Genomic DNA, 121,896 nt, shown 5'->3' with positions numbered 1-121,896 from the left:
TCTTCCATGCCCCTTTTCAATGGCAGCAAAGTTAAAGACAGTTCCCTCCACTTATCTCCTCTCCTCTTTCCCTGCCCCGTCCTTTTTGCTTTTTTTCTCTCTCTTTTTTTCTTTTTTCTTAAGTTAATTAACCCAGGTATCAGCACAGTCTCATAAGCATTTCTGCTGGCACAAGTGTAAGGAGAATGTAAACATGGCATGAGGTTGGAGTCAAGCAGGAAAGGCTAGGAAAAAGCAAGAATTTCTAAAATAGAAAGAAAAAAATATCACTGTATTTTGTCCCAGGGTTTCAGGTATAATACACTGATTTTTCATTTGGAATTTAACCTGGTACATGCCAACACAATTCCAGACTCTCAGATCCAGGTTCAAAACCCTTCAGATTCCTCACAGTAGAAGACCATTTGGGAAATAATGTTTTAAACCCACTAATATGACAAAAATAAATAAATAAATCGATGTGTAATAGTAACCCTTTAAATTATTTGTGTTGAACAGGAAAATGCATCTCATAGCAACAGTTTATTAGTCACTTTTTTTTTTTAATTTATTTTTTTACTTTCAGGAAAATATACCTCTTAACAGTGGATTTGTAGTCACTTTTTTTTTTTTTCTGAGCTGAATTATTGTACAGTCAAAATATTCACTGTGTTCAAACAGGAGATAAGACTAATAACCAGAAACAAACAAACAAAAACCAACCAACCAAACAAAAAACACTATGGTTCACTTGGTAAATGTTTGTGTGTGCACAAATATGTTAGTCTCCTCTATGCTGTGTAGGTAGATTACTTGAAAAGTTGGCAGCACAAAAAAAATAGAGACATCATCAGTCAGTCTCTCAGTCTCTGTTTAGGAATATCCCGCAAGACAGATATACGATAAGATAAAGTGGCTATACAAGTATTCCAGGTAAGAAGTCTTCCAAAGTGAGTTAATTTTCATGTTTTAATTTAATATGGAGTGCTATTTTATTATTATCACTATTATTTTTTATGAAGGAAAGAAATGAACTCCATCCTTAGCCATATGGAGATACAGCACAGGAAATAGTGTGAGATCTTTTCTCCTTAAAAACTGGAAATACAAGTACTGAAACTCATAGCTGCTCTTGCTGCTGAGGCCAAGTTGGGGTGTCACCTAGCATCTTGCTCTGATCAGGTTTCTGAGAGAATTTTGCCGGTGAGTCCTGAAAGAAGTATGCAGGCTGACTTCTCAATATCACACCAAAGCAGAAAATCAATTCCAAAAGTTGGCGTCATCTTATGATTTTGTAATTCTATATATACAGAGGGTGAGTATCATTGGAAACCTAAGAAAAGATACCATAAGTTCCCTTAAAACAACTGTTATTCAATAATGTGCACAGTGCAGTATTTGGACTTTGGCAGTAAACAGATAGGTTAAAACTCAGTCAGTGGACTTTACACAAGCAATAATATACTCTTGTAAAAGAAAGTCTAGAAATTGTAATAGAATAGAATAGCCATTTCTAAAGAATGAAATGTGGAAAATATCAGTTGCTGACCTTCCGGGATAGCTGGAAATCAATAACCGAGACTGATAGACTGAAAAAAGATTTCCTTTCAAATAAAGCTCAAGCTTTTTAAAACACTGCATTTTTCCTGGTTTTCTTCCTATGTGTTCTACTTACCATTTCTAGACTTTTTTTTTTTCTTTTGACTTCTGAAAGTTGTTATATACTAAAAGGTAAGATAATGACTGATGGAGACAGATCAAACGATAAATTTCTTTTCAGATTATTTCATATCATCTTATAATTAATATATGTTCTATAATATAACACTATGATGTTCTTTGGCTCCCTTTTCTTCATACTACACCATAAAATTTCTCAAACTCAAGATCAAGCCATGTATAGTGATAGGTGACTCTGGGGTATCATCAATCATATCATAATGTTTAAAAGATCTCAGTACTGAACCCCTTTTAAACTGTGACCAAATAACATTCAAAAAATACAGAAATATACCCTGAATGTGATATCCCTTTTAGGTATCATTTTGTTGCTTCACAGGTCACCTATTTTTGATTTGCTAAAACAGAATCTTAATACTTCAAAGGATCAGCATATTTACTGAGACTGACAAGACTGAATTTTGTATTTAATTTCTGCAACAGAAACAGGATTTTAGTAACATTTTTCTTCACTCAGGAAAAAAAAAAAAGGCCCCAGTCCCCAGTGCAGCAAGCAATTAGGAAAATGAACTTCAAATCAGTATTTCTCAGGTTACAATTACTAACAGTTATTGGTTTGGGCTATGCTCTTGTAAAACATTTTAATGTTCAACTTCATGCTTCTGAAAACTTTCTTTGTTCTACAGAATTTTAACTAAGCAAATGGTATGTTTTCTTGACTGGCTTTTCTTTTTATGCTAGCTTTTTTTTTTTTTTTTTCATTGTTTCTTTTATATATTGTCTACTGTTGAACATCTTTCAGGAAGTTGCTAAGCGTGAAGGAGTTGCTAAGGAAGAATTAATTTGGAACTGTTCATGTTATCAGGGCCAACCACAGCTGCATATACTCCAGTTAGCACCTCATTTGCAATGGAGACAGTTTCCTGCAAGCTATGGTTAGTTAGTCTCATTCTGTTTTTTTTGGTAAGTTGTCAATTCATAAAAACAAAGTTGCTTTTGTGTGCATCCAGAGTAAAATAACAGATTATGCATAATTAAAGAAGGAGGCCTATAAGCTTTTGTTCCCTTACACTATTTTTTCAGTTATTGCTCATTCTAATTCCACTTAAAAGTGCAATATAGGTGTAATTCAGTGAGATTGTCATTTATTCAGTTCACACAAAAACTGAATGTGTGAAGCTTTTGATCAACTAGCTGATACTGGAGTGAAATATATCTATAATCTGCATTGAAATGAAAAAGTAGCAACTTTATCAGAAGTTTTTGATTAATTAGTCGTTAAAGTACTTATAATCTTAAAGTACCTATAATCTTTGCATAGCAAAAATGTTGTCCATTTTGATTTATCAAGTTCTGATAAATCAAGTATCTCCATCTTTGTTTATATTCAGACTCTGAATTTTTAGGTGATAATAGATTATTAAAAACAATCAAAAAAACAAAAACAAAACAAAACAAAAAAAACACCACACAACAAATTAAATATTCTATATAGGGTATGCAATAGAACCTTGTTAGAAATCCTTCTCCCCCCATCTCCCCACCCCATTTGATTTATATAATTACTTTATTGTGTGAGCTTATTCTGGTAATGTTTTATAAAGGCTCCCACTAGTTTTGGGACACGCAGTTACCTAAATAAACCAGTTAAGCTGGATGTAGATATCACTGATCCACATCATTGATCAAAGAGAACTTGTTTAGACTATGGACATAGGATTTTTTCCCCACTCTTATTTATTTACATGGTAGAGAAGGAAGCTCTGCAAGGATGTCTTCCATTATTTGCCAGACTCAGACCTGAACATAACTTTTAAGTATGGAAAGCATTTATAATAGTATTTATGTGTTCTATCCATCAGGTACTCTTTTTATACTGGGAAGTAAAGTTATTAATTTTTTATTGTGACTACACTCAGCAATAAACAAACAATAATCACAGTGAACAATTAGAATAAAACTTTAATTTGTAAACAAGCTAGGATGAACCACATTACTCCAATATTCCCTGCTTTTCTTCTTCTTGGCTCTCCACAGATCTCAAGGCTTTTCCAAGCCTTCCTTCAAGATCATGCCCTCTTCTCTGCCCCAGGACAATGCATCCCACATCACAGACACCCACACACATATTCTGCCCAGACCTATGGCTCCTTCAGGACTCGGCTCTCAGGCTGCCAGTCCTAATCAAGGACTCTTCTGGCTAGACATCCATTAATCACTCACTGACACACATGCCCTCACACACTTCAGTTGCTGGACCCTATTATTTATGGTCTTACTCCAAACATACTGGTTGGCAACCTTTTTATATACCACCAAACCTTTTCACGCCCTTATCCTCTATTTTCCAATGCTCGTTCCTCCCCAAACTACCTTGTTCCCTCGCTTTCCCCTTTGTTTTCTTCCCTAAACATCCTTAATACCTCTTGTACAGTCCTAAATGCTCTTTGTGATATCTCATAATGTGTCCTGTGAAGCCTAGGCAGTAATCCCCTCTGTCTGTAAGGTGCTTCAGATGACTGCTCCCATTTTCTCATGGTGCTGGGTATGACTCCTGGCCCATGGGGTTGATGACACCACTTTGATAGCCCTGAGAACAGCTGGGCCAGGGTTCTGTTTCTCTGAGTGGGTAATTGCAGTTTGCCCCCCCACAGCCATCTTGCCTCCTCGGGGATTCTTACTATGTGTGGAGAAGACTTTCACCACACAATCTAACAATATGTGCAGGGTCAAGTGAAAACACAATGTCATGTTACAGTAAGCAACTTTGCAATTTTTTTTTTTTTTTTAAATCTCTATCTCTTTCCACCTATGAAAATACAGAAAAAGATTGTCTAGATAGAAACAACTCCTTTGTACACATATATTTTTAGAACTTTTTCAGTTTTTATATATGCCTTTATTGGTCCACATTAGCATTCCTAAGGCCTTCCAGCTGAGCAGAGAGAACACTTATTTCAACCAGGCTTTCCTAACGTTGCAAAATCTTGGCCAAAGGTTACATTTTGTCTTCAAGTTAAAGCTGCTTCCTACCACTAGGGCTCAGCAGTGCTGCAACAATAATTTTAACCCCAGGCACCCCATCTTGCTGATTGCAAGTCTTCCTATTAACACTTTTTTTTTTCCCCCCCTCTGAAAACATACACCATAAAATTGTATTGAGAAGGAGCTGTGATTGAAGCACTTGGCCTTTCCTATTAGATGATTAATTTTAACAGTATGTGAGCAACACGGTATATTTCCTGCTAGAAGCTTACCAAGTGGTTTTAAAATCATTAGTTCATCTAGGGTGCAAGCAAAAAATTCCCCCTTATACATATCAAGCAGCAGCTTGAAAACAGGAACATGCTCCTGGTTCTCATATGAAAAAGTTTTTCTTTTTTTTTTTCCCCCTATAAGAAATGAATAACTTGGGAGGAATGCTTGCACGTATTAGACAACAAATACTGCAAAATCAAGAGCTTCTTATAAAATAAAAACCACTTGACATCATTTACAAAGCGTGGAGCCCAGGCAAGCACAGTTGAATGTGTATAGTTTTATTTAGGTTATATAATTCTGCATTCACCTTGCTCTGTTCCTTTACTAACCTAATTCCCATCTCTACCTGCTGTCTCTGTGCATCTGCCCCTCAATTAAAGCTCACACCTGCAGTGGCTTCAGTTTACTGACCATTGCCATTAACCCTTTCCACAAATTCTTGTTTGACTTACAAAAAAAATAAAAATCAGGGTCATTCTTTTGTCACATATATTCCCTGTAGACAGCACGTCTAAGAGACAGAACAATCTCTCAAATACCTTTGCTGTTTAACAAATCTGTAACAAGATGTAAACTACTACTCTGTATGATCAAACATCTTTAAAATCATGACTGTCATTATTATATCACTTCACAGACAGAGAGAAAGTGAGCACACGTATATACAGGTTGAGATAAAAGGGTTACTTTTTTTGAGAACCAGGTCCTAACACTTAATATTTTTGATTGGGAAATATGGAAAGTCACAAATTTTTAATACTGGAAATGTGGGAGAGTATATATTTTTGGCAAAGACACAGTCTTTTCAAAGGATTTTAATGAAACTGTATATAGATTTATGGCTAGAACAGCATTACATTCTATTGGAGGAGATGTGTAATTAGTTTAAAAAGCAGGTTTAATATATTTAGTGTCCCTTCAACTCTGAGCTGTTAGCTTGGCTTTCATCTTCACTGTGGGTATTCTAGACTGTACTCAGACAAAATAAATATATTTTATGGGTAAAATACTGAGACTATAGAAGAGTACTGATACCAATGTCATTCTGGAGTAGTATTGGTTTTCTGCAAAATTTGGAAAATTCCTGTTATTTCTTGTGAGATTAGGACTTTGCCTAATGTTACTGTGAAAACTTTCCCACTGTGAAATAGAACAACTTGACTGTTAGCTGCTGCCCTTTTCCAAATGGGCCTGCTGTGATTTAGCTTTGCTCTTGCAGCCTAATTGGTCAAACACCAAATGTAAGGTGCTACACAAATATCAAATATTATTGCTGTACACTCTACTTAATTGAGATAGGTTTTTTATTGAAAACCTCCCTGGTAACTAATTTAACCTAGTGATAGTAGATTGTAATTACTTATTTTAAATTGGCTGATATTAGCATAAATTCTTCAGGATAGCTATATGTACATATGTACCTAATGTTAAGTAGTTAAATAGAGATTTGACAAAAATGAACTTTAAAAAAGTAGGGTGGGAACCTGTACCCTTTATAGTACCCTTCTAATAAATAATACTGTATGGACCTGTATTGTGCTGATAATTTTTGAGCATGTCAACTTTCTCAAGTTAAAATGGGAAAACCTTCTGTAGGGCATAAGGGAGACTGTTTTCTGAAGTCCAACAAAAGACAATGGAATTTACAGACAGTATTTGCAGTTTCAGGAGTCCTTATCAGTATGAGATAGAGAATTCAAGTGTTCTTTCCTCTTTGAAATGCTTCAGACACCCTGAGCTCATTCACTCCAGTGACACTTTCACACTTACCATGCTTGTTACCATGCCTCCTCAGGTAGGTCTTGAGAGCTGTAGGGGGGTCTAGAGTCATAAGTGCTATGCTGCTAAGTGTTACTATGCTGTTCAAAAAAAAGGGTGAGTCACAGCTGAATTTCTCAGTGTGCCAGCTGAATGGAAAAGCTGATTTAAAAAGCTCTTGTCACGTGCTGCATTTCATTGTTCACTCAATTGTGCTGGTATAATTGTATATGGACCCCATTGTAAGCAAGGCTACTGAAATGATTTAAGTTAAAAGAATTCTGCAAAAGGAAAAGGTTGTTTGTAACAGGGATTAAGTCACTCATCATCCCTGGAGTCCTGCAAGCAGTTGTATTGACACAGCTGGTCTGATGATGAATCTCAGTGCAGGCATGAGCGATTTTGGATGGCTATGTTGCTGAAGTTACTGTCTCGTGAATCAATAGCCTGAAAGACAACATAGTAAACTGTTCCTGACTGCTCTTCGGAGCTAGATATCAGTTTCTGGATGAGATGAGAAATAATTCTTTAATGGAAGGCAGCAGGCACCTGTAAATGCTATGATGAGTGCCGATTGATGCTGCCTTTTAGGAGGGGAAGGAAGTGTATTCCTGTAGTTTAGGCTCAGGATTCAGCTGAGAGGCAGGAGCTCTCAATGTTTTTGTCTTAGTTCAAATCAGAGTAGAGCTAGCTGACGCTTTCCTTTCCAGTTCTACCTAAAGGGAGTGCCAACAGCACGTAGTCTCAATTGAAAACAGAATCTGCTTTGCTCCCAGAAATGCTTGGTAAGAAGGTTAAGACTTTAGTGTTATCTTTGGGGGTCTTAATGTAAGACCTGCCTCTTTGGTAACACTACTGGCAAATTAGTATACTCAGTGAGACAGATTTTAGGCTTAAAAACTAGTCTGCGTTCAGGGTAAATTTAACCCTGATGATTGTAATTAGCTGGTATAAGCATCCTTTATAGCCGGCCCTTTCCCCAGTTTCTGTGTGTCTGTGACACATGAACTCCTTAAGGCAAGGGCCAGCCCTTTGTTTGGAAGAATGACCCCCTTGTGACTATTGCTATGAACGAACAAGGGTGTTTTGCAATAATCACAGCTCCTTCACAGGTTACACACAGAATTTCTAGCTAGGACAGAGCAGAAGGAAGTGCTGGAGAAGAACTTGTCTGAAAAGGTAGTTTCAGATCAGACCTGAACTCTTTGTGTTTCTGTTTGTTTCTTTGTTTTTGGTTTTAAGTCTGATCCATAAAAAAATATTTGTTTTGTCCCTTTCCTATTATGTTAGCTTGGATGGGAATGGGTAAGGGCACAAGATTTCTCTTAACTAACAAAGTAAATCATACGTTAGCCACAAGAGCTTCATTTCTACTTAAAAATATTATGTAATCCTTCATGCAAGTTTCGTTTTTCTTTTTTAAATACTGATTAAGTTCTATAATAGAGATAAATATGATGAAGAAATATCCTCAGGTCAACAGTTTTGAAGTACTGAGCGCTTTTGATTTGAGATTATCTCCACTGAAATGATTCTGTAGCTTAGATGAAATTTAAATAAACACCCAAAGGTCTCATAAAAATGGGCTTCCAAATGAAAATGTTCTTATAAGAAATTTAAAATAGAGTTGCATTCATTACTCTGGAGGACAGTTTTACCATCTCCTGAATTGTTTTCACTATATACATATTTCTTTGGCATATTGAGCCAGTTCAGCATACACAGACCAGAAAATGCTTGGGTTATTTAAAAGACACGTATAACCATAGTTTACTTTTGTTATTCATTATTTTTTTTTAGTTTCCTGGTGAGGAAATAAACATTTCCTAGTCAATAAATGGTCTGAATCCCAATTCTGCACAGAAAACAGAATGTCACGCTATTGTGGCACAATGTGCTGTACAGTAAAAGATGAGTCTTCTCCTTCTGTACCAACTTTTGTAAGGAATAGTATACTAATGGGTCTCAAGGTCTTAAGCAAGTCTAGGTATTTGTGAATACAAATGTAGAAGACAGAGATTGAGTGAAATATCTCTTACAAACATTGCCAAATCTGTGGATTTCCGTGGGACCTTGACCAGTGAGAAATCTGCAGATTTCATTTGAATATCGTCTCTGTGCTACACAGATTGAGACTTTCCCTTCCCGCAGTTGTCTGTTTTACTGGCAACAAATTATATTTTTGTTGCCAGTGATAATTCTGCCTAATATAAAAGATGTCATTGTCCTTCTTTTCATAGAGTATTTCAACTGATTCTCTGTAAAATGAACGCATTTATCCATATTTGTCTTTTTTCTTCCTTATATTTCATTCTGTTCCTTGTTGCTTTTTGTACTTCCTTTTATCAATGCGCAATTCAATTTTACCGTTTGTATGTGACTGGAGGTGATCCCTAGGGAGATCAATAATGTGATGCTTTGTGTCTTCTTTCATGCTTTTGTACCAACATTTGGGAAAAGAAACAAAACAGAGTTTCTGATCATCTCAAACTGAGAGCTAGCAGATGAGGAAATAATTATTGTCGCTCTGCTTATTGACAGAACCATTTTTCCTGTAACCTTCTTTGTCCTTGATCTTAGAGAGGATCAGAAGTGTATGAACTTCTCTAACTTCATTTTCCAAAACTGAATAAAAAACCGCATCAATGAAGTGAAGAAAGCATAAGAGCTGGAAGATGAAGCCAGGAGAAATGTAATGACTAATATATTTGTGTGCCCAGGCGGTCAAGAAGGCCAATGGCATCCTGGCTTCTATCAGGAATGGTGTAGCCAGCAGGACCAGGGAGGTGATCGTCCCCCTGTACTCTGCTCTGGAGAGGCCACACCTCAAGTACCGTGTTCATCTTTGGGCCCCTCACTACAAGAAAGACATTGAGGCCCTGAAGCATGTCCAGAGAAGGGCTACGGAGCTGGTGAAGGGCCTGGAACACAAGTCTTATGAGGAGTGACTGAGAGAACTGGGGTTGTTTAGTCTGGAGAAGAGGAGGCTCAGGGGAGACCTTATTGCTCTCTGCAACTACCTGAAAGGAAGGTGTGGGGAGCTGGGAGTCAGCCTCTTACAGATAACTAGTGATAGGACTAGAGGGAATGGCCTCCAGTTGCACCAGGGGAGGTTCAGGTTGGATATTAGGAAAAAATTTCTTCTCAGAAAGAGTAGTCAGGCATTGGAATGGGTTACCCAGGGAGGTGGTGGAGTCACCGTCTGTGGGAGTGTTCAAGGAAAGGCTGGACGTGGTGCTTAGGGACATGGTTTAGTGAGTGACATTGGTAGTAGGGTGATGGTTGGACCAGATGATGTTGGAGGTCTTTTCCAACCTTAATGATTCTATGATTCTCTCTCTCTATATATATACATACAGATATAGTAGATATAAATAAAAAAAACACAAGAGTGATTGGCAATGTAACAACACTGTATCAAACAAAAAGCTACCTTCTCCACTGCTTATTCTTCCTATCCAGGTATGGAGACATTTTTGCAAGACTAATATAATTTGACGGACTTTATTAGGCTCAGGAGTAACAGAAGAGAATTGGAAGACCATATTTATGTAGTAAATCAGCTGGGCAGTGACGGTGGTAAATGGTGAAAGAATGCAACTGCGATGGTATTCTGTGTGGAATGGTGTCAAGTCACTGTGGTTTGAGGTTGTCTACTGGATTCAAGCTTTTCAAAGGAGATGAAAGAGCATGATAGTTTTGTACATATTAACGGGGTTTAAGGATGAAACTCGCATTTAATTGCTTTATGATGTCAAAGCTGAAAAGCAACCATAGACATGGGAGCATGAATTCAAAAAACAAAGTCTTAATATGTTGTTGGTAACTTCAGATTTAAGCACATACAGATTTTTGAGTCTCTATATTTTCAGCTGAGGTGCTTTTATTTGTCTCAGTCCTCAGTAGAAACCTCAGTAGAAAGGATGTCTCTTATTACTCAGCATATATCTTTACTGGGAAAGTGGAGTGAAAACTCTCTTCCAAAATTTTCTATTATATCGATCATTATACATGTAGCTTTGTCTTCATAACTTCTCTGTAAGTCTGCATGTGGCCACGACACTACTAATGTCATTCTAATTCTGTTTAACTGTCTTGAAAATAAGAATTTTCCTGTGGGCAGACATTTAAAATGTCAGGTGCTTTTGGTGCTTTTTTTCTTTTTTCCTTTTTTTTTTTTTTTTCCTCTCTTTCTCCACTGTTTCATCTTGATAATGGTTGGAAACTAAAATCTAATGTTCCTCTCACTTTGAGAAAAAAAGCTTAAAGAACATTTTAGCAGTTTCAATACTTCACTGCTTTTCTGTTCTTTTCTGAACTGATTTTTCTTTAAAGAGCTTTTCTACGTTTGATACTCTGTTAGGTCACCTTGTTATATTAATGGCTGTGGAAGGAATCCTTTAAAAAATGAACCATTGTGCTATATAGCAGCAGATATGGAATCTCTACCATCTCAATATCTCCAAAATTAGAATAATTTCCCTTAGCAGCATATGGTCTCGTCATAACAACACTTCCTTTTATGTTGTTTTTTGTTGCTTACTAAGATCCTATGTAAGATGTATATGAGCAACACTTTGGAATATACAAGAATTGGTATAAAAACAGATAGGAAAATCTTTTCTCTTTGGAGAAAAGGAGTTGTAGACTCATTAGTTTCAAATGGATTAAATTGCTGTCTGCTCTGATTGTATCTATTAACAACATATTTTATTTAAGTTACAGTAAAAAATCTGTGGAAGCCAAAGAGTTTAAATCCTGGACTGTGTAAATTATGAAATATTGTCATCAAGATAGCTGTACTCATATATTGATGCACACTTAGGGACAAGTTATATCACTTTGTTTTTACCTTGATGGTCTTGATGCATCAGAAACTGCATAAATCTGACTATTCTGCTGAGTTTTGTTTAGTGTTACAAATTGTTGCAAATCCTTATTGTGCTTTTGGAATGTCTTGTCTTCCTTAAAATATATATAAGCAACCTTGTTAAAGGTTACATATGTGAAACCTGATGTTTCTTTAATCAATATTCTCTAGAAAATGTACTAGCTGGGCCATAGAATATATCGTAGACAATTTTAAATGTTCTGCATCCATTTAATTCCTCATATAGCTCTATTGATTTCAGTTAGGATGAATCTCAATGCTCAGTCCAACTGCAGTGTGATTAATTGGTAAAAAAGAATAGCAGAAAACTCATTAGAGACCTAATCCTGTTTATTCATTCTGTGAATTGTATCTTATCAGTTTACCTGGAGCATTATTGGTTTCCATGAGACCATATAGCACAATGGCCTGCATGTGTGGACCCATTTATAGAAGCAAAAGCCAGAGTGGTTTGTTCTGTGAATAATGACAGAAATCCTAAGGTACCCTAAGGTGGTATACTTGTAGACAAATACAAACCATGGAAACTGCAACTATGAGTATTTTCTTTTTGAGAGCTACTTACGTGTTTTGAGTGTGTTTAGTTTGACTTCCTATATAAAACAGTCTTACAATTTTCTTCTAGTGTTCCATCATCAAGGCCAAGAACAAGTGGTTGCACCAAATGTATTTCTTTGGTTTAAGAAAAGAGATGTGGTATCTTTCAAACCATATATGTAAACTTTCATTTTTTTCATATGAAAAGGATGATGTTCATATTATTATATATCTTGTTGTTGTGGTTTTTTTTTTTATTATCTCTTTTTGCTAGACTGGTGTAAATGACCGCGAAACATCAGAGTTTTTGTCCTGATGTCTTTAGAAACACATTAATTTGTTGGCAGTCTACCAAAGGCACATGTAAGTAAAAACTTCCTCCTTCTAACAGCATAGTATCATGTATATATTCCAGCCTCTATTTTTTAAGCAACTGCTAAAAACTTACTGATTTATTATTTTTATATATATATATATATGTGAGTACATATATATATATATATCTATAAAAGAACACCTAGGCTGGTAGATTAAGGAAACGCTAAATTCAATAATGAACACTGAAAATTCTGTGATTAATATGCTGTGTCACACTTTGCAAATAAACATCTGTTTAATTCAGTAAAGTCTTCAGTTCCCATTGGGGATTATTTTATAGTTTTGATCTTGTAATAGTGTCATAATATTGGGGGGAAGAGGAGGGAGGAAAGTTTGTAATACATACACATTTCACTAGTATGTAATAATCAGCCATTTATAATTTACCTGTCCTTGCCATGTATCATACAGAAATACAAGGCAGCTTTTACTATTTTTCTTCGTGGTGAACTAAATGGAGTCTTTCTTTTTTATTATTATTGTTATTTTTATTAACATGCATTTCCTGCTTTGAAGCAACTTTCCCATTACATTGTGTAGTAAATGCCATGCTGCTTAGTCTCATGCAAGGTAAAATAGTTTTGATACCTTTTTGATACTTACCCTTAAAGTGTTTCACAGAGGTCAATTTTAGGTTTATTCGTTACTAGCAGTGTTTGGCTTTGTCTTCATATTTATGCTAGCCAAAAGGCTTTCTCAGAACACACCCAACAGACCAAGTTTTGTGTAAGATGCTGGGGGCCTAATGCAATGAACTTATAAAAACTCAGAAAAGTTCATGGACCAAACACATGCTCATTTACTAAGAGTACTTTCAGTTCTTCACATATAAACAAACAAATAGTCTTGCTGCCTAAGATTATATGTATATAACGAATGAGACAAGAAGTCCTGCCATTGATAAGTCTGTTGAAGATTGGTGCTACTTTTGATGTGATAAAATGGAGAAATAGAGGTTAAATGAACCACCATTAGGGTTGTAATCTTCCACAGGCACTAAAAGTGTTTGTGCACTTAATCTTCACCAAATCCTATATCCTGTATGTTTGCTTCACCAAATGCTAAATTATAAATATGTGTAATTAAGGCAGACTGAAAACTTTGTTCTTCTCTTACATTTATTTGGATCACTTTTTTTTTTTTTTTTTTTTTTTAATCTAAGCAACAGGTCTCTGATTTATCACTTTCAGGGAAAATATTTAACCGTCACAGCAGCTTAACTTTCAGCTGAATCACACAGATTATATTATACAGATTTACACAGAAGAGCCTTTATAAAGACAGCCACTGTAGCAGGTGCCCTTCTGTGCATGTTCTTAACATGATAGTTACTGGCACAACGAGTCAAAGATGGGGCAGTCCCAGCCTCAGAGAAGAACTGTTATGGACTGACCAAAATCCACACCCCCATTACCTACCCCCACTGCCAAGGCAGGGTAGAGGAGTCAGGAATGAAGCAGAAAGCGAATGAAGTGAAATTGAGACAGGGAAGAAGGGGAATGGTAGAAAAATGGTGTTTTAGATTTTGTCTTTGTTATTCAACATCCAAGTCTATTTTTAAGTGGTAATAAATTAATTTCTCCCAATTCTGTTTTTCCCATGATGACAATTTGTAACTGGTCTCCCTGTCTTTATCTCAATCCTTAAACATTTCCATTTTATTTTCTTTCTGTGTGCTGTTGAAAACGAGGAGCAAGGGAGCACCTTGGTGGGCATCTGGCAGTCAGCCAAGGTAAGCCCACCACAGATAGTTATGTCATTTACATCAAAGGGTTTTATTTCCTGCTCTAATAGAGCATTTATACAAAGTTGTTTGGTCCTTATAAACCTTGGTGGCAATCCATTTTGGTTTTCCTTTGGATTTTTTTTTCTCCTTTTTGGAGTTTGCTTTGTCCTGAAGAGGACAGGTATAAATGTTTTGTAAAAAAAAAATTAAAAAAAAAAAAAAAAAATCTGGGGAGCTCAATATGCCAACTTTTTCTATTCTGTTAAAAGCCTCCCTGAAATATGAATGTCTCTAGATCTTACTACTGTGCTCTGCAGCAGATCTCATTCACCTGGATTTTTGTGAAGGTTTCTTGGATGTAAATTATTTCAGACAGAATATGTTGACAGTTGAATGAAATTTGGCTTGATCTTGAGTGCTTATATAACTAGCTTATTGCCAAACTTGTCACAGTGTTTCTTCCGATATATCAGATGTATGTCTGTATCTGACATGTTTACCCATATTAAGTTCATTTATATGGATGATGCTCACGCACAACCTCTGAACCAACAGACAGTAACTGTCTTTGAGAGGCACGGAGGATGAATGCCTTGAACAGTTTTTTGAACTGCTTCTCTCTGTGAGCACCTACAGTCCATTTCACGGCAAAATTAGACATTAGTTCAAACCATCACTGCAGGTAGTTTGAGACAACATGCTTGCCTTTGCTTTAAATCAAGCACTTACTGCTAAGAGGGATCTTGCTGCCTCTCAGCTGCTCAATGGCACTGGGTAGCTGAGACAGTTCCTAAGTGTGTGATAATCTTTCCTTCACTCTGTACCAGTATAAATTGCCCCTTCCTCATTTTAGCCTAAGCTGCTTCACAGGAAGAGAATCCATGTGACCAGGCACCTCTTCCCCACCTTTGACAGGCACCAGCAGCTGCTGCTCTTCATAGGTGTCTGGCACATGGTGTTGTGGGTGCCCTCCTCACAAATGGGTGGAGAGAGTCAGAGGAAGCTCATGGACACATTGACCTCCACAGCGAGATCACAAACTAACAGCAGAGAAGATTTTTCAAACTGGTCTGGTTAGGTTACATTTTTTCAGAATTTCTATTTCAATGAAAATTCTAAGATTCTCATGTCAAAATGGTACATTTGAGTTATTGCTAGTTATGATACATTTTTAAAATAAGCTCATGTAACAATCACAGCTAGGGAAATGAAATATTTGCAATGATTCCACCTGTTTTGTTTTGGTTTTGTTCTTTTCCATTCTTTTTCTTTTCGTTTTGATTCATAACAGGATAGCCTTTTTTAAGTCTCTAAATTTGTCAGTATGGACATCTAATTTTAAGTGTGTTCTTGGAATTTTGTTAATTGAATTTTTCAATTTTCACATGTTCAAAACTCAAATATTAATTTTACTTTTCCTTGTAAGTTTTTGGCTGTGTCATTTCAAACATATGCTCTAGTTCTCATTTAAGACCAAAGAGAACATTAATGAGAATAGAGGTTGAATATACTGGAAAAGATGATATTTCTGGGGGTAGTATATGAAAATGAGGAACTGAAAAACACTAGAAAGCCTAAGCTTATTCTGTATATTCTGTACTGAAATTGACTAGGTCAAATCCCCAAATCATACATATAAGTCTGGAAAACATTATTTGCAATCAACATAGTAATATCTTTTTCAGTTTATAAAAACACAAAATGCAGTAGAAACACAGACTGATTTAACAAAATAGCCCCATTCCCTGATTCATTTTGTCATGAATCAAACTAAAATACATTCCACAAGGCTACAGTGCCCTCATAAGTCACATGAAAAGTCACATTAAAAAACAAAACAAAACAACAAAACACAACATATATTTAGCTTCAAAATACTTACCTATTGGGTAGCTCTTCACTGTACCTATTTCTTAGTGTTTCAATTTGTTTCAATGGCCTATACAAAGAAATAATAGACAGATACAGCTTTTCTCTCCCAGACTTCCTCCTGTATCCCCAGTGGCACTCAGTCAGCCTCCTGTAGCAAATTTTCCATTCACACTGTTCCCTTCCATTAGCACCTTTGGGAATACAGAGCTGAAGAGATTTGAGTGTTTATCTGGAAGATACACTGAGGGTGTTGTTGAAGCAGTATTTTAGAATCTCACTGGTATATGGCAATTCATAGGAATTTGAAAAAAAATATCCCAGCATAACACAGTTTACATAAATACTTTGAAAACTTTCAGAACCGTATTTCATTCTGAGGAAATGTCTGCTCTTTCTCGCCTCTGTATACATTCTTTAGTAATTATTTTATAGAATTTCTGACAGAGGATAAGATTATTTTCTGAATAAGCTGGAAAATATTAACAGACTATTTAAAACAAACAATTGAATAGGAGGGGCTTGGGGAGGCTTGAAGCAGTTGTGCACTTTGATAAGAAAGGGTTATACTTTTAATATTACCAGTAAATTACCAGTTAGGAAATTTAAAGGAAATACTCTTTTAAAACCTCTCCCAAGAAAAATAACACACTGTTTTGGGGAGAGAGAGTATGCTTTTCATCTTTCTCAACTGAGAGGCTGATTTTAGAGGAAGAGTTAGTCTGTCCTGCAATGAATACAGTCATCCTCCAAAGTACTAGTACCAGAATCCAAGACCTTCTACACTCCATGCATGAGCTACTCATGCCATGCATGAGCTGAATCAGGTCCTAAGTGTGCTACATGAGGAAAACAGCCAGTAGATGTTTTCAGAAGTTATGTGTAATTAAGATAACATTTCCTGTAATGCTTACCGGGTAAATTCCAAATTATTCATCTGTGAAAGGCCATTACTTTTAATGAAAATGTACCATGTAGTCCAAAGTAGCATAGGCATCTTCCTTTAATATTTTTGTACCTTACTGTATTGAATTCATGGCATCTTTAAAGTAAATGAAAGCACAGACATCTAATCATTGTTTGAAGAAAAACTGATAAATAAAGATGAAGCTGGAAAATTGTTCAGGCCCTAAGATAGCAAAATAGCGTGTTATCACCGTCTTTGAGAGGCAGCTGAGAAGATCAGTAAGAAACATAAATATCAACTGCAGAAGCAAACAAAGCTTGGACTTTTATTCATTCAAAGCCCTGCATAATTTGGCTAGACTTTCATCTACTCTGATTTGACTGTTTACTTCAGTCTTCAATGTCATTCAGAATTTCTTTTCCACGTTTGCCCTTTTATCCTTTTTCATTGCTCTAACTTTTCCTTCATTACCTTTTCCTTCCCTTTCATTCCAGCTTCAACTAACTCTAAGTACGCTTCACCCCTATTAAAAATGTGAATTAAAACACTGTAGCCAGCTATCCGATAATGTATTAGATAATTTATTTTTTTTCCCCCCTTCTGCCTTTCTGTGTTTGAATTACTTTAGCTCACAGCCCTTTCAGACAGAAGCCCATGTATTTCTCTAAGCAAAGAACCTAGCACGCTGGGGCTCCATGTTATGTCACAATTCTAAGATGCATGATTAGCATCTATGATAATACTTGGTGTCAGCTTAAATTAAATACACTACAGTCCATGTTATAAATGAGTCCATGGAGACTCATTTTATATGTCCGCAGGGACAAAACTGTCCTATCACATAGGTACTAGAAAGATGAATTTGTTAGTAATTGAAAACAACTTGTTTCAAAACTAACATTTATGGTTTCATACATATAACACAGAGCATGATTTTTTTTTTTCTATTTTATGCTAAGAGCTGCTTGTGTATATTTGCATACATAAATGAAACCACATTTGAAAGTATAATTTCAGAGTGGACTAGATCACAAATTACATTATCAAGACCTTTCAATAATAGGAGTTGACATAATACCTGCCAGGTGTTATTCTGAACATGTATTCTGTGTTACAGAATGTGGGCAGGTAATCAGATTAGATATAAACTAAATCTGTTAGAATCCACCATACAGTAATTCATTAAGGATGTGGATAAAATTCCCATGAAATGCACAGGAATTTCACCATGGGCTTTCTTTTAAAGTGATACTGTGAATAGTGATATGTTTCCAAATTATACAAATATCATTAGAAATCTGACAGCATACTGTCCTTTTATGAAGACTGCATTACACAAATGATAAAGGCTTAAAACAAACAAACAAACACTATTTGCAATGTAATTAAAAACAAACAAAAAAACAACAGTAGGGTATGTCTGCTTTGCATTTTTTTTCATCATGAGACATGGGCGATAAAAGACCATCTGATGTTTTTCAGTGGTCTCCATCTAATATAAGAGTTTTAGTGGTCACCATCCCTGAAATGGCTTAGCACAGCATTCATGCACAACTAGGCAGTGTATTGTACAGGATAAGAAGAACAGTTTTTGATCAAATGTGAGCCACTGTCTGGGAATGCCTGTAAGAAGGGTGGAATACAGACAGAACAAACCAGGAAATTTTGGTTTCTTTATAGCTTCTTTGCAGGGACTTCCCCTGTGTTCTAATATCAATGATATGCTGAGTATTTTAATTTGATTTAGTATATCATTATTGGTGGAGGCAAAATAATGACGCATTAAATTCAAGCTGAACTATAATGGAAATCCTGTATTCATTAAATATCATATTTAATATTTAATTATATTAATTTTAATATTTATATTAAAATCATATCAAATATATCAATCAAAATATTATAATCATATTTAATTTTAATATCATATTCATATTCATCCTGTATGTATTAAAAATAATCAAGTCCATTACACCACCAAAATAAATCCCAAAGAAATATAGAAAGTTATTGTTAAAATGCTATTTTAAAGTGTTATCAGTTGATTCATTTTCTGTAACTAGGGATTGCTGTTGATTTCTTTTCGAAGGCAACCAATCCTTTATCCTTTCCAAAGCAAACACTTAGTAATAAAGAAGTGAGCCTTCTCACCTTTCAAAATAGAAGCAAGGTTTATATATATATATAAATTAATAAATATATATATATACATATATATATATTTTTCTGTGAGGGTCACCAAGCACTGGCACAGGTTTTCTGGAGGGATTGTGTAGTCTCCATCCTTGGAGATATTCAGGAGCTCTCTGGACATGGTCCTGGGTACCTTGCTCTAAGTGACCCTACTTCGGCAGATGTGTTGGACAAGATGACCTCCAGAGGTCCCTTTCAAACTCAACCATTTTGTCATTAAATTAAAAATTACATTTTGTTATTGCAATCACCTTCCCATTCCCTCTAAAATTTCTCAGGAAAATTTATGTATTGCTTACTGTACAAACTAAAGGAATTCATAACTGTAGATCATGAGATTAAATATTTTGGGGACATACTTGCTTTGTGTAATATAGAACGGTTCTGAAAATGGTTTATGTTTCTGAAAATTATTTCTGCTAATTGAAACCTGGGTGAGTTACTATTTTATCTATAAACAGATCCACTGTAAGTATTTTAGAAAGCTGTTAATATCTTCACATGAGGATGTTTTACTGCAGTTTTCTGCATGTAAACATCCTTAGCATGAGAAAAGTTCATTTTTACAATAGCTCATTCTTCTACTACATTAAGATTTTAAAATATTAACCAATGCCATCGTCTGTAATTTACACATCAGGAGACAGGAAAAATTTTGAAATAGAGTGTAGGAGATTTAACAAAGCCCCTTTCTGTGTGTGGTGTTGTACAACAATCAGTTTGACACTTCAAACATGTTAGCTCCTGACATATCTGACATTTATTTGGCCAATTCTTCACTTTGATATCCAGGAGAAATAGTTACTATAAAGAATTCTGTTTTAAAATCTATTTTGCATATGCCACTTGCTACTAAAAAGTTCTTTTTGGCTAAATCAAAGCTTCTTCACTAGCATGCTGAAAGGCAAAGCAGCATGTCTCTACCAGATTTCAGCTTCCTAGCACCATCTACTTCTGTGCTAAGTCTGTATGCAAAAAGTGACAGTTATATGTATAATGAAGAAAGTGTTTTGTTCAATAATTTTAATTCATTCTGAATTGTTTTGACTCCCCTTTCTCATTTCCACAAAAAAATCCTTGAACAGGTATCAGCTCTTGATATTTGGACATGAGATGGAGAAAGACTAAGAAAGGGTAAGTGGAAGAAATGTCAGGCAGTCTTTACTTTTCCAGAAGTATTTTCACTTAAATATCTGAATATGAGAAATATGCAATGTCCACGATGCCTCCTTTTCTGAAATGAAGACATTGTCCCATAACTAACTTTTCTTCTCCTTCAGGTAGAGAGACAACAAAGTCTCCTCAGAATCATAGAATCATAGAGTGGTTTGGGTTGGAAGTGACCTTAAAGATCATCTAGTTCCAACCCCCCTGCCTTTGGCAGAGACACCTCTCACTTGACTATGTTGCTCAAAGCCCCATCCAGCCTGGCCTTAAACACCTCCAGGGATGGGGCATCCACAGCTTCTGTGGGCAGCCTGTGCCAGTGCCTACCATGCTCACAGTGAAGAAATTCCTTCTTATATTTAATCTAAATCTACCCTTTTTTATTTTGAAGCTGTTACTCCTTGTCACTATACTTCCTGACAAAAAGTCCCTCCCCAGCTTCCCTGTAGGCCCCCTTTAGGTACTGAAAGGCTGCTATAAGGTCTCCCTGGAGCCTGCTCCTCTCCAGGCTGAACAACCCCAACTCGCTCAACCTGTTTTCAATGGAGAGGTGCTCCAGCTCTTTGATCATCTTTGTCTCTGCTAGGTGGACAATATTTGCCAAGTCAGGCAACTATTGTACAGTAAATTATATAAAGTAAACAAGCATTTCATATTCTATTCTAATAACCTATAATAACCATAACCTATTTCAGATTGTTGTTTATTTTTCAAGTTACTTTACTGGGTAAATTTTTCTTCTCTTTTTTTTTAAATAGTTTATCATTTCCACACTTCATAGCATGTTTGTTGTTATGGAAACATTTGCCATTGGCATGAGTCAAGCTTAGTCATAGCCACATGGGCAAAATAAAACTGGCTTATATAGTAGTTGAAGATTTATGTAAAGGTTTTGGAGATAATAAAGATTTTTATGATGTTTGTGGCTGTGCATATACATCTATGTGCATAGATACATATACACAACTCATGAAGCTGTAATTTCAAGATTTTTATCTGCATAAATTTGAAAGGATGTTGTTGCTCAATGTGTCCTAAGAGAGACTCCAATAAAACAATTTGTTGCATGACCCCATTGTACATTCTGTACATGCCATGCATTTAGAAGTGAGATCTTTTCAAAGGTGTGCAGGGGTTCTGTTAAAATATATAGGGTATATAAGAAATACACAGTAGTACTGCTGTTCCCATATTCTCTTGTTTATTGTATTTATTTAGTACATTTAAGAATAGTGAATCTCTTGGTCACATTTCTTCATGCTGTTCATTCTTTTCAAAGCTCTAGAGCTACATGCTAGGTTGAGTGAAAATCAGCACCATGGAAAGAAGTGTGATACAGGAAGGCAGAAGACCCTTTGCACCATTTTCATATTACATAAACAAAGTCCTTTATGAGCTGAGGCTGGCGTTACAATAGATGAAGTAAAGGTATCTATAGACTACAGATTTAATGTTAACTTTAATGCTAAATATGCGTAGTCTGTGATTAAAACCAAATCCTTTAAAAGTCAACGAAAGGTCCTTGATTATAATATGAATTAATAACCTAGCAAATGGTGACATTTGTATTAACCATGAAAGGCTACAAATGATAATATTTGCATTTTTGGTCACCTATAAAATAAAAGGCATATGTAAATACAATAAAAAGGTAGGATAACTTAGGAAAACTAGGTACTTACTTGTTTTAGAAATCTTTACTGATATTCAACTCTTTCATTTTTGATACTGACATAGTTCTCTAGACCATCTTTATAGTCACAAGGGAACAGAGTGAAGGGCTTCCTCCAAGAACAAGCATTAAAATTCATCTTATTTATCTAGTTATGGATGGTGTGAATGAATCACCTCCTTGCAGTGCTCACCTCTAGACATGGACTAGAGGTGGAGCTTTAACAGTGAATGTACACTAGCTACCCTATCACAATCTTACAGTATTTGAGATGAATCTTATTTTCCTTGTTTAGAAATTCTAGCTTTTTTATTTGGTTAGATGTTTCCTCAGCAAGAGCTCAAAACATAACCATTGTCTTCCTCTAAACTAATGAATTCTATAATTGATCTATCAAATGTTGTTTTCTACCACATTTCAGTGAGTTTGTTAGCTTTTTCATTCATGGCTTATGAGATGTAAGTTTAATGGATTTTCTTTAGGTGTTCATCATTTCAAACTTTTGCTTTAATTTGTGCATTGCATCATTTCACAAATGCATCACATGCTTCATTCTTTTCTATTTTTTTCCCCTTACAGTTTATATTTCTTTTTGTGTCCCTATTCATAAGTTTTATATCTCTCCCAGCTTCATGTAGTCTCTTGATGGTTCCCCTGATGCTTAGGAAGGTTTTCTCTACTGATTACATGATTCTCAGAATGATTCCTTTTTATTGGTATCAACACTTTTAGTTCAGCATCAGTTGTTTCTCTCAGTATCAGTTGCAAGGATGTCTTTCAGATCCTTAAAGGAGACTATAGGTGAGTCAGACTTGTTAAGGACTGTCTCGTCTTTTCTCCCATTAATGGCAATGATAAACTCTCCCTGATTTTAGAGGAGCAGAATTAGAAGCTAAATGTTTTTCAAAAATTCATTCTGTGAAATGCTTAAACAATTGCTACTTTTTTTTCTACTTTTCCAAAGTGATTTAGACCACAGTTTCTTCTTTATTCTTATTTCTTTATTTTGAGAGAGACAAAAGGGGAAGCCATTTTGGCTCTCCAGAAAGCATGCTAGCCCTGGGTCATCTGGCTATTTGAACTTGCTTAAGAACTGCTTAACTCACTGAATAGGAAAACTATACTAGCTATTCATTTTGCTCTCCTATGCCTAATTTTATTAGTTTTCTTTTTTTCAGCTATGGGGAAATACGCTTATTTCATGAAATTTAGGATACTGTTGGTGTGGGGTGGTGTAACTCCACTGGAGCACTGCCCAGTTTCATGACTTCAGGTTTTGATTTAGAGAGACTGGAATAACATAATGTATTTCTAGGCATTGTATGGCTCTTCAACCTGTTTCATTAGTACTGGCCTAATAGCCAATGTAGTACTGGTAATATTGTTTGAATAGTAAAATAAGTAAACAAATAGAGTTGCAAGGATGTCTGTCCAGCAGAATTATGAAATAATTATTTCTCCAATGGCATAGAAGTGGGATGGACAAAGCCAGAATGCTATCAGTAAGCAAATATTTATAAGCAATATTTATAAAAAGGGAGTTGATTGGACTAGGTCTTTTTCTGTCACAGGTTTTAAATTAACTTCAATTAACTTGTACTGGGTCTGTCTGGAATGGAATTAACTTTCCCTACAATGGTCCATACAGTGCTGTGCTCTGTACTTGCAGCTACAACAGCACTGGTATCACACCAGTGTTGTGTCTATTGCTGCACATTACTGGCAGTGCATCAAGACACCCTCTAACTCCCACCCCCCCAGAGCCAGCAGGCTGTGGTTGGGCAAGAGGTGGGGAGGGGACATCATCAGGGCAGCTGACCTAAACCAGCCAAAGGGATATTCCATGCCATATGATGTCACACTCAGCAATAAAAGGTGGGAAGGGGGAGGGAGGGGGGTGGGGTTCTTATTATGAAGACGTCTGTCCTTCCAAACGTTACCCATATTGAGGCCCTACTTCCTGGAATGTGGCCGAACATCGCTCGTTGATGGGAAGTAGAGATTTTCTTTACTCTGTGCTTCCACACAGACTTTGCTATTTTTTTCCCCTCTTCCTTTTTCCTTTAATTAAATTATCCTTATCTCAACCCATGAGCTTTTTTGAGCTTTTTTTTTTTTTTTTTTTTTTTTTTTCCAGCATACTTTCTTCTTCCCGTCTTCTTCTGAGGAGAGGGAGTGAGAGAACAGTTGTGGTGGAGTTTAGCTGCCCAAGGTAAAACTACCACAATGCCACTTTAAGAAAATAAGTTTTCTGTGAGATTAGAACAGCATTAGCACTTTTCTTTTGTCATTGTGGATGTTAGCAGTTGTGGTGTGAAGCAAAGAAAGAAGTTAGAATACTTTGGAATTCAAGTGTTTTATGTTAATAAAATGGTCTTAACCTTCAAGAGAAAAATACTCAAAATGGAAAGAAAGTGTTACTATTTCTTTAGGAGTATCAGTTTGCTTTGTTAAGAAATGGCTTATACCTAAATACATTGTAATTTAACATGTCAATTATTATGTATGTGTATTATTATCACAGGTTTACTGCAGTAGCAAGTCTATACTATAATTATTGGTAAAGTTAAGATACTGACCCTAAATTAATGACATCCTAATGGCTCCCCATAGATATCCTGTAGATGCCAACAGTTGATAGTATAGCTGAATGGGGGTTAATAGAGAATTGATAATATAACTTCAGTGTATATATAAAATGTATTTTCACAATGCATTATAGGTCTTCTTTTTGATATAAGAGAACTTCTTACTTTTTTTTTTTTTTTTTCATATTGCCTTTCTTGTTGCAGAGCTAGCAAAACCAGCTGAAATAAGTGCATTCATAGGATTTATTAGCTCTGGATTCTGTAATACTTACAGAGAAGTCAAATACTTGCAGAGCTACCACTGGGAAAAAATTTAAGTTCAATAACATTTTGAATCAGTGCTTTACTTGTTTTTGTTTGTTTGTTTCATTTGCTTATTTTTGTTTTATTTTTGTTATTTGATGTTGTTTTTTTCACTCTTCTTCTTAGAACTTTACTGGTGAGTTTACCCTTGTATTTACTGTATATCCAAAAAATAGTTAAAAAAAAAAAAAAAAAGACATGACATATTGAAGCAATGCAAGGGATAAATCAATAGTATGTGCCGGCTGGACTGTGCATTGAGATAAGTTTTATAACTCCCAAGTGGAAGGCAATGTGTATGCTGTAAAGGACATGTAAAAAAAGCTGTAAAGCTTTGTGGACATGAAATGGAAGAATATATTCTTGTTAGTAACCACTGTGGAAAGGATTTGAGAACCACGGATAATAAATTTAATTTCAGCATGATTAGCAGGTGGCCTAGTGTGGTCTTTGAATGCATGGAAATAAGAATAGTCATAGATATAGCTAAAATAAATTATAGTTGTAGTAGTCATTGATAAGTCCCATTGTTTCCATTTCGGTAATCAACATATTCAAAATGTTGTCAGTAGCTAATAAGGATTCTCCCTACATCTACCCCTGCCAAAAAGAAAAGAAAAAAAAAAAAAGTTGTAATCCAGAAATTACATTATATTATGAGTAAGGAATTTTGAACTACTGGGTTGATCCAAATATCAGGTCATCTGATCAGTTAAATACCTGCATGAAGAAGAGATTTCTGATTGAACATAATTCCTTACCCTGTTGGAAAAAAAAAAAAAAATCACTTAGAGAAGACTACATTTCAAGACTGAAAGTTAAACTAAAACATGGAAACAAAACAAATCTCAGATTTTTAATGCCTAGGGCAATTAAATAGTGGAGTAATTTATTCAGAGGTCTGATGAATTTCATCCTAAATGAGAACTTTATATCAGCACTCTATAGTTTTATAAGATATATGTAATAGATAAAACAGAAGTTGTGGGCTTGATATGTTAAGGTGAGTTATCCTCTCATATGCAAGATTTGCTGTTTTTTTTTTGTTTCCAATGTTTGAAATTCTATACCTGGTATTTCTTAAGGGTATCTATTTACAAGAGAAATATGGTCCATATGAATAGCCAGAATGCTGTTTTGGCACCCACTGTACTTCTCATAAAACAAATAAGGCCAGAAAAGACAGCAGTGACAACGGTAACAGAAGGAATTCCACCTACATAGCAGAAAAGAAAGACATTTCTCCAAAAAGAGTGTAACGGTTCTGTAGCTGGATGCCGCATGGAGGTGGGAGGGTGAGCCGTGTGGAGAAGCTGAATGTTGTTTACTTCACAGTGGCTGGGCCAGCTTAGAAGATCTCCCCGTGGACATCAGATCTGCCACACAAACCCAGAGGGTAATTTAAGAGCTCAGCTGAGCTGGAGGCAGTCTGTGACTGCTGAATTCTTCCAATGTGTCAGCTCATCTGGAAACACCCAAGCATGAGTGATAAGGGTGGGTGGGAGGAACAAGGTGCTTCTGAAGAGTGATGGTATGATTTTAGGGGCCATTGCAGCAAATCTAATGTCAACATATCCATGAAAAAATGGTTCTGTTTTGGAACGAAGTAATAAGGAATAAAACTGATCAAAACAAAATCCAAAACCAGAAACAAACAAACAAAAATGTTAGGGAAATAAAATCCTTTTATAAAATATTTTGAAAACAAAATGCAAACAATTAACTAAAACAGTCCTAAGACTGTTCTTAAAGTCTTTCACTTTCTAGGATGGTCTCAAGGGATTCTTGCTTCTTTATTGTGAGCTCTGTGGCCTTGTTACAAACAAAAGATATGAGCTCCAGAGGTATTGGGCCCTTGAGTCAGTGCACTCAGAGTTCTGGGCTTCTTGCCTGTTCTGGATAGATACATACGTGAGGACATTCTGAAGTATAGGCCATACATGAACTTTCCCCCTTTTTCCCTTCTTATTGGGTCAATTGGTATGGATTACCCAGAGCCATATTTTAGGATGCACTACTTGCTAAATGATGTCAACAGTTGGTAAATTTGTCTTCAAGCTAGGTGTATAGGCTACTTCTGCTCCATAATTTAAATGTAAACTGTAAATTTTATGATGCTCTAGGTGGTGCCTAGGTCAGATTTGAAAACACTAGTTGCAGAATAGGAATGGTACTGTGCTTGGAGGTACTGGCACAGAAACTTTCTAAGCTGCCACTCTGTCTTCTGTGCAATCACAGGCACCATTTTTCTTTTAAACTTCTCTTAATTTTCTGTTCCATTTCTACAAATTATGCATGGATAAGAGCATGGAGGAAATTATCAGGGAATGGAGGTGGGGACACAGAACTTCTGTATGTTTGAAAAAAATGTAATTTATTTTTTTTTTTAATTGTACCGCATTAATCTCTTGTATTAATTTAGGGAGAAGATACATTTTTAGTAAGTTGCCTTCTGTCTTCTGAGTTCATTACATCAGAAACCACGTTCAAACTGGTGCATCTAGATATTGCTGGCCACTGTAAGTGAAATTAGATTTGTTTATTCCCCCAAAAGGACTGTAGCAATATCCTACAGTTTTCAGATGGCCAAATTACACAATACTTTCTCAAAGTCATTAGCTCTATTACTTCAATAACGTTCATAGAATTTATCATCAAGAAAAATAATGCTTAATGTCAAATGGGAAAATATATAAAAATCTGAAATAAAAGCAAAGCTATCAACATTTAATGCATGGTTGGTGCCCTGTTTTGAAGACATCAAATTAAATTTTCAAGAAAAATAATATGAAAATAGATTACTTGGACTTAGAATTGAAATTTGGAAATAAATACCATTTGAATTTTCTCAGGCACAAAACCAGAAATTCATGACCCATTTTCTCATAAAACACTAACATTTTGGTATGTACAATTATCTAAAGTAAATTGTCTTAAGCCCCCAGAATATATAGTATGTATGTATGTGTGAGTGTATATGAATATATATATTATTCTTTTCTTCTAGAGTGCATGACTTTTTCATAGCTATTGTGTTAAGCTAAACAAAGGACCTTTGTTTCTCAACTCGGTTTGAAAAATAAGGAAGAAGAAATCGTCACCACAGCAGCTGTCAAAATGCGGATTCTCAATGCTGATAACATGCTGAGTATGCAGTAAAGCTTTTGTTCTTGGCATGCCCATTCATACAGATGGGAGAAGCTTAAAGATGTGACTGTTTTTCAGTCCACATAGCTGACTTTAATCACAACATTTAGCCTAGTTCTTCCTCCTTTCAAGGTTATGAAAAAAACTTGATAAGTCTCCCTTTGCATGTCACATAATATTTTTATAGTCTTCCTGTCAGATATACACAATCCTGGTGTCATGTTTTTCTGAGTTTTAGACTGCAATATTTTCTCTAACTGCAATGTAGGAATGAAAAAATCTAAATTTGTTTGGAGCCCTGGAATGAGGTCTCAGCGCAGCAGTGGATGAGAAATAGGCCAGCAATTCAACAGATGGTTAGGACTTCATCTTGCAAGCTTTTCCCATGTCAACTAATTTTATGTGGACTTTTTCCCTGTTACATGGCATTCCCCAGTCACTGTGTTTCAGGTTAGCTCAAAGCCTGTGTAACATTTTGAATGTTTTCAGATGAATATTTACTGGAGGATGGAGTTTAGGGTGGAAGGAGAACTTTCTCTCCTCTGCCCCTCATTGGCTGACAAGGTAAAAGCATCACCTCATGTGAAATGGGTTAATTTGTGCAGTCCCCTGATATTCCCCACTCCATTAAGGCTTTCATCTACTTCTGATATTAATATAGTATAAATAGCGTGTAACAACCCTTGGAACATGGTTAATTGCAGTCACAGAAAATACACAAGATTAGTCTTTTATAATACTGTTTCTGTTCAGCGTAAATAACAACCTTAATTTATTTTATGATTCATGAAGTTATTCATACCCTTGACATCATATTCTCATCCTCAGACAAAAATGATCAAGCTTCTTTATGAAAAGATGACAAATCATCTAATAAATTTTTATAGGTGTTGATTCACAATAAGAGAAGAATATTTGAATGCCACTGCCATTTTGAGATAATTATCTGTTCTTTACCATTGCATTGATAGCTCTTTCTATCATACAGTTGTTTCTCTATACTAATTAGGTTAACTGATACAAGAAAAATACACATCAGGCTGTTTTATAAAAAATGAACATTTCACACATGATGGTGCTTTTTCTAAACATATATTAAAGTCGTCTTTGCCATCCTGTAGTTTCACCCACCGAATAGGCTCAATGATGATTTTTGACCTGTTCAGGTTTCAAATTTATAACTCCCAAGTGGTGAGCCTACTAGGCTCACCATTTTCTATAAGGATACTGTCATAGATTGCACACTTAAAAAAATAGATCCTGAAAAGGGAATAATCTTTGGACCTTATTTACCGTTTTATCACAACATCATATAAATACAGTTTCTTTCAATTTCTTTATCTGGGTTTTATGATTATTTCCACTGGTACTTTTAAATGGACACCTCAGCACTTCGCTGTTACACTGCAGATGGGCATCAGCGCTTAGGTGCTGGCAGTGGGGGCTGCAGGGCAGCCTCTCAGAGGAGAGGCCAGGCCTCCGCCATGCCGAACATGGCCAGTTCCAGCTGGTACTAGATGGTTCCAGACAGCTTCCGCCATGCCGAACATGGCCAGTTCCAGCTGGTACTAGATGGTTCCAGACAGCTTCAATGGCCCCACCATGGGGCACATCTGAGCAAGGCAACCAAGGTGGTGGTGCCTCTGGAAAAACATAAGAAATGGAAGAAAATGCTGCTCAGGCAGTGAGGAGTGAGAGAAAAAGTGAGAGAAGTAGTCTTAGGAACACGAAGGTTTGAGAAGGAGGGGAAGAGGTGCTCCAGGTACTGGAGGAGAGAAATTTATCTTGTGGGACTGCAGCCTGTGGAGAAGGCACTAAGCTGAAATGGGAAAAGTGTGAGAAGGAAGGAGGGGCAGCGAGGAACTGTTACAGGCTGCCCACCGCCCCCCATTACCCTGCCCCCTGTGCTAATCAGAATGGGGGGCAGAGGAGGTAGTGGAATCAGGAACGAAGTTGAGTCTGTTCTGCCCATGATGGAAACTGGCAAGCAATCTCCCTGTCTTTATCCATGAGCTCTTCCATCTTATTTTCTTCCCTGGTCCTGCTGAAGAGGGAAAGTGAGAGAGGGGCTGGGTGGGTGTCTGCCAGCTGGCCAAGGTCAGCCCCACTACACACGAAAATACTGATCAGACTCTCTCGTGTAAGGACATTTTTTCCATTAACTGTGTTACGATTTTGATAGGTGGGTATATTATGACTGCTGATCTTACATTAAGTCTTACCATCTCTGTTCCTTATCCTGTTTCCTATTTGTAACCTGTATCTTTTTGTAAAGTATGATACTTTACATGTTATCAGGAGCTATCAGGGTCTACACACCACTTCATTTAGAATTTAGGTGTTATGATCAAATCTTGCTTTCGAACATTGCTAATCTGCTTTAGATTTTATTAGAAACTCTGTGTGTAACATAGTCATGTAATTTTACTATGGTGAATATTATTTTTACCTGACTTTTTTCAGTCACTGTTCATTTCTCTGGTTTGAATTAAAAATAAAATTCATAGCAAAGTATGTGATCATTTTTAAGTGACATTTGCAATGGGTGATTATTACTTTTTTTTGGTATTTTTTTATAAGTTTGTAATATATATATATATATACATGCAACAGCAGAAAGAAATATACTTGGTTTTTGTCATTACATTTTCCCTCTGAAAAAAAATATTTTTAACAGTAAGGAGATGACAAAAAATTGCCGGTGATGGTTTTGGCACAACTTAATAAAAAGCTACCACACAGCTGAAATGTGGCAGCAGACTACATGAACACTCCTACTTGGGTATAATGAGAGTTAAAACAGGTTTACATAAAGTACTGAAATTCATTGATCACAAAAAAATCATCAGGTTGTACCAACAGTTCACCTTTAGATTTAAGGAAGAAAATGTTTATCAATAAATTTCAATTACTATGATCCCCTTGATTCAACTTGTTTTTTACATTCACTTTCACATTTAATGTGTTATTATAAACGTCACTTAGAAACCAGTCTGTAATGAAAAAGTATATTGATGGTTTGCATATGAATCATGCAAGTACTTTGCCCTCATTTAATTAGTCATTTAAAATTGATCATATTTTTTTCTAATCTAATGAATGTATTTGAGTAAATATCTGTTATTGGAAAATCATAAATTCTCTCAATATGAACAAGTATAACCATGTCTTTCTATGTTATGAAAATAAAGACTATAGTATGCTATGGCTCTACAGACTATCTTTGAACTTTTCATTAGCTTTTAATTTCAGACAGAGTAATTTGGTGCCATATTCTTCAAAAAAAAGAAGACCATAGTGCACCTATGGTAATTAAGCGGTTAGAAATTACTTCTAAAATGACAATATGAGGAGCCAAAGATGTATCTAGAAAAGACATTTCCACTGACAGTCAAAAGAAGGAAGCTCATGGTTGGAGCAGGAAAAATTAATTTTGATGTTCTTTTCATGTTGATATACATATCCCATAGGGTTTGGAAATATGTTAGAAACACTCATCTGCATCCAACACAATATTTCAAAGGACAAGGCATGCTATTCTGAGTGAATACTCTTAAGCTGGATGTACATTTTGGAAGTACTTTCTTTCCCTCTCTTAAAGCTGTTCCTGAGGCAACTTTGCACCAACACATCTAGGGACTGTGTCTGAATGGTACAGTGTCGGTTGTTGATTTAAGCTTGTTTGGATGTTGACTTTATGATTGACAAAGACACCTTGCACTGTTCTCTGGAAAACTAGGCTTTCTCAGATAGTTAAAAATCTGAATCTCATCAGTGCTTATGTCAATGAAGACCTAATTCCAGTATAACTAAATTCTATTGGTTTTCTTTGAGAGGAGCTGTAGACTGTCAAAGTGTTTGGACCTGATTCTTCTGTAAGAACTGTATTTCTGACATCTTGTGGGAGCATGGCTAGTTCTGTAATGGATTTTGCTGAAAAGATTGTGAAGGTTCGCTTGGTGTCTGTGTCTTTTACTACCTGAAAGTTCTTGTAGGCTTATCAACTGATGCAATTTCTGTGTTGCACAGAAAATTTGGCCAAATATTTTACTTGCTCTCTGTAAGGATTTTCCTTAGTTGCCAAATCGAAATTGCTCCCTAAAACCTAACTTTTAGATTTTCTCCCTCTCCTCCCCCTTAAGTTGCAGTTATTAAAATGAATTTTGATTCTCAGCCTGAACGATAGTTAGAAAATTATTTTTTTTTCTTTTTTCTTTTTTTTTTTTTTTTCTGTCACCCAGAATTTTTCCAAAGCTCGGTGTAAACCTCACCACAAAAGGAAATCTGAAATGCAACATTGAAATTCCTGAACTACCAGGTTGCTTTTGAATTTTGAAAAGCAGAAAATCCTCAAAAACTGAAGCTCTTAAAGCTTCTAAAATCTGCAGTTCCAAAGTAGTTGTCATGGAGGAGTCATCTCAGAGTCATAGACCCTAGTAATCTCTGCTCTCCTGGAATTCACAAGGCAATTTGGCAAGAGTACTAGGCAAAGTTTTATTGGATACTTCTCTGTGTTTTGGCAAGCATTAGTTGAAACAGATGTTTATATACAACATTTTTATTTCTGAAACATGCTTCATCTTAAAACTAGCTTGGTTTACTGCCCTTGTTATTCCTATTGGAAAGCTGTTACAGAATCTTCTGGCTCTGAAGATTACAACTTCTAATTTCCAACCCAAATGTATTTATGGCCCATATAGAAATATTTTTATTAGGTCAACATTTTGACCTAACAAACAAACAACAAATTGTTGTTTAAATAGTTTTTTTTTTTTTTTTCCAAACACTCGTATTTATGTAGAACAATCTTATCACATCTCAGTTCATTTTACTAAATTAAACAAAATAAGATCTTTTTGTCTTATTGCATATGGATTGCAGTACTCTGGGGACCTCATCTCATACTTCTGAGAATTACATTTGCTATTTGATGGACATGTCACATTATTGGCAACAATTAACCCAGCCACATCACTCTTCTTTCTCTTCCAACTGATGAGCTCACAGCTTAGAGCAGTACTTTTGTTTCCTCAAATTTATCAGCTTGCATTAGAGCTCTCCACGGCCATATTGCTTCAGTTCCTTATGTATCATACTCTGGTCTTCTTCATGTTGTGTTACTAACAATTTTTTTCAGGTAGCCTTTATGTTTTTATCTACGTGAAATGTAACATAATGAAAATATTAAACAAGATCCATGACTGATCCTTGACTAACTCTATTCGTAATTGATTCCAGCTTGATTATTCTTCTCAGATCTGTCAGTTGCCAGTTGTTTTTCAGCCACTATCCACCACACAATTTTTGCACCAGCTCTCATGCTCTCCCACTTGTTAATTCCCTTAAGTACTTTATCAGATATTTTTTTACCACATGGCTGATACATTAGGTGTATTGTTATTTCCCCACATGTTATATTGTAGGCTACAGATATCAAGCTAATCTGATTCAATGACTCTTGGATAACTTACTTTGGATTTCATCCCATTTCCACTTGTCATAGATCCTGTGTTACTTCCTAAAATAAATGTATTCTTTAAAATGAATTGGTTTTAACCTCTAATTTATGAAATCATTATCTTCAGATAAAGAATGGATTTGTGTAGGGTAGAGAATTCTATGGGGCCTGTAGGTGACATATGCTATAATTATTTTTCTGTCAGTATAAAGACTTGAACAATGTTTTCTTAACTCCTAAATCAATCATTTTCTTATATAAGATATTATAACCAGAGACTTTCCTATTCCTCCCCTTCTGAATCTTCTGCCTTTCAGATAAAGTACTTTAATAGTCACTGCAATATGGAATAAGAAAGTGGGAATGAGTCTCATCTGATGCTCTTTGGAAAGATGAAGTGCCCTGCCTGCATTCGTAATCATAATGAATATTAAATTATTTATACAAGATAGAACAGACTACACAAGAGAGATTAAGGACACTTTCTCTGTTGTTTTTCCCAATGTATTTTAATCTGTTGGGCCTCTTGGGAAGTGAGAACTGGGGTTCAAACACTCTGAGGAAAATAAAGGAATTTATGTACTATTACTCTTAAGCAATTGATTAAAAAAAAAAAGTGTAAAATAAGTTCTCTCTCTCAAAATAAGTTCTGTCAGCTTTGTGAATATGGTTTTATTTTATTTATATTTTTTTTTCTAAATTTCTCAGAAAACCAGAAATGAAACATACTGTTGTAGATAGAGAAATATGGGCTTTTTCACTTTGTTTAGATTTGTTTAATCATGAGGGGAAGTGACAGTGAAGTGAAGGTTTGTTTCTGTTTGGCAAAAGATTTATAAATAAATGTGGTTGACTTCCTACAATTGAGTGGGAGGGGTGATATTTTCATTTTGGGTTGTTTGCCGAAATGAAAAAAAAAATCAGTGCTTCTTACTCAGCTACAGACAAGTTATTTCTTTGTCCAGCTTCTTGGTTTTCATAGAAATATCTAGCATGTTGAATTGGGCAAATGCTTCTTAATAGCTGGAAAAACAGATAAAGTGCTCTTCAGGATTCTCATTGATACAGTTGCATTTGTCGGGTGTTGTGTGCATCTATGGATTTATATGCACTACTTACACTATTTGCTCTTGAGAGTGTTCCATTTCAGTCATTATGATAATCTGGGATCATGATAGTCGGGGATCACCAACAACCTGTTAAACACAAAACTTAGTTTTATTCATAGATATAATGTGATGGACTAAACTTTAAATATGACTTTATTTTCCTAAAAAAGGTATTTTGAAAAAATAGCTAGGGAACAGTCTGCTTTTATGTGTACTTTACAGGACACTGAGTAACAGGTACATTACAAGTTCAAGTTGCCTATTTATTAACAATAGCCCTTGTGATGTAAAAAAAATAATAAATCCTCACCTCATGATAATTTACACACTGAGAATACTTGTAAACTGTACAGTTTTATTTCAACACATAGTTACTACTTTTGGGAGATATGATTAAAAATAAGCAAGGTAATAACAGTAGGTTATAAGGAAATGTTCTAATATTGATACATTTTTTTAAAAGATATCTCACCTTTTCACAATTGTGTAAAATTAAATTAACAGCTTGGTGTTGCCTTATATTGCACACAATTACTAACTTGTCAAAAATAATCTGTATTTACCCTTCAGAGACTAATGACCCATTGTATTTTTGTATTGGCTTTGTGTGTAAAATGGTGGGACCTACATATGAAATCATTATTTCCTTTAAAATAATCTGAATGAGTAATTATTAAATATAAGGTAATCTGTTTTTCTCTAGTATAAAATAAAATAAAATAACCTTTTCATGCCACGGAAAACAAAAAATCAACAAAAAAAGCCAACACTCTTTTCTGCCTCTGTTCTCAGAAGAATAATCAGACCACTGCAATCACATACATGTAAGAAAAAATAATGCTTTTTACTTGTGCTATTGCACAATATTGAAAAGTACCTGCATAGCACCCAACTGCTGGTAATGGCCTCAGGCTCCTTACTAATAACTGGCCTTATTTTTATTGTTTTTTTTGGAAGCCCTGGATCAACATTGTTTTTCACTGTTTCCTTGTATAACCTTGGAAGAGAAAAATTAGGCTTTCACAAAACCTTTAATTAGTATGCTGCATTCTACAATGGCAGTTTAATTGTTTGAAAAGATATGCAGCATAATTTTGGATATTTTTTTCTTCCACTACTTTCCTGTTCATTTATTTCAAAGGTTATACTGTAGAGTTAATACCATTGGGTGTATGTTTATGCAACATTTAAAATTGCTCAATGGACACAGTGTACAACAGGCAAAGTTTTATGTAAGACTGATATTTCTGCACCTGCATAAAGGTTGGTGAGTTACATTCTGTGTTGGTGGAATATTTGCTGAGGGAAATGTGATAGTTTTTGGTCAATGAGGATCTCTGCTGCTCCCTATGGAACCAACGCCAATCTAGGAACAGCAAGAGCTGGAGCCCCATCTCAGAGATAAGTGTGAAATTTTGTGGGCTAGTACACCTACATAAAACCCAATGTGAGTTTTAGTCTTTGAAGCTGAAGTGATCTATGTTACAAAGAAAACAAAGCAGTGTTCCTTAACAGTGTAAGTCCTGAATAGTTATCCCCTGAAACCAATGGGTACTATAATGGTTCTATTGCACAGAAATACAGAGCTTTCTTTTCTATTGCCATGACAGATGCCGGCATTATTAAGCAGTATAATGATATTGACTGCATAATGTTGTAACATTGTGAGATTCTATTGCTCCCTAGCTGTGCAGGTACTCTGTATAACAATATGAAATGCAGAGATGGAGTGAAAACAAACAAACTTTTTTTCTGCGCTAAATTTCAGGCTATTTGAATTCTATCTTCAAAAGAGGTACTTAAATTAAGACATTATTGTGCACATTTCCACAAAGAAAGGCTTTCCTTTCTGAGATTCTCAGGAGCTCTTTGGGAAAACAAATTCTCACAGAATCACAGAATCACAGAATGGCCGAAGTCAGAATGGACCTCTGAAGATCAATACCACTGCTGAGAAGAATCACCTAGAGCACATTGCGCAGGATGGCATCCAGGCAGGTTTTGAATATCTCCCAAGAAGACTCCACAACCTCTCTGGGCAACCTGTTCCAGTACTCTGTCACCCTCACAGTAAAGAAGTGCCCTCGCATATTCAGCTGGAGTGCTCTTTCATATTCAGCCAGATATTCTGGTTAAATATAGCTGATTTATCCAATGACAAATAGGTGAGTTTTACTTGTAACTGAAAATTATGTACCTGTCCTGCAATGCCTGGAAAAATAAGAAACTTTCCTAAGATTCTTCATCTTTGCTAAGATTCCTGGATAAGCTGGATAAGCGCAGGAAATCCCCCAGGTCCCTTAGAATTTTGAGGAGCAGACAGATAGGAGATAATGTGTTTTTGAAGGAAATATTTAGCAATTGCCTTTAGTAGACTATGGTTAACTTTCTCTGTGCAAAATGTTAGAATTTGACCTGTTTTTATACATGGAATTGAGCATGCATGTAATACCTGAAAATGTATTCTAAAATTCCATTTAATGTAGAATTGTATTCAATGTAATCGACAATTGTACAAATGGCTGTTATTTTATATAAGAAAGAGGAAATCGGCACTGTGCTCTTCTAAGGTTTGGTTCAGTTTCTAGGCATTAGCAGGTGTCCAGAGTTTTCACTTGTTTAGGTAGAGATGAAGTTACATATACTACATAATTTCCGTAAATTTCTGTTTTCATCATAGCACTTGTTACACTTGTCAGGCTCCTCCCAAGAGTTTTTCAATGACTTTGGTTGATGTTTTCCTGTAATTTCCCTGTTCTATCAATATCAGAGATATGGGATCTAATCCTCTCATGATTTATGCCTATTTTATATACTTCTAATTCCATAAAACCATTAAAAATGTTAGTACTCTGAGTCATCAGGGGTTTGTTATGCTTTAAACAAAGGAAATGACTATGGAAATTACTGGAGAAAAAAAAAAAAGTGTCTTTTCACCAGCATCCTTCTAGTTACTTATTTTGAAGGTGGACTCAAATATAAGTAATGAATTAATGGCAGTTTTATAATTCCCTTTTCTTTGATATAAGGATACTTTCTTTTTCTTAAAGAATTCTTTTGCTCTGCTGCTTTTATTTCCCTTTACAGAGTATGCCATTTAACATATTTCCTGTGTCGGCAATATATTTTGATATTTTCTAGTTGAAAATGTTCATTTTTTTATTTTTTATTTTTATGGGTAAAAGGAATAATCCAATAGAGAAAAATATTAACAGACATAATGAAAATAAAGAGGAGTTTTTTTCTTTAATACAAAATGAACTATGCAACTCTGTAGAATAAAGTGTTCAAATTGGCCAGACCCTGGTTTGTGAGATTAAAATGTTTATAGTAAATAGTATGACAGAAATATTCTGTTAATCTTGACTGTTCTCATGAGAGAGGAAACATGTTTTTCACCCAAATTCATTATAAATCCTTTGCCTTCCAACCGTGACTTAAGGGTTCATCATTCCATATGCACGAAAACTTATTTGGAATAAGGTGGGCTGGAAATTTAAACTGGCTTAACTCCTCTTGATTAAATCCATCTGCCAATTCTCTGATTCCAGAAAATGTCTTTTTCCAATTATATCTCTTATTCCAGAAACCAAGAATTTTACACATGGAGTTAATCAGGAAAAGCAGCTTAAATATGGCTGTTCCAGAGTAAATTATCACATAGAGAGGCCTTAACATGCCACTTGAAGATAATAGGATTGAACAGGTGGTAATGGATTCACATTTATTAAACATTAAAATCCCGCTCATTCCCTCCAAGATGCATGGCTCAGTAGGTTTAGCTAGGGATCAAAACACTAACCCCTATTTTAACCACTGAAGTTGTAAGGTTTTGCTCTGTGTATGCAGTTAGAACAGATTTGCCCTTTTTATGTAAGGACTTCTTTGGGCACTTAGGAATGAACCTGTTGCCCTGGGGATACTTATTCCACATGCCTCCTGATCTGTGGTAACTGTATTTGCCCATACTGCAGTCATGGGAAAATGGAAAGTGACTCAAACTAAATCATCCTCCAGTGATAACTGGGGTTCTAACTTATCACATCTGTAGTGATCTTTTTAGACCCATGGCCAGCAACTGCACTGCAGATCCAATAGTATTTCATAACTTAGCCATATATTTAAGCCCCTGATATAGAAAAAAACTTTAACTCATCTGATTTGGTTTCCTAGGTAAGGTTTTGGATTTCATTTTCATTTTCCATGTCGCCCACTGTGTTCAGCCTTTAATGTCATTGATCCAAGAAAAAAGCTATACTCAGCTAAAGTGTTTAAAAGATCAGTGATCCAAATCTCTACATTCTCTCCCCATTTTATTTGAGATAATTTATAATGATTCCTGAAATGGGCAGAGTGATTTATGAAACAAAACTACATTTTTAGTTGGCACAAGTTTCCAAACCCTGAAGTCTTGCAGTTTGAACAGAAGTGAAAATTTGAGATCAAGTGCATAGGCATCACAAATTCTCCTGTGATGGAAATGATATTTTCATTCTACTCTGTATGCTAGAGTTGTAATCAATTCCTACGTAATCAAAAACAAACTAGAAATAAAACATTGTGAATAAAAGTCAGAAACTGCCACAAAACTCTCTACAGCTTTAGGAAAAATAAAACAGCAAAAATCCATGGATAATCTACAGCTTGTTCAAATGTATTTCTATTTCCTATTAATTTACGTATAGAAGCTTATCATGGTTATGGTGTCTTTTTGATACTATTCTTGCTTGAGGCCTTCTTGGCAATTAACTAATGATCAATCTGATTTATTCTATGAACATCACAAAGGATGTCATCTAAAGTCTTTTTAGCAGTGCCTGGAAATACAGACTTTTATTCCTTTATGGATTTTTTTTTTTTTTTTTTTTTTACTTAGTAATGCTCATTATGCTGTATAGCAAAGTCACAGAATTAGTATATGGCAGCTTGTCTACACAGAAAAGAATAAGCATCAGGTCTAAAGGGGAGAAGGTTTTAGTTTCACTAAGAGAAAATGGGTGATTTAATACTGACCTTTTCCACAGGGAGGTCCTACCAATGTTGAGGTTAATTTATATGGTCTATTTATATATTTATAAATTTGGATTTCAAGAAGAAAGGCATGGACACTCAAGGTTAATTAACTGTTGTTCAAAGCATAGGTATAGTAGAAAATGTGATAGCGGTAAAGGTAATAACAATCTTATGTCCGTGCTGATGTTAATGGTAGCATCAGAAAGATCTTAGCAATCTTATGTCCCTGCTGGTCATGGGAACTCTGCCTGTTTTAATATTTCTCACGGCACAGAGAAAGCAGTCTAGGAGGTTTCTGGAGAGCGTGGGAGATAGCTTCCTGACGCAGCTGGTCAGTGAACCTACCAGGGGTGGTGCCCCGCTAGACCTTCTCTTCACAAACAGAGAAGGACTGGTGGGAGATGTGGTGGTCGGAAGCTGTCTGGGGCAGAGTGACCACGAAATGGTAGAGTTCTCTATTCTTGGCGAGGCCAGGAAGGGGACCAGTAAAACTGCTGTCTTGGACTTCCGGAGGGCTGACTTTGAGCTGCTCAGGACGCTGGTTGGCCGAGTCCCTTGGGAGGCGGTTCTGAAGGGCAGAGGAGTCCAGGAAGGCTGGGCGCTCCTCAAGAAGGAAATCGTGATGGCACAGGAGCGGTCCGTCCCCACGTGCCCAAAGATGAGCCGGCGTGGAAGAAGACCGGCCTGGCTCAACAGAGAGTTGCGGCTGGAGCTTAGCAGAAAAAAGAGGGTTTATAATCTTTGGAAAAAAGGGCGGGCCACTGAGGAGGACTACAAGGATGTAGCGAGGCTGTGCAGGGAGAAAATTAGAAAGGCCAAAGCTCATCTGGAGCTCAATCTGGCTACTGCCGTTAAAGACAACAAAAAATCCTTTTACAAATACATCAACGCGAAACGGAGGACTAGGGAGAATCTCCATCCTTTACTGGATGCGAGGGGAAACCTAGTTACTAAGGATGAGGAAAAGGCTGAGGTGCTTAATGCCGCCTTTGCCTCAGTCTTTAGCGGCAATACCGGTTGTTCTCCGGACACCCAGTGCCCTGAGCTGGTGGAAGGGGATGGGGAGCAGGATGTGGCCTTCGCTATCCTTGAGGAAATGGTTGGCGACCTACTACGGAGCTTGGATGTGCGCAAGTCGATGGGGCCGGACGGGATCCACCCAAGGGTACTGAGAGAACTGGCGGAGGAGCTGGCCGAGCCGCTTTCCATCATTTATCGGCAGTCCTGGCTATCGGGGGAGGTCCCGGTTGACTGGCGGCTAGCCAATGTGACGCCCATCTATAAGAAGGGCCGCAGGGCAGACCCGGGGAACTATAGGCCTGTCAGTTTGACCTCAGTGCCGGGGAAGCTCATGGAGCAGATTATCTTGAGGGTCATCACGCGGCACTTGCAGGGCAAGCAGGCGATCAGGCCCAGTCAGCATGGGTTTATGAAAGGCAGGTCCTGCTTGACGAACCTGATCTCCTTCTATGACCAAGTGACGCGCTTGGTGGATGAGGGAAAGGCTGTGGACGTGGTCTACCTTGACCTCAGTAAGGCTTTTGACACCGTTCCCCACAACATTCTCCTCAAGAAACTGGCTGCTCGGGGCTTGGACTGGCGTACGCTTCGCTGGGTTAGAAACTGGCTGGATGGCCGGGCCCAGAGAGTTGTGGTGAATGGAGTCAAATCTGGTTGGAGGCCGGTCACTAGTGGAGTCCCCCAGGGCTCGGTACTGGGGCCGGTCCTCTTTAATATCTTTATTGATGATCTGGATGAGGGCGTCCAGTGCACCCTCAGTAAGTTTGCAGATGACACCAAGCTAAGTGCGTGTGTCGATCTGCTCGAGGGCAGGAAGGCTCTGCAGGAGGATCTGGATAGGCTGGAGCGATGGGCTGAGGTCAACTGCATGAAGTTCAACAAGGCCAAGTGCCGGGTCCTGCACCTGGGCTGCAACAACCCCAAGCAGAGCTACAGGCTGGGAGATGAGTGGCTGGAAAGCTGCCTGGCCGAGAAGGACCTGGGAGTATTGGTGGATAGTCGGCTGAATATGAGCCAGCAGTGTGCTCAGGTGGCCAAGAAGGCCAACGGCATCCTGGCCTGTATAAGAAGCAGTGTGGCCAGCAGGTCGAGGGAAGTGATTGTGCCCCTGTACTCGGCTCTGGTGAGGCCGCACCTCGAGTACTGTGTTCAGTTTTGGGCCCCTCGCTACAGGAAGGACATGGACGTGCTCGAGCGAGTCCAGAGAAGGGCGACCAAGCTTGTGAGGGGTCTGGAGAACAAGTCTTACGAGGAGCGGCTGAGGGAGCTGGGCTTGTTCAGCCTGGAGAAGAGGAGGCTCAGGGGCGACCTCATCGCTCTCTACAGTTACCTGAAAGGAGGCTGTAGAGAGGTGGGGGTTGGTCTATTCTCCCACGTGCCTAGTGACAGGACGAGGGGGAATGGGCTAAAGTTGCGACAGGGGAGTTTTAGGTTGGATGTTAGGAAGTACTTCTTTACCGAAAGGGTTATTAAGCATTGGAACGGGCTGCCCAGGGAGGTGGTGGAGTCACCATCCCTGGAGGTCTTTAAAAGACGTTTAGATGTAGAGCTTAAGGATATGGTTTAGTGGAGTACTTAGTGTTAGGTCAGAGGTTGGACTCGATGATCTTGAGGTCTCTTCCAACCTAGAGAAATCTGTGAATCTGTGAATCTGTGAATATCACACAAGCCCCTTCATGTTGATCATGGCACACTGTGCAAATCCCATCTGTCATGAGGCATTGTGGTCCTTACAGATTTATCGGGTTTCCGTAGAGGTAAACAAATCCATTCATCATTTATGCTGTTAGGTAAGGGACTGTTACATGCAGATAAACTGTGTAATCTCAGGATAAGACAAGGTAGACAGTGTCATCCACATGTACTGGCTGAGAACCATGAAAAGGCTTTTTTGGTGCAGGTAATGACTTAAGTTCATCCAGTGGTCAGCAAGGTTCACTGAGAGTGGTACGCTTGTATAAATGTGCATAGGAATCACAGGATCACACAGAATCACAAAATAACTGAGGTTGGAAGGGACTCTGGATATCATCTAGTTCAACCCCCTGCCAGCAGGATCACTTAGAGCACATTGCGGAGGACGGCATCCAGGCGGGTTTTGAATATCTCCAGAGAAGGAGGCTCCACAACCTCTCTGGGCAGCCTGTTCCAGCACTCTCTCACCCGAACCATAAAGAAGCATTTTCTCACATTCAGCTGGAACTTTCTGTGTTCCAGTTTGTGCCCGTTGCCTCTCATCCTGTTGCTGGGATCAACTGAAAAGAGACCGGCTCCATTCTCTCGACACCCTTCCTTCAGATATTTATATACTTTGATAAGATGCCTTCTTAGTCTTTTCTCCAAGCTAAACAGGCCCAGCTCTCAGCCTCTCTTTGTATTACAGATGCTCCAGTCCCTTAGTCATCTTCATAGCCCTCTGCTAGACTCACTCCAGTAGTTTCATGTCCCTCTTGTACTGGGGAGCCCAGAACTGGACATAATACTCCAAGTGTGGCCTCACCAGGGCTGAGTAGAGGGGGAGGATCACCTCCCTCGACCTGCTGGCAACACTCTTTTGAATGCACCCCAGGATAGCGTTGGCTGTCTTGGCCACAAGGGCACAGAGCTGGCTCATGGTTAACTTGTTTTCCACCAGGACTCTCAGGTCCTTCTCTGCAGAGCTGCTTTTCAGTAGGTCAGCCCTCAGCCTGCACTGGTGCATGGGGTTATTCATCCCTATGCGAAAGACCCTGCACTTGCCTTTGTTGAACTTCATGAGGTTCCTCTCAACCCAACTCTCCAGCCTATCGAGATCTCTCTGAATGGCAGCACAGCCCTCTGGGGTGTCAGCCACTCCTCCAAGCTTTGTGTCATCAGCAAACTTGCTAAGGGTGCACTCTATTTCATCATACAGGTCACTGACGAAGAAGTGAAACAAGACTGAACTTACCCCTGGGGAACACTGCTAGCTAAAAGCCTCCAATAGACTCTGTGTCACTGAGTACAACCCCCTGAGCTCTATCATCCAGCCAATTCTCAATCCACCACACTGTCCACTCATCTATCCCACACCTCCTGAACTTGCCTGTGAGGATGTTATGGGAGACAGTGTCAAAAGCCTGGCTGAAGTCGAGGTAGACAACACCCATTGCTCTCCCCTCATCTACCCAGCCAGTTGCCCCATCATAGAAGGCTATCAAATTTTGTTAAGCATGATTTCCCCTTGGTGAATCCACGCTGACTACTCCTGAGCAGCTTATCCTCCACATGCATGGAGATGACCTCCAGGATGAGGTGTTCCATCACCTTTCCAGGAATGAAGGTGAGGCTGACTGTCTTGTAGGTTCCTGGGTCCTTCTTCTTTCTCTTTTTGAGTACTGGAGTGACATTGGCTTTCTTCCAGTCCTCAGACACCTCTCCTGTTCTCTATGACCTTTCAAAGATGATGGTGAGTGGCCTAGCAATAATATCTACCAGCTCCCTCAGCCCTCATGGGTGCAGCCCATCAGGACCCATGGATTTGTGGGTGTCAGGTTTGTCTAAATGAGCTCTAACATGATCCTCCTTGACCAAGGGAAATTCCTTTCTCCAGACTTTCCCTCTTGTCTCAAGGGTCTGAGATTCCTGAGGGCTGGTCTCAGCAGTGCAGACTGAAGCAAAGGTGGCATTCAGTAAATCTGCCCTCTCTGTATTCTTCAGCACCAGGTCACCCACCCCATTCAGCAGCGGGCCCTCATTTTCCTAGAAAAATCTCGTATCTGAGCACCTGGCAGGCAGTAAACCTTTCTAGATGAGAGGTCAGGTCAGCAAATAGGTGCCTCCATACCCTGCAGCAGGGAGTCATTCACAAAATCACCTGCAGATTCTTCTGGGTGTTCCTGTTAGGCACAGGGTCTCTCAGCCCAGTTGCCTCCCTTGAAGCCTTGCCCAGCTCCTCCTCCACCTGGAGGGCACTGAAACTGTTCCTCAATAGCAAGGCTTCAGGAGGAGTAAGAGACTTTCTCCTCCTATGAGAAGTGACCAACTTCCTGCCCTCTTTTGTAGTGTTATGACATACTGCGTCATGTCACACAGAACCCTCTGACAACTCCACTGCTGTCTGGCTTTGGGACTCCTGGAGCTGTATGGTCTCCATGGACAGCCTGTCTGGCTCTTGCTCATCTTCTCAGATGCTTCACAACCTGCTGACTTCCTCTTGTAACTCCCTCACCTGATGACAAAGCTCATGGACAACAGCAGACCTTCTGCAGGAGAGCTGGCTGTCAGTACAGGTCTCCCAGAGAGGACCCACACACTCCCTGCAGCCTGAGACCTGAAGAGATGTATCTGCTGTCAGAGGGTCTCTCTGGGTTGAGACCTCCAATGTAGCTGATGCAGTGACTCCAGCAGCTGCTGGAGAATATGGTCTGCATTGTGTCATGACCACATCTGAGGAAGCGTACGCTACTAGGATTGGAAACAAAGGTGCCCTCTTGGGCCCTGCCATGCAAACTGCTGCATTTATTTACTGCATCTGTTTGCTGTGCTCAGTGAACTAGTGAGACTGTCATGGTATGGGTAATATAGTGGTTATTCATGCTAACATACATGCCTCTATTATCAAGGCCTGTGGTTGTACTCAGCCCAGATTCTGTTTGAAATCATTGTATCTTCCTTAAAACGTCTTCCACAGTATCCTATACCCACCAGCCCAGCAAAGCACTTTTTTTCAAAGATACAATTTCCTTATGAGGTTATCTTTCCTTCTTTCCTGCATTCATGCACCTTATAACCTAAAATCATGGCATATACTTTAGCTGATAGAGTCTGTGGCAGGGTGCAGCTGAGTGTGCTTGTGTTAGTGCATTGAAAAGTGCAGCTAGACCTTCCTGGTGATCCAGAAAACATTTTTCTTTGCTCTTTTCTTTCCTCAGGCACTAAGGATAATTAGAATAATAGACCAACTGAGGGGATGCTGCAATACATGAGATAACACAGGGGACAACTATTAAGAGTAGACATGCACAACTATAATAGTATAAAGAAAACAGCTATATATTTCAGGAATTCTCCGAGTCTGAGTCTGGTAAACTAAATTTATGAAAAATAAAAATAAAAATAGAGTAATCCTAGATAAGTATCAGATGTAATGGGAATTTTCTAGTTCCACCAAATATGCTAGAAAATATCAAAGAGATACACATTCAGTCTTTAGGTGTTCTAGGTAGGAAATAGGGCTGAGCCTTCTCAACACAAATTAAAGCAATTTAAAGTTTGATAATCCAGTGTTTGAATAAAGGTTTCTGGAAGTAGGAATTATTCTTTAAAAGTAGACATAGCTATTCAAGGTCAATTTTGAATACACACATTATTTCAAAGAAATGATTAAAGCACAATGAAAGAAACTACTGAAAAACTGAAATATTTGTTCTAGTTACCTGCTTATTAAAACTAAACTTCATTTTCTTCTGTAAGAATGAAAAATGCATTCTGTATGAATATATAGCACACAGAAAATACTCCTAGGTATATTTTCACCTAGGAATGAAAATAGTGTAAGTAGTATAAATATAGGTACTCTTTTTCTTTGAGTGATGACATGCTTCTTAAACAATGGAGTTGCATATTAAGGTACAGTAATAAGAATAGTTAAAATACTAAACTAGATTCAGAAAGCTTATTTTGTAAGATTCTGATAAGCACATGTGTTGTGCTGAAGCTTTTCATCTCCCACTGGTCATACTCATGGCTATTCAGGATACTTCATGAATGGAAATGACTTTTTTCTTCTTGCTAACATAAACTATTACCTGTGTCACCTTTAAAGCTGAGACACTAAAAAGAGTTCTTGTCTTGATAACTGCATGAATTTCTCTTTTGAACCCTTTATATGTCTAAGATGATATTGCAAAATCCATGTTCTCTTCCTAAAAATGATAAAAAAATAGAAAAAGTCCAGACTCTAGACAGCTAATAACAGCATATATGTTATTATAGTTGATTGAATGTAGCCAACAGTGAGAAATAAAACAAAGGCTTCTCCTACTGAAATCATTGGAAATGGGATTAGGCTCAGTCATACTGAAATATTCTCTATATTGACAATGCTTCCTTTGAGTACTGCACATTTTACATTGATATCAGACATGCTATTGCAATTGAGGTAAATAAAATCGTTGAAAGGGATCTTGTACAAGTACAGATAAAAGCAATTTAATGCTTTGCAGAAGATTAAAAATGCAACAGGGAAGATCAATAACAGGAATTAGCTGCAATAGACTGTGACTGATAGATGCTTACCAAGAGTTAATAGGAAGTGTCCTAAAAGCATTTAGAGACAAGGTTATCAGTATGCCCACTAAAGATATTTGATAATCTGTAACTTTATGTAAAAACTCTATTATTTTTCTTATTTCATTTTCTTTTTTCATATGTTGCATATGTTCTCAACATTGTATATGTTGCTCTATGTTTTCACATGTTGTCCACTTACTGGTCTTGAAACATAAGAAACAATGCAAAGATGAGTGCTGAGTTAAACATTGAGAAAAAAGTACTGTTGTGTAACTTCCATGCATTTCAAATTTCTTTTTTTTTTTTTTTTGTAATTTATTTTAAAGCTTTGTGCAATATATTGTAATACATGACATCTATTAAGTAAAAATCCAATAGAATGGCATTGGGAATGGTTGTACTCAGAGAATCTTTTCCATATTTGCAACGTATGAGAACAGAATTTCAAGTTATCTTGGATAACAAATTGGAATGTCTGCCACAAAGGACAAAAGGCTTTCCTCTTCTACACACTGAAATATTCATATTGCTTAAAAGAGCTGGAATTATAAATAGAAACGGAATTGAATGGAAAAAGCAATAATCAGTTCAAAAATTAATTGTAGTCTTCACAATAGACATGATTTCAAATAGGTATTACACAACTATTATTGACAGTGGTATGTACATTGGTCAAAGCTTAGTATACAATGGATGCAAAGTTTCCAAAAGGGGGGGAAATTCAGAAGTAAAAGTCACAGCCACCCTGTGCTTATGCGTGCCTACAAGGCTGATGAAGTCCTGGGCCTTCTGAACCCATTGTGAGTTCTGTCATTGATTTCAGAACACAACACTTCACCTTGTGACTTTATATGAAGATAACTGGTTTGTCAGTGAATATAAAACAAAGTCAATTGTTTGACTGTATCTCATTTTTTCTAACACTGAGATAAGAACTAAATCTAAAGATGTATTTTCTTCTTTTGCATGTTTTCTGCTGCACGTACATGCAGACACTAATCTCAGAAAGTGTTTCATCTGCAAAGAGACCCTTTCATTTCAGTTCTGTTACTTCCAACAGCTCTCTTATGCTACACCTTGTGGATCTTTGGGTGTGACACTGCTGACAAAGGCAAGCAACTTTCTTTCCCAATAATATGAGTTCCCTTCATAGCTTTTCAGGGCTGCAGTGCAACCAGTTTTGAAATGGTAGAGTGGCTGTTTGTAACAGAAGATGATGTCCTTTCAGTGGATATTTGTAAAAGAAAAAGCTTTCTAAGAAGAAATTCACTGGAGGAAAAAGATTTTTTTGTTATTATTATTATTATTTTTTTGCCAGTTGCTTTTTTAAAGGTGTTTAGAAATAGCCAGAGTTTGTGTTATTTTAATAAGCCCCTCACAATACATTAGTGAACAAGAGGGGCCTAAGAGTGCAGGATGAGTTCCTTTTGATCATGGTATTTATCAGTGCAAGTCCATTTTGCACATGCAGTGTGCAGAATACGGACAGGAAATATGAATGAATAATATTCTGAAAAGCAGTATGACAGCTACCAAGTAAGACTGTAGGATATAAGTACAAAGGAACTGCAGAAAATGTAAAAACAAGCATGTAAGACCATACTTTCAAAAGCTTGGAGTAGCAGTATTTGTGTCTTTGAAACCAAAGGGCTTTTTCACATGCAGAAACAGATTTTTGAGAACTATTCAAAACAATATGGAAGATTATTAAACTGTGATGTATTTTATATTTTTTTTCCTTTGCTTGTCAGTGATAAATTGCTCCATTATTGCCACTACTTTTTCTTTTCTTCCATATAAGGTACTGCAATATGTGGTGTTTGTTGCAAATATTTTCTGTTGTTGCTATCTTATTCCCCTCTGTAAGTAAGTTGATTATATCCCAAGACCTGTAAACTACTAATGCCACATTTTTTGGACTGAGATAATTCCTGCCATAATTTTCAGGTTAAATAAAAGCAGCTGGCATCACCTTAATAGAATAATCTTTAGTTTTCAAGTTTCATTCTTCCTTTTTCCTGGTTATGATATTTCAGTGGCTTACTTTTCTTGATTATCTGAATCTCTTGGTCTTGCACAATTTGAAACGTTGGAATTTGTTGACTTCTTATGACTAGAAGTAGATACTTTCATCTTTCTGCAGTTTCATTAAAAATAGTATTGATAAGTAGGATCTGTTAGAATGTTTTTGTTTGTTTTTAACAGATAAATATGTACTCAATAAAAAGTTATTTTTGACCACATCAAGATTTGTTCTGTTTTTGAAATGCTAATACTAATTACAGTTAGTAATTGTTTTGCCATTTGAAAAATAGGAATACTGCTTTTTTAAGGACTTCTAAATATCATTTAGTATTTTTCAGCAGAGTGTTGGTACGTACTTTATAAACATGACAGTTATTATTCTTCCTTGCTTAGGTTCTTTTCTACTCTTAATATTTAATCTATGAATTGAGTAATTTTGTGTTACATGATTTTGGACGTTTGTTTTTTCTGCCATTTTGTAGAACGGAAAGTAAGTTTATAATTTCTGAATTAAATTTTATTTATTCCTTCTTTGTGTTGTACTATTTAATTACTTATAGCTAGTTAAATGGAGTTAATTCTGTTGAGAAAAGTTTTGAAATCTGAAGTAGTTCTTATATTTTGCTGAAGGTCTATCCATATTGTTAAATTTCTGTCAGTAGTGCAAGATGTTTTACTTCTGGAATCAGTAAATGTTACTAAGGCTGTTATTGTTACTTAGAATAAGTTTTATTTGACACAGCTTAGTAAATGTTAAAAAAAAAAAAGTTTTGTTTATTTGTTTTAATGACATTTACTTTAGCCTGTCAGGTAGAATTTTGATCCATTAAATGCTGTTCAGTCTGTTAGTGATGGGAAATGGCAATGGGGTTCTCACTTGTCAGTCATTGTTTATTGAGGAAAACAAACCACCTTGTCACAAGTAAAAGGAAGAAGCACACTTGGACATCAGTACAAGTGGAAGCACAGATAAGAAAATGATATAGTAGGTACAAAAATGAAGACTCTGAGGTCAACCAGAGCTCAGCATTTAGACTGCTTCTTCTGGTACAGAATTTATCACAAAATTGCCAGTCTCCTGTGCACTCTCAAGTGCTTCCTAATGACTGGGTTAGAGCAGCATTACAGCCTCAGAACAGACACTCAGCCCTTTTGATCTTAGGCTGGCACATGTAAGATGAGGCAGTGGGTTACAGAGAAAAGATGGTACTTGCAGAAAGAAAGGGTGAAAGCCCTTTGGCCTGATCTACCTTGAGATAAACATGTTCTTGAAGTCTTTTCCTCTGAGAAATGAAGTGGTTCATGATGTGTGTCCTAGACGACAATCCAGCCACGCTGGGGTCTCTGGGTCAGCATCATAAAGGAAGAGATTGAAAATGTGCTGGCTTTATCTCACCATTTATATTAAAAGCCTGCTTGACCTCTGCTCCATCCATCACACGCCTACCTGTCAGCATTTCAAAATGGACAGTGCATTCTTGTCGCTAGAGGAGAGTAATGATTATCTAATAACCTACATAGCTTTGACGAAAACCATGACTACTGCTAACCTATAGTTATGCAATAGAGTCATAGAACATCCTGTACATAAACATTTGTAAATCTCCTTGTCAGGAACAACGAATCTCTCTATCACCAAGAGGATGACCTCTGCCAGTACGATTGAAAGCCAGAAACATATTACTCCGCTCTACAGACCTATACCCTATATTTCACTCTGTCTTTGGCTATCTTTATTCTTAGCTTATTCTCTCCTGTATTATAGGGCAAAACAGTTGATTTCAGTGTTTTTAGTTTTATTGTGATGTGACTTTAGAAGTTACAAAATGAAAGATCTAATCTTGCAGACATGAGTTGTATTACCACGTATAATATTACATGGTAAATGAACAGTAAGTTCATGTAATATTATCAACCTCCTTTGGAAAACAAACTCTCATAAAGATCTGTGTGCCTGTTCATGTTTGCAGGATCAAACCCTGAGAAACCTGACAGTTCTCTACAGTTGCTTTGCTGTTTGCTATCTACTTAATGCACGTACAGCTATAAATTTGATTTAGAGTGAAGTGTAGCAAGGAAAAAATCTTGGGCAAGATTCCATTTTAAGTCACACTGTTTTAAAATAGTAGAAACTCTACATTAATAGAGACTTTTCCCAGCTTTTTCAATTTATCTCTTACCTTGTAGTTGCCTGCATATGTGCATATGTCAGAACTTGTATTAACAGTTTTATGGGAAGTATTTCAAAGAGTTGAAAAATAGGCTGTTTTTATGGGATTTCCAAACAGATTTAGGGATAGATATATCCTCTTTAAAAGGGAAAACCAAAACCTCCTTCAACGTTGGTGAAGGTGATGAGGTTGGCACTGCACACATTCCAACACTGTTACACCCTGGCTCCTGAGGGAACTAGGTAGGGTGTGATGAAGAATTAGTGTCAGCAAGTTATGTAGGACCATAATTTGTTGCTGTAATAGGCTAACAGCAAATAGTTGCTATTTCGCAAACTGAAGAAGAGTCTTTTAGGCTGCACCATAAGACATAACCTTATCATGCCATCATTGCATTAAACTGTGTTCCATGGACACTGTTTAGCCTCCATTATACTTAAAGTTATTTTAAAAGTAAATGCTATCTTAGTGCAAAGATTAACCAAATCAAAACCATTGTTTATAGGACAGCAATTCAATGAGACACAGTACATTTCAGCATTCAGACTTCAGAATAGTTAAAATAAGCATTAAGATATACCACTCATGGAAATTATTAGACCATGCCTTTTTTTTTTTTTTTTTTTTCCCCTTAGGTTGTATCAAGTAGCTCAAATGCTTCTTCAAACAGCTAAGACAATACTCAGCAATATCATACAGGTAAGTGAATCTGCAGATTCCATTTTTTTAAAATGAAAGGACATAGCCTGAGCTCAGTGCAATTACAATAGTATCAGCTGAGGATTTTCCTCAAACTGTTCAAGAGGAAATTAGACTTGAACAAGGTTATGATGAGAGTATTCTTTTTCCTGAATGGCTCATTGCATACTAACACATTAACTAAGAACACAGAGTAGTATAATATTCTAAAAACGACTGTAGCAATCAATATTTTTGCATTTGTCTGGGAAAAATAATGAGAAGTGAAGCAGAAAGTGAGTAAGAGCTATTGTGTCAATTCATCCGCCTACTAATGTATGTATGTGGGGATTGCTTGCAGCTATGCTTTGTGACAGCACAAGAACTTACAATAAATTCTCAGAGCTGTCACAAACCAGTCACAACAAAAATACTCAATTTCGTATTTTTATGGCATGTAAATGTTATGAGAAGAGGTTTGCTTAAAAAGCCAGAGTAAATTCTTAAAAAATATAGTCCTCTGAATCACTGCATCACAGTGTAAGTTATTTCCCTAATACTTGCTTTAAGTTCACCTATAAATTGAATCTAATGGACCCAGTTCTAGTTCGTAGCTCTCAGAACTCACTGCACCAAAAGCACTGATGAGGCAGATAAAGAAAAATTTTATCTTTACATTTCCTTTGAATCTTCCAGGATTTTATTACTAGAGGTAGCTACTTGTTACAGAGAGTTAGAGCAAAATATGGTCACTGACCCAAGAACCTTACAAACTAAATACAACACAAGGAACAGACAAAAGCAGACAGATGGGAAAGAACATGGGGAAAAATAGGATAGTATTGGTCAGTGGGATTTGTAGTGACTTCTGTGAATGTTTCTGGTGTAATTGTAATAAAGTTGTTCATAGGCATCACAGAAAAGAAGAATTTTAAGGTGTCTTTAAAGACAGAGAGTACACTATCTTCCCAAATACTTTTGAGGATTGCCTTCCACTATCCCAAGAGAAAATGACATGTCTAATGTTGGAATAAAAATGATTCAGTCCATGATGCTCTCCTATATTGGACTGTGAGGTGGCAACTCAATAAATAGAACAGTGTGCTTTTAGCTAGCACTGAAAAACAGACTTTCCATGTGATTGAAGTGGTATGATTGCACAAATAGGTAGTTTAGAATATTTTTAGAATATTCTGCTAATATATGGGTGTTGAGGTCAAGAAATAAAGTTACTGTAGTTAGCAAGTCACGAGTCAACAACAACATGGACAAGTTTTGTCTGAGAAATGGCTAAGCAAGTATAATCTTAGGGTTGTTATTGAGAGTTAAACAGTTTACACTATTTAGAATAACCTGGATTTGAGCATACAGAGAGATAACCCCTGAGTCCTAATTGAGAAGAAAGCTGGAAGAAGGTGGGGTGGGAGAGGAGGTGTTCACAGAGATCAAGAAAACACACAATACAAATGGTTTAGTGGAAAAGATTTAGCAAGTTTTCTTCATGTTGTCCTTGTAGCGATGGCCAAAAGTAACTAAAAAAGTGTTGAAAGGATGGATTAAGGTTTATTTAATTTGGACAGAACAGATAGGCTTGAAGTAGGAAAGTAGATTTGTGGATTTTCAGCATATAAAATGATACCTGAATTTAAGTTTGGCAGTAAACCTGCATGTGTGACAGATTTGCTGGGGGAAAGAAGAGGAGTACCAAGAGCCAAACATCTGGATGAGGATGGACAAAGTAGTCCTCTAAATGAAGAATGATAAGAGAGTAAGAAGAAATGGAAGAAGGAATGAATTTTAGAAGAGGAACAATGATTTACAGAAGAAAGACCTAGCATAGCGTGTCAAAAGCAACGGAGAAATCAAGAAAGGTAATTCTTTTTTCTGGTTTGAAAGAGGTATGGAGAGTAGAATTTTATGAAGCCTGTTTACAGAAGAAAATTAAAGATGGGGAAACTATTGTTTTGATACTTAAACCAAGCAACTAAATAAATAAACAAATAAAGCTGTTTTGCATCAAGCAAAACCATGTGCAAATTGTACTGCTTCTACTGTAGGAGCTTACTAAATTCATCAACAAAATGAGCATTGGGGATATGTTTATGCCACCAAGTAGTGGTTAACATATCCAATCCATTTTCAGCACAAAATGTGATGATGAAATGAAACAGGAACTATTGGAAATACAATAGATTCAAACAAAGTGAAACAGGCTTAATTTGAATATCCACTTTACACTGTTTCACAATGATGCCTGATTTTGAGTTAAGAGCATAATTGTTCTTTTTTAATTGTTTCAGTTAAACAAATTAATTTTTTATGGCTGAGGTGACAATGTACTTACATATACCAAGTCATGATCGATCTGTAACTCCTTTAACAATTTTGGCAACTGCTTTTATGGTGTTCACTGTGTCTTGTGTGACATAGTTCTAGTTAACAGGACAGTAGGTGTGGCAGTCTGAGGTACCCAGCAGAAGAGAATCTTGAAAATCTCCAACAACTTTATTTTTTCTTGTTTCATGCCATTAATCTGATAATTCCTTCCTTCATATGCATTAATTTGCTGCTCTTTATATCAAAGTAAGTTGTTGAATTTTAATTTGCACTATTGTACAAATAACAAATGTCAGCAAAAGTTTAAGTTAATGTTTTCTTAAAAACAAACAAACAAAACAAAACAAAACAAAAACAAAAACCAACCAACCAACCAAACAAACAAAAAAAAACAACAAAGGAAAGGAAAGTAATGCTTCATTATTTGGGTCAGTTAATTGAGCAGTTTTAGCAAATGTGCACCAATTAAGCAGATTCCACCTGTCTGTTTGAAGATCCTCTGTTGTTTAAAAATAGCTTTAAAAGTTTTTTTTATCTCAACTGAGACAAAAGGTACAGTCCGAGAATGGCCCGCAAAACAGCATATACTAGTGTTTATACAAAGTGTAATACAAAATAGGTGATTTGCAGTCTACATAACACGTCTTATGAGATTTCAGAACTTTTCCATTCAACTATTCTTAATACAAAGTTACTTCTCTGAAATTCCAAACATGTGAAAGATACCAAAGTTAAAAGTACTGGCATCCACATAAGTTTTTTTAGTGGTGCATGTTAATACTAGCAATACCTTTTAAGAACAGTAGTGTTTACTGAGGACAAACAGATTAATCCATAGCTGTTTGACATCCAAAAATCCTCTCAGAGTTAGGAACTTTTGACATCAGTATTTTTTTAAGCTATTAATAGTGTTTTGTTGTTGTTGTTGCTTTTTGTTTGTTTGTTTTTGTGTGTGTGTTGCACAATGCTTCTTGTAAAATACAGTGCATACTACAAGGAAGAGTGTAGCCTGGACTTTACAAATGTAACACCAGTTACATTTTGAAAAGTAGATTATTTAACACTAGAAGTTATACAATGCCAACAAGTTACTAACAGCTATAGCTATCCAGTTGCTAAAGACTGTGACATAGGCCATGTCAGCAGAAAATTTTGTGTGCATGGAATTCAGAGCTCATGAGAGATTATTGATTGACAGGCTTAGAGATAAAGTCTGCAGTTGGGTGAATTCACTTGACTATTGCTGTTTTTCTACTCCACTTATAAGATGCTGATAAAAATATGTATAAAAACAAAAAACACTACGACCACCAAAAAAAAAAAAATAAGCAGAAGGGTGCAGATATTTCTGGCGGAAGATTAACCTATATATTTAGAGAAAAGCAAACCTTGCTATTTCAGTACATTGGAAGTAAAAATAAGTCATGAGGACACTGAAGCCACGGGGGTGAAATATTTTAAATGGTGGTCTAGGCATGATAGTTCTTTGCCAGTCCCAGTCTCAACCTTCTACAGTAATTATATAAGGGAAAAGGGTACAGAAAAAGCTGTGGCTGGAATGACACACTGCAGTCTGGGGCAACTTCAATAACTCAGGGGAATCACAGATTAAGTAGGTACAGTTTAACTATATAATACACCAGAGGACATTATATTTGCCTGTCTCAGACCAGTGCTTACAGATATCACCACTGATCTAAATAAGTCAATGTAGGAATAGGGAAAGTCATGATAATGTAATATCTATATTAGGGTAAGCAAGAGGACGGGAAACTATTGTAAGAGAGAAATTCAGTTTTAGAGAATTACCCTTCAGTCTACCAGGGAAGGACTTTTGAGAGGATTCTTCTGAGCATTTGAAAGGGAAACAACTTTTTAAGGCCTACGAGTTTCACGTCTTGCATTTTTCCATCTGAAAAATTTGATTTACAAGTGTTTTGTCACTCAAACTGACTTTTGTATTTTCTATGCACAGTTCAGAGTAGTGGGATGAAATGCCAGGATTTGGGTACTCTGTTTTTTGTAAAAGCTTTTTTTTTTTTTTTTTTTTCCCAAGAGCATCCAGGTCCTCTATGAACTGAAAACTCAATCAGTAGTTACCTTCTATATCAAATAAGTTTAAAAAGGAAAGATAAGTTGCTCATGACCATTCCCACTCCTACACATGTATTACAGAGGTGATGAGTGGAAATAATTTTGCCATCTTGTATACGTCTCCATTAACTGAAAGCTATTGTTTTTCACATTAAACAATTACAGCTGGAAATGACAACGTATGTTGGCTCATAAAGATGTGAAAACATCTTCTAGTTCTTTTTAAGTCCATTGAACAACTTATGAAATCATGGAGTTTTTATTTTTGGTTCTGTTTCTTCACTCCAAAAAATTGTTAAAAAGCTAATCAGCTGTATTTTAAATCACAACTTAATAAAATTATCAATAAATAAATATTTTAACATAGTACTTGATATATTATGATTATTAAACGTAGATAAAAATGTCTGAGCAATGGAATCTGACTAGCTTTTTAGGTGTTTCTGTTTCCTGCCATACATTAGTAAAATGTCTTATAGAAGTTTGCTATACAGATATCATGGAGAAGGGAATATGGAAGTCCCATACATTGCTCTGTAATTACTTTGCATAAACACTGTTTCCTTGCAAATTTTGTTTTTCCAAGAGAAGAAACATAAATCTAAACTGCTGGAAAGCTTTATTTAATTTATTTGTCAATCAGTGTCTCTTCTGAAGATACATAGCATGTACTTTTAGCATGATTTTTCATGTTCAAAATATAGCTGGAGGACATCTCATGAGAATAATGAGGTTAGATCAATCTGTTTTTCTTTTCATTGCTCTATATTTACATCCTGAACCTCCAGACAAGTTTACATGGACAAGACTTTCACAGTCATACTGAATGCCACTTTGTTGGAGAACAATAGGAGGATGCACTGTATGGTCCCTGGTGAGAACATACATGAAAAATTGATTTTCTTTTTCTGGATGGTATCATATATATCATATATGTAGAATTAGACATTAGAGACTAAAACCACCTCAGCTCGTGATTCAAAACTTACCTTCTGTAGGTAATCAACAAAATGCATCCCATTAAGATATTCTTCCAGTGATTTATGAAAATTACAGTAAATAGTTAAGTGTTATTTTGGTAACTTTCCTAGGTGTTGAAACCATATTTTATAGTCTTGAACGCTAGTCAAAAAAAAAAATCCTAACGCAAAAAAAAACACTATTTATTGTTCCCATTTGACAGTGATTCAAAAGGGATCTTTCCAGACTCTAGATACAGCAATGAAGCCAAATGAAGCCAAATGTTTTAGTGTTTCCAGGGACTAGAGGCCTGAACTGTTTATCCTTATTTTTAAAGAATGTCAAACCCTGTGCTAGCTTCAAGTTAGAAGAATTGAGTTCCTGTCTGTGTCATGATACAAATTGTTATTATAATTGATATTGAGCCAAGTTGTTTTTCCCCTCATCTGTGAAGCTGTGGAAAATGGATTCATTAATGAGTCTTTCTTTCAATGATTTGGTTTCTTGTTCTCTTCCACATTAAGAGTAATTACTTTCCCACAACCTGGCCTCTTTTGATGAGTACTACTGTTTTCCAAATGTGATTGGTTATTGATTTGCCAAAAAGGGTCTAATTTGGAAGTCTAAGAGTGTTGCACAGCTGGGAAGAAACTGAAAAAAGTATCCAAATCATTCATACTGCATTTGGCAGTCACAAACCCAAAGCGAAAACTGATTTTTGAAGTTGTTTTCCAGTCATATTTATTTTCATGCTTTTGCGTGTTTTTAATACCAGGTGTCAATTAAAACTCTACTTAAAACTTAGAGTACAGATTTTTTACTGCAATAGTAACTGTTCACAGTAGCTTTTCATGTTCAAAATTGCACAGCAGCAGCAAATGCGCAATTTTCTAAAAGTGCATGTCTTTTTTCAGGTTGGTGGACTTGTACATTATCTTATTTTGGAAGAGGTACCTATATTAGTATCGTATATTAGTATCCACTGATGCTACAACTACTTTTGAAGTAACATTAAAGTAGTGCTTTGCATGAGTACATGACGTAGTTTCTTCATATTTTTTTTTTTTTTTTTTAGAGAAGTCTACGTGTCATCACTGTTAAGCCGAATAGGAATGAACACCATGAATATTGTAGTTTGTTCAACGTGGCTATTTAAAATTGAAGATACTTTCATGTGACTGATAGTGTTAGAATATGGTCATTACAGAGTTAGAATAATTCTGATCTATGATTCTATTCTGATCTATATCTGATCTATGGAAATTTTCTAATGCTAGTGTTATAGTACCTATGCCTTTTGAACATTGTATAAAGATCAAACCATATAACACAGGATACAGCAATATCGTGGATGAAATTCTCAAAACACCTGAATCCAAACTTCAGAAGCGATTTTAGGGGAGGTAATAACCAGTTTATAGATAAATGCAGACACCTAAATGAACAGTTAGTAGGATATCCAAGAGTATCTCTCTATGTCCTTTCACTTTTAGAATTTGGCAGCTGGTTTCAAAAATAGTTAGATGTCTGATAACATTTTGAGCATCTAATATTTCTGAAATGTGGTACGAACAAGTATGTTTGTGGTTCAAATGTGGTTCAAACAAGTATGATATTTCACATATGTTTGTGAAAAATCAGTGAACCTAGGATTCAAATGATAGATTCATCCTCATTGTCCAGGAGAATTCAATGTAAATACACTTGGACACAGCAGATGGCATTTGCTTTGCTTCTTGGTCTCTTATCCTCCAGAGAGAAATATATAAATGTCATTTTAGGCCTTGAAAGGAAGTTCAAAAAGAATCTTGGATATGGTGATGCTCAGTATTGCCATGTCCTCAAATTATGCTGTGTGGGCTTCACTATGTGGAGCTTCTCTTAATCTCATATGGAGGAATTAATGAGTATTAGCATGCTGGGCACTGGGAAATGTGAATACACTGATAGAACTGGGAAAGAAAAAAGTGACATTCTGAACCTGAGGTGCTTTTGCAGTTAAGTGCCATGGTGAAAGTGAGATTCAGAGCTTCAGAGAAATTCTTTTTGTGTTCCTTTTGTGTTTCTTTGTAAAGCATACTGGTAACTGTCTGATAGCACACTTCCTGGGCAAATACTCCAGCTCTTGATTTACAGAGCCACTACAGTCAAAGGAAATTTCAATCCATGTCTTCAGAAAGTATCTTAGCCATCAAGCAAAAGGTGTTCTTTATAAGAACGTTTGCTATCTCTTCCTGAAGACAGTTTGCATGACATAATAGAATACAAAACAGGTTTCATTCAAAGGGAAGTGAGAGAAATCTGAAAACTACAGTTCAGGGTTTAGGGTGTTTGTCTGGAAAGAAGAAGACTCCTAGGCTACATATATAGTAGTAAATTGAATAGGGTCTGAGTGTGGTCTTCAATGGATTTAATTATTAAAATAGATGTCCCTATCTTTAGATATCTCCAGTGTAGATTTCTGCATCTGTGCTAATTACTCCAGGACTCTGTAGGAATAGAAAGAGACAAGAACTTTTAGAATGAGATTACTCTGAACTATGTTAGATATCTGCAGTAAGATGATGGAGAACTGTGCTGCACAAGGATCACTGCTCCAGTTACTACACAGGGACTCTGAACAACAAACTTGGATGTAGATATCCATTCCTGGTCAGTAGAATATCACACCCACCTTAAATGAGAGATGAGCTGCTATAATAGCTCATACTTGACAATACCACTGTGGAACAGGCACAGCTGTATATTCTTCAGTGTATCTGCAAATAACTGATCTCAAGAAACAGATTTTTACCTGCTTGTTTCCCCCAGCTGCTTGACACAACCAATCTGCCAGATGCGCATGTGTGTGTTTCTATCTTTGCTGCTAGCTAATGAAAATTAGCTGTGTTAAAAACAAAACAAAACAAAACAACAACAACAAAAATAGTATTTTAAAATATTTAGGTCAATCAACCTGGGTTTGAGAGTAACTAGTTACAGAGATCTCGGCTTTCTTTATCACAACAACACAAGAATAAATCTGAAATCTGAAAACCCACAGACCTATAGGAAGTAACGACAAGAAGCCGGGGATTATAACTGTGGACATCTGAATCTGTAAAATGACTGGCCAGATGCCAAGACAGGCTTTGTACTTACCTACCTTTGTATTCTTTCATTATCTTCTTATTTTACTCTTGGATATGTGACTGGACATCACCTTGTCTTTGAAAACATCACCAATGCCCAAGTCTCCCTGTGCACAAGGCTGAATATTAATGTAGGTGACAAGACCCATGCAGATTAGGCACTGCAGGCCTTGGATGTTATGTTGTTCATACAGTATCATTTACAGGTCCTTTCAGGCTTCTGTAATAAACTGGTAGACCTGATGAATCTTACGGACATGGTTTGCTAGACTTCAAAACTACACTTTCAACAATGCCATTGATGTAGAGAAACTATGCTTCATTAATGCTATTTAAAAGCATCATTTAGTTATGTCTCCTCCTTAATAAGTGCCTCCTTAATCTGTGCAACTCTGATTTCAGCTATTAAAAAAAAAAAAGCTTTTGGTCAAAATACATATGACCAGTATGCTTAATATCTGATAACCAATATGTTATTACAATGTGAGGGTAAAGTGATACATTCAGTTTAATTATTCAGGCTCAGTTTGTCAAGAAAGCAAGCGTGCTGTGCATCCATAAATGATCACATACCACATCAGAAGTAACCTGACAGAAAGCTGTGCTTGTTCTGTACCATTCTAAATCTGGGTATGTGAAAGGCTAAAATAATTGCTCTGGGGAGCATAGAACATGCTTAAACATTTAATTCATTGGAGGTGAAATTACTAGAAAAGAATGACAGAGAAGGCAGAAGTAAATGGAGTTCACTTACCTCTAGTGAAAAAAAAAAAGAACTGATTGTTAAATGGCAATGGGAGATGGAAGACCATATTCCAATTTATTCTAGCTTAGATCTATGACTGTACGCTAATCTCTTTAGGAGTCTGTTGTGGTTTAACCCGGCTGGCAACTAAGCACCACACAGCCGTTCGCTCACCCTCCCCCCTCCCTCTCTGGGATGGGGGAGAGAAACGGGAAAGTGAAGCCTGTGAGTTGAGATAAAGACAGTTTATTAAGACAGGAATATAATAATAACAATAATAATAATAATAGTGATAATGATAATAGTATTAATAATAATAATGTGTAAGAAAACAAGTAATGCACAATGCAATTGCTCACCACCCACTGACCGATGCCCAGCCTATCCCCGAGCAGCCGGCCCCCCCACCCCGGCCAGCCACCCCTATCTATTGTTTAGCATGACGTCAGATGGTATGGAATACCCCTTTGGCCAGTTTGGGTCAGCTGTCCTGGGTCTGTCCCCTCCCAGCTCCTGCTGCACCCCTAGCCTGCTCGCTGGCAGGACAGAGCGAGAAGCCGAAAAGTCCTTGGCCTGGTGTAAACGCTGCTCTGCAACAATTAAAACATCAGCATGTTATCAGCGCTCTTCTCATCCTAATCCAAAACATAGCACCCTACCAGCTACTATGAGGAAAAATTAACTCTGTCCTAACTGGAACCAGGACAGAGTCCCAACACTGAATGTCCAGTCCTGTTCATACTGTATTTGGTAGTACAGGTCTCATTCAGGAAAATCTATTATGACCGAAGAGATAAAACTTGAATTAATGTATTCTGCAAAAATTGGAAATATTATCTTGAATATAGGTCACTGCAGTTTGCTTCAGCTTTTTAATATAAGCTGTTTTGCCACGTGTTTTTTTCTTTGCACCAATGGAGCAAAGGTATAATGCACTATAACAAGGAAACAAATTAATTTCCCTAAATCAGCCTTGACCAAATATGCCTACTTTCATGTTTCTCTGTGAACAGCTTATATATTCTGCACTGAACGTGAAAAGTAGCTCTTGTGCTTGATTACCTAATTACAGTGAAAACAGGAGATATTTGGTAATATGTTTGTAGGAATCTAAATCACGGAAGTTCCATCTTGATTTTGGAGCATTTTTTTTTTTTTTTTCTTGGTCTCTTGTTAAAGTATGTAGATTATATTTCTTGCACACTTTCACGGCAGGACAATAGGATTTTTAAATCTTTCTCCATTGTGACTTGCTGTGATGAAGTACCTTCTGACATTCAATCTGTATGTGCCCTTAGCTTTCTGAGTTGAAAAAAAAATGGGCACTGTTTCTGTCTCTGGACTTCTAGGAACACACTAGAAGTATAAATTTTGTTTCTTTTGGCTACAGGACTGCCATTTGTCTGATCAGTAAACTAACACAATCTGAATTAGATCCTTTTTATCTCATCAACCACATATATTTGAGGTCTCCTGTATCTTCAAGATCCTCAAGAACCTACCTCTTCTAGTTTACCATTTATTTATTTATTTATTTTTCCTCAAGGACATCCAGTAACAATAGTTTATTTTCCTGGACACCTGCTCTTAGGAAACATGGAATTAGATGACTTTGCTTTTGTCTTTAGCAGATGTTTTGGAACTTGTAAATCAATACCATATTTTATCCAGGCATGGAGGTCTCAGTAAGCTTTGTGGTATCTGTTGATCAGGTTGTAGGAGCTGTTATAGTAGGCAGGCAGCCCCCAGCTTTGCTCCCAGCACCTATAGAAAGTGGCTAGCATTGTTCCTTCTGGCACCTCATGGCAGGACAGCTACACAGTGATTCTCGGCAATATCTCTTGCGTTTTTAAGCACCTGCTTGCGTCCTGATTGCATTGTAGTAGGGGAGGGGATTACGTCTTCGGAAATGAACACAACTGCATTGGTGAATGTCTGGTTTAACTGATGCCGTACATATATATATATATATAGGCTAATTAATTGATTCTTTATTTAAGCAATTTAAGCTCAGTTTTTTTTTGTATTGTTCAGGAACCTGATAATTAATTTAACTGAGATAGATTAAGGGTTACAGATCTCTGTTGATTACCAAGAACTGGCCCAAAGATCAAGTATTCTGAAATGCAGTTTCCCTTATACTTGAGAAGCAGACCAGTATATTCAGTATAGCTTTAGTCCAATATATGCTTATCAGAATAGAAAGTGATATATATAATTTAGTTTTGATTCTTAACAGCATAGAATTGTAGTGTTGTAGGAGCACTACAGCAGCATAATTTGTTGTACTGTCATATTTACTATGCATTCTATGAATGCCCAAAATGACTTTAACTTCTCTGATTGAGTATAATAATCAGATTTCTACTGAAAACATTCAGCAGTAAGGGATATCTGGAATAACTGGTCACTAGCAGAGTTTTGTGGTTTTTTTCCCACATATATTCTGAAGGATTTTCCTAAGGGAAAAAAAGATTAAGTACAGATGTTCTTCCTTTTATTATCCGCAGACCACTGGGGAAATAAAACATTTTAATGTTAAGAATTTGAAAGATTGTTTGCAAACTTCTGACCCAGCAGAAAAGCCCTGGAAATCATTTGTTAGACAGTTTCTTACACAACCACTAAGTAAACCTTCATGTTGTTTCAGTTACAGACAGAAAATACAGGGAAAGTATGCAGATGCATATCTGAGCAGCAGAAAATAAATAAATAAATAAATGTTCATGCTGTAATCTTACACAAGTACCTGCATTCCAGTCAATCCCTGCTTAAAAAAAAAAAAAAAAAAAAAGAAAAAGAAAAAAAAATGTAGAAAAGAATGACCTTTGAAGTTACAGTTTAAGAACCAACAGAAAGCAGGAAAGAAGTCTCTTAGCACAGACATATTAAATACAGAAAAGGAAGTTTGTCATATTAAAGCATCTCTCAGGTAATTTTTCTCTCCCAACTGACTGTGAGAAAGGAAGACTGTCTTTGTACACTAAAGGTTCATTTGTGTGACACGGGCTTGTAATTTCTTTATTATATTTGTGTGGCATTTACCAGGATATCAGCTATTGTTCTTCTATGTGATCCATTGTTAGACTCACTATTTTGTCACTTGTAAACACCATAAGGGGTTAACAGAGCATTACTGTTTTCAGTTAATGGTAATAAAGTGTTTCTTATAGGCAAACTACTAAATGTGGTGAAGACAGTTCCACTGAGAGTTAACTAGAAAGAGTAAAATCATGTTTAGGTATTGCTGATGCTATCTTTTAGTTTTATATGATATCAGTTTGGGCTGGAGAGATTAAGCTCAGATTGGAGACAAGAAAAAGGCCAGCTGATGTTGCTCAACCTTAATAGCAGTAGGTTACACTCTCTGAAAATGTTTGCTATGTTCTGATAAGAGAAGAAAGCAAAGGTAACCTTTCTCCCCTCTAGAGTGCAATTACTATTATATTTGCACTGGAATGCCAGATTTAGCAGCTAATGGTACTTACCTATTTATATAATTCTTCAGAAGGAATATTTTTATTGACAGTGTTGACAGCAGAGATACCCTTTCCTTGATATCATATAAATGAGAATGAAAAATGTTAGCTATTAACATTTGTAATACTAAATTGCCCAGAGATCAACCCTGTATTTCTAAATTTCAAGCTGAGAAATTTAAATGCTGGCAGCTGCCTCCCCACATTTCACGTGTCTCTTGAAATTCAGTTTTCCTATGGAATGCATATATCTCTTGATTTGTCTTCCACATCTATGATTTTGGATCTCTCTAAATTTGTCTTCCACATCTATGATTGCAGATCTCTTAGGTTCACCAGAAACAGTGAATTCTTTGTATACTGTTCTCATTTAGAAATATATTAAAAAAAAGGGGCGGGGGGGAAATAAACAAAAAAACAACACAAAAAAACCCTTGGCTCATCTTCTGCATTCGTATATTAACATTGACTTTGGAAGAAACAATATGCCTGTTTGATTTTTTTCAGATGTGGAGCCAGCAGGGATTTCTCTGGCTAGGGAAATGTAACATGATTTGAAATTTTTTTCCGCATTTTGCTCTAGAGATTTGCAAGTTGATTATTAGGAGTGCAGTGTGAGTAGATGTCATAGGATGGTTTATGATTGGGTTATGTTTATTTTGGGCTCCAAACTGACACAGTTAGGGTAAGTAAAATAGAACAAGTTTTGTAGCAGTTCAGATATTTCTTGGAAAGACGTGTTGAGCTGAGAGGCTTTCTAGGAAAATGTAGATCATCTTAGTTTTAATGTCTGGATATATCTAAATACAATCTGCCTGATTCTGACCCAAGAAACAAAGTTGGGCTTTTCTTTTAAAGTAACAGGAGTGGAAACTGGGTTACAACATGGTGGAGACAGGCTAAGGAGACAAGATATAAAAGACTTCAGGTATGAATATAGGAAAGAAAAACAATGGCAACAACAAAAACACACAAAAAGGAGATAGTGGAGATTAGCATAAGCTTACAAAAAATCTTAATACCTTTTTTACCTTAATACCTAAAGTTTAATATCAATATTATGTCACAAAGGCACGAGTATGTTAGATAGTTTTCAAAATAATGTGCAGATTTTTTGAGTAGTACTTAGTACTTCTACCACATTTGCATATGGAAAATTATTTTTGTTTTGGTTTAAAAGTTATAAATCAACATCATTATTTATTTCAGTGTTCTATCTAGAATCCATCTAAATTACATTCCTCATCTTATGAACTGTTTCATCCTTTCCAGTGATTGACATGGTAACTTACATCCTTTCTAGCTGCTGACACTTCATCTTCTTTTGCTGTAGAAATTGCTCAAAGTGACTGCTGATAGCACTTTAATTGTATCTGGCAGTTAAATGTAGAATTTTGGTGATTAACATGTCAAATACTTAATGGATCCAAAAACTCTTCTGCTTTTCTCCTTAACAGCATCTCTACCTGAAATTGATATTTTTTTTTTACTTGAAATTAATATTCCTATCTCTGCTCTTTCCTCTCATCATGCTTTTAATTAATGCCAGAAGAAAGGTAGTAGTGATTAATCATAGGCATTTTAGTTTAGGTAGCAACGTATGTGGGAAAAGTAATTTCAACCACATTTGGAGTGTACCATTATAATGCTTTGAGAGGCAAGAATATGAATATTCTGTCTTATGCACTTTATGACAAGGAGAAAATAATGTTATTGTAAGGGCTGTTCTGCTATCCATCCTTGTAAAACTTAGTAGTTGATTCTGAATGGTTTTAAATGTTTCTAAAGTGTATTTATAGCCTGGCACAAAGCCATCCTTAGTGTTCAGTGAGTTCTTATCAAACCTTCAGTGACTCAGACAGGACACAATTATTGAGCTGCTTGCCAAGGTTCTGTTGTCTTTTCTGAACTGTTCAGCCATTCCTCTCAAGGGTAAAATCTCAGCAGAATAACCAATAGAAATTGCTTCCACACACAGACATACACTGCAAGAAGCTGACATTTAGAGCAAGAGAATGGACTCGAAGCCTGCAGTTTCCTGATTCTTGATTCCTATTTTACTCTGACTTCCCTTGTTGCCTTTGATAAGTTCACAAATCCAAAATTTCAAGCATAAGCTCTAATTTTCCCTGCAGTGGAGCTAAAAAGGTAATTTCTAGGACTCTTGGCGGATCTCATCTGTGCTGAAACCCCTCTCCTTATATTTCTGCTTCCCACCCACACATTTTCTTCATCTCAAGCTACTGCCCACTGTGGTTAACACTATGAATAGAAGCACAATTTTTCTTTCTTTCTTTCTTTCTTTCTTTCTTTCTTTCTTTCTTTCTTTCTTTCTTTCTTTCTTTCTTTCTTTCTTTCTTTCTTTCTTTCTTTTTCTTTCTTTTTCTTTCTTTTTCTTTTTCTTTCTTTCTTTCTTTCTTTTTCTTTCTTTTTCTTTCTTTCTTTTCTTTCTTTCTTTCTTTCTTTTTCTTTCTCTCTCTCTCTCTCTCTTTCTTTTTCTTTCTCTCTCTCTCTCTCTCTTTCTTTCTTTCTTTCTAAAAGACAGGTTTTGAGCTCCAGAGAGGCCTTACTTCTCCATCCCTTCCTGTGGAGCCACCTGAAAGCAAAGCTAGCTGTCAGATCCAGTGAAATGACTGTCAATTGATGTGAACTTCAGGTTCACCACTTTACCATCCTGGCTGTCCTTGTCCTCCCAACATATGGAGCAAGGATTACTTTGACTGGAGATTTAGTGGTTCTGCTGGTAGCTCCTTTTTCATTTTGTATCAAGGATATCTACTATATTATTATTATTAATGATGATCTTTTGGTCATAGATTTCATTCTTTTTACACTGAATTTCACTCAAGGCCTGAAATAATTACATCACCAAAACCCCCCATACAAGGGGAGAGTTAACAAGATGAATGGTTGGCCTAATCCTAAATTAATGAGCTCATTTAATATGTGTACTGGACTTTTAAATTCTGTCTGCATTCAACTTGGTTTAGAAATACAGTTGAGGTATTTAAAAAAAATTCTTTACCATCAATAGCATTTTAAAAATATGTAGGAGAAAAAGGTAAACTAAAGTCTTAAACTCTTGGAGGAAAACATTGCTGTTTATGGTTGTGGGCTCTCTAGGTAATTAACTGAATTATTTGTAGAGAATTGTTTCTTAACACATTTCATTATTTGATAAAATTTTATTGTCCATGGTTTGTGGAAATATATTTTGTGTAGCAGTGTATAAATTAAATCACACAGTCGTGAAGGGATTATAAAATAATGTAGTAACTGAAATTAGATCGTAAATGACTAAATAATTGAAAAAAGGATTGAGTAATCAGGATTATTTTGTATTCATTCAGGAGAAAGTCAACTCTGAATATATAAAAAGAGAAGGGCAAAGAGAATAGTAGAGTATCAAGGTACTAAAAAGTATGTTTCATTATTAGGGAATTATATCATCTTACTACAGTTCTGGAATATTTTATAGAGTAACTTTATGAAGTTTTGTAAATAGGGATCTCTAATTATATCAAGTAAATTTTTATCTGAGGTTAAGTGTTACCGGTATTTAAAGGGCATCTTTTTATGAACTCTGAAATTTATGAGTACTGTGTAGTCTAAATCCAAACAAAAGCTACTTTCTAATTATTTTAATTTGGTAAGAAGTATTATTTGTTTTAAAGGAAAAAAATCTGATCAGTTTGTTTACCAATGATAATGTTGATTTTAATTATGAATAAACCCAGCAATCACGACAATCCACAGTGGTCAACACTGAGAATATTAACATTCATGTAATTAAAAATAAATATGTGGATGTGGCTTAGGCAGCTTTGATGACAGAAGTAAAGGAAACTTCATTTTGTTTATGCAGTAGTTAGCTCAGTCACTGACATTTGCATAAATACTTACATTATTCCGTAAATTGTGGTTGCCACAATACAGTCATTCAGACATAATGGTAGTAGTATCCTACTGTCATTTCCCTCTTGTACATAAAACTCAAGTCTCATTAGTGTTTACATCACCAGAATGTTTTTGCTTTTCCCCAGAACTATCCCCCAAACTTTTGCTTTATTTATGAAAGTTTTAGTTTTATGAAATACAATGCAATATTCTACAGAAAACTCACTGCATGTTGTGTTTGGGCAAGTTTTGCCAGTGCTCAGTTTAAAAATGACCTGATACCTCTATGATGAAAACTCCACCTCAAACCAATACAACTCTTACCCTCATCTGAACAATCAGTCCTACAAAGCCTCTCTGTGCATTATGTGAGGACTGAAGACATTATAAAGGGAACATTTATTTCATAATAAAAACTGAACAAAGTGAGATAGCATGCCCTAGAGATGAAAATAGGTGAATACAAAAATAAATCGGTTAAAACAAACAAACAAAACAACACCAAGACCTGCTTTAAGAATTTAAGAAAGACTACAAAACCTAAATGTCAAAGTACCAGTTCTAGTAAAAATTAACTTACAGTGACTGACACACACACACAAAAAAAAAAAACTTAAATGGTTTGATGACATGCAAATACCTGCAACAAATGAATTTCAGAATTCATTATTGCTTCCATCAGATGGCCTGTTTTGTGGTGACAGTACTGTTGTGAATACAAAGGTATTCCCAATTTGCAGTCAGAAACCAAAATGGGGGAGGGTTTGCTGTGCTTGGGAATTATCGTCTATTTAAAATCTCCACTGGGATGCACCAAAAGCTGAGGTAGCTCCTGGTCCCTTCTGGCATGTTCAGTATAAAATGGTGAAATGTGAAGGCTCTTTGCAGCTGAGCAGTAATGTTCAAGTTATAAACAAGTGTATTATCACCAGTTGCCATAGACTTAATCCCAACATACTTCAGTGTTAGCAGTGGAAGCAGAATCAAGTTTCCATGCCTCTTAATGGAGTTTATTGAATTAAGAAGGTTGTAACACAGAACAGATTTTGCTCTGAGTTTAGCCAAAGCTAAACATTAAATTTCATACAATTATTTTCTCATTTTCTTTGACACACTTTAAAGGACAGAATAGTGCAGGAGGTATTGTTTTATGGAGAAATTAGCCCTGGTTTGGTGAAATGAAGACATGAATTGAGTCAATCAGCAAAAGAAGGCAAATATGAACAGAACATACATCACATAGCTGCTATTTAAGTTAAATTGTTCCATAAGAAGCTTGGGACTGCAGTGAAAGCCAGCAGTCATCTCATTGCACTGTTCTCTTTATTCTCCTAGCAGGCCTAGATTAACCATTTTGCCCACTCTGTTTTTTTTTTCTGTAGACCAGCATGCAGCTGTTAATTATTTCTACTTGACAATCTTATTTTTCTTCCTACTTCTTCTACCTCTTGCACTATGACCTATTTAGATTTCTCACTCTTTTTTTACTCCTCCCCCCTCCATTCCCCCACCGTGGGAGAAAAAAAAAAAAAAAAGGTAATCTGTATATTTTTTCCAAACATTTAGTTACTCTGAGAACAATTTTAATACATTATTAAAAGCAGCAGGGATAATAATTTTCTGAATACCTTACAAAGTGCTTCAGTTAACCAAGCCATTCTTTTATTAAAAACAATAGTAAAGAAAACAGGTTTGGTGCCCTTTCAAGTGAAGCACAGTTCTGCACATCACAAAAGACAGATTCTTTAGAACCTGCAAATCATTGCCTTGTCGGTGACTTCCTAAGCATAAAATAGTTTTCATCACTCATGATTATCTTTAAGGTTTTAACTGCCTTCTAGTTCTGGTTCCCTGAGGATTATTCCTCAGCATATTTTCTTTCTCCCCACAGCCTTCCTAACCAGACCCCATCTCTTTTCAGTCATATACTGTGACAGCCAACTCAAGAAGAGCAACATAGCGCGCAGTTTCACATTACACTCTATCCAGTACAGCTGTGAGTTGTTAATGAATGAGATAATCTTACTCTTTCCTCTATCATGCATTCAGATCACCTAAACTATCTAAAGGAAAAGAACCCACTAAACATATATTTACACACATGCAAATACATACACACTGATCAGGTATATACAGACAGCAGATCTGTTGAAAAGAAACATTTGGGAATAAATGTCATTAGGCCTAGGAAAGGGAAGGAGAGGAGCGTAAGATATGGTCCTCTGCTGTGGTCAAATAGATTAGATGATGTGAACATAATGTGAATCTGTATTCTTGTACTGGTTTTGGCTGGGATGGAGTTAACTTTCTTCATAGCCACCATATGGTACTGTGTTTTGTATTTGTCTCTAAAAAACAGATAACACACCATTGTTTTGCATTTGAATAGTGCTTGCACAGCATGAGGGCTCTTTCTTTTTCCCATTCCGCCCCTGTAGTGATCAGGCTAGGGGTTGGTAAGATGCTGGAAAGAGACACCGCAAGGACAGCTGACCCAAGCTGACCAAAGGGATACCCCAGCCATATAATCTCATGCTCAGCAATAAAACAGGTAGGGGAAGAAGAAGAAGGTTAGCATCCAAGGTGGCTGTTGTTCAGAGACTAGCTGGGCAGCAGTCTACCTGTGGGAGGGAGCTATTTCCTTCCCTTGTTTTCCTTCACCTCACAGAATCATGTAATGGTCTGGGTTCAAAGGGACCTTAAAGGTCATCTCATTCCAACCCTCCCTGCCATGGGCAGGGACACCATCCACTAGACCAAGTTACTCACCTATTAAACTGTCATTAAACTGTCTTATCTTTACCCACAAGTTTTCTTGCTTTTTTTTTTTTTTTTTTTCAACCCCCATCCTGGGTGCAGGGGGAGTGAACAAGTGGCTTTGTGGACACTTTTCTACTGGCCAAGGTCAATGCACCATGATCCTTAAAGTACAAAATGAGCCTATGTGCACCTGACAGTGCAGAGCACTGATAACTTCCTGCCTTTGACTTCTCGAAAGGGATGGAGATCCAAGGGGATGGAGATCTTTGGATCCAAAGCCTCCCTGAACTGGGAAATTAAAGCAAATCTCAGAGGAGAAGAGAAGGAAGAGATCTAATTTTGGCCTCTACAACAGTCTAAGAAAACAGCCTCAGTGAAAGTCCTGGTTTTCAACTCGCAGAGTTGTTTCATGCTAACTTTTCATGACTGAGTGAAGAATGAAGATCTACATAATGATCTTATGACTCTTAGGCCCCCCGAAATTATACAGTCACTTTGCAGAGAATCAGGATTATAAGGGGTCTTACATTTTTTTTGTTAGTTTTTTTTTTTTTTTCATTCTTGTTATCCAGAAATGGGCTTGGATTTTTGTATGACCTCCTGCTATGAGTAGTTTGAAGCTTTTTATATTGAAAGGATTGGGATACTAACTAGCATGGTGCCTGCTCTGTTGGCCTCTAAATCAACCAACTTTGAAGGAAGAACATATGTGATACTGTAATGACACAGCTTCAAGGAGAGTACAGGTGGGAAGTCTTGAGAAGTAAAATTGAACCAACACCAGGATTCCTCCTAGTGTCATGAATCCAACATTTTATGTGAGGAAGCATTTAAAGGGACAATATTCTCACAATTGTGTGATGTCTGCTTAATGAAAGAGAGCATTCTTGAGTAAGAACCACCACTGCAGCTGTGCCAACAGTTGGTCTGAAAGAAACTAGACCATCATTTGAATGGCTTTTCCACAGAGTAATTGCTAAATATGAGTGTTATGACACTAAAAGTGCTTGTGCCAGCTTTAAAACAAGCTTTTGTGGGGGAAAGTGGTGGGGTAAGGATAGACACCAAAACCTCCTGGATACTGTATACACCAAAACCTCCTGTATAAACAGTACTTCTGTTGTTTATATGTGAGCTTGGGCCCACAATAGATTTTCAGTCTAGGTGTAGAACATTTGGTAGTTGTTCCTAGGAGAAGATTTTAAGTACTCTGGATTGAAATTCCAGCCCGTAAGTTTCACCTTCATTTTGTATCTTGCCTTGACAGTCAGCTTTCTTCAGAAAATCAGGTCATTAGACTTTTGAATTCTCCAAAATCAGCCTGTAATTAAATGCAGCTACAAAGTAATAAATACAACTGGAAATAACTACTTCAAAAGTCAGGCCTTATGTACAAATTAATTCCATCATATCTAATGGAAATTATTCATAAAAACTCAACTTGGCACAAAATTATTATTTTTGGCTCAAAAAAGATAGTTCTGTGCTCATCCAATTTATTCTTATGCCACTTACTAGATGGCATCAGAATCATTTGTACAATGTGTATGACTCTTACTGGTTTTCAACTAGAAACACCAATTCATAACATCTTGATCACATTCTGCACCCCTGAAGCACTCTAAAACATCATAATGACAATCCCTCTTCACAAAAGTCATGTTAACAGCCAGATGAAGTTTTAACTCTGTTGTTAACTGTTTCACACTGTTCCTAGTGTGAAAATAAAAGCACTTTTCATAAAGTCATGGAATGGTTTAGTTTGGAAGGGACCTTAAATATCATCTATTTGCAACGCCTCTGCCATAGGCAGGACTTTTTCTTATCATAGAATACCATATCATAGAATGGCTCAGGTTGGAAGAGACCTCAAAGATCATCTAGTTCCAACTTCCCTGCTATAAGCAGGAATGCCACCCACTAGATCAGGTTACCCAGGGCCTCACCTAACCTGGTCTTCTCTTCTACATGTTGAACAGCCCCAGCTCTCTCAGCCTTATGTCATAGGAGAGGTGCTCCAGCCCTCTGATCATCTCTCTGGCCATCCTCTGGACCCCCTCTAACAGCTTCACATCGTTCTTGTGCTGTGGGCTTCAGACCTGGATGCAGCACTCGAAGTGGGGCCTCACAAGGGCAGAGCAGAGGGGGACAATCACCTCCCTTGACCTGCTGGCCACTCTTGTGATGCAGCCCAAGCTTTTCATCCACCAGAACTCCCAAGTCCTTCTATGCATGGTTGCTGTCAATGAGTTCTTCTCCCAGTCTGTACTCATGTCTGGGATTGCCCCGACCCAGGTGCAGCACCTTGCACTTGGACTTGTTGAACTTCATTAGGTTAATGTGGGCCCCTTCTCAAGCTTGTCCAGGTCCCTTTGAATGGCATCCCTTCCTTCTGTTGTATTAACTGCACCACTCAGCTTGGTGTCATCTGCAAACTTGCTGAGGGTGCACTTGATCCCACTGTTTACGTCACTGATAACAATATTAAAAAGTACCAGTCCCAAGACAGACTCCTGAGGGACACCACTCATCACCATCCTCCACCTGGACATAGAGCCATTGACCACCACTTTCTGATTGTGACCTTCAAGCCAACTCTTTATCCACTCAATGATCCACCCATCAAATCCATACAACTCCAATGTGCAGACCAGGATGCCATGTGGGACCATGTCAAAGGCCTTGCAGAAGTCCAGGTAGATGACATAGGTCAGTCTTCCTTTGTCAGCTGATACAGTCACTCCATCATAGAAGGCCACCAGACTGGTCAGACATGATTTGTGTTTGGTGAACCCATGCTGGCTGTCTTGGATTATTATTTTTATTATATGTGCCTTGAAATTGCTTCCAGGAGGATCTATACCATGATCTTCCAAGGCACAGAGGTGAGGCTCACCAGTCTGTAGTTCCCCACATCTTCCTTTCTACCTTTATTAAAAATGTGAGTGACTGTTCCATTTTTCTAGTCACCAGGGACTTCACCTGACTGTCAGGACTTTTCAAATATGATGGAGTGAGGCTTGGCAACTACATCAGCCCATTCGCTCAGGACCCTGAGATGCATGTCGTCATGCCCCATAGAATTGTTCCTGTTCAGTTTCATCAGGTGGTCTTGAACCTCGAACATCGCACAGTCAGATGGAGACTTGGAGTGACAAAGCTAGAAAGAAAGCCTAGCTTCTACCCTTGTGTCCCTCAAGAAGAGAGTTGGGAGGGAAACTGCCATCTGTCCACCACTCTCAAGAGGAAGAGTTAGTGAGTGGCTGGAGTCTAAAAGCCAGCAGCTTTGTATACCATTTAATGCTAGGTCACACAGATTGCCTGGAACATAACTTAAAATCATATTCCCCAAACCTGACACTCTGTTGTTAAGAGGATAACAGAAGTGCATATGTCTAACCATGTGTTCTTCCAGTTGCTATTCCTTACCCATACTGGTATCTCTGTGTCCACAATTTAAAATATCAATAATGATGAAAAAACAAATGATTCATTCTACTTAATATCTTTCATTATGCGTGCAATCTAAAAACCTTTCAATGGAAAACCAGAAGTCCAGTTCTCAACTTAAAGACTGTCAGCAGCCAAAATAAATCTTATATTGCCCTGAAGTCCAGTTTAACTTTAGTTATAATGTTAAATACTACTTTCAGTTCACAGTGTGTGGGAAGGAAGGAACACAGTCATCTACTACTTACAGGGGCAAGATAGGGGGTTGAAGGCATCCTTTCTAGTATCCGAGTTCATTTCAGTATTTCAAGAGCTGTTTTCTGGTATTTCTCATACCTTGAAGGTCAGTTGTGTCTTAGTACATAATGCATCAATCTGAGGAAAACATCCTGTTGTCTAATTGCCTGTTTTAGAACCTATTGTGAAAAAAACACAGGTTAAATGTTTTGTCAGGGAGAAAGAGATTGATGAGTTGCTGGGTAACAGGAATAGCTCCAGCCTGGATATAGTACCCTCCACAGGTGTGGGCACAATATCTCTGATAGTTCAGGGTTGGTTTGTTGGCAGTTTTTATTGTTTTTTAACTTGACAGCAAATGCTGGGCTGTGTCAGAGACATCAGTGAGTTGTAATTTAGGGCAGCTGTCCTTTTAGGATGAAACTCATTCTGTTGAATTATTAATTGGTGTAATTAAAAAAGCAATACAAACTTTCCAGCTCACCATCATTTATACTATTGGATTTTCCAACCACATACAAAAATCTGTACAGCCATGGAGGGAATACATACATCATCTATAAACACTTCTGTCCTAAACATGTATCTGACTATAAGTACCTTTGTAAGAGGTAAATCCGTATCAGTTTTAAGGCCTTTGCCTTTTTATTGCTTTATTGCCTTTTTTTTTTTTTTTCCCAATAAGCTTTCAGAAGTGTCCCCTAAAGAGCATACTTTTTCCTTGTGAGGTTACTTTGCCTCCATCTGAGGAACAAAAGTCAGCAAGAGTGTTTTAAGGTGTCCTGAACCACCTCCTGTAAGACTCTTTTCTGCCTCTCTCCATCCCTTACCTCTTCCCTCACCTTCTTATAGCAGAAATCCCCACTAAATTAAATTTCTAAATTGTTCCTACTGCCCTCCTGTTGTTCACAAGGGACATTTCACATAGATGTTAAATTTGGTTTTCTTGAAGATCGGTAAGTATGAATTACTTACTAAATTTTGGATGAAATTTACACACTTTATATATACAAACTAACAAAGAATATAGACATATATAATGTCCTTTTTAAGCCAACGGCTACTAGATGTCTGCAGGGAGACTGCCTTTTTTTGTGTTTGTTAAGCAAGTCATTAATAGCATTCTCACTGTGGAGCTGATGTCTCAACTGACTTGAACTGCTGAATACTGAGCAAGAGTTACTGCAGAAGAGGATGGCAAAGACTCTAGATAGTGGAAGAGAGATTTATGGTCCTTATTTCCTCCACTTCTCTAAGTAAATGTTATCCTGAAAAGCAAAACTGTTGAAGAATTGCAAAATTATCTGTATGTATGCATTCATATAGGTATATATTCCTTTAGCAAAGAAGAATTTAAAAAATATACAGACATAAACCCCACTATTTACATTGCCATATGGTGAAAGGGTATCTCTTCTGTTGCAGTACTTTTCACACTGGATGGAAAGAGAGAAGGTGAGGGGCAGCTAGAGGAGTGAATAGTGGGTGACAGACAAAACTCTTACATGGACCCTCTGGGACCCAAGACTGGATCATGCAAACTCCACTTTTTGCTTTCTCTGCTTCTAATTAGATCTCCTGTAAGCTTACTCTGTTTTTTTTTTTTTTTTTTTTTTTTTTTGATGCTATAATGGAGGGAAGTGCTTAGCATTTTGCTGTCACTCCAATATTACCATCTTCTTGCACAAGAGACAGAGTTATGTCAGGTTTCAGAGGGGAACTGTAGTCCCATAAGATGTGAGCATCAGTCATATGAGTCTCATGCTCAATAAGTTAGACTTAACTGGGTTTGCAATATGACATGGATATTAGAAGAGGACATTAAGACTTTGGAAAATTAGTTACGGTCACAAATTTTCTCTCAATTTCTCATAGACTTGATGTGGAAGACTTTCTAGCTTATGACTATGTTTTCCCTTCAGTGCATTTTACAGAGGAAGAAAGCATGTGGGGAAAGCTGACTCAGTGTTAATACACAAAAATAAAATCTTCCCTAACTTCAGAAAGAGAGTTTGGTAAGAGTCTGCTCTGCTAACCCAAGTTTATCCGGGTGTGACTGTGCTGTAATTCTAATTTACTATATTTTCATATTGACTGTTTTGTAAGCATACCCTTTCTCAGTTGCATGGAAATGTCATCTTTATTTCTGCTTAGTTGTTGCAGAAATCGTGTGAGTATTTACAATCAGTTTTTGTTTCTCCATTTGGCAATGGAAAATACATTTGCACTGTAACTTCAAGTCCACATTTATTCTGAAATCACTAGTTCTAGCATTTGTATTAGCACCCAGCTGCCACATTCTTGTTTTCTTTCTGAGCACATGTATGCTCAGATAGCTTCATGGGATGCTTTCAGCCATCTAGTGACAAGCTGTACTGACAAAATGCATGCTGCAATGTGGATTAGGAAAACTAGTGCCCTTTGCATCACCATCTGGTGGAAAGCCTGTGGGGCAGATGAACAGTGCATTGTGGGTTGCCAGCACTTTCACAGAAAATTGAGACAGCTTGAGGTCAGGTTCACACAGTTCCCTCTGTTATACGAAACTATTCTGAAAAAAATCTTCTCAGATAATTCATCGCATCCTATAATCTATTCTTTCATTCACTGATTTTAAACTTTCATGTCTATTGTTGGCCAGAAACTTGAATTTTGAGTTGGACTACTTAGAGTTAAAACACCAGACTTTTTGCTTCCACAGATACTTAATTTATCATATTAGCAGGACACATATTAAACCCAGAATAATAGAGGTGTTCAGCTCAAAATTCTGTGACATATTCTGATCAAAAATATAATTAAAAATTTTAGAGTATGCCAGACCTAGATTTATTAACACATCAGCATAACAAGTGTGTAGCCCTTATCAGAAGAAAAACATTTCCCTTGAGAATTCTGTTTCTAGCAGAACTGAAGTATTTAAATAAGCTTTTTCAGTCCAAGTGGCATGTCTTAATATATGACTGTGACTCACCTGAAGAAAAAGTAATATATTTCTTTATTGCTAAATCATTCTTCTCTAGTGTACAAAAAACACTGTTTAAAATGTAAAGCTGCTTATACTCTTTCTTTGCTAACATTTATTGGAAAAATATAAATTATGGAGTTTGTAATAATGGGAAGGTCTATACATACACCCCATAAATAGGAAATTCATCTGCTCAGTGATCAGTTACAGGTATCTCTTGCTTGGAATCTTAGCATATCTTCATGTCAAATTTATTTATTTACTTATTTATAATGTATTTTTCAATTAAGCTTATCTGTTGCAATGATAATACCTTACTGCCTTTGAGATCTCAATTCTTAGGGAAAATTCAAATTTCTTCTAGACAAAAGATATTCTCTCCTACCTCAATAGTCATTTTTTCTGACCCTAAACATGCATGAAAACACTTAAAAATCATCTGTGAAATAGCTTGAAGAGTTAAGGAATGGGGATCTTTAGTCATTTTTACGTCTGTGTTAGAGACAAAAAAATTTCAGGCGATCTGGAATGGTGCGGGCATGCAGCTGGTCTCCAGAAGGATTTGCTGCTAATATCTCAGTCTGCTGTAGCTGAGGATTTGGTCTGCCTACCAAAAGAGCAGAGCTCCTCCAACAGATCTGTGGTACAGTATTGACATCACAACTGAACTGCTTGTCGCTGATTACCCGCAAGCTTACTGCACTGACCTTTTTAAACAGATGCAGAAAGTTCAATTGAGAAACTTTGCATTTCTCATTGACTGTCCTCTTCTCTCTGCATTGATGTCAATATTTGACCAGAGTATTCAGATCAATGAAGGAAATTCATATTAGGTCAGAAATTTGTTCCTGGATTTAAATATCCTTTTTGTAAAGCAGAATACTAATTCCATAATAACAATGGCTTGAGACTTAACTGTGTCTATTAGCCCCCACTCAGAAATGTTGCTGGTCAATGTTTGAAGGCTGGAGATGATGTGATGTTTTGGACAGGCCAGGAAAATACCTCAAAACTTTACAAGATATACTGTTTAAATGTCTTTAAATATTCTGTATAGTTAAAAACATTCAGCAAAACACCTTAATAAAATACTATACTGAAAGTATTTAGCTGCCTGTCAACAAACAACTGTTATTTAGAAATATGTCTTCATTATATACTTACCACTGAAGACAAGATGCAGCAGAATTTTGTGAAGTATATAGGCTTTGCAAAATCATAGTATTATGGTTCACTTAGTTTAAAAGAAACTAAGAATATCCTTGGAAAGGTCAGTGTTAAAAAAAAATAAAAAATAATAAAAAAACCTGCTAATGTCAAGTCTTCATCATGTGAATTAAAAAAAAAATAGTGTTTTTTATTAGTACAGTATATACTGTACAATGATTTTGTCAGGCCTTTTTCTGTAGAAACCAAAGTATTGAAAGAAATAGAAATAGAGACTGCATTTGTGCATGGTAGAATAATTTCACTGCAACAGTAGTAATATTTTGTTTATAATAATAATATTGATTTTATTTATTCAGAAGAGAAAGCAAAGAGATTATGTGGGTCAAGATTTGATTTAAATACTGTATATAACTTTAAAACTTTGATCTAATCTACTGAAGAGGTAGGCAATGGTCATATGCATGCTGTCTTCAAGAAACCAAGAGATGTTAAGAAACAGTGTACCAATCCAAATGGAAAAAAAAAAGGAAAGAAACAAATGAACAGATGAACTGCTGTGTCATATGAATTATACTCAACTCTAAATAAACATTCCTTTGATTTCTTCCTAGAAGCAAGCACAAGAACCAAAGACCTACAATCATCAACATTTTCTACAGTTATAGTTTATTTCAGTGAAAGTCAGAACCTTGAGGTGAATCTGTCCATAGCTTTTTCCTTAATATGAGAAGATTAAAAGGTTTTGCAGTCAGCATTTCTGGGCTTCACTAGCAAAAAATCCCTTCTGAATAAGAGAAAGTTGAGGTCTTCAGACCATGAAACTTAAATCTCCTTTGAACATTTGGATTGCCAACTTCCTTCAGGCTAGCAGTCCAGTCCAGCACCCTTCTGCAAACCAAGTAATCTCTTCTAACTCTGTAGGTTTGTCTGCCTTTCCATCATCGCAGAGGCCAGGCTGCTGGTCCCTGCAGACTTTTTTCTTTGTCTCCCAAACTGTATTTCAGAACTATCTCCTGGATGCACGTGTGCTCTGTTGCTGTCAGGGAGTTCCCCTGATGTACAGAGAGCAGCAAACAGAATAGTCAGGCTTACAAAGACAACATAAAATATGTATATAACAAACTGCAAGCAGACGTATGAAGCAAAGGTAGGCTGTCTTCAATCCAAACCATTTTTAATATGAGGACTTTCAGAAGCCTCTCACCTGTCAGTGTCAAGGCATTTTTTTTATTATTATTTTTTTTCCACAAAATAAATCCAGGAAACTGCCCTGCTCCAATCATGTTGCAATGGAACATCTGTACATGGTGCAGCCAGAGAAGGTAGCTCTGCTATCCACTTGCCTGACCAAAAGCAATTCTTCACGTACTATCTTTCACCTACAATTAAGAAAGCTTATTAGCTGCAGGACTATGTTTCTCTGTTTTAGGGTCCTGGTTCATACTTCCAGCCCTGAAAGTCACAAGAAATGAAGCTGTATTCACTGTTAAAGTCTGATACTGAAAAAAAGGTACTGGTGGCCTGTCCCTCTGGCTTACTAGGGCTCAGTCATGTTTATATTTAACTAATAAGTGACTAAACTTCAAATGTTGAGCTTTTATGTTACTATTGTTGTAGAAAATACATGAAACAATGCAATAAGCACTTAAACCACCCTAATGAATAGCATTACAGAATTATTTAAAGGATTATTTTTCTGATTGTGGAGACAGCAACACCAAGATGTTTCTACTGTCATGAGAAAGCCTGAACCCGTAATGAGTAACAGCTCCTGTTTAGATTTAGGTTTAGATTCTTAATAAAGACCAAAATCAAAACAGGCTTAACATAGAAATGGGAACAGAAGAAAATCAGCCAGAAGTCACACCACAAGTTAAAAGCAAAGCCATGAACAGACATTTTCTAGGCCCTTCCATAGGTCAAATTATAGCACATAAAGAGTGTGTAATGGGGAAGAAAAAATGTGTAACAGTTGTATCATATGTATGTATCCAATATCACTGAGAATGACCCACTGTTTCTCTGCTATGTTTCCTCCATTGTATCCTTGTTCTTTGCTACTCCAAAAATACAGAGAGTTCAATTAATGCTACCTTACCAGCTGAAGAGACAGGCTTTGCATAACACGGCTATTTTGGTTCCTTTTAGTGAAGCTAAAAATGCCAGTCAAAGACACACTGTGGAAGTATGATGTAGGTTTCAAATCATTACCTGGTATTTCAGCTGCCTTGTTTTGAAAAAGCTATGCTAAATCACTTGAAACACTTTTGTAACAGACTGCTAATCATTTGTTTTGAATGGAGAAAATTTTGTAATGAGATAGCAATCATCAGCCTCAAAAGAACTGTCGCATGTATGAGACTGTGACACCAACACAAGACTTTATAAAGAGAGAGAGGATGAGTTCATGGATGAAAATTCAAATAATGTACAAATATCTGTTAAACTGCAAGAGGCAAAAATAAACAAAATAATTGTTTTTCTGTACTATAAGCTGCTTTTCACAGTGCTCCTTTTTCAAAATGTTCTTGGTTACCTTTGCAGCTTTAAATGTGTTTTGCACAGAGATCTTCTAAGCAGGGTTAGTGAAACTGAGCAAATGGATTCCCAAGTAAATATCTTTAGACTTTAGTGACAGAATAACTTGCATAAACTGAACAGGTAACCATTTGCCATAGTGCTGGTATTTTAGAAAACACGTTTAGTAAGGACTTTCCCAGGGTGTTTTGGTTACTTAGTAGAGGCATTCTGGTGTCTGCTTTGAGGAACGTTCTTTCTTTCATTCAATAAATGGGTGGGAATGAAGGCACGCAGTGCAGGCATCTGTTCAGTGCCTGATTTCATGCTGGGCTCAAGCATGAGAAGCACCAAACACTCTGGTCCGCTCTGTGAAGGCAGATGAACATATGCTTAACTTTCAGTTCATAAATGATTCCTTGAACTCTGTTGGAGCACTCTGTGCATGACGACAACTAGAGATTGAACCAAAATACTTGTGGTCTGTAGGCAGCAATCCCATCACATGAGTTCCAGGACTATTGTGTTCTTTGGCTGAGCTTTTGGTAACTGTGCTGAACTGCTTTGGGCTGAAATCCACTCTGTGTTACTACACTATTGTTTCTATTGTATCTATGCCTACTGCTTATACTTTTCCAGCACTGTTGTTTTCCATGTAAGTAGTGGAAATGACTTCCTTTCATTAGATGGGTGTGCTTGTGTAGAGCATGTAACTACATGGAGATGTTTGGTGCCTGTCTGCTTTGCTTGTCTTTGAAAATAAACCACCACCCTTCTAAGTGCAAGGAATCTTTCTGCCAATCAGTGAGAAGTGGTCTTGCCGTGAGGTAATGGGAGGTGGAGGTATTTACAGAGAGAGGAAGTTCAACTAATTACAGGTTGAATGAATTACAGCTATATTTTTATTTGTTTTCTCCCCTTTTACTTTAAACGAAGTCACCTACAAAACACGTAGTGTCTTTCCATGTATGAACAAATGCAACCATTCATAATTTCCTGGAACTCTTTGTGTCACCTACTTAGATAAAAGGAACCCCTCTGTCTTTGCAATATTTCTGCTTTGTTAAAAAAAAAAAAAAAAAGCACACCTCATTTCTGTGGTGAGATGGATGTATAAGACTATTAGTAGAGAAGGAAAGGCTATTTTGCCTTGACACAGTACCTAGTTTCTTAGATGAACGATCAAAGAGAATTGAAATACCTCTATTTTATAACTGATTGTGTGGAATTATGTATAAATCTGTTGGAGGTCTTTTAGGGGATCGTGTTATTCTTTTATTATTATTATTATTTAAATATGCCCACATCAATCTTTCAGGGTCTTTTGTCTCTTCGCCTCTTTATCCTATTGCCTGCCCTTTGATTCTGTGCAATTTCCTAACTAAACCAATATTTAAATGAACTGATCATGACATCTTTTTTGACATTTCTTTTGTAACATTTAATAAAGGTTAGAGTAATTGTAATGCCAAAATTACTCTGTAAAAATTCATTGCAATGTTTTGCAAAGTGCTGCAATACAAAACAATGGGAAAAAGGAGGAAAATAATTCCATTTATGTAAAACTGTAATTCTGACTTAACTCACACACAGCTATTACATGTGGTTTTATTTTGGGAAATGTTCTACACCATTGTTTTCTATAATGTCTGCCACATGCTGCCTGTTGCTTTTGCATTTAAAAATAGTATTTTGTACTCCAGACAAAATAAAACTATTTTCACATATCTAGACAAAGTAGTGTTGTGATGGGTAAAACACTGGCATTATTCATATCATTTCTGATTGAAGGGGTCAGCAAAGAGCCAGAAAAGCCTTCTCTGAGGGATTCTGTGCTAACTCATATGTTAGGTACCTTGGATTTTCCATTTATTTCTAGTCATGTGCCAGTATGTAACTTGCTAAAGTTATGGAAGGAATATTTTCAATTTGGTTTAGGATCAACAGGGCTAAACCTAAATTTCTGATCTCTCTTTCTCCTTGTCTCTGTCACCTTGGATTATATCACCAAAGGCATGCAGTCTGGAGATATTTGACTTAATCCTCATTTTCCTTATTGACCTGTACATGCAGATTTTTTCTACATTTACCATTTCCAGCTACATAAACTTTCAGAGTCTTCCAGAATCCAAGGACCTTCAGGTCCTCTGTCATTTCACACCTCATCCATTGTAGCTTACTTTTTCTGCTCTTAACATCACACAAATGATTCCCCTTCAAAATGTTTCTGTTACAATCATCTTGATTCTTTCTTCACCTCCTTCTCTCATCTGCTAGCTTCCTTTCTTCTGCTGCTTCAAGTTACTTCCTTTACCAGTATTTTACCAAAAACTAAATCCTATTTTAATGAATTCTGCTTTTTTATTTTTTTTCATCCTTACCCTTTTATCCCATGACTTTCTGTGTTCCTTTCCTTCATTTTCAACATATGAATTGGAGACTGAAGTAAAAAATTAAAATAAGAGGTTTTCTTTGCCTGTATAGCAGGACCATAGCAGGACCTGGGAACTTTGCCCCTTGGATGTCCAGTAAAACAGTAAAAGAAGGTCAGTCAATGCAAATTGATACACAGAACAGAGAGGAGGGAGGAGAGCCTAACTCATATAGCAGTGGTCTGAAATGTTATTTTCCAGTGATCTGCTACTAGATAAATGGCATTATCTATTCATGTGTTCAATATCTGTGTTTCCTAAGGCTTTGCCCTGCAAGAGTTGATAACACTTGGCCTATCACCTTAGCAGGGTCTTGACAGTAAACGCTATTTGTACAGAGGGTCAAAGTACAACTTCTTTCACAACATCTTTGTAATGAAAAAAATACTTGGTAAATATCAACAAACTGTTTGTATAACAAAAAAGTAGTTTATCTTCCCCAAATTTAAGTACTCATAAGCTGCAAAAGGCATTTTGCATTTTGCATGTAGTTTGGCGTAGCTAACTTGTAGTATTACAAAAATTACAAAAAGTAATAAACAGATGCCACTTTAGAAAAAAATAAAATTGTATCCACATTGTATTTTTCATGGCCTGACACAGTAAAATAGAAAATAGTCCTGAATTAAAATTTGAAAATTAATTGAAATTAAAAATTGATCTTTCTTTTGTCTCTCCCTAATCATACTGTCGAAACATGTGGCACAGATGCTGCTACCATCATAGTACTCTTCACATGACTGTGTTCTTTTTGAGATTAAATTGACAGAGAAAGATAATTCCGTAGAACTATCCCAGTTCTGCACTGCTCATCAAATGGTGTATGTTCAGTTGCTTCCCATTTCCTTTGAATAAGTACTTTAGCAGGCTCACTGAAGATGAATAACTTCTATGACTATTTATCTCCCAGTTTGGAAATGGGTATTTATTTCCCTGGGTCTTTGTGGAAAAGACCTTTAGGATTTGATTAAGAGGAATTAAATAAGGAATACGCTAAAAAGTTGTAAAATATAGTGCAGCATTTAATATTGTTTTGGACTATGCTCCAGGAGAGTAATTTTCTCATGTTTTCCCAGCTGTTCAAAAATTATTTGGTAACATCTTTTTTAAATACACAAACTCAAATAGACGTATGAGACCAGAAATCAGCTGACTTATGGAATTAAAACTTCTTGGGGACAGAATAGCCTGTGATTTTGCATCTGGTGCAGGGAAGAATATGAAAATGATATAAAACTTAGTCACTCCTTTCATTCTTGGACTTAATCACAAAATACTGGTTCTCTAGACAACAGTACTGAGGTAAGGGTACCATAATTGCAGGAAAGTCTGATATAATGAGGATGCTCTGGTCATGCCATCTGTATAAAAATAGGAATGTCTTAATGTCCCCAAACTGCTTTATATTTTCTTCAAAATGCAGGCTGATTGGCCACCATTATTTCATGATATAGAAGTAAGCATGATGCACCATGTTGGCTAGAAATCTTTACCTGTCCAAAATCTTGAATAGTCTTTCTATAAGGACTAATGCCTAGGACTATAAGGAACAATGCCTTACTACAGCTGAATACAAAAAATGAACTAAACAGGACATCATAGGAGGCAGGAGGAGCTTAACATTTTGGAGTTAGATTTTCTCCTCTTAGCTCTTGGCTTTGCATAAAACAGTTGTGCAAAAATGTCTTGAACTGCCTGATTTCTTAAAAATATATATTTGAGTGTTTTTTTTTTTCCTCCCTCATTGGCTATATCTGGAATCTTCTTTCCAGAAAAACCTGTGAAATGTTTTATTCAAGGAAGAGGAAAATATATATATATATTTTTAATAATGATAGAAGTACAGGTTTATTATCAGCACTAGAAAATTCAAAGATTTTTTTTTTTAATGACAGCAGAGAACCTTTATTATTATCTAGCTTTTCTTCATAACACAAGATATGGTATTTTATTTGGAAATTTGTGCATCAAATTTGGAACTTTGTGGTTGGGTGACAACATATCTCTTAAAAAAAAAATCTAATCTCAAAGATTTAAGGTTATAGAGTATCAACTCCCCATCCCTCCTCCCCAGAGATATATTTCAGTGGTTAGTTATCCTAGCCATGTTTCCTTCTATAGTTATCATTTGCTGACTGGTTTTAATTTGTGTAGTTTTTCCTTCACTTGCTGTTGGAGTTCATTATCCTTTTGTCTTTCAGATTAAAAAACCTACCATCAAAAATCTTCTTCCCTTGTGAATACTTACAAAATGTGATCAAGTATACCTTGTAATTTCTCTTTGATAAGATAAGTAAATTATGCTTATTTAATCAATGTAAGGCTGACTTTCAAGACAGTGAAGCACTCTGTATCTGGGTTTTAAACCATTAACACTATGCTTATAACATAATCTCTATTAGACAGTATTTTTCAGAAGTGGATTCAGTGCAGTATCCTGTAGAAAATACAACACCTCATTCATTACTTTGCAGTAGTCTTCAAAGGGTCTAAAATACTGCCTCTCTGTTTTGTCTATTCCATTATAAAATGGATATATTAGTATGTCATCTCAGGCCCGAGACTCGTGCTTCCTCTGTCTATGTTGTTAGCACTTGAAGCTTGTTGGGAGAAAGGCAAATGAGTTCAGGAAAGGAGCCTGTGTCTACGCAATTATTTCACAGCTGTGATTGGTAAGATGCCCAGCAATACAGAGATTTTTAAGGGACAAGTTGCTGCCTTGTCTACAAGGAGTATATATATGTGGTCCTTGGCCACTTCAGTGTAAAGTAAAAGTAGATTAGTTTAAACCACCACTGATGAAATCCTGTTCCTGGCCCTGGGTTTGTTGACTTGATGTGTCTCTCCTTGGACATCCACTGAGCTTTTCAGGTAAACCTGGTACACTATGCACATCTAACACTTGAAAGAATTAAAAACATTCATAGCTAGTCCTGGGTTGCAGTTTTCTGTGTATTGTACATTCAGAACCCAGTATGTTTAGAAAGTATCCAGCTCACAGTGTAATTGCTTGGGATGTTATTGAGAGATGACTGTGTAAACTGAGTCTTTTACCCTTTAATCTGGACATAGACAGGCTCATAGCAATCCCTTTTGTTCTGAAGTCCAAAAGCTGGCATAATTCTGTAAAAAATATCTTTGTTATAACAAGCATTAATGCTAATTAATAATAAGAAGTATGCAAAGGATGACTAGGTATGGTTGTACAGCTGTGAGAGGCACGGCGATCCACAGTTGAGATAAAAGAGATTTTTGACTATATGAACCTTTTAATCAGTTGTGCTTTGTACTACATGTCACATGATTTGAACTAAATAGCTACATTCTGAAATGATCCTTGAAAAGATCCTGAAATTGCAGGAAGCATTTTCTATTTATGCCTATACCTACTGGGCAGTAATAAGAACAATAAAGGAACAATAAAGGAATGACTTAAATTAGGAAAAAAAAAATCATATGCTCTGCAGTGCCATCTACAGTATTTTGGCCAAGACTGAACCACTTAACTGGAAATAGTGCATGTTCTATAAAGTAAGAGTAAAGTGGAAAGTAAGAATATATTAAATATATTACATTATTACATTAGTAAGAGACTTACTTGATTATTATTATATTTCCAAATGCTCTTCTCCTATTATTTAAATATATTTTCTCAGAAAGGTTTTGAATTTTTTAACAACATTTGAACATAATCAGCAAAGTTAAACTCCCATGTTACTGAAAAAAATGAAATTATATCATTTGTAGACATATAGCATCATTGTGGAAATTACAAACTAACCTGTAACAGCTTTTAAGGTAGATCTACTCAGGTTTTCTTCCTTTGCCTCCTGACTTCAGTCCTTGCCATGCTTGTATTACTCTTTCACAGTTTTCTCCAGGTCTGTGTGAACCAGAAATGCAAGAAGTAATACACAGAAGTAAGTTTCATCAAATGATTACAGTAGTCATGACCTTAAAAATATAATGGTTCTTAAAAGATTGGAGTTAAAATTATGAGAATTGGCAGCACTAGCCTGAATGCTGAAAAAAGACAACTGTTTTGGTTATAAACTAACATTTAATTCTGTTTTGATTGAAACAGCATAGTACTTGACCTCATACGAACTCATTTTTTTCATATACTCTGGGAGTAATTTTTCATTTAAAAGTAATACTTTTTACGATTTGGCTACTGTAAATGTTGTAGTCAGAGCACTAATTCTTTTTTTTTTTTAATGTATATATAAGTCTTGCTCTTTAAATACAATACAAGCAGTTATCCATACAGTGTATATTACGATGCAAAAGTTTTCTTAATTAAAGTAGGTTTAATTACGTCTCTAAAAATCTGTTACTGAACAAAGTAAACAGTGGAGAACATTAATTAAAAGCTGTTTTTTATCATTTCAACTAATGTAGTATTTTCTTGACAACTGAGTTTAGAAGTCACTTTCAAAAAACATACTTTTTAATTCTTTAATCAGTAATAATTAGAACACAGCCATTATATATTCACTTACCTGCTTACTATTGTGGAAAATTTTCACAGGAACATGTATGCAAGAACTTGTTTTCCAAGTAATTACTCAAAATCGAAAATAGTTTCCTGTGGAAGATAAGGCCGTGTTTTCTGTGGGTTTTATTGTTTAGTGCTCTCTAAATACTGTAAAACACCAAATTATTTGTAAGGTTTGAGTGGGAAGAATTTTTCCTGTCTCTTACTTACATACTACCAAAAATACTGAGAACACTGGGTCCCAGTGCAAAGTCATAGCAATTATAATGTTCTTGAATGATGGTAAATTAGAACCTGATGTTGGTCCTCATCACTGTCATGCCACTTCAGTATAACAGGTAAAGTAAGTTTCCTATGTCACATACCTCAGCAGCCAACTCTAACATTGTACCTTAATCAGAAAAGTCCTGGAGATCTAAAGGTCTTGTTATCTTGGCAAATTACCTGGATACCAAAGTCAGCATCAGAATTAATTCACTTCATAAAGGGTATGATCTGCCTGTAAGTCATTAAAAGGCACCTTTCAGCTTCTGGTATTTGCCATGAGCAGACAGCATATACTGGTAGGTATATGTCCACTTTCAGGATGTGCAAAGGCAACACTAAGTACTGTGTACACTACTTAGTACACTTAGTAAGTACTTAGTACGCTACCAAAAAAAAAAAAAAAAAACAAAAGATGTTCAGGTCTGTCTCTGTGCTGGGGGGAGTGTGGGGGGGGGGGGAAACGGGACGGGATGGGGATGGGACGACTTCAAATAGAGGTCCTTGATCAGGGTTACCAGATATCAACATGAGTTGGCAGTGTGCACTTAAAAGACAAGAGACCAGCAGGTTGAGGGAGGTGGTTGTCCCCCTTGACTCAGCCCTGGTGAGGTCCCACCAGGAGTGCTGCGTGCAGGTCTGGGGCCCCCAGCACAAGAATCATAGAATCAGAGAATATCCCGAGTTGGAAGGGACCCATAAGGATCATCAAGTCCAACTCCTGGCACCGCACCACACAGGTCTACCCCAAATTTAAGACCATGTGAGTAAGTGCACAGTCCAATCTCTTCTTAATTCAGACAGGCTTGGTGCAGTGACTACTTCACTGGGGAGCCTGTTCCAGTGTGCAGCCACCCTTTCGGCAAAGAACCTCTTCCCAGTGTCTAGCCTAAACTTCCCCTGCCTCAGCTTAACACCGTTCCCATGGGTCCCGTCACTGGTGATAACGGAGAATAGGTCACCTGCCTCTCCACTCCCCCTCGCGAGGAAGTTGTAGACTGCGATGAGGTTCCCCCCTCAGCCTCCTCTTCTCCAGGCTGAACAGGCCCAGTGCCCTCAGCCGCTCCTCATATGTCTTACCCTCTAGGCCCTTCACCATCTTCGTCGCCCTCCTCTGGACACTCTCCAACAGTTTAATGTCCTTTTTGTACTGTGGTGCCCAGAACTGCACACAGTGAAGAATGAGCATAGCCTCTAGCTACATGGGGATAAGGAGCAGTCAGCACAGCTATGACTCTGCCATGTAGCACAACAATATTCAGGAGACCTGAACCATTCTGTTCTCAATCTGAGCACATTTAAGAGCAGAGCGACCTCTGTTCAGAGCTCTTAGAGTGGGTCAGTGGAGGGCCACAAAAATGATCAAGGGGCTGTAGCACCTCTCATACGAAGACAGGCTGAGAGAGCTGGGGCTGTTCAGCCTACAGAAGAGAAGGCTCCAGGGTGACCTTATCGCAGCCTTTCAATAATAAAAAGGATGAAGAAGGACTCTTTACTCGGGTAGATGATGATAGGACAAAGGGGAATGGATTTAAAGTAAAAGAGGGGAGATTTAGATTAGAGGTTAGAAGGAAATTCTTCACTCAGAGAGTGGTGAGGCACTGGCACAGGTTACCCAGAGAGGTTGTGGATGCCCTGTCCCTGGAGGTGTTCAGGTTAGAAGAGGCCCTGAGCAACCTGGTCTAGTGGGTGGCATCCTTGCCTATGGCAGTGGGGTTGGAATTAGGTGATCCTTGAGGTCCCTTCCAACCCAGGTCATTCTATGATTCTATGATATCGCCCATTAGGAGAGAGGCTGGGGCACAGATCTGCAAGAGACTAAGATGAAGGGTTAACTCTGGATTGATTAGGCAAGTCTTGCTGTTTTTTTAAAGGTAAACCACAAATGATAATAATAATAATAAATGATAATAATATATGTACAATATGTGAGTATGTAACACAATAAATATCCTCAACTGGAATAAAGTATTTGACACAAATAATTATAAATATTTTGAACTATGTATTAGCAATCCCCTATCACCTTCTTTTAATTGTCCTGTCTATAGTTTATGATTCAATGAATTCAAAGTGATTCTAATAAAGCTGAGACATAGTTTAACCTTTTAAACATGTATTTAAGTCTTGGGAAAAAAAAAAGTTACACTTTTTTGTTTTCTTCTTTTATTCTAGCTGTCTCTTGCATTGGCCTTAAAATCGCAAGAGAGGCATTTCTGTTTGCATGGTCTCACTGAGCCAGCCAAAACCACATAATGATGGAAACCTCACAAGAAAGCCTGTTCTCGAAAAAATAAAATAAAAAAAATGCCTGGTTGTCTGCAATGTTTTTCCTTAGCCTGTTATTTCAGGGAAGGGGTGGGAACAGGGATGTTGTTCTTTGGGTAATGTGTGGGTAGTGATTACTATTGCAAAAGCTTACAGCTGGACTGCTTAGCTGACAGAAACAGGGAACAGACATTTGCAAGAGGACAAAAAGGCAGGGGAGCAACCCAAAACCTCTTTTATTTTTTATTTTTTAAAGAGTCAGGAACAATAGCCAGTTAGGCTGTCAGCAAGTATAAAGCCTGGGAAAAATGCCACCCCATCTTAAATGCAGGGATAGGCACAGCCTCTAGCTACATGGGGATAAGGAGCAGTCAACACAGCTATGACTCTGCCACATGACACAACAATATTCGGGAGTCCTGAACCATTCTGTTCTCAATCTGAGTACATTTAAGAGCAGAGCAACCTCTGTTCAGAAATCAAAAAAAAAAAAAAAAAAAAAAAAGTCCCTAAAAAGCGGACACACTCTTTGTTGGAATTTCTTTTTCATGTTTGCATGTGTGTGAATGTTGCTGTTTTTATTTATTTATTTATTTTTTTCATAAGTCACTGCTCATCAACCTCTTAGCTCCTTAACATGTCTAGCCATCCAGCTGCATCTGGCTCAGTAAATACTGGTTTTGAGAAAAATGATCTGCCATGACTATTTTGTTCAAGTGAATAAACCTGTAAAATAAACTTAGGCCTTTATTCATGAACACACTTTTAACCAGATGAAAGTTCTAAGTAATGATGGATTTATTTGCAGCTCCACTTTACCTCTAAAAATGGAGACTGGAAGTGCTGTTTGGACAGCCTTTCAACACTAGATCATGAGCACAAATATCAGGAAAAAAAAAAAAAAGGTAAAAGACAACAGCAAATGCAATTCAGTCAAAACACCTCTATAAAGACTAGCCAGACCCTCTATAATTAGAGAATATTAAGGGAATTATGGGGAACAAAGCAGGACAATGTACGTGGAAAGATTTTGCTGCTTTAGTTAGTGCTGTCTATTTTATCTCCTAACTAGAGGGACTGAATGCTGGCTCCAAGTGCTGTGACAACTAGGAAAAAAAAACAAAACAGGTAGGCCTTGAATGTTTCATAGGCTTGATCTTGCCAAGTGAGAAACGTGTTAGGTTCCCATCAAGGATGTTATATTCCAGCTTTGCCTAGCTCAGTTTGTGGTCTTTTTGTGTCTGGTGACGGTTAATTTGTTCCATGTTTGAAATGCATTATTCCCCTTCTTTTTGTATTCCTCTACTTTAAATTTACCCGTTAACTCTTCATAAAAAAGTAATCCTTAGATTGTGTTTCCTCACTGTCCAAGTCATGCTATCACTAAGGGATTCAGTAAGGATCTAGAGCTGTCAGCAATAAGCACAGAGGAACCAAGACCACATGCTAGTCTCAGAAGCAGTGAAATAAGTTTTACCTATATAAAAAGGTAAATGTATATAGAAGACTAATGTTATCCCTGGAGGTGACTAGTTATGTGTTTGCTAGAACTCAGAAGAGGGGATGGGCAAAATAAGATACAGGTGAAAGGACCAGGAAGGGCTGATTAAATAGGCATCTAGAAATTACTTAATAAACGTAATTCCCTCAGATTTGTGTGTCCCCTGCAAGAAATCTGTTTCTGCTAAGACTGTTGGCAGGGAAATATTATATATATATATATATATATATATATATATAAATCAAATTATTGAACCAGCCTTGAGCAAGTTGGACTGGGTTGGAGGGGAAAATTGCATCCCCTGGTCTCAAATCTGAATAAGCTGGCAAAACTGGAACGAAGAAATTTCAAACAATAAATTATCAGTCACAAGCACAATAACATAGAATCACAGAAGAAAATATGGCTGGAAGGGACATCAGGATATTTTCTGGTCCAATCTCCTGTCTTGAGGCAGGAGCAAGAATACATATGCCTTTCTTGACATAACTTTGAATAACATCTTAGAAAAGGACTCCAGTGAAGCTCAGCAGCTCCCCAGGAAATCTGTCCCAAAGCCTCACAATCCTTACTGTTACAAGGTCTTAGTCCTACCTATAACATGTTGCTTTCTTTAGCATCTTAGTTTAAGACTTTGAGTTATATAAATAATATGATCATATCAATACACTTAAGGCAATCTTAATAGAGGTGATTTGGAATAAAATGTGATGTTGGACCACTGAACAGTGGGGCAAATTTTTACGTAAATGCAATTCTTCATTAAAAAGTGTTATAATAATTCATAATTAATTTTCATAAGTTGTATATGATTAGAATGGTTTGTATTGTTTGGAAAATGTAAATACAGGGTGTGAGACAGATTCAGCATATCGTCTGTGAGGTGAGCAGTCTGGGTTGATGTTACAAGTCACTGCAGGAGTTGAATACTGACTGTAAAATCCAGCATTTATTAATAGTACTGATGTATAAGAACCTTGCCTCAAAATAGATAGAAATGTTTAATTTCACAGAGAACACTAGTATGGAACTAATGATTGAAGAATTTATACAAAACTTATTAATCTGTTTAGAAGAATAACTTTTAGTACTTTGTTCCTTTCTCCATTATATTTACAACTTTAGATAAAAAAAAAAAAAAAAAGTAATCTTTACTTCGATAACAAGATATATGCTTTCTAAATCTCAGAAATCTGTGTTTTAACTGTTTGAGTAAACATACACCTGTATTTGTGAAGTATTAATCAGGAACTCAAAGTCATTTTGACAATCAATGCAGAAATTATGTGTTCCCAGATTTTGCCCACCGTGCACCACAGTAGGAAATGTTAGCTTACTTTCCTGCTCTCCTCCCTACATGGGAAGTTTAAATAAAGAACTGATAAAGATATAATTAAAATCTTGCAATTTAAGTATATCTCATGAATTATTAAAATCTTGCTCCTTCATATCTTGCTGTAATTATTCTGCTATATTCCTCCAGCTCTTCCAATTACTCTTCACAGGGCCAGACTGACACCTAAAGGGGCCATCTGGAAACCTCAGATAAGGGCCATGGCTCAACCTACAGCAGCTGTAGGGTGGGTGTGAGGGGGGAAGACTGGAGCTTTGGGGCTCTGGGAATGTCTTGGCACTCCAGGGTGCTGCCTGGTAATATGCAGGAGAGCAGATGGATTTCCTTATTTGGGTTTAATATATGGACCTATATCTTGATCAAATTTAGCAGAATGAAACCTTCCTGAGATAGATGATGCCACTGTTGAAATGTGATCCTCTGCAATAAATTCCTCAGTCCTGGACTGTGTTAGAGTCCTGGACTTCTACCCTTTTGTAAAAGTGCTTGCTTGTAGGGATGAGTTAAAGGCTGTCATCTGCGGAAATTTCTTGATTCTCACAGAGACCTATGGGAACTGAAAATAGCTCCTCAACCTAGTGGTGGTGTCTGGACAACATGTGGGCCCATTGCTCCCTGGGGACCAAGAGCACCGGGGGCTCCCCATGGGGGCATCAGGTCAGGGTCTGGCATCCCATCCTGTCCCACCACCCCAGCCAGGAGCTGGGCAGCTTGGGGCACAGGCACAGCCCCATCTCTTGGCGTCAGGCACCTCCCTGGGGTCAGGGACAGGCTGAAGCCAGGCTAGGCCCCTCAGGTGGGCAGAGCTGTGGGGAGCTGGAGACCGGCACATCTGTAGCCTCACTGGTTAGGGTCTGATCACCCTGAGGCTGGCATGGGGTCCTGGGCCCGGGCAGGATGGGGGAGTGGGGGAGTCCCAGGGTTTGGCAGAGACAGGCCGGGTTAGCAGGGCCTTCCAGGCCTTGACAGTAAGTTTTAGTTTTGTTCTTTCATCTCTCAAGCTGGAAAAAAAAAAATAAATCTTGCCCCATTGTCAGTTCTGTAAACACTCCATGGTTTGGTCTTACTTAATGTCAACAAGAAAATGTTCAAACTGCACTGCAACACAAAAACAGTGCTCTGCCTCAAGTGCTTTTCAGCTTCACATGACACTTGTATTTCCTCAGAACACAAGTCTCTCTCTAGGGCAGCTCTGCCTTAAATATGTTATTAGTCAGTAATCCTAGCAGCACACATGCTGAATTTTAAGTGTGTTAAGTAGCCTCAATGAGTTCAATAAGGCTAGTGGCTTAATAAATGTGCACTAAACATCATAGTGCTCATGGGGTTAAGGTCTTCAAGTAAGTATGCACTCCATGAAGGGAGAATGGTCCCTTAACACTAAGACCCTGCCTTGTTTTACTCATCTGCTGGAGAACTTGGTGGGATTATGACTCCTTTCTTTCATGGGGTTAGGCTTCTCTTTAATAAAACAAAGCAGTCACACCTACTGGCTTTGAGCACATACTTGCCTTCACCTTCCTATGTCACGAACACAAAGAGGTTTTGGGTTAGAAGAGTAGTAACTCAGAGTTTTCATTTAAGTTTTGAATTGTTCTCTGGAAGAGCTTTTATCCCCTCACTACTTCTTAAATTGGATGGCAAAGTTTAGGAGCCTAACTCATGAGGAGGAATAACTATCCCCCTACCAACTCACTGAGATCTGATCTGAGACTTTTACCAGCAGGATCCTCAGAGAAAGGAGCAGAGCTGTTAGGTTTTATCCGCAGCAAATTGCTTTCCTGTCTGGGGAGCAAAGGAGAGCTGGGGGCAGAATTGTGCTTTGAGTGTCTCCAGGCTAAAATTCGATAGCAATATCTTATGTTTCCTTTGAGAAGAAGTGTGCTGATGAGAGTCGGTTAGTGTTTGCTTCGTGCACAGAGAATAATGGTGATCTTTGTGCTATATTATAGATATAAAAAAAAATAAAAATGAAAATAAAAAAAGCTTATTTGTGTTATTGGACTAACTTTGCCTGTGTAAACGCTATCATTCCTAGGTTGTTATTACTGGTTTACTTGCATAGCTAAAACTTTTAAACATTACCTAATCTAAGACATTAATCTTTTGCTGTCGTATATTTTACTGGTTACTTATAATTCTTGCTTGTAGCTCTTTCTGAAAGTTTCAAGACAGCCCTCTAAGTTGAATATTTTCTGTGACAAAATTAGTAACGGGAGACATACATGGAATATACTTAAGTCCACATGGATGTTTCTACATGCAAACAGCTGATGAAGCAAAAATATTTAGGGGTGTGAATTATTGTGGAGAATAGATGCCAGACAAAAAGTTTAAGCCTTAGATAATCCACTCTATTGAGTCAGCGCTGATAGGTAGAGCTCTCCCATGGTTATATAAGAAAAACAATAATGCTTTTACACTACGCAATATTAATAAGCAAGTATAGCAAACAGAAGCACAAGACAGAGTCTAGGATATTTTTAACCATGTGGAAATGACCTTTTAGTTACATAAGGCATTCCAGTAGATACAAGCATTCATTCCCTTAATGTGTTCTGACATTATACATACAAAGTATTTGTTCAGTGTCTTATTTTACAATTTCCTGCAACTGGAAATGCTACTAACCTAGGTTGCCTTTGTTGTCTTTAGAACAACCTCTCAATTATTTAAAATACCAAACATCTGGGCTTTATAAACAAAAAACATCCAGCTAACCTTTGTGTGTACAAAGTTTTGTGTGTGATAATCTTTGACCATAATCTTGTCTTCTTGTCTTTTTTCTCTCTCTCTCTCTCTCTCTTTTTTTTTTTTTCCAAGTTATAATTCTAGGGAAAAAAAAAAAAAAAAAGAAGAAAGCCCCTTTTTGGTTTATACTTGGTACTCAGAGTTAAAACAGAAGTACTTTTCATACTAATTGTTTCTGAAACAATGCGCTAGTTATGCTGAAACGTTCCACATCATCATGAGAATAGTACCACTGCAGATTAAATTTAACTGGCTTTCTTGTTCAAACTTTCACTGGTTCTGGTTTCCAATTTTCTGTTCCCCCTTAAGGTACTTTTAAAATTCCATATAGATTCCAAGGTCTGACACAAAATGCTGGAAGGATAAGTAAAACAAATCACCACATCTAAGCAAACACTTCTTGGTTAAAGCAGTCAGCTTGTGCACATGAAGTCCAGTTTTAGTTTTTAACAGCCTGAAAGAGCTTAAATTTTCACTTACCTTCTGGAGGAGTACAGGGCATTTATAGGGTTTCTTCTTCCATTTCTAGTAGATTCTATTTCACTTGGCATGAAATGTTGAAATACTTCAGTGAGTACGCTGAATTGAGGACTGGAGCATAGGCTTCACCCTTCTAGATACATGTCTCTTCTTACAATTCTTCATTCTGGCTTAATGAATATTTACTGTTTTCTGTGAAGGGAAATAGTTTAATGATGGTAAGTAGGAGAACACTGTGTGAAACTATCCTAATATCAGATATCAGAGTACTCACTGTGAAGTAAGAGCTGAGTGTTTAAATCCTCAGCATCTTCCTAAGACCTAGCAGGCCAGTAGAAATTCCCAGAGAAGCAGGTCTTAGCTGTCATAATACCTTCTCTGAAATCCAGGAGGTTTTTCACAGACAACCATAAGCAGAAGCAAGCATCCCCTTCCAGCTCACGGTAAGCTGTTTCTCTTTTAGTGAGGAGAATTAAGCATCATGTTTTTCTCTGGTATTTTGTACTAACTGGTTTAAGCATCTCATCCATTAACAAGCTGGCTTTTATGGATCCCTGTCTTAAAATTTAGCTTTGTGCATACACGGAGAGCTGTTTAGCTTGACTTATTGGGATTCCTCCCTTGAAACAGCAGGGCACAAGAAACTGCAATACTGTATCACATTATTTTAAAATCTTTTGTGGCTTCACTGCTCATACCTTTCATTCATATTTACACAGCCTGGGATGGACTCCAGCAGCTCAAAACTCTAGCGTAATTTGGCTGACAAAAATAAATTGCAGGAGCTGTGTTCCAAAGGATGCCTCCTGCCCAGAAAGCCATTGCTTCAGCTCCAGCTCTGTGACAGCTGCACCACTGTATCCTTAACAGTCTCTGAGACAGCAGTCTCAAGGAGAGCCATCTCACCACTACACACCTCAGGGGAAAATCCTGTCATTCCTCAGTTCCCAGAGCAGACCCAAGCATGCTTCTCTATGTATACGAACCATGTACAGGTCCATGGCTTTCTGTGCACCTGTGCTTTGCTTCAGGGACCCAAGAGATTGGCCATCAGTACTTTCATTTAGCAGTTTGAATGAGGCATTCCAATTTGTGGTGGGGGATGTGGGAAGGATTTTTAAAACTTACCATATGTGCATATTTAACTGCATATAAACTGTATTTCACTACAAGCAAATGTGGGACATTTCTTAGTTGTGTATAGATGGCAAATGTGAGCTTGTTCTGCCCCTGATGATTTTCCTGAGACATATCCATGGGGCCGTATCAGTGTGATACCAACCCTGAGATAACATATCTTGTCTCTGAAAAAGTTTTTGCCTTTAACCCAGCAGTATCTTGACTGTGACTATATGTCTTTCACATGACATAGGAAATGGTTGGTATAGGCCCCATAGGCCCACCAGGTGTACACACAGTTTTAGCTAGGTTTCCTTCTTACCTGAAATAAAACTAGTTGTATTCTGCTAGCCAGCCATGAGCCACCCCCTCCTCCCCCCCACCTCCCCGCCAGACTCTTTGTCTGTCAATCTCTCTCTTTTGTGTGTGTGTGTGTGTTTGTGTGTGTGATCTGCCTTGTTTAAACTGGCTTTGATGCTCCTCCCCATGAGAGCTTGTTAGAACCATTAGGGTTCCTTGCTGTAGCAAGTGTTTCTTAATGATGATAAAATATGTAAACTCTTAGTCAATTATTAAGGCTGCATCTTCATTTCTCTCACTGAATGAGAGCACTGAAACTGTCTGATCCCAGAAATAAATGGCATTTTGGGATAAAGATTAAATACACAATTAATGCAGAAATTTATGGTTATAGTTAGACACAAAAAAGCAGTGATTGTGTTATATAGTGTTCCATTTATATATATTGCCAATAAGTTTCAGGTACATCACATTGCTCATCAGATGAAATGAGTGACAGTTTTATACTAGTGCATCTAAACTCAGTTGTCTTGGACTGTCTCTGCAGGCACAGTCAATAAGTGCTTTTTGACCAAACAATTGATCCAGTGAACCTCAAATCTGCTTTGAAACACTTTCTGCTACTTCATTTCTGGCTAAGTTTTTTGAACAGCAACTGTCAAATGAGCTGAAATATGCTGAAAGATACAAAAGCTTTCAAAGAATGCAAATCCTAAATGCTATGTAGTTTTAATATTTAAGATTCTTCTTTAAGTTAAACTACTTTCTAATACTTTTTTGTTATCTTTTGTCTGTAGTTAATTGACCATTCAATTCCTTCTGCATATTTTCAGGTTATTTTTCTCTTGCTTTCATAAATGCTCCATGCACTGTCTATTGGTGATGTGATCAGCACTAACAAAGAATTTTTTCTTTGCACCAATTTGTCCTTATTCAAAAATGTGCTGAACTCTTAATGGGCGATTACAGTTCAATCTCAACACGTTGCTCAGCTTTTCTCCCCTCTCTGCCTATATAATTGCATGAGAGGGTAGGTATGCCTACAACTCCATGTTCCAAACTACTTCTACTTTGAACTGTCTGGAAGAACCATTTATCTTTTTCCTCCCAATAAACTCTATAACTTATCTGAAATGTTACTACATTGTCAGAAAGAGAGGCAGAAATCAGAGACTTTTAAAACATTTCCTGTTTTCATGTCATTTCAATAATGCCTTTTGAAATATACATAGCAAACTACATTTTAATATCATATATGTGCATTTATTTATTCTAGGTACCCAGAACTTAAACTGAGGGCATGTCAGGACAGAATATTGCATTGTTTAACTGATGGGCCAATATGGTTTCCTTGAGGAATTCTGTGCTTAGAAGACAGGAAAAAATGTATTCTATAGTATAGTTATTATTATATTCTAATGTCTAGCACTGGTATGTAACTGAAAAGCATATGAAAGATTTTAAATAGCCAGAATGAATGTAAAACTGAAAACAACATGAGTAAGCCAAGAGCATCCTATTTTGTACAATTGTATGTTTATCAATTCTACCAGATACTCTGAACCTGACCAGATCTGCTGCTGCCTAACATGTGAAATGACATTGAAAGTATACAAGCATTCAGTAATACATAAATAAGTGATTATGCATCTATCTTGCTATTTGAATTAGATAAAAGCAATTGAAATGAAATACTGTGCTCATGATTTCAAGTACTTCAGAAAGAAAAGATACATGATGCAATGGATGGAATTTCTTCACTAAAAATAACCGTCCCTTCACAAAATTATGCTGTTAGACTGTTCTCTAAAAATATATATACATTCAAAATTTAGAGTTTGGATGTATAATGCTATACCTGCATTTTGATGGCACTCATCATTGGAGCAAGTGATAATAAAGATACTATATAGAGCATGAATGTTTTCCTTTGATGATTTCCTGTAGTTTTGTGCTTCCAAAATGAATGGGTCTACTGTTCTGTGTTTTGATAGTCAGACACTAAAACTGATCTTAATCAAGAAAAATCCATGGCCAGTTGACTATCAGCATTTTTTAAAATCCAAGTATATTGTGTTAACCAGAACATACTTAGTCACATGCTCATTAATTCCTCTAAATAACATTGATAGCTTTGTGGGGACTATTTTTTTCTTCTGAAGTATGTACAGTAATGATTCTTCTTTATCATATTTGTCCACGTTTTTACTAATATTATTACTTTTTATTACAGTTTGAATCAATTTGCCCAGTATGGATATACAGGGTTATTGATCATAGTATGAGAGACTTGATGAATATATGACAAAGTAATACTTTGACAATTTTAGGTAGTGACCATATATTATTACCTAATTTATTTTTTATTAATATTACTATTAATTTTATTGGATTGCTTTAAAGCCACTCTTCTCTATAATCCAGATTGAGACAAAGCTTCATATTTGTCCCCTGAACAAAAACAAAACAAAACAAATGAACAAACAAACAAACAAAAAGACTCTGCTATGGCAATGACAAATCTTTTATTTTTCCCGTACTACTCACCTGTTTTTGAGTTCTCTAATCACACTTCAATGATATATTAGCCCTTAAATTTAAGGGTGGTGAGTTTTGTTGTTGTTGTTGTTTGGTGTATTTTTATTTTTAGACATTTCTGGGTCTGATGTCATTCAGTCACTTAATAAATAATTTTCTTGTATTAGCATAAGAACCTGAGTACACCAAAGCGGTGAGGAAAAACTGCAAAACTAAAGAATTCTAATATGTCATTCATATCTCATTCATGTAATACAATATAATAAAAAGATTAAGCTACAATAAAGTTTTGGTTTTGGTGGTGTTTTTAATAAGTAATTATTGTAGCTGCATGCAATGAAAGTTCACAAGCTACCTGCATTTTAGTCTGCTCTGGGATGAACAATCTTATATGCAACATCCGGTGCAAAGACTTCAAGCTCTTACTGGATTTATTCTTGAGTTGTGTCTTATTTGCAGGCCATATGGTTTTGTTCCCTCTCTGTTTCCTTATTAATGTATTTTATTCTTCTCAACATTATTTATTCTTCTCAACATTATATTCTTCTCAACATTAGAGGATTGAGAATCCCATAGATATCCTGTTCCAAAAGCTAAAAGTACAAATATGTCTGATCTTTTTAAAAAATGAGTGGAAGAAGTGTGGCTTCTGACTATTACAATGTAAAGGGGATTAGATAGGGTATTCTATAAAATCCTAGACTATACACAGTGCTTTCCTGTGCAAGCTGCATTAACTGCTGTGATAGCCTTTACTCCAAAATTATTTTCTTTTAATAATTAACTAGCAAAAGCAATTGGTTTCCCTAAAATCTTTCAAAGTACTTCCCAGTAGCATTTTTTTGAGTCAGTACTGAGACTCTTCCATAACAGACAGGACAAGAGATAATAAAACCTTGATGCACTTTGATGGGCCATTAGTATATCCTGAAAATGCTGCATTGGGATTTTTGATATTATATGTTATGACATAAGGATATTATTATGGAGGATTATATAAGGATTATATAAGGATATTATTATTATGATATATTGTAATAATCCCTAAAGCCTTTGCAGTATATATGGCAGTCCAGAGCATTATGAAGCTTCGGTTATACGGCATCAAGTTGCAAGCCTGAATTTGGATATCTTTCTTAGTACTTGTCAAATATATGCCCCTGCTGATGTAAACTTCCAATGCGTACTAAAAACATCCAGTGGCACATGATATATACCAGCTCACAGCATTTATTTGAGTCAGTCAAATCATGGAGTAAGAAACTATTAATTCTAAGATAGGAGGAAGAGTCATGCTCTGAAATAAACCAACCTGAGAAGATTCTGAACATGAAATGGCCAGAAATTGCCTGTCTCAGCCCCATGAAATTGTACTTTATGACTCATCCACTGACTCTACCATTAGGTGAGGGAAGAAAGATGAGGATGAGAATTACAAGAAGTCTGTGAACTGCATCTGTTGCCAGCTTGAAGGCTATGTTGTTTTAAAGAAATCAAAATCTTTTATTGTAGAGGGTGCAGTTAATGAGTTTGGGGGAGAGCAGCAGAGTTTGTTCAATGAAGCTGATTCAGAAAGTTGATTCAACTGGAAACTAACAGCAAAAAAATACATACAGATATATGTATATATATATATATACATACATATCAGTTTGGGGAGAGATCTGTTCACTGAACCATGTGAGTACCATTACCAGCATGAGGGAGAGAACTGATATACAGCAATCTTGACTTAGCATGAATTAAGCTCCTGTGGAGCCAAGTCCTGAAACTATCTCTTTGCACAGCCTGAAATGCTGGGATTATTTTTATGAACTCAGGACCCTCCAGCTATGATAATTCAGCCTTTGGATCATAACTGAGTCACACTCTTTTCTGGAATATAATTCTTGCAGTGGACTGATTAGTCCAGTGACTGCACTGTTCTCCTCTCTCATATTTGTCCAGTGTTGCCTTTATAGCTTACTAAGGAAAAAATTGCAGGAAATTCTGTCTAAATTAAGAGTATTTTTTCGCTATAACAGAAGAGGTTCAGATGAAAGCATCAATTCGGAGATTATTTTACTACTACTACTACTACTACTACTACTATTACTAATAATAATAACAATAATAAACCCTCAATTGTTCATATTACAGTCTATAGAATCTATATACTGTTCCCATTATGAACACGTAGCATAAACTCAGTCCCAGGTAAAAAGAATGTGGCTCATGTGCTATTAGTTTGAAATCAGTCATCTGGGAATTCATATATTTTTCAATGTTTTCTAGAATGTGCAAACATACTAAATATAATGCATTCAGGTGTTCATGCAGAAGTGGTAGTCACTGTAACACTTTTGCAAAATCAAAAATTGCATAAGGTAAATGCAAAGCCTTCTTTCATTCTACTCAGTAGCTAAAGCTAAAAAAAGGTATGCAGCTCACCAGCCTCAGTTATAAAAAAAAAAAATAAATTAAAAATCACCCTAAAACATATAGGCTGTTTTCACAGGAAGCTGGCAGCTGGGTGTGATAGATCTATAAATAATACCTTGTGTACCTTGATCAAGTCAGACATTAAGCAGATTAGTATTCAAAGTAAATGGTTTAGCTGAGTTTTTTAATACTTGCTCCAATAGTGGATGAAAGTAACCTAGTATCTCCCTACTAGTTCACTTTATGATATCTGAGCCCATAATTTGTGAATCTCTCAATATATTTATATTTAAAATATTGATCTAAGCACTGTCTGTTTGCAAATTGGATCCCTGAACTGGCAAATTTCTTATGTTATAGCATTAAAAAATAATACTACTAATAAAATAAAGCTGTTTTTAAACTAAATGCATCAGCTCAAGCTAAATACAAATTACATTCAAAACAAGGCTTTAGTTTTAGTGGGCTGGTATTCATTCTAGTTTTACACTGGAGTCATTCCTTTGATTTACTCCAATGCGAGATCAGTATGGGGACTGTTTTCTGCAGTGTGGTGCTGCTTCACTCTTTTAATATTCATGACAAGCAAAAGCTGGAGTGTAATTTACCTGAATGAATTATTGCTTTATAACAAACAAACATGCTGAAATGACTTAAAGAGATTTTGAACCAGCATTTCTGTGGGCAGGGGGTCCTATTAATTTTGAAAACAAAAGTCCATGGGATGTATTAAAAATGAATTACCACTTCATTTTCACTACTGGAATATTAATGTGTATGCACACATTTTATTTTTTGCTTTGGAAACATAAAGAAAAATATCACATTACATCGGAATAAGTAGGCAAATAGGTTTAATCTGTGAACAAAAGGGATTCAGAAGCATGAGCTGTTAAAAAAGCAGGAAAGGGATAAGACAGTAGACTAAGCATATATGAAGGACTTGAAAAGGACTTGAAAAGTAAAGGCAAATTAATAGGTTGAATCTGTATGTTGGGGAAATAGAAGCTTTAGGATGGGGTGTATATAATTTGGATCTTCCAAAAATATAATTTCAATATCTCTCACTCCTGTGTTCTAAGATCTTTTGGAGATGATGTTGATCAAGACAGTCAGCCATAAGGAAGTGACAGTAATTGAAATGATTAAAATAATTAAAAAGACAAATGTCCTTTTGGAAGTTTAGTAAAGAAAGAAACTCTGATTTTTTGAAAGGTGACAAGATTTGGGTGTGCACTCCAAGTAAGTATTAGATATCAATGGTCTCTTTATCATTCCTTATGTGCTTAAATCACAGGAAAAGGTAGGGTTTATGTACAGAAGAAGAAAACAAAACAGAGAAAATATTTTTGAAAGTTTTCATCTGATTGCCCTTTGACTTTCAGTGAAATAGTTATACTGAATAGTTATACTGAAATTAGGAGAGTTACATTAATTTAATTCCATATAGACTTAAGTATATAGAATTAAGTTTCCCTTATACATATGGAACCTAATTGAGGGGAGATGTCATGGACATGCTGATGCCCAAGGAGAAATAGCTGGTAGCCAAAGCTACTGAGGAAAGGTCAGGCCAGCAACAAGGAACACTGAGAGTGCAACAAGAGTGTCCAAGACTACAAAGCTATTTAACTTTAAAAAAAAAAAAAAGTTAAAGAGAGAAGTAACAGTAAATAGAAACCACAAAGCGAATCCTTGATGGGCAGAAAGGAGTAGAAAAGGCAGTGTTGTGACAGGCAATTTTGACAGGACCTAAGATATTCAGGAATTATTTTTCTTCCTCCCAGTGAGAATACCTTAGCTGTATGAACTGGGCATCTGGCACACTTGTTAAGTACACGAAATTAAATAGTTATGACACACGTCTGTGCCTGAAATGTGTATACTACTGTCTGTCCATCGATCTCACTGTAATCTCTAGCTGGAGTTCTTTATCTTTATTCTTGTTCACTAAAAGAAGATAAATGATGACACAAGTTAATGTTTTCGTTCAGTTTTGACTTGCAGTCTGGTTTAGATGCCTAAGAACTCCTTCCTTCTACTACTGTTTCTTCCGGACTCTTCTGGGACTCTGCAGAGTATAGGGCCTTGTCTGATGGTTCAGTGTCAGGTTTCTCACCACTGTTGAGGAAATGTAGCTTGAACCAACTGCATACCTGCTGTGACATATGCCTTAGAATATGCTGGAAAGCTGTGGGAAGTTAGAATGAAATACATCCTTTACTGACTTTTCACTTCTCTTAATTCAAAAGCAGATATTGAGCAATTTGTTTAAACACTTCTTACAGCCCTATGGGAACACTGAGGATGAATCACAGTATACTTCATTCACTCACAAGACAAGAAGTCCTGTGACACCGATCAGTATGTTCCTTTTACTGATAATGTGTCTTCACGATGTTCCACTCACACTTCAGTGCTTCTTTTTTCAGCAGTTCAAAGTATATGGAAGGCATTATTATGCAGTAAAGATGTATGTGGACATTTTCTGAATTTTTGGCAGAGAAAATGGATAGAGTTTATTTATTTATTTATTTTCTTTCTCTAACAGATATTTTTTAAAACCTTCAGAGCACAGGTTCTGAAACTAATCAGGCTGAACTGAATTTGCCAAGAGGAAAATCATCAGGACAAAAAGGATGACTTAAATAGGAAGTATGAACAATAATTAGGTGCACGGATGCCTGCCTACAGACTAGTTAATCACAAGATGTGTGGTTTCATGAGGAAAAAATATCTTTCTTTTATTTTTCATACCGTCCTAACCTCCAAATGTCACCCAAAAGCCATCTGTACAGTTGTTTTATGAGTAATGTCATATGAGTGTGACAAAAACCTAATAAGCCTTTGGGGATTCTGATGCTTCATCCTCAGTAAAATACACAATCATCTTTTATAAGCCTTGTTTATAGGTTACAGGTAGAACTTCCTTTCTTCCAGTCAGAAGGTCAGCAACATAAATCAAACAGATTTTATGTGTTTTACATTGTGAGATATAAACTTTTTAGAATAGGTTTGAATATAAGAAATTAAAGAGTAAATGCTGATTCTAAGAATTTGGGGACATACTGTGCAGTATGTGTACTATGCACAGCTACTTAAAAAAAGAAAAATTATTTATTGTGTATGAGGAGTAGTCTCAGTTGCATATAAAAGTCAGTGAAATGAAAACAATAACATAATTAAAAAGCAAATAATACAAACATTTTTGCTAAAGGTAGTCCAAGGCCATATGACGCAGTGTTGCCGATGACAGCAAGTTGGGGGGTAGTGTCAATCTGCCGGAGGGTAGGAAGGCCCTGCAGAGGGACCTGGACAGGATGTGTCAATGGGCAGAGGCCAGTGGGATGAGGTTCAACATGGCTAAGTGCCAGGTCCTGCACTTTGGCTGCCAGAACTCCATGCAATACTACAGGCTTGGGGCAGAGTGGCTTGAGAGCTGTTCAGAGGGAAAGGATCTGGGGGTGTTAATCGATGCTCGCCTGAACGTACACTGGCAGTGTGCCCAGGTGGCCACGAAGGCCAATGGCATCCTGGCTTGTATCAAGAATAGTGTGGCCAGCAGGACCAGGGAGGTGATCATCCCCTGGTACACAAGGCTGGTGAGGCCACACCTCGAGTACTGTGTTCAGCTTTGGGCCCCTCACTACAGGAAGGACATTGAGGCCCTGGAACATGTCCAGAGAAGGGCTACAGAGCTGATGAAGGGCCTGGAACACAAGTCCTATGAGGAGCAGCTGAGGGAACTGGGAGTGTTTATTCTGGGAAGAGGAGGCTCAGGGGAGACCTTATTGCTCTCTACAGCTACCTGAAAGGAAGGTCTGGAGAGCTGGAGATGAGCCTCTTCTCGCAAGTAGCTAGTGATAGGACTAGAGGGGATGGCGTCAAGTTGCGCGAGGGGAGGTTTAGATTAGAAATTGGGAGACATTTCTTCTCAGAAAGAGTAGTCAGACATTGAAATGGGTTGCCCGGGGAGGTGGTGGAGTCACCGTCACTGGGGGTGTTTAAGGAAAGGTTGGACGTGGTGCTCAGGGACATGGTTTAGTGGGAGATACTGGTGATAGGGGGATGGTTGGACTAGATGGTCTCGAAGGTCTTTTCCAACCTTAATGATTCTATGAATCTAAGATTATATGAAGAACTCAAAATTGGCAACCAGAACCTTTAATTCCATCATATTAGCACTTCCAAAACTTTACTGTCCTATGGTCCCTTTTTCTTTTTTCTTTTTTTTTTTTTTTTTTTTTTGATGCTAAAGTGATAGATAGGCCAGTAACCAAGAAAATATTGTCACAGCTAACAACTCATCCATTTTAGCTCTTTCCTTTCATGGAAGATGACAATCTGATTAGAAAAGTGGCAAGATGGCAAGACCAATAAAAAGAAGGTGAAATTCAAAGCTACAGTTCAAAAACATTAATTTTTACCTACATTCTAGCAGAATGTAACCAGTACCTCCTTTCTTTGCACTGTTTCATTGTTTGTCATCTTCTGTAGGATGCTTTTTCAATAGTCCACAAAATGCACTCAGAATAGTTGTCCCTAAAATTATCACAAAGGGTTTTATCTCGGAATGTTTGTCTTTGATTGAATTCTAGGATTATACTTGGAATTGACCCTTTGTTGCTTCTTTTCTTTGTCATTCTTTGTATAATCGTAGCAATCCTGTGCATTGTTTGCTTGAAAGTCATTGAATTTCACCAATTAAACTGCAAACATCTTCTATTTGCATGGAAAATTGCAAGTCTGTAGTGATTTATGACTACCAAGGTATGCCTAAAAATTACTCAATCTATATGAAACTGTACCGCAATCAGGTCCTAGGCAATGGGAATACAAAAAATGTGAATAGCTAATCGGAGACAACAGTCAAAAAGTACAGCTGTACTCATCCATCCTGTGTTGGTTATCATAAATTCTGCAGCAGCCTTCTTGAAATGTGCACTCCCATCTCTGGGATTTCTGTCTAAGTAAATATGGCTGCTCAGCAGGTATATGTCAGTGTCATATGTATGTATGCTGACTGCTATAATAGAATTAGGCTGCAAACTTGGTATTTAGATTCCATTTATGCCTCATATAAGAACATTCCTCAGTCTTATAGTTATCTCTCTATAAAAATGTGTCTGTTTTGTTAAAAAGGATGTCAAAGCCAGGAAGAAGGATATGCAAACAGAGGACACAAGGAGAAGTAATAATGTTGTATTTCAGAGCATTAGTGTCTGTAATTTGGAAAAACTTCAAAACAATTATTTGTGAAATAAATTATTCGTTGTCGTAATTGATTAAAAACTCAGTAAAAATGTAAAAGGTCTTGCCTTCTTAACTTTTTTTTTCAGATCTATAGGAATTACACAGCTTGCGAGCTCAGTCTTTAAATAGTTAAAAATTTAGATCTGAGTGCATGTCTCGTTAACAATTTATTAGTAACTAGTTTACATGTACTGTATATTGAAAACGCAGTATATGCTGTATTACCCTGCAGTTTCTCTTTTATTTGTCCATCTATATTTCTCTCACTGGGTTATAAAACAAAGATTTTCCAACCCCACTTTTCCCATTAGCAAGTTAATCCACTGTTGCATATTAGAAACCTCATTAATATTCCATTATCTTATTGTTAGCTTTTCAGCTGCCAAAACATCTCTGATGATAAAGTTGCTTTCTGGTATCTCAAAGCATCTCATTAATCTGTTCCCAAAGCCAACCAGAGAAAAGAAAGGCAGCAATGCTGCCAGGACTGATATTTCCTTGTAGGACCATACGTTAAATCTGAAAATCCCACCAATGTTGATCACACAATCCAACGTGAAATAATTGTAATTAGGTCTTGTCACAGAATCAACACCTAGGCTTTGCCTCAACTTTTATTTCTGATATCTTGCTATTTAATTAGCAGCAGGAGACCATATGCTGTGACAATAAAAGTGATTTCATTGATTTCATATCTTAATATGCATCATTTCCAGAGAGTTTCACACCCACATGTAAGTAACATACATCTCACAGAAGGTAACATATGAGAAGGAAATAAATTTATGTGAAGTCAAAAGGCAAATCAAGATGGGACACAACCACAACTAGCTCACGTATATTGTACAGAGTAAACGGTAGTTCTAATAGCTAAGGAGACCTTGAGAGCTTTGACTGCATAAAAATAAATGTTCTTGATATTCATTTTACTCCAATAACACTTGAAGCCTTATCTAATTGTAGATAAAGATGACTTAATTGGACTTGTAATTCTTTTTATATAACAGGGGAAAAGTCACTACCTATGTGAAGCATACATGTTTCAACTCTTCTGACATATTTTAAAATGCTCCAAAAACTTTATTTGATTTGGTTTTGGAAATAGATGCCATTAGACTAGTAATAGGTGTTTTCATGCTGAACCTACTAGGTAAAATTCTTCTGACCTTTAAAATCTACACCAAGAAAAGGCACTGAGGCAAAAGCACTATAAAGTGTTTGCAACCCAAGCAGGGTCTGACAAATTAAAGAAGGATAAAACTCCACATAAAATGAATATAAGATTATTATGGGCTTTGCTTAACTTGCGTAGCCTATGAACTTCCACTTTATTTAGTCCTTTGAGGGTTTTTATTTTTATTTTCTACAGCACCATGGATAAAAAGGTAACAGTTTTCTTTTACCAATTATCCAGTCAGTTCTACTTGTCTTTCTATTGCATTTTATACCCACTCTAATAAATGTTCACTTGAATAAATTGCCAGGAAAAAACATGCTTTTATTAACATTATTAATATAAAAATAGAAAATTTTGGTTGCAGTTGACTTCAAATCATGTGATGATTATAGATAGATCATGTAATATATCTATCTAAAGAAAGCAGTTAAACTTGTTCAAATTGTTCAGTATCTATGGGAATAAACCAGTTTACATCACATGTATTTCTTGTCGGTCATACCTTAACATATCACTTCTAGATGCACTATGTAATCTCTTATTAATGTACACTCCCAGGATGCTACTCTGCTATATGTTGGAGCATTTGATATCTTTTGTCATGTTTTATTGCCTTTCTCTGGAGCTTCTCTAGAGGAAGGCAAAATGCTCTATCAATTGATTAGATCCAAGCCATTCAATCACAGATATTTTAATAGTTCTTTTTATTTAGACTTTTCCATTTACAAAAAGGACTCAAGTCCACATAAGCATACTTAAAACAAACAAACAAACAAATAAACAAAACACATTAACACAACATTAATTTTCAGGCACCACCACAATAATATGATTCTATGATTCTAATATATTGTTTATCAGTGTAAGGATCAGCAAAGTAGGCCGCTCAGAACTAGGATGGTACTCCTAACTCAGGAAAAACCTTACTGTTCTTATCTTCCGAGAAAAACTATGTTTCTCTGGAGCCTGTGAACAATTATATAAAAAATATATATATGTGGAAAGTTTATATATTATGTGTATTATACATGTATGCCATTATGTATATATAATATTTTTAAAGTATGTAAGCTTTTTGCTTTCTGGTTAGCATAAAAAACCTTGTTTCCTATGATTTTTCTTACCTTATTATTTATTTATTTATTTATTTTATCCCCAAGCTGAAAATTGTTGTCTCCAGGAGAAGGGAGACAACATTTGCACTATTATTGGTTTTGGTTAGCAACTGATTTCAGAACAGGAAATAAGCAGAAAGGGAAAGGGGGACAACGGGAAAGTTTGTCTTTCCTTAGCTCAGAGAATCAAAACCTGCTAGACGTGCTTCCTTGCTCTACCTACCCAAAGGTAGTGAGAATCAGCAATAATCTTTGTTTGTTTTTTTTTTGTTTTGTTTGTTTGTTTGGTTGGTTGGTTGTTTTTTTGTTTGTTTATTTATTTATTTTAGACTAAAATCTGGTCAAGGAGACAATACATTACAAATCTGGGAAGACTTCAGAGATGAAATCCTCCTCATAACACCTCCCAGAGACGTGCCTGGCTTAGGAAAAGAGAAAACCAGAATTACCCTAAACAGCATAAAGTTTAAAAACCCATATGAACATTTCAAGCTTCACCCAGATGCCTATTTACTAGTCCAAATCTTGAAGCTCAGGAATGGATATGTTGTTACTTATTTTGCCAAGCAATTCTTGCCTTCTACACTGTGCTCACATTACGAACTGTTTAAAGTTGTGGAATAAATACTCTGAGAAATCACCTGGCACTGACAATTCCTCTATTTTTTTCTTTCCTGGAGAAGACAAAGTCAGGTTTTAAAGGGCAGGCTGTTCAGCCATGGACTTCACCTAAAGACAAATCTGTAATAATCACTGTAGTAAATAAATAAACAAAATAAAATGATAAAGACTAGTTGACTATGAAAAGTATTTCAAAGCCTCAGACATTGAATTTTAAGTGGAACAATGATCTGTTTACAAACAAGACCGTGTTATTTTTACATTCTCCTCGTGAAATAGGATTTGAGGAAAATAACTCACATTTGAATGCATGACAAAGAAAACATTCAAAGCTGTTTTAGAGTTTACTGCATTAGCATAATTATATTTTTTCAGTAGTATTAAAAATGTTAACATCTTCAAAACAATGCATCCAGCTTTCTACCAACTTTCCATTTATATCCAATTAGCCACAAGCAGTGATTTTCACTGCAATACTTATTTAAATGGTTCATGAAAATACACTTATTTTACTTGATAACTTAGAAATTCCATGTCCCTTTTCATTGGGGCAGCCTTTATGCTAACATTTCAAACTGCTGTGACTAGTCATCAAGTATTTTCATTTCCGTATTAAAAAAAAAAAAAAGGAGTTATATTATTTTCAGTACATTTCCCTTCCAAAAATTGATTATTCTAAGATGATGATCCCACTGTGTCCTAGAAGAATTATCAGTCTTGAAATGAAAGTTGGATTATATAAAATAAGGCAGTTTATTTGCTTTAAAAATATCAAAGTTGCATAATGGTTGGCAAACAAGTAAGAAATTTGTACTTCACTTATTTTAAACTGAGTGTAACACTATTCAATCTTTTGTTTTCAAGGTAGAACAGATTTTCCCACAGGTTTCTTTATGATTGCATTTGCTTAATTTACCTATATCCCTCTGAGAATTTTTTAGTAATAATTGATTTGTTAATATTTGGACTGTTTTGAAATAGGCATATCATCCAGAAAAAGTTTAATCTCTAGAGGCAAATCAGTACCATATCTCAAGAGACCTTTGTATAACTGAAGCACAAATATATGTATTGCACTGTTCTTAAATTCAGATGTGTACACAGATCACATTGACAGTAAATATATAAACATAAAATTTAAATTGAAACGTTGCATATTTGAAAATCATTTGTGGTACCTTACATAATAAAAGAGACAGTTTGGAAGGATGTTATGGAAACTACCATTGAAACAAGCTTATTTTAAGAGTCTAAAATATTCTTAGTAGTTTCATCCATTTTGATTCAATGTTTGCCTTCCAAACTCATATTGTATCATATTAATATAATGTGTTACAATAAGACTTCAAGACTTGACCTTTGAAAACTTATTTTAGAGAAAGCAATATAGTTGAGACTGATTCATGAACAACGATTACTTTGCAGAAACTATTATTCCTTAATGTTATTGCAGCATTCCAAAAGTGTATTTTATGAGAGGGCAGTAAAACCATCTTGTGCATTTCTCACATAAGAACTTATAAGAACTTATTTCTCACATAAGAACTCTTCCTGAAGAGAGTTAACCATGGAAATCCTTGCCCAGAGGATACCAAAGGGTTAGTAACAGATGGCTTTTAACAGATGGTTATTAAAAATATTGTTTCAATTAATTACTCCATATTTTCTGGATGGAGAATGCCAAAGAAGCTGACAATGTAGTCCATGGTTATAGCAGTAGTTGTCAGAAGAATTTGATTATGTTGCAGAACATTTGAATAAAATCTACTGTTTGGAGTGACTAGTAAATTTTGAGAATGGGGATCTCTTTAAAATTCTAGGGTGCAAGTTTTCTCAAATAAAATACCTGGGGAACATATAGATGCTGAGGAAAAGGTGACCGAAAAGGTCTTCACTATCTGTGTTCCTGGGTCCCCTGGTGAATACCATACACTGTAGAATTTTCTGTAGACTGTTTGGTTGGGTTTTGTTCCACCTTTTGTCAAAGTTAAAAAAATAAATAAGCCTGTTTAAACCAAGGAACAAAAGCTATGGAGAAAAATGTCAAATGCCACTAATTTCTGTTTCAACAGTACACATACTCATTGCCCAGTCCCAAAAATGGGCAACAACCCTATGTTGCCATATTATTATTATGTTACACTGCCTTATTTTTACCATTTTTAACTTCATATTCCCGCCAATGCTGCAGAATTGCCAGATTTCTTTTATTTTTTTTTTATTTTTTTGAAGGTGTGTGTTGAGTGGAGCAGATTTTGGTATCTTTTTTTTCAAAACCTGCAGTCAGTTGGTCAGTAAGTTCCGGCTGTCCTGCAGACATGACGTGTTCTCCCCATTGTGGTTTATGGCATCCTGAACAGTTGTATCCAAAATCCTCTTCATCCCAATTTGTGTATAGCCACATAACTAACAACTCAAATTAAACAAACAAACAAACAAAAAGAAAACAAAACAACACCAAAAAACACAAGATTTTAATATTGATTTATTTTAAAACATGTAATAGTATTTTTTATTTATATAGATCTCAAAAAGGCAGTGTGAATTCTGTTGAAAAATCCTTCCAAAATAATGACCTTTAAATAAGCTCCCAGGCCACAGTTGATCTCTGTTGACAAGGCCTCGAGGGTTTTTCTTGATAGGATTCCACTTCAAAGCAGGCAGACTGAGTTGCAAACAAAGAGAACTTACACTCTTTTAGCTTACAGTGCAATCTGGCTTTAAATTGCACAGCTCTGTATTGAACTTCTACTAAATTTCTGCTCTAGTTACTTCAAGCATAGCAGTCATCGCATCAGAGGTCTGAAAAACAGTGACAAATGTACTGCATAAAAAAAATAAAAAATGTAAGCAGTTATCACAGAACAGCAGTTAATTAGATACTGTGACAATCAAACAAATGTCAATATTGCATCAAATGGCAATATAAATTGGCCGACAAGTAGACAAAAAATTTGTTTTCATTTGAAAAAGAAGGCTAATAAGACATCTACGCCTGTCGTTAACAGAGTAGATTCATTGCTTATAATATCTTAACATAATATTTACTATTCAGTAAAGATGTTAAAACGGAGAAAGATGGTATAATATGAATTGCAAGGAACATAGGATAAATTCAGAGAAGCATAAGATAGTCTTATGTTGATAGGTTAAGCTTACCAAATCACGATGCATTTCTAGTCATGCTGAAGTCAGTGAGAGGCCCTAACCTTGGAAAGAGAGAGGATTTTCACAGTTCCTAGTTATTATATTTTTACCTGTGTTCACCGTTCAATGACAGTCTGAAACAACACTTTCTTAACAATCAACAAGTGTCTATGACAGTACTGGGGAAAAAAAATATAGAGAGATCAAAATGAACATCCCAAATAGGAGTGAGCAAAATATATAACTATAATAAATATAGTATTTTCAAGTCATCATTTTGATCAATCTCAAATTTTTGTAAAGAAGAATTATTAGTGAAAATAGTGTTTCCATGTTTGAACCATCTAAATAAAACATTTGTCATGTAAGTGATTGTGAGGATTACAATGTGTATTTATGGTATCTTGTCATAGAAAATAATCATAGTAATACTTTAATAGAAGATTCTAAAATGAATTTGAATCATTTTACAAGTCAGAAAATTTTTACTATTTATAAAAATAGACAATGTATATAATGCATTTCTTTCCACCTGTTTACCATAGAGCATTTGAATATGTTATTGCACGTGGAATTGCTTCAAGGTCTGCATATAGTTTGGAAACTTACTGTAGTATTCACAGAGATGGAAATATTTTGTATCAGAAACTCCAGTAAAGTTTTGTGGCTCCAGTAAATTTCAGTCCTGCTTGAATGAGCTCCATTGGCTTTCAGCTAATGTTCATTTATGTATGGCACAGAACTTTTCTGGAAAAAGTTTTTCTAGAAATTCACCACCAGATATTTTTAAATTCAGTCTTCTCATCAATATTGAGTAAATCAAGGTATTAAAAGTGAAACACTAGTTTTTATTTAAATTCTCCAGAAAACTGAATCCCACTTTCTAGAAGTACCTCATGAAATTTATTTGCTAAGGCTGGCCAGGAAACCTTTGAAAGTGAAGATGAAGTCCAATTATCAAAAGGTATCAAATGTTTTTCTGGGTTTCACAAATACTTAATCTGAAGTTAATTCAATTTATATAGTTCTGTGAATAGGGACATGTGTGATAGGGACAACATAATACATTGTTTATTTCACCATGTTTTATTCTTAAGCATTTGTTAGCATTGCATTCTCTAAAAGGAGAAGATTCAGAACAGTTCCACTGAGCTACTGAATTAGGAATATCCTGCATATCAATGTATGATTTTCTAAAAACAAAAAAACAAAACAAATAAACAAGCAAACAGACAAACAAAAAGCCCAACAACCCCAAACTATTTACTATTTGCTTTCTTTTAGCAACTAGTTTAAAAATTAAAACACTACATCTATATATGCCCATTAAAAGTTGTTAATTTACTTGTTGTTATGACATTTAAGTACAGATTTTAAACTTAATTGAAATTAAGAAATCCCTTCTGTTCCCAAAAGCATTTCATTGGTTGTGTAAATTTAAGCAAGTTAACACTAAATAAGATTTTATTTGTGTAAGACTACACTCTCTGGTCCAGTGGTTTTACAAAATCCATCCAGTTCAGCTATGCCAGATCAAAACTGCAGAATGAATTCCCACTGGCAGCAAGAACCAGCATTGCCTTCTGCTCCATCAGTGCTCCTTTTCTCTCACATTTCCCCATACAACAATAAATGCTTACAATGAAAAAGAAAGGTTAAAAAGACAAATACTGCACAGCACATATATGTTTCCACAGAAGACCCAATAACACTCACAGCACTTACTGTGCTCTCACATGCACTCTAAAATGCAAGCTGGGGTTGCTCCTCTAATAGTGAGCATCCACCACTGTCTTTATAAATCCAGCTCTTGCATCTTTGAATGTTAACAAGCCCTCTAGGAAAGTGAATCTGCACAGTTTCCAGTCTAGCAAGGCATACTAGAAATTAAGAATGGCACAAAAAGATAATTTCTTATAACTAGAGAACTAAATAAAATGCTCCGTTTCAGGAGTAATATCAAGGTGTATCATTACGTCTCTAAAGCATACTGAGTCAGATTTTGTGTTCTTGTTCAAATATAAAACAAACAAATACTTAAGTATTTCCTCTAGTATCACCCTTAAATAACTCGTAACTATTTTGAGTATGTACTGATATTTTTTAAAACACGATCCCCACAGACTTCTATTTGTAATAAAAACAAGTATCCCTGAGCAGACTGAGTGATGATGAGAAAAAGATGAGGTGGATATTTTAGTCAGATAACAGGTTCTAACTTACCTGGTAGCTGAGACAATCTTTTGATATTATGAGAGAGAATACCAAAGCACCACTGAAATAAATATAATTTCGGTGGAAAAAGAGTATTTGTATGAGGACAAAAAAAAATTGGAGGGGAAGAAAAACAATTCACAGGACATTTTAGCAAAACACCCTTTGCTTTAAATATATATATTATATATATATATGTGTGTATATATATATAATTTAAATAATATTACATTTTAATAAAATGTCTGTTCTAATGTCCTTAGCCTTTTAGTGTATTATTTAAATGATGTTCATTCTCAGCTTTAATAAATTCCAATATGTCTTTGTTATATGGAAAAAAACTCACAGAAATCTTTGCAAAAAGTGTAATTAAATTTTAATTTGAGTCACTATTAACATAATAATCTTCTTTCCAAGTCTTCATAGCATACATCAGTTTACTTATGTAAGGGAAGTATTATCTCCACCTTTGCACTTACGGTATAGACATAATAAATCCCACATATTCTGAGAAATTGAAAAAGCTCCCATTTCAAGGTAGAACATTAGACCATTTCCTAATATAAAACTTCTGGACCATGCATACTCACTGTATTCAATCTCTCAATATCCAATATTTTCCATGAAATAATCTGCATTCATCTTTTCATTGGGTTTCAACCATTCAGTATTCAACCCTTTGATAATGGTTTCCAAATGATTTTCCATAAACTAAACATACTTTCTCAAAGCAAGTCTTATATTGAGTTAAGATAACTTTATCCACTGAAATCAAAGCTAAGAAAAATATTTAAGAGACATTGTTAAATTCATACACAGAGGAACACATAAAATGTTTACTTCACATTTTTCTGCTTTGTCATGGTGTGTTTTTAGCTATGTTACATTACAAAAATATTCATTATATACACATTTTTCTTTTAATATATAAGACCATATGCCAGTTCTATTTTCTAGACTTAAAAGAGTCTTCTAGTAGAGTCTGAAAAAAAAATATATATGTTATTCTACATTGTTCCAAGGTGTAGATACCCTCTTTTTTCCTGCTGTTATTAACTTAAAGATTTTCTTTTAAAATGTGACTGGAGAATGATGACCTAAGTTATAAAATTAACCTGGTATTTGCAATTGAAGTGGTTACAGTTTTTGACAGTGTAAAACCCAGAGGTTTTTGGAAAAATACCTTACTATTTCCATGATTTCAGGACTGGCAAAGTGAAATAGCTCCTGCAATTCTATTATTCAGGCAAATAAAGGAAAGCAGTTCACAGATTTTATTACACAATCTTCATGAATAAATGTTAACTTCTTATCTAGTAACCTTATTGTATGCACTGTATAATTGGGCAGTTAGCTGGGTAGTTAGCATATATTCTTCCTATGTAGGGATGGAACAGGAGGAGCTGCCTTCTACAGCTGATATTCAGAATATCTGTTGCATACAGGAATGGAAATTAAGGAGATGTGGCCAGTTGGGGTACTTACTTCCAAAGAGCACCTTTAAACAGCTTAGTGAGGGGGCGTCTTGGACTCAGTCATAGTTTTTTTGACTCACCATGGCCATATTCTTCACTTTTTGAAGTGGCACTTCAAAAAGCTCAAAATCTCAGAGTCTCCATCACCATTTTCTGTTCCTCAATTCTTTTCTCAAATAAAAAAGCTCCAAGAGCTCCCATCTGTCATTCCAGTATCATCATAAAGCCTTGAAACATTTATTCTGCCATCTTCCCTGCAGTTCAGAATTTGCCAGCAGCACTCTACCACACACTAATTCCTTTTGCCATGTGACAAATGAATGCAATAAACAAATCTCTTTAGGGATGGTCTCTACTCCCAAGCTGAGTGTGTGCAGTAATCTGTGCTGGGCCCATGCCAAGTTAGCATGTTTCTGACTTAAACTTCCACCAAATAATGCAGTCCAGTTACTTTCTATTTGTTCAGTAACAGAAAAACTTTGTAAACTGCTGTTTAGCCAACCTTAGGATAGCTGGAGGAAAAAAATAAATAAATAAATTTGTTTGCCAGTTGTTTGCCATTCTGACAAAAATTCAAATATAGTTGTAAAGTTCAAACCTATTCTGTTGCTCAGTCTGTCTCTCCAATCTTGTCTTTAGTCAAACCATTTGCAAACAAAACATTAAAACTGAGTGTGGCCCACTGTAACTCCTCTTCTTCACTCAGGAATTTCTTATGTATCTTCGACTTGAGTTACTTCCTTAAGTCTGGCCATTTTCCCATTTCTCCCGCTGGCACTTGAGTTTTCTGTTCATTTTAATCCCTTCTTCAGGACTATGAGTTAACTGTTGTCTTAACTGAGTTTCTCAAGCCAACCGGGATCTCTAATGTTATATCTGACTCTTCATCCAAAACTCAGAAACTTGAATGCTGAAATTATTAAGCTCTGAACTTGTGTGCAATGTTGCTATTTATGTATATATTATTTGATAATAAAACATCAAAGTCTCCATGAATCTTAAGATATGAGTTTGTTTATCTAGATTGAAAACTGATATTTGAAACAGGGATGTTTGAAAGTTGTAATAGACTTTTTTTTTTTTTTTTTCCCCAGTTAATTATAAGATGATATATATTCAGTAAGGATTTAATTTCAAAAATTGAAGAATGTATCCACTGATAATATCTTGAACAAAAACATTTATTGATTAGTATGACATCATAAGCATGCCTTACAAATGGCATTTCTCCTTTCACAATATGAAGTGCTATGGAAGAAAAAGAAAAAAATGAAGGTAAGGCAGTGGTTGAAAACAAGACAACATTATTTATTTAACAAAAAGTGGCTGGTCATTTACCTAAGTCATTTATTCATTAGCTTCTCCATTCTCTCTATTCCCTTGTTTTCTCAGGGAAAAGAAATTACATCCCTCTTGGCTTTCTTATATTCTCTGATGCTTTGTTTCCTTGGAAACAATAACCATTAATGTTCTCCATTTCTTCTTTTGTTGCCATTTTCTGGATACAGTGAGGATCCCAGACATTTCTGCAGTGGAATTTACCAAACATCCAAGAAAAGACTATGAATTAGAAAATCAGAACATTTGTTAGTGATACAAGACATAGTTAAAAGTGAAACACAGCAGAAAATACTGCTGCATTTAATGTTTCAAATAAGCTTCAGATTCAGGAAAGTTTTTTCAGGGGAGAAAAAGTATGTGTTTAAGCTGGGGGGGGGGGGGAAGGGGTGGGCAGAGGATGGACAGACAATGCACACATACACACTCTGTGCAAATATCTGTATTTAATAGGTCACTGAATTTCAGATGACATTGCTGTTCCACACTGACAAAGCTGAAATAGCTTTTCTGTTACTGTTGGCAGTAAAACAAAATTGCAACCCACAAAGAACAATATGCATGTAACTGAAACTACAGATGTGTGAACTATTTGAAAATAAGTTCTGCTAGCTAAGAATATATATATATATATATATATTTTTTTTCTGAACTGGACTGAGACCATGTAGGAGTTTTCTATGGATTAGTAAATGTCTTTTGGGAGGATTTTACTCCTTTCCATTCAGCCGGTTGACATGTAGGGTTGAATTATTCTGCCCAAATTGAGATGTTTAATGTTGAATCATTTAAGTCTGAGCAAGTAACACACTTACGAGGCAAGACAAAGGTACTTGTAGGGGGTAATTCATCTTATCCTAATACTTATCTAAGATGAGCCAAGATGGGCCTTCTGGATGTATTCATTGTTCTCCATTGACTATGAAGGAAACCAGGATGAGTTCAGATTTAGTCATACAATTTTAAGTATGTAAAGATAAGTGAGATAGAACAGAATTGTACCCTCTAGGCTACACATATATTTTATATATATCCTATTTATACCTCTACTTATATCACATACATATATACTTTTCCATTTCCTTTTTTATTTTTTTTTCTTCAGTGAACTCAATGTATTGAAAATTGTCATGTTATTTCTCAGTCTGGCACATGGCATTGCTGTTTGTTGTTGTTGTTGTTTTCTTTTTTCTTTTTTCTTTTTTCCTTTTTTTTTTTTTTTTTTTTTATGTTATTCCAGAAAAGGCCCCTGCTGAAACCCTGAAATTAGGGAATTAGGGCTGGGACCAATGAAGGATGATGACAGGCAGTAGTGAGAGGCCTAAAAACAAATTACAAATATGAAATTCTCTGCTCAGCTGCTGTCAGAATTCAAGGAGCCTACATGCAGGTATCTTAATTTAAAGTTTTCTGGATGTCCAGGTTTTTGCTTTCATCCACGTATATGCTAACTACTTGCATGCCATTAGAATCTAATTTGGATCTCATAATTAGGTGAAGCCTAAAGGCACTCAGTGCAATAGATACTCTGAATACACACACATGACAGCTATGACATATCTTATACTTTTATTGTTATTCTTATTTAAGATTACAGAAGAAAACTGTAATATCAGTGGTCCTGTTTGTATAAAAGCAATCACTCACAAGGTGAGAAACTCAGGTTCAATTCTTTTCTATACCTGAAAGGGTTTGAGTCCATATATTTTCACCTCTCATCTTATCAGTTCTGCAGAGGCGTTTATCATTTCCTTCTGACTACAGCTATGTCACTGCAGACAATAATGCAAGACTCATGGGACCAGGAAAACCAAGAATGATTAAAGTGCTATTTCCAAGACATCTTTCTATATGTTGTTTACTGATTGCTTTAATGTGGAATGAATAAGCAGTTGTTATACAGTCATACAGGATGCCACATGGTGGGTAATGCACTGAGTCTGTATATTGTGATAGCGCTTCTGGGCAGGTAGTCACTGTCACCCCACATTGCATTTCAGTATCACTCAAGCCCATGTGTTGTCAGCTTTTTCCACCTGTACATTTCTCCCCACTGACCCTGACATAGCTAGTGTGTTTAGTTTCTTCCACTCCACACACAGT

General features: G+C 36.5%; 3 long non-coding RNA genes across 4 annotated transcripts; 2 read left to right on the top strand and 1 right to left on the bottom strand.

The window, feature by feature from the left end:
• The first annotated feature begins 6,385 nt into the window (after positions 1-6,385).
• On the top strand, positions 6,386-17,631 carry LOC310895317. Of its 2 annotated transcripts, none has more exons than XR_014580609.1 (5): positions 6,386-7,463; positions 7,791-7,857; positions 12,381-12,469; positions 14,182-14,216; positions 15,126-17,631. It is a non-coding gene; the product is annotated as an uncharacterized lncRNA (long non-coding RNA). The 2 variants fall into 2 exon arrangements; XR_014580610.1 differs by having other exon boundaries at positions 6,387-7,463; positions 14,175-14,216.
• A 4,398-nt stretch (positions 17,632-22,029) lies between these two features.
• LOC310895319 lies at positions 22,030-31,179 on the top strand. Its single transcript, XR_014580612.1, has 3 exons — positions 22,030-24,230; positions 27,332-27,428; positions 27,917-31,179. It is a non-coding gene; the product is annotated as an uncharacterized lncRNA (long non-coding RNA).
• A 133-nt stretch (positions 31,180-31,312) lies between these two features.
• On the bottom strand, positions 31,313-97,586 carry LOC310895318. The gene is made up of 5 exons (XR_014580611.1): positions 97,076-97,586; positions 87,741-87,842; positions 74,884-75,051; positions 34,634-34,710; positions 31,313-34,537 (listed from the first exon to the last, which is right to left on the bottom strand). It is a non-coding gene; the product is annotated as an uncharacterized lncRNA (long non-coding RNA).
• Positions 97,587-121,896: the final 24,310 nt, after the last annotated feature.

The sequence above is a fragment of the Anser anser genome, assembly GCF_964211835.1.
Source record: "Anser anser genome assembly, chromosome: 2".
NCBI classification, from domain to species: domain Eukaryota; kingdom Metazoa; phylum Chordata; class Aves; order Anseriformes; family Anatidae; genus Anser; species Anser anser.
This window is presented reverse-complemented; position numbering and strand designations above follow the sequence as displayed.